Here is a 142,503-nt window from a genome sequence, read left to right as displayed (position 1 = left end):
TGTGGCATACAGTGCTGCCAAAGTTGCAGCTTTCTTACTAGACTTGGCTGATTCTGAGACAGATTTGGGGACTTTTCCAAACTTTTTGGGCAGACATTAGCTACTCTCTGGTCAACAAAGTGACCAAAACTCAGTGATTGCTCATCCTCGCTGGCTGTGGCTGCAGCTGACAGGAATGTATATGAGCTGCACATTTGTTCATCCACATTTCTGTTTAACTAGATTATTATTGCAGATTTATTGTCTTTTCTTGAGTTCCCATCTTATTTAAGAGAGTTCTCAAGGAGTTTTTTTTATATGCAGATTACTTCTCTATGATGTCTCACATATGCGGATTGATGCTAGTGACTTTTAGAGACCTAGACCACTTTCCAAAAGAGATGGCAACACCAATATCATAGCTGAACTTTTATGTACTTAAGCTGAAATTTCTCAAGCAGTTACTAAGATGGAGCAGTGCAAGTTAATGTGTGAAGATCAGTGCATCTTTAAAGTGTGATTACTGAAAGATGATCCATGTTCTGTATGTCTTTTTTGTCCCTTCTGTCTCCAGCTCCCTGCACAGCTGGAAATGTGGCAGCTAATATGGATTGCAACAACGACACAGCTGAAGTCTCGTGGAGCGCAGCCAGTGGAGCAAACTCCTACATGGTGACTGCCGTAGGAACGGAGGGCCACCAGGCTTCATGTCAGACTGATGAGCTCCAGTGCGATTTGTTGGAGCTGCAGTGTGGTCAGACGTATAACGTCAGCCTAACAGCCATCAGCGACCACTGCCAGACTGAGACGCAAACTAACGTCACCTTCAGCACACGTGAGTCGAGCAGAGTGTTTGAAATTTATTCTATTTATATTTATTCTTCGATACTCAACTAAACATGTTGCCCAGGTCCCTGTAAACCTGTGCGTGTTGGAGTGGACCTGCAGTGTGGGACACGTACAGCCAACATGTACTGGGAGGAAAGAGAGGGAGTGGAGTTCTACATGGCTACTGCCACCTGCGGCATGGGAATGACTCAAGAGTGCAACACCACCAACTCCACCTGCCAGTTCTCCAACTTGCACTGCGGGAAAACCTATGAATTCTCTGTAACTGCATACAGTAACATGTGCTACAGTGAAACCAGCAGCACTGTGGAGATTCAGACAGGTACTTTATGACATTTTATAGAACCAGATAATTAATGAGTCAAAAAAAAAAACTTGTTTGTTGGAGTCTTATACCTCAGCAGCGTTAGAACAGGCATGTCAGAAGTCTGAATTCAACAGCAGAGTCAGATCTAACAAAATAAAAGTTCACATCGTGTGACATTTGTGTGAAACGCTTTCTCTAGAACCCTGTCAGCCAATGGGCCTCACAGTCAGTGGTTCATGTGACAATGAAACGGTGGTGTTGGACTGGTCAGCGGCTGAGGGGGCGTCAGTCTACGAGGTGACAGCCACAGGAGACCTGGGATACATCGATTCTTTCCGAACTCAGGAGACGACAATGGAGGCAGAGCTGCCCTGCGGACAGCTGTTTACTTTCACTGTGAAAGCTCAAGATGAGCGGTGCGACAGCCCTGTGAGCCCAGCTGCAGAGTTCAAGACAGGTATGCGTCTTGTTTACAGTTTTATTTAACACGATGTACAGTACAGTGAGCTCAGGATGATGAAATGACACACCTTCTCCTCAGGTCCCTGCGTTCCTATGCATGTGCAGAGCTTCACACACTGCGAGGACAATATGGGCTCGGTCAGCTGGGCCAAGAGCGACGGGGCGGAGTCCTACATGGCCATCGCAGTGGGACAGGATGGCCACACCCACATCTGCACCTCAAACACCACCACCTGCACCTGGGATGACCTGCACTGTGGCGAGCAGTACACCATCCATGTCATTGCCAACGACGACCTGTGCAGCAGCATGCCGAGCAACAGCACGTCAATACGAATGGGTAAACAAGATTTTATGCTTCAGTGAATTTAGATGCTATTAAAGCTGTTGCAACAATTTGAATTAAACTGCAAAAAAGTTGCACATGATCTGCCATGAAAATAACAGTGTGAGACATGCATAGACTCAGAAACAGACCAGAGGTCAGAGGGAAGTTCAACAAGAACTGAGCACAACAATGAGGCTTCAGGTTTGAGTGGTGCTCTGAAATAATTAAATGTGAGAAGCACCAGTATCACAAATAGAGCTGAAGCAATTAGTCTGCCAACAGATAATTAACAGACTAATACACTTTTTAAGCAGAAATGCCAAATATTTTCTGATTCTAGCATCTTTAAAGTAATGATTTGCTGTTTTTCTCTGTTTTATATTATTGTAAATTGATTATGTGTAGGTTTTGAACTTTTGCTAAGACAAAACAAGGCATCTGGGAAATTGTAACAAGTATTTTATACTATTTTCTGACATTTTATAGACCAGTGGTTCCTAAGCTTTTTCTGGCATGCACCCCTTTCGGAAGCTGACAAAAGTTCAAGCCCTCCCGCCCCAAAATTTGTAACATCATTAACAACAGATTGGGATGGAACTGATAAAAAAAATTCAAAAGTTGAATTTGTGGGAAATAATAATCAACAGGATAGAATCAACAAACTCTTGTTTGTTTATTTATCCCACATAGATCATATTCATACTTTCTTCCCTGGTCTTCTGCACCAGGGGAGAAAGTTATAGAAAAACTTATAGACAAAATGATTAATAGATTAATTTAAAAAATTATAAGCAGATTAATCGAGAATGAAAATGAACAAAATATTTGTAATCCTACTCACAGTTTCTGTCTTCTGTTTTCAGCTCCCTGTATTCCTCAGAACTTGGAATCATCTATGAACTGCACTGTAAAGGTGAATATTTGACATTTTCTACAAACTCCTTCACTCAAAGTTCCTCCGCATGAAATATTAACGGACCAGTGCTTTTAGTGGTATCTTGCTGTGAGCCTGCAGACTGCAAACACTTCACCTCACCCTCCCAAGTGTGTAGGAGAACCTACTGTGGCTGTTCTGAGCTACTGTAGAAACATGGCGGTGCAACGTAGCGGCCTTTATGAAAGACGATCCGCACCCTCTGTAGATATAAATGGCTCATTCTAACAAAAACACTTATGAATAATCCATTAATAATCCAATAATTCTCCCTAAATCTTACACACTAGACTTTAAACAATCTACTTTGTCTTTATAGCTGCTCTCTGAGGCAGTTTTGTTTCGAAAGAACTATTATTATATAATCTCAGATTATAATTATAATGTAATCTGTTTCTAAGGTTGGATCGCTGACCTGGAACGCCAGTGAAACCGCCGAATTTTACATTGTGACTGCAGAGACCAACAGCGGCCACAGAGTGCAGCTCAGCACCAACGACACCCAGACCTTCTTCTCTGAGTTCCTGTGTGGCGAGGAGTACTTCTTGTCTGTTCAGGCAGTTGATTCTGTGTGCACAAGTCAGCCCAGTCAGCCTTCGAGGCTTAACTCAGGTAGATTCCTCTTCCATACACCCTAAAACTGAAAGATATTTTACTGAGAAACTATAACTGATGACACCTGGGTATTTTTTTATACTGGCGATCAATTTAACATCTTACATGACCCATTATCAAATTTATTTATATTTCCAAAAATCACACATTGTCATCTTCTATCCTACAAGGAGAAACCTCAGGAAAATTAACAAATACAGACAAAAAAACAAACACCAACTATACACTTTAGCAGAAATATGAACCTCAGATCTGCACACAGGGGCCCTCTAATCCCTCACTAACATCATCCTGTCCGTTCTCCGTCCTTCCCTCAGAGCCCTGCCCGCCCACCGGCGTCTCCAGCTCCATGAACTGTTTCGCTAACATTGCTGTGGTGTCATGGACCGGCTCTGCTGGAGCAGGGCACTACATCGCCACGGTGACGCAGGAAGACGGCCAGTCACAAAGCTGCTGGTCTGACAACGAGCGGTGCGGCATGCCCAACGTCCAGTGTGGACAGAACTACACAGTGACGGTCGTCGCCTCAAGGGACCAGTGTAACTCTGACCCCAGCGAGGCCGACACGCTGCAGTCAGGTGAGACATTCAGGTGGAGCTGCAGTGATTAATTTATCAACTATTAAATTATTTAGTCCTCTGAGAGAGTAAACTGAATATCTTTGGGAAACAGTGATCAACTTTTTTTTTTTTTTTTACCATTTTAGGATTTTATGGACCAAATTACTGATTGATTAATTGAGAGAATGATTGACAGTTTTACTGATAATGAAAATAATTGTTGGTTGCATTCCCCTTCAGGACATTAGCAATATTTTATTCTTTAGACTTTTTCATACATTTTCTCTGTCCCTCTTTCATATATTTTTTATTTTGCTAACAGAAGGGGTTTAAGTAGTTTTGGTCAAAAGTTTAAGTAGATTAATAAAGTTAAAAAAAAAAATCACTTTTACTCAACCAGATAGTGATCTAATCTTCATCTTCCCAAACATCCCCAACAAGTTGAGGTCAATTTTCAATAAAGATAAAAGGGTCCTTACATAAGAAACCAGTCACAATATGTTTTTTCTTAATGATAAAGCTTAAAGGTATCTTATCTTAAAACTTATCATAAATATCTGTGAAGTCCTACAGTGCTCCAGAGCATGTTTTTTTAAGTAAAAAAGTTTTTTAGGTTACTTTCTTCTTATTTATTCTCTCTTCTAATAGTCTATTTCATTCTTTAAATTTTAATTTGTGCATATAAAACTCAAACATGGGTAAAAAAAAATCCTGTGGAGTATCGGTGACAGGCAATAGGTGTCTTGTCTTTACAGCAATTAACAAATTGCACAGAGTTCATACCAAATGGGCAAATAGAAGTATTTTAAAAGAATCTACGGGGGAAGAAAATGTCTATAATTGCCTCCAACACTGTCCAAGTTTTGTCTTATTGCTTCTTTAAAGGTGAAGTAAGCAATTCTGGTCAAAGATAGTTGACCGTCGGCTCTCATCATGTTCATGTGGTGTCGGAGTAATTGTAAAAATAAGCTCTGACAGGGAAAATGAATGTGAACTCACCCTCAAGTCGGAGCAACAACTCATAAAGTGAAAACTTTTTCACACGACCCAGTTTCAGAAACAGAGAAAGTAAATGCTTGGTTGACACCTTTTTAAAGTTTGCACATTGTACATGATTTTTTTGGTTCATATTTAATCTGTAATAGAGTGTAGTGTAGTAATAGTGTAACCTTGATGTTAGAAAAATATATATTAGCATTAAACCTGATAACAATTCAGATAATAGCAATATTTCAGTGTTTTAAGGGAATATCCAAGGAGCACATGAATGCAGCATCATTACCAGGTAGTCAGATTAAAGATGTATTTGATTGGTGACTCAAAGACAGTTGATTGTTGAGTCCCATTCCAAGGTTGTCAAATATTTAAATTTTGGGAATAAGACTCAACAATTAGCTATCTTACTGACATGTGATTGGCTAAAGTCAAGTCAAGACATGATTAGATGATTAAACCTGCTATAATCTCCTCCCTGTGCCTTTCTGCAGTGCCTTGTGTTCCTACTGACGTGTCTGTGAAGATGGACTGCTCTCAGAATCAGGCTACAGTGTCCTGGAGCGCCAGCGATGGCGCTCTGTCCTACAAAGTGACGGCTCAGAGCTCTCAGGGAGTCGTGTTACTCTGTGAGACCACAGACCTAATGTGTACCTTGACCAACGTGACCTGTGGCCAGTCCTACTCGGTCCAGGTGGTGGCGGAGGACAATATTTGCTCAAGTTTACCCAGCCCAGTTACAAAGTTCAACTCAGGTAGAACAACTGGATTAACATGAATCTCTGACTGTTTTTCTCTTGATGTGTGTTAAGTGTTAACCCAGTCCTCCGTTTCCTCCCTCCCTCTCTCAGTTCCCTGCACACCAAAGATCGGCTCAGTGGTTCTGGACTGCTTCACTAACTCGGCCCTCTTGGACTGGGCCTTCGCTGCGGGTGCCGTGACCTACACTGCAACAGCCCGGTCCTCTAGTGGCCATGTTTCCACCTGCACCTCCAACTTCACCAACTGCGAGCTGAGGGACCTGCAGTGTGGCCAAATCTATAATGTGATCACTGTGGCTTCAAATGAGGAGTGCAGCAGCCCTCCAAGCTCCAGGTTGCAGGTTGAGTCTGGTAAGTTCTCACAAACAGCAGGATTTTAATTTAACACCAACTGAAAATCTTGTTCTGCCTTGCACACACATGCTCACTTCAAACCATCCTACCAACCTAACTGTCTTTTGTTTCCCTGCTCCACCACACCTGATTTAAATGAGCCACTCGTTATCAGGCTTCTGCAGAGACTTGATGATGAGTTGAATCAGGTGTGTTGGAAGAGGGAAATATCCAGAATGTGCAGGGCAGTGTGTGTCTTGGATCATGGGTGGGAAACCTGCTCTACAACTGACTTTAAACTTTCAGCCAGATGAGGTCAATAAAATCATTCCTTTCAACTTGGTGTTAAGTTGCTTCAACTTCAAAGACATTAAAATCAATGTTTAATAAAAGAACTCAAATGGCCCTTTAGTCATCTGATCTCTGAACCTCACTTAAATCAATAATTTCTTTTTTTCCTTTCACTTCCCCTTTCCTCCCCCAGTGCCTTGTACTCCTGAGGATGTTGAACCTGTACTGGACTGCTCTACCAACACGGCCCGTGTGCAATGGCAGGCCAGCCAAGGCGCTGACTCCTACATTGTCCAGGCATTTGGTGTGGAAGAACATGAATCTGGTTGTGAGACAGAATCACAGTCTTGCGTCCTCCCAGACCTCCTGTGTGGCTTCACCTACAACATCAGTGTGATTGCCGTCAACAGTGTGTGCAATGTCTCACGGAGTGACATCAAACAGATGAAAGCAGGTAAAGATGACCAAAGAGATTTAATACATTACAACCTGACAGTGTGATATATATATATATATATATATATATATATATATATATATATATATATATATATATATATATATATATATATATATATATATGTATATATATATATATATATATATAGACATGTTTCCACCACAGAAACTTTCCCCAGTGATGAGGAGCCTGTGTGAAACTGTGTTTCCACCGCAGGGATGAGGCTCCTTAAAAGGTTAGGGTTAGGGAGGGTAGAGGGAGAGTAGTACTTTTCAAAAGCACAGGAACACTGGGGGTGATTGGTTGAGTACTTGCAGTATCTTATTTTAGCCACCATGCAGTCGCAAACTGGTTTATATTTTTTCTTCCTACAACAAAAAAGAAGCTATATGACAGATGACCCAATGATGAAGTCCAGGCCTTATTGAACATTTATACTGAAGATGATAATGAGGCAAAAATTAAGTGTAAAAACAGATGACACTTTTTCATATGTCTGTGCTCCATAATCTTCACAGGTCTTTAGACCATGGTGGAAATTCAGACAATACTACTCAAAACAATTCCATGAAACCGATTTCGGCAAAATGTTTGCGTTGTCTTTTCTCTGTCACTGCTGATTTTACTAATAATTATTAATGATGGTTCTCCACTTCTATAAATGATTATTGGACAGTGTTTTGATTCAAGATTAACATTTCTCTGGCTGTGTCTGTGCAGTGCCCTGTGTGCCGCAGCAGGTGATGGCCCGGGTGGCTTGTGAGTCTGGTGCTGTGGCAGTCTCTTGGGAGCGCAGCAAAGGGGCATCATCTTACACCACAGTTGCCCAGGGCAACGGTGGCTACGAGTCAACGTGCAACAGCAGCGATACAACATGCCTGTTCAGTGACTTGCTGTGCGGCCTGAACTACTCCATCACTGTTAGTGCTTCAGATGAGACGTGCAGCAGTGCTGGAAGCTCCGCTGTGGAGATCAACACAGGTAGAGTCAAGATTGAACCATAGCCATTATCATGTGGTACCTCCATTAGACATTTATCCTACATTAAAGCTGTATTTACCCCTGACTTCATTCACACCTGTCTGTCCATCCATCCGTCTGCAGTGCCCTGCGTACCACAGAAAGTATCAGCCGAGATGGTGTGCAGCAATGACACAGGTGTCGTGTCATGGGAAGAAGGAGAGGGTGTGTCCTCCTACATCGTGAAAGCTTTAGGGCCCGATGGTCACAAGACAATGTGTAACAGCACCACGACCAGTTGCCAGCTACCCAACATGCATTGTGGTCAGCTCTACAACCTGACAGTGACAGCTCAGGATGGACGGTGCGACAACAGCCACGCCTACCTCAACCTACAATCAGGTAAACATAAATAATGGAAATTTTCAGTATGAAAAGCATCATTTTCCATTACTTGAGTATGGTTTGAGTTCTGAGTATTCTACCAACTTGGAACCAGATCCAAAATTTCATTAGACTAGTGAAAGTATTGAAAGTTTACTTTCCTTCTAAAGAGCCAGTCAGATGTGTTGTTGACATGTGAATTGTCTCAGGTCTCATATACATTATTAAGTCACAGGAATTCTGTTATCTCACTGCTTGACTGTCTTCTTTTTGTCTTGCAGTGCCTTGCAGGCCAACCAACGTTAAGGCGTCCCTCCTGTGCCTCTCAAACTCTGCTGCAGTGACATGGGAGCGAGCCAGTGGAGCTCTCTCCTATATTGCAGTGGGAGTTACGGCAGACGGAAGCCACCAGACTGAATGTAACAACACGTTGACCCACTGTGATCTGAGCAACCTGCAGTGTGGACAGACCTACAATGTGAGCGTCTTCAGCCAGGACGGGTTCTGTTCCAGTGCGGAGAGCGACAAGACTTACATGCGGACAGGTATTATAAATCCGGGGGGCCAAATATGACACCAACTATTACTGTTGTGATGATAACCTCAATGTTCCTCAATAAAGAAATCTATTAAGTACTTTAACAAAACTACTATATTTCCTCAGAGGGTAGAAGTAGGGAAGGTAGAGGTTGGGTAATAGGCTGCGTCTCCCCAGTAAGAGAGACGCTGTGCGCATCACACACAAAGCACAGCTGCACAACTTCTTTGATTATTTAATCTTCTTTCCTGAAGAGAATTTCCTCTGTCCTGGATTTTTGCTACTTAAATCTTACTAATATTTACTGCTGTGACATTACTGCACACATGGAAACCAAACTGAAAGCAGCCTCTCTAATCATCAAACGTTAAAGAAAACACACAATAAAGAAATCACTTGAAAAACTTGCACTGCTTGACAGGATTTAAAGGGTAACTAATACTGTTCAGTGGTTGGCGGGTGTATGATTTATGTGTACCTGCTGATTCAGATACACATAGAACCCATCCATGCATCACTAGTGTCAACCACGTCCCCCAGCCATTATTTGAGACCGGGCTTTTATTTGACTACTGCTGTTAAACTGTATTAACCTGCCTCTTTGCTTCTCTCTACCTCTCCGCTCTTTTCCTTGTCAGCCCCCTGTGCGCCCCAGAATGTAGCCATTGCTGCACAGTGTGCTGATGGTGCCATGACCGTGTCCTGGTCACCCAACCCCGATGCCCACCACTTCCATGTTTCGGCGGTGAGCAACACTGGGGCGAGACTGTACTGTAACTCCACCGGCACTGCCTGCACCATAAGCAATCTACCATGTGGACAGAGCTACAACGTTACTGTGCTGTCTGTAAGAGACGGCTGTGAGAGTAAGCCGAGCGCTGTGGTAAAGACTTCCTCAGGTAAACTTCCAGCAGTCATGCATTTGTTCAAGTGCAAAATTTACGTGTGGCAATGCGTCAGTGACATGAGGGTTTGCAATGTAGTAATTCATTCATTCTCCATCAGGGAGAGATGTACAGTTATTATTAGACCAGTGCCAACCTGTGCCATTCATACTTTACATTCCATATGTGACACAGGTTGGACACATGTCATCTGTTAGAGAATGTCTTTAAAACAGAGGAGGCTCATGACACTTCATTAGAGGAGCTTCTTCAAGTGCAGAATCCCTTTTTATTCCCACAAAATCCAAACTGTATAACCATTTGTTGCAATATGCAGCACAAATATCTTTAATGTGTTTGTACTCGAGTGTAAAAGTGAAAAAATTCTTGCACTACACAAACGTCATGCTCATTCCTCTGATTTTCGACAGCTCCATGTGTGCCCCAGAATGTTAAAGGCGGTCTGGACTGTGTATCAGACACCGCCTGGGTGACATGGGACGCCTCAGTAGGAGCCCAGAGCTACTTTGTGCTGGCCCAGGGAGTTGGAGGTCACAACTCCAGCTGCACCAGTGCCTCCTCTCCCTGTAATGTCCCAGATCTGAAGTGTGGGACGCTTTACACTTTCCACGTCACTGCTATCAACGATCACTGCGAAAGTAACCACAGCACATCCTTTGAGCTTGAGACAGGTAATTAACAAAAATCTCTACTCTCAGTATATAAATTTTGGAATAAGCGCTTCCTTTAAAGGTTACAAGGAAGCTTACCTAGCCAGCATTTTTCTGTTAGACTGACATCTATGGGTAAAGTCAGTGATTTCCAATCTTCATGTTATGCTCTGTCTTTGTGTTGTGCTGTGTGCCTCTGATTCCTTAAAACAAAGCAGTGTCACAGCTTGCATTTGTTAATAAAACCATGACTTTCCCATCTAAATGCCTCTAACTGGGCTTTGAATGATTGTTTGCAGTAAAACTATTCAAAGCAAAGAAAAAAACAACAAATTACAATTTCTGCAGCAAAACTTTTCTTTTCCATCTGAATAATCATCTTGTGATACCTCAAACTCATCTTATGACCCACTGAAGGGGTCCTGACCCTTAGGTTGGTAACAGATTAGGTGATAATAAACTGCATACATGCCAAGCTAATTATCTTTCCATATATGTCCTGTAGGTCCTTGTGCTTTAACATCCGTTAATGTAGTGACACAATGCAACAGCGACACGGTGCTGGTTGAATGGGAGATGGCAGAGGACACACCCCTCTACCTGGTGACCGCTGAGGGCCACGACCAAACCGTCATCTCCTGCAACAGCACCTCCACTTCATGTCATCTCCAGGGTGCCCGCTGCGGCATGCATTACAGCATCATAGTATCAGCTTCTTCTGATAAGTGCAGCAGCCGCAGAAGCCCACCGAAGAAGATTAAAACAGGTATATTTCATCTGACCAGCTCAGTCTGACTCACTTGGTCAATCTTTGAAGTTTTGAGAAACTTCATGAATTCATAAACAAGCTCTTAATATCTGCATAAATGAAATGACAATTAGAATACTGCAGAAATGGAATTTAATATTAATTCATTTAAGTATGTTTCCATTAATGTGTAATCACCTGAACATACACTGGCTCTAGATGCAGCCTTTCCCACTTAATACAAGTTCCATGGCCACTGTAGGTTCTCTGATATCCTTGCAAGGGCAGGGCATCACAGGGTGTTTGCAAGCTCACCAATAGATGCCATAAAATCCTACACACTGTTCCTTTAATCAGAAAATGCTACACGGGGATTAAGGCCTTATTCAGAATATACAAATGAAATATACTGTTTGATTCTGTTCTTTTTAGCGCCCTGTGTCCCAGACAATGTGACAGTGGTACCATCGTGTGAGGATAACGGAGCCACAGTGAAGTGGAGACACTCCCCTGTGGCTACATCCTTCCTGCTGACAGCCACGGGCAGGGACGGACATGTTGTGAGCTACAACACCTCAGTGAACAACCACACCCTGGCTGATCTGCACTGCGGACAGCCGTACAGCTTAAGCATCACCGCCAGAGGAGACAACTGCACCAGCGAGCCCGGCACCTCGTCCTTCAGAACAGGTAAAGACATAATCTATCACAAAGCAAAATACTGTTTTCTTTTTTTTGCTTTCTGCAAGTTCTTGGTGGTTGTTTGAAAGCCAGCTTTTTCTAATGTTCTTGTTGTTTTGTTTTTGTTTGTGTATTAATCAATATATACAACTTACTAGTCACCTCTCTGATTAGACTTTATTATTGCATAGGGCTTCTTTTCTTGCACAGTTTTCTTTTCACTCATAACAAACATGGTTCAGTTAACATTATCCTTAAAAATGTAGGAACTACAGACCAGCCTCCTGCTTGAATCTCTGACAGAAGTCCTTTCTCTCTCGCCTCGCAGTGCCCTGTGAGCCCTCTGGCATTGCCGTGGATATGGATTGTGAAACCAAATCTGCCGTCCTGTCTTGGGGTGCAAGTGAGGGTGCCGTAGAGTATTTTGGCTGCGCCCGATCTATGGATGGAGATGCGCTCTACTGCAACAGCACTGTCACCTCCTGCACCATCGAAGGCCTGGAATGTGGTGGCATTTACAATTTCTCTGTCGAGGCATCTGACAGCGTCTGCAACAGCTCGTTCAGTGCACCTCTGCAGGCGGGAGCAGGTAAATTTTACAGCTTAAACATTAAATTATCGCAGGTTCATGGATAACAACGCTCCAACTAGTTAATTCAGCAAAAAATCTTTTTTACATAAACAGAATATGTTGAAACACAAGTATAGAGTTTCAGGCCTCAGATTCCTGTGTTAATTATAGTATGTATGCATTAAAATACAATATATATATACTCCTTGAATCTGGTGTTTTGTGCATACAATCACTTATGTAAAACAAAAAATATATAATGTAATTAAAAATGGCTCTTTTTTGTTTCCCGGCATCCCCCACCAGAAATCTGAAATTAAATGAAAAGGGGTGTTTTTCTTTTTCTTTCTTCCTTTTTTTTGTTCTGCCACTGTCACAATTTAGATGTGATGACATGTAGATTAACTGCAGAAGCAGAGTGTGAGCATTTTGTGTACCCACCTATGTAGGCTCATCTTACTATCTGAATAACTGAATAATTTAAATAACAGCAAAATACTGCGTCACTGACCTTAGAACAGGTTTTTGTTGTTTATTGGCATAATGGCCGCCTTCTGTCTCAAGATAGCAATAAGCCAACAATGCACCTGACCACACCTCACCCACACCGATGGGCCACAGATGGGCACAAGTGCATGTGCTGCCTACACAATGTAGGAACCTGACATCTGTTTTGGTCAGAAAATAAAAATGACAGCTGTGCTGTATGCCACTTTACACCAGGGAGAGGATAAGCACCATATGTAGTGCAGCTAATCTAGAGGTAAAGATGTTGTAAAAAAACAGTATAACCTATGAGGAAGGTCAATGAGGAAGTTATTTCTTCTGTGAAAATGTGTTTTAAAAAGTCTAAATTGTACAAGTGGTATGCTGGTACAACAGAAAAAATGTAACTGGGTTATTCCTCTGGTAAAATATTCCTTAATCTCTAATCTGTTTCTTCCTCAGCTCCATGTGCGCCGACTACTCTGCACATCCGAACGCAGAAGATAGGCCAAGGCCACTGGGCCATGGTGTCTTGGGACAGCGTCAATTGCTCTGATGTTGAATACCTTTTAGAGGTAACCGGTCAAATGCAAAACGACCCCCAGGCCCTGATGGAGGTCACTTCTTACTGGCTGTCCAGGCCATACTTTGAGCTCCCAATGCCTTGCAGCACAGCTTATAACGTCACCGTACGCTCCAGAAACTCAGCTGGAGTCAGCGAGCCGTCCATGGCCCATACTGGAGTCACAGGTAACTTAACACTGCGTTCATCCCTGATTCTGTGCAGAGGAGAGTGGTTTTAGTGACCTTTACACACACAAACACACACACAGATATGGACCGATATAGCAGCAGTTGGCAAACATCGGTCAGGCTCTAAAATTCCCTTATATAGAGAGAAAATACAGTTTGGTCTCACTTTATCCCCTCTTAGCCATCATAAACAGGATATAAACGTTTCATATATGGCTTAAAACACACTATAATTTCACACAATTAGACCCTAACCAAAATATTGGCTGATATCCGCCTTTATGAAAACTTTTTTTTCCAAACACATAATGCAGACTGTTTTCATTTGTTTGGTTTTTAGGCAACACTTTATGTATATCTGATCCTTTTTCTTAATTCACATTTAACATATAGATTTATTTTGAGCTAATTAAGTTTTTTTTTTTTAATTTGTAATTGTGAAATGAAAACCCAGCTGAAAGGTCGCTGTTTTATTGCAGTAATTTTATTTTGGACAATAACGTTTATTGTTAAACAGTAAAATAGTCTTTGCCACAAGTGTTGAGCAAAAAATGGTTTTGTATTTTTTTATATTCAATATAAAGAATTGGCCAATATATTGATATCTGAATTTCTTTGCTCCTTAATATCATATTAGCATCGTCCCCAAAACTCCAGCATGGGTCAGGACCTAATGACAATAAAAAAACAGTTAATATAATATGAAAAATGTTTTCATATGACGGTTTTAATTGCTGACAAAAACTGTACATTAATAAACACTTAAAAGTGGCCGTATAATCATTTACAAGTATATTATGGTGTGTTATTCACTAGCAATGACTGTTCTATAGAACGTTCCTCAGTCCTTCTGTTAACAGCATTTCCAATGTTTCTTTCCCAGTCCCCTGTCCCCCACAGAATGTGAAATACACTGGTAACACAGAGTCTGCTGTGCTTTCCTGGGATGCATCTCTGTTTGCCACGAGCTACACTGTCTACAATGTGTCGGGTGCAGGCCGTGTCGCACTTTGCACCACCACCGGGCTCTTCTGCCAGCTGACCAACTTCGATCCTGCCACCATTGAAGTGACAGCCAGCAATGCAGTGGGAGAGAGCATCCCCAACCAAAATATTACAGGTGAGATATCACAGGCTGAAAACATCTGAAACACTCTTCTGCCACTGGTGCAGTCAGGAAAGTGGGTCAAGGATCAATTTGCCCAAATAAAATTTCTAATGGCCCTGATGGCCGCCTCCTCTGCCTCACACAGCAAATGTCACTGTTGTCACATGGCTTTGAACCCTTTAAAAATTCAGTCATCATCTCTTGTTGTCAAATTAAAATGTTGCTGGGGAGAAAGGCTGTTGTGGAATGCAACTTAATCTTGCCATTTTAAAGGTGCTATATACAACATTTACCCTAGCTGTAGTACTGTAGTGTTTTAGCATCTCAGACCAAAACAAATGCATGCTTAGCTTTTTTAATGAAGGGGAAAATAAGTGTTGTTTCATCTCGTACTGCTAACATAAATATGACTTGAAATATGAATCAAGATTATGTTACTACATTGCTTAAACTGTTTTTCAGAAACACATTTCAGTGACTGTTAAGTTGTAAAATGAGAAAGATTTTAACCAGTCTGCCTCTCGCATCTAGAAGGGAACCCCAGACTGTAAGATATCTCACAAGAGTGATTATTCAATCTATGATCTTTACCTAACCATAACCAGGTATTTCCTGTCTCGAAGAGTCCCCAGATCCTAAACAAAGTATTGTCACATTCGAAAACATAATTCATTTGTACAATGTGCACAATTAACAAAGGGTACAAATCTCACAAGAGTTTAACAAATCTAGGGTTCCCCTCCAGACATGACCGTTTTCATCCGAGTTCTCTTGGAACTCGGATCAAACCGTCAAACTAAGCAGTGTTGATCAGAGATGGCTCGATATTCATTTACTGCATCACATATTTCTGACCTAAAATGTTTTAAAACACATTTTGGTGCAGTTTAGTAGTAATGTGATTTAGTTAGTCACCAGGCTGCCTTGTTGAAAACATACAGGGAAGGCTAAACAGAGAGGACTGCATAGGAACAAAAGCCCGGAGAGCGTGATGTCATTCTCTGTTCAGGACGGCATTACTCCACTATATATTTACATTGCAAACAGGGGTGATGGCTGAGGCTTGATGTTATGAGGCTGAGTGTTGTATTCAGCACCTATAAAATCCTGTTCATGACATTTGTAACTATTTTTTCACATCTTCCTCAGGTCCAGGAGGAGCTCGCAGAAGAAGAGATTTACGGGCCTCTCAAGTCTATTCCCGTTTAGACAATGGTAAATTTGAATAAATGTTATCATATGCCCTAGAAATAGTGTGATGGTGGTCACCGCATGTACTTAGTCCTCTGCAGTGGCTATGGGTTTGACTCCTGCTTGCGGCCCTTTGCTGCATGTGATTCTCCCTCCTTCCTGTCGTATCTTCAGCTGTCCTACAGATTAAAAGCATAAAAGATAAAGTGTTATACATAGTTATGAGCTATTAATCTGCAATCATCATAGATCTGCATTATAAAACAACTGTTAATTTCTCACCTATCTCATTCTCTCTCTGCCTGCCAGATCTTGAAGTCCCAGAAGAAGTGACTGTATCAGTAAGTGGAGTTTCCTTGTATGTGAAGTGGACGACAGTGATGGGTGCAATCAAGTACACGCTCGTGATTGAGGAGGAACAGAGAGAGCAAGACGCCAATGAGATGCCGAGAGTGAGAACCGTGGAAGGTGATTCTTACGTAGAGACTGACCTCAAGCCTTGGACCACCTACTGCATCAGGCTGGCAGCTAAAAACACCATCCAACAGAGCGAATACTCCGAGCCCAAGTGCACAACCACTGGTGCCTCCTAATGAAACACAGCAGAGCCAATAGACACTGGACTCAGCGGAAATATGCATCTTATATGTATGTCTTCTTCACTCTTCAGAATTGTTACCGGTTCAATCTCTAAGAACTTTAGGAGGAAAATTGTAAAAAGAAAGTAATTTACAGCTACAAAAGCTAAAACAAAATTCTTCTGTTTGGGGTACATCTTACATGTCACAAATAAATTATGATCAACCAAGAGGAGATCCTTTAGTTTTGAATTCTTATGAATCTTTGTTAGGAATAGCATATATACATTTTCATAATTGTGGCTGGTATTTTAGCAGCATGTGGCATTCTAGCTGTCTAACAAAGTATTGCTGAAATTATATTTATCAAAAATGGTTTTATTTTTGAGATAGGTCATTAGATTATTAGATTCTCTGGATGATTGTCAAACTAAAAGAAAAGCTAGTGTAAACAAATAAACTGATAATTTATCAAGCAATATTTTTAAAACCATGCAGTATATTTTCTTTATGATGTTCTATGTGACTTCTCGTTTTGTGAACGCTGACAACACGTCTTTTTTAACAATCTCAGAAATGAAGGAATAAAAAAAAAAATCTGTGAAACATTAAAACAACCCTCTGTGTAAACGTTAGTGCTGAAAACGTGTGTGTGTGTGTGTGTGTGTGTGTATATATATATATATATCTAGGGCTGAGACTGATTATAATTATGAAAAGAAATGGGTAGGATCGCTTCCTGGACTGAATGCATTTGTTTGAGGTGCTCTTTGGATAGAGACATATGTGTATTCAAACCATCAAACAAATTATTCATCATTGTATAATTGTTCATTCTTAATTACTCTCTGGATTAATTATTAGGTGTATAAAACAAGAACTGAAAAATGTCTTTAGCAAATCATTAAAATAATTACCTAAATTTCTGCCTTTTACTAACAAAACAATCTTCTAATTATTGCATGTGTCAAGTAAATAGTAGACTTTTTATTTTCTAATCTGGTGAACGAACAAAACAAGCTGCAGATCAGCGTATTCAATATCTTGTCTAAACCAAAGCAGTTTAAACTCCATTATCTTCCCTGGCAAAGGTTGTTTCAAAAGCAGAATTGTTTACATCCTGAATATTTTTTGCTATTATAATATTGTAATTTCACAATGTTCATAGTGAGTGAGAGAGAGAGTGCAGCTGACCAAAACCAAATAAACTTACTTCGCCATCAATTAGACTACATTCACAGTCATTAAAGTAGTCAGTTTATAACCAGTAAGCTGCTTATTTCTGCATGATCTTAGAGTTGTGGGAACCTGATTGCAGAATCTGAAGGCTGACAATGACTTTCATCGCTTTTCTAAACCAGGGGTAGAAAAAGGCATAGATCAGAGGATTAAAAAGAGAGTTACAATAAAACAGCAAAATTTGAGGTGCCCAATCTCTATTACCTGTGGTGTCCAGTCCTACAAAAGAAGGACTGTAGTACGGACACAGACAAAGTATAAACACAAGAAGGACAATACCGAGAGTTCTAGCAGCCTTCATCTCAGATTTCTTAATCATCACAATATTTGATTTGACAGCTGAAATTTGAGACCGCATCACGCGAGCCTGAGACACAGCCACCACAAACACTCTCATATAGAGAACTACGATCACAGTAACAGGCCCGAAAAAGGTGGTAAGAAGATCAACTGCCCCTGAAATGTAGTTTATGATAAGTGTACATTCTTGAGAGCAGGAATCAGACAAATCTGTGTGTGACAATTGATCTTTCAGTATTATAACATTGTAGGTAACAGAACAGATCCAACACAGAGAAACACAGATTTTAAGTCTGCTTGGTGTTATCATGGAAGAGTAACGTAGAGGGTAACAAATAGCCACATAACGATCCACTGAAATGAGCACCATGTTCCCAACAGAGGCAGAGGTGAGGATGAAGCCCAATGTGTATGAAAGAGCACATGACATTTTACCCACAAACCGGCAGGACTGTGGGCTGATTGCAAGTGGTATCACTACAAGGCCCACCAGCAGGTCAGACACAGCCAGGGAGAGGAGGATGAGATTGGTGGGCGTCTGGAGCTGCCTGGAGGGGGAGATTATGATTAGTGCTTCACATTCAGTGCAAATGGGTTTAGATCACAGAAATGTTTGTGAGAATACAGATAGAATGTGGAAAGTGAAATTCTACTTTTATAGACACATAAATATGAAAGCCAATCTCTAAACAGCCTATGAGCCAAATTAAGCCCTATAATATCTAACAGCTCCACACAATACAAACTAATTACTGCGGCAGTTTGCTGGTATTATTAGGTACATCTTAAACATGAGTACTAGGGCTGTGTATTAGGAAGAATCTGGTGATGTGATATGTATCAGGATACAGAGATTACAATTCAGTATATTGCAATATTTTGTAATACTGTAAGCAGGGTAATATATAGCTATTTTTTAAATCTTATTTCAGGAAAAGAGTCGAAATATAAATTCATGTGGAAAAACATCAGCACATGCATACAGTCTGAGTTTAAAAAGTTTACCTTTTTATGCAATCAGAACAGTGAAGACAGATATGAAGATTGCTATCTAATAGTGGGGTTTAAACACAAGACATAAGAGGCCACTACCACAAATCTTCGCATGCATCACATCACATGAATGTTTTTGAGAATTACTTAAGTGTATCAATATTTTCTGACACCCCTAATAATTATAGCTATTGTGACATATTTCTGCAGAAAAACCAGAGAACGTCATTTTCCAATGAAAGTATTGATACCTATGACCTGTCTTTTTAATAAACACAGTATAAACCTTGTATAGAGGGTGAACTAAGAGCTTAAGTTGGTCATTTTAGCAGAGGATAGCACAGAATAAACAAAACAAATCCAAATTTAAAAACTATTAGGTGTCATGTTTCAAGAAAAGTTCCTGTGCCTGAAGTGAGAAATGGAGATGATGACCAACAAGTTGAGCGTCACAGTGAAGAGAGAGATGCAGTACATCAGTGTGTTGGTGAGCATGACCTGAAGCGTAACAGGCATTGTACTGCAGGAGGTGTTAAGATGAGAGATACAGAGTTCATCTGCCACCATCATCACAGACAGTGACTGCAGATCTGAACACAGAGAGTAGCCACGGTCTAACAGCACTCCGATTGTCTTTTTCATGACATGAGATATTTATCTCTGAACTTCTTCATCTTTTCGTCTCTCTTGGCCCCCACTCCCACACCCACCCCCTCCCCATCGTCTTGTTGTTCTCCACAACACACTTACATCAGCTTGTTTTTTTCCCTGATGCTCCTTACCATCCACTCTTCTATTACATCCACTGAACACTGAGAGTTAATAGATTCTCCCTCTTTAAAATTATTTGTCTAGTTATTACTTCTACTCTTCTTTGAGACATTTTATGATTTTGCACAAAGATGGATACATTATGTGGACAGTTTTTACTGTTCTTCTCATTCACTTTGGTTCAATTCTCAAAAGAGAATTATGTTTTTCAAAACATTAAGCTCAAATCTCTGAACAAGTAGTCTGTTATTCACAACAGATTGGAATTTCTAATTTATTCACATTTTAGCATGTGTTCAAAAAAACTAAGTACAATTGTCAACAAATTTGCACAATAACCACATGCATATGGCTCGGTCATCAAAACTGATGAGTTGATTCTCAGTGAAACTGCCAGACTCTTCACAACTTCTTTCATCCTTTGAGCCATCACATATAAAATGATCCATTCAATCATCAAAGTCTGTTCGACATACATGTATATTCCATAAATATCTATAATGTCTGTGACAGCAAATGAGCTGCAAGATGACAGTAATTAACAGCGAATCACATGGAGGTCATTTTGTGGCAAATTCTCTATATATTAGGTGTAAAATATTGAAGACCACTATCTCGTTCCATTATTTAGTAAATGTGAATTTTCTGTTCATGGGTGAAGTGTGGTGTAAACACAAGTAAACTCAACTGATCACCTCTTTGAAAAGAGGCTGAGAGTTTACTCATCCAATTTCAAATCAACTGTATCACTCAATGAAGGGAAAAAGGTGTAGAATAAGACATCTTGGCAAAGGTAGAGTTGCATCTGTTTACACTGGAAGAAAAAAAACTTCTAGTTGTGGACTATTACTTGAGGTACATGGAAACAGCAAACCTTAACCTCACAAAGTCCACCACAAATTGACGTCATGAGGTGCCTGATATCTTAATGACTGTCAACGGGCCACAATTCTCAGGGAGTCACATTTCAGCCTTTGCTGCAATCAGCAATTCAAGATACCCCCAAAGCCAGGGGTCTGTAACCTGAGGCTCCAGAGCCACATGCTGCTCTTTAGCTCCTGTCCACTGGCTCCCTGTGACTTTGGCAAAAAATGATATGGAAACGAATAACATTATATATTTTTTTATATATATTTTTCATGTTTCATTGTTGTAGGCCCAAATCATTTAAATATTTGACTTTTAGAAACCCCAAAATGTTGAATTAAAAAATATATAGCATAAACCATTTAATTTTAAGGCAACAAAATAGTAACAAATCAGGTTTGAGGTTAAATGTGACCAAATTTGAGTTTCTCTTACTTTAACTTTTACTATAAATTTATCTAAGGTAGAATAGTAAATAATTTCAACTAAAGGTCAGTAGAAAGTTTGTAAAAGTTTGAGTTGGGCAGAAAACTCAAAAATCTGTTGCAATATGTGAATGTGTGAATATATGACGGTGGCTCCTCCTCTTGAGTCTCAATAAGCTATGGCTGCCAAAAAAAAGTCTTCATGGAAAAGAGAGCATTTAATAGTTGCGGTTCCAGATAGATTTTTTCCCCATTTTTTGGCCAAAAATGGCTTTTCTGATTGTAAAGGTTGCAGACCCCTGGTCTAGGGGCTGCTCAGGATGGGTAATTGAGTGATGGGGTGCATCCTGCAACAGCCCCTGGTTCTGGGCACGGCTAAAAACAGGACAGCACCCCGTATAAAAACTGTCTGGGGCAGGGAAAACAAAATCGAGAAAAGGGAAAAAGGAAGAAGAAAAAGTGATAATAAAAAAATAAATAAAATGGTTGGATGCAGGACATTTTACATTTACATTTAATTATTATTCAGCCCCTTTCTTTTTTCATTCCTCTTCTGCATTTATGTTCCCTTTCTTTTGCTCACTATTGATCAATAATCTATTTATTTTGCAATTAATTAATTTATATATTTATTTGACTCCCCTGTTGCTTCTTGACACCCACCCACACACTCACACAAACAAGAACTCAGACAACCTTCCCCCTTATCCAATACAAATTCTGCTCTCTCCCATTGTCACTGTCAATACCCAATACCTCTCTGTACTATCTGTATTAACTACTAACATGTCATGTCTCCTAATGTTTGAGAGTCTGTCTTGCTTTGGCTCACCTCTCTTGCTTTACAAAAAGCAAAAAAAAAAAAATAGTTTATCAGTTTAAACATTAAATGACTTGTCTTTGTGCCATATTGAATTGATTATTGGATGAAGCAAGCCCTATTACCATTTATGGACAGAAAATCATCAATTAAATATTATATTATATTCATAGTGTATTGAATCATGGTAAAATAATCAAATAAGTGAAATATCTTCATGTAAATCTATTCTGTACTTGTAACTCTACTTGTTGTTTGGAATGAGCCCACCGGGAATGAACAGTAGATGCTTTTTGTAATTGCTCACTTAGTGCATTTAGTGTATTTGAAAAGAATGGAAGGAATAAAACACTGGGATTTGTACTTTCACCCCACAGTCTCGTGCCCAAAATATTAATTTACCCCTTTTAATTACAAAAAGAATTTTTCAGCATTATATTTGTCTTGACCACTGAGAATAAACTGATTTTTTTTAAGATTAGGGCTACTATTTTTGTTACATTCAGCACACTGAAGAGATACCTTGCATACTCAGAATCTTATAACTGCATAATCAATTATTTAATACCATTTATAGACTACTGGCATTAAACTTCCATCTACTTCACAGGTTGTTTCTGGTGGTACATCTTTCATATGTTTCTTTTTGCAGTTCTAACAAAGTAAATACGTTTATATTTCAAAGCATTTTGCTTTCAATGTGTTCATTCATTAGTAGGGATGTTCACTGTTCAGTGCATAAGTGCATCTTATCTCTGTATGATCTTGCTCTCACGGGAACCAGGCTGCAGTATCTGAGGGCTGACAATGAGTTTAACCGCTTTCCTAAACCAGGGATAAAAAAAGGCATAGATCAGTGGATTAAAAAGAGAGTTAGAAAAAAAAAGCCAAGCTTGACTTAAGAAATCTGCACCAGCTGCGGTGTCCTGTCCTGCCATGGAAGGACTATAGTATGGACACAGACAAAGTATAAACACAAAAAGGATAATACCAAGAGTTCTAGCAGCCTTCATCTCAGATTTCTTAACCATCACAGTCTTTGATTTGACAGCTGAAATTTGAGACCGCATCACATGAGCCTGAGACACAGCCACCACAAACACTCTCATATAGAGAACTATGATCACAGTAACAGGCCCGAAAAAGGTGAGGAGAAGATCTACTGCCCCTGAAATGTAGTTTATGATAAGTGTACATTTTTGAGAGCAGGAATTAGAAAAATTTCTGTGTGACAACTGATCTTTCAATATTGCAGCACTGTAGATAAGAGAACAGATCCAACACAGAGAGAGACAGATTTTAACTCTGTTTGGTGTTATCATGGAAGAGTAACGTAGAGGGTAACAAATAGCCACATAACGATCCACTGAAATGAGCACCATGTTCCCAACAGAGGTAGAGGTGAGGGTGAAGCTCATCAGGTATGAAAGAGCACATGACATTTTACCCACAAACCAGCAGGACTGTGGGATGATGATTGCTCCTGGCATCACTGCAAGGCCCACCAGCAGGTCAGACACAGCCAGGGAGAGGAGGATGAGATTGGTGGGCGTCTGGAGCTGCCTGGAGAGGGAGATTATGATTAGTGCAAAAGAGTTTGGATCACAGCAATCATTGTGAAAATGAAAACTGAACAGACAGTGAAATTTTACTTTTACAGGCAAACAATATGAAAACTGATCTCGCCTGTATGACAAATAATAGCAATCAGCTCCACTTTGCATTAATTACAAGTAAGTTGGAAGATATTTATCATTATTATTGTAGCACATTTATGCAATAAAACACACTGAGAATAACATTTTCCTTTTTAAGTAAAAGTACGGAGATCTCTGGCTAATCTTAGCTTGTTAAAAACAGTTCAACAACCTTACAGATATTTGATGGACCAACAGCTAAAATTAGTCATTTTTGCATAGAACATCAAAAAATAATATAGATGCCACTATCAATTGAACTCATATACACTAAAAGCTGTTCTATTTCAAGAAAAGTGTCTGTGCCTGAAGTGGGAAATGGAGATGATGACCAACAAGTTAAGTATCACAGTGAGTAGAGAGATGCACCACAGCAGTGCTTTGATGAAGGCAACCCTGACAGTAAAAGGCATTGACATGCAAGAAGTGTTGAGTGGCGGGATACAGAGGTCAGGTGCTTCCAGTGTCTCCACCATAATCACAGACAGTGATTGTGGATCTGAACTGTGAGGACACAACAAGAGTTATTTGTCTCTCATCTTCTTCATTTCCATCATCTTGCCCTCCTTCTCTCCTCTCCATACGCTCCCTCCCATCAGCTTCTCCCCAAGGCCTAAACATGAACTCTTTGATTACATCATTCCCATTTCTATTGTTATCCTCTCTACATAGTGACTCTAAAAAGTATTCACCACCTTTAATGTTTTCCCCTTTTATTGTTTTTATAAATGGAATCATGGTCAATATAATTTGGCTTTTTCTTTTTTGATATTCTCTATTGCACTGAGGTCTGGGCTTTGACTTGACCACTCCAGAACACTCACCTTGTCATCTTTAAACCATTTCTGTGCAGCTTTCGCTGCATGCTTCAGGCCATTGCCTTGCTGGAAAATAACTCTTTTCCTAAGTTGTAGTTATCTTGCAGCCTGAATCAGATTGTCCTCCAGGGTTTACTGATATTTTTCTGCATTCATTTTACTCTCTACCTTTACAAGCCTTCAAGGGCCTGCTGTCAAGACAGTGGGAATGGTGTGTTTGTGATGATGTGCAGTGTTTGGTGTACGCCAAACATAGTGTCTAGTCTGATTGCCAAAAAGCTCCATTTTGGTCTTATCAGACCAAGGAACCTTCTTCCACTTGACTATGGAGTCTCCCACATGCCTTTGTGAGCTTTCTTCAGCAGCGGCTTTCTCTTTTCCACCCTCCCATAAAGCTTTGACTGGTAAAGAACACAGGCGCCAATTGTTGTACGCAGAGTCTCTTCTATCTCAGCTGCTGAAACTGCTAACTCCTTCAGAGTAGTCATAGGTGTCTTGGTGGCCTCCCTCACTAGTGTCCTTCTTGCACAGACACTCAGTTTGTGAGGACAGCCTCTAGGCTGATTTACACATGAGCCATACTCCTTCCATTTCTAAATGATGGATTATGTCATTATAGCCAGGAATACTGATGAAACAGTGATTTGACCTTCCAGACAGAGGTGCATTTATACTACAAGCACTTGAGACACATTCACTGCACTCAGGTGATCTCAATTTCACTAACTGTCAGACTACTAGCACCAATTGGCTGGACCTCTATTGAATTAGGTCTGTCACATTAAAGTAAATATTTCTGCAATCACTTGTTTTACATTGTATATTTTCAATTAATTGACATGACTTTGTAGAAATCCGTTTTCATTTTGACATCTAAGAGTTTTTTTGGGTTTTTTTTTGTTAAAAAAGCTAAATTATGTTGACCATAATTCCATTTATAAAAGCAATAAGAGGGGAAAACATCCAAGGGGATGAATTTTTTCTATTATTTTTTAGTCTATAAAACATGACCAGAGTCGCTGCTTTCAGTTTTGTTTATAGATGTGCTGTAATGTCACTGTGGCAAATATTGTTAATCAGCAAAACTAAGCAACGGGCCAACAAAGCACCTGACCACACCTAAGACCAGCACACCCATAGGTGCACAGACAGGTGCAAGTACATTTTCTACTTACACAATGTGGGTGCTGGGTGAGAAAATGACAGCTGCGTTGGTTAGAAAATAGGAATGACAGTGCACCTGCCTGGTGCCACTTTACTAAATAATGGAATGAGATATTGGTCTATCAGTTGATCAGATGATCAGCTCGTCATGAAGCTTCTGTCTGATAGCCTGAAGCCTGATAACAAGCTGATTATTTGAATCAGGTATGTTTGAGCAAGGAAACATCTAATACATGCAGGGCAGTGAGGTCTAAGGACCGGGATAGGGGAAACACTGACATGTATCCTGTGTTTGAATGGTGTTAAGCAACATCAAACATCAATGCAGCCACATTAACATACATAAGATGTAAGATACTAAGACAACTCTTGCAATGTAATGTTAACAGTTATATTCTTCCAAGTCCTCAGGAAAACTGACAGAAATCTTTCCATTGTTTTTACTTTAGCAGGCTCTTCATGTTGCCTTATTCTATTACAGATTACTGCATTCATTGCATTCAATAGTAAATTGATCTGGAACTGGCAATTTTCACAATCAACGTTGTCTCTTTTGCTTCAAGAGGGACATTTTGAAGCCTGTTGTTAGTTTACCTAGTGGGAGTTTCTCTGTGGCCCACTAGCTCAGATTACAACATGAGGCTTGACTGAGCAAATTTAATTTAGAGATATGTATCTTTTCAATTCCAGCCAAAGGCCACTGGTTAAATAGGTCTGCTGTACAGACTATAAGCCTACAAACGCAAGTTATGATTCGTGATACTGGGCTATATGAATAAAATTAACTTGACTGGTTACATAAAATGCTAACATCTTTGTGACCAACACTGCTATAAATGAAAGTGCAGCAGATTAAGTGCTGCTATAGCATGTGCTCAAATTACAATTCAGAGTTCAGGTTTGGATGTTTCAAAATCAACTTAAAAAGAGAGTAAAACACTTTAAAGTGAAATTGAATCCAGTCATACCAGTTGACAAATATTCATTATGCGTGTACTGTAGGTTGCAAACTTAAGTTTCAGGCCCATGCTCACTTTGGTCTGTTCTCCATTTCCATTGCTTTGACCCATGATTTTAGCCTTGTAACACAATTTTGGATTAAGGGGCTGAAATGTTTATCAGCCCAAACTGTCTTGAGAGATGGCCTTCCGTGTTTCCAAACTATTGCATCATGTTTTGATGTATGGTATGTTAAAAGGCATTTTCTTAACACCTTTGATTGGGGTCATACCCCTGTGGTTAAAGTCATCATTATTTATCAAGGTGTGAACAGGCTGCCATGCAGTGTGGCCCATTATCTATAATATAATGACATGTTGTTTCTCAGTTTAGGGAATATCATATTCTCAAAGGTATTTGTCAGCTTAAGCAGGGAGTTTGTGTGTATGTGGTGCAGCGCAAAGTTAGCAGACTGATGTACTTCTAAGTCTTACAAAATATCTCTTCTCATTGTTTGAGATTGTTTAATGTACATGGTGCTTGGAAAAACACAAGTAAATAAAATCCATTTGATACTTGTCACAAATTTGTAAACGAAAAAAAAAAAAAAAAAATCAGCTGCAAGTTCTCAGTAAGAATTTCAAGGTGGAAATTAAGGCCTGGACTGCACACAAACCACTTTTTAAACATCCAAAATGCATGACTGTCTGTACAATATTCCTGGGCAATCCCCATTAAACGGGTATTTCAGATTTTTTGAAGTGGTGTTGTATGACATAATCCATGAATCAGTGTATTACCAACCTACAGTAGATGGTGGTCATTAAGCCCTTAGTTTGGAGAAGCAGCAGAAACATCGGTGTAGAGAATTAAGCATTATACTGCTGTGGACATGGTCAGCGCAGAAAACTATTTTGCAAAAATGAAAATTCAGTCATATCTACTCATGCTCATGCCGATTAAAGGTCGGGTTTCATTTTTCAGTTCAAAAAACACTGCTGGAGATTCACAGGCAAACAGCATCACTTAAATACACCAGTAAGCTTTGGGAGGCCCTCACCTTTCCCTGGTAGAGAAGTAACATTCATCATGATGTATACTGTAATTGAATAAATATTAAAATGATCATCATATAAACAGTACTGACAAAGACAGAAGCAGTAATCACATGACACACTCATTACTTTTATAACATAATGAGCTTGTGAAAGGAAAAAATATTAATTAAATGAATAAAAACTCACTCCCGTGCTTCTTTGGCCACCTCAAATTTTTGTTTAATATTTTTTGTTCACATCCTTCAGTCATGTTTATTTGAAGAAGCATCTTTCAAAAGGCTGTTTAAGGTAAAGCAATTTACTTAAGTACTGCTTGCTTAAGTAAATTACTGATCCTTGGAAATAACTGCACTTTGCACAGAAGTAACTTTAATGGCGTTTCCTACATCCTGGACACATCACCCTTAAGGCTGAGTGGTTTGGGATGTGGTCAATGTGGCGGATCCTCCATGTGAATGTGCGAAGTGACTGGGAGTGGGTAGAAGTGGGTTTGGGATTGAGCCAGTGACTGAGTTTTCAGTTTTTGGGTAAGCTATCCGTTCAAGTGAATTCAAACTAACCCCCGTATCACACCTGAGTCACTGTTCTGCAAGATAAAATATTGTTTTTGCCAGTTTAGTTGAACAAGAGAGAAAGATATTTCTCACATATAATGGCTGTCTGGGGGCAAGGTAAAGCTGTAAAATATTCTAGATATAGAAACAGCTGAACTGCTATAGATTTATTTTAAGTTTATCCTTTTTAAGAGGTTAAAATATGTTTTATTGCTGACCTGTCCACAGCAGCACATTGCTTAGCTAACGCTAGCTTCCTGCACTGGTGCTCCTCGATACATACCTCACACAACCCCACTTAAAAAATAGAACCTGTTATTAGTTGAGGTGTTCCAGTCGGAAGTTGTGACCGACTGTCATCCCTAGAGGCTAAAATACTTTCTAAGTAAAGAAAAGGGTCTTGACTTACCTACATTAATCTGTTTTTAGCTTGGCAGCAACGCCTTCTTGTCCAAAAGCTAAAAAAAAACAAAACGCCGGCGTCTACACTCGATAACAACAGCGCCCTCTGTGGTCCGGCGGGAAATAGACGTTAACATTAGTTTAACGAAATATGGATCCGGTGTTCAGTCCGCCACTTCATAGGCAAAGACACCAATTTGTCATCGATTTTGTCAGGAGAAACAAACCCCGAAAGGTACGTTAACTACCATCTTAACGAGAAACGGATTGAATTAGCTACTTTTGTTAGCTGGCTTTATTTGAGCAACGCCTGCTAACGATAATTACCAAAGCTAACGGTTAACTCGCATGCAGCAAATGCGCTCGCGCCACCTAAATCAGCACATTAGCATTAATGGTTCTTCATGGTTTGGTTTCATTTCTTTAATGATTTAAATTGTTTTACCCCCTCTTGTCAAGACTGTAGCTTAATTTCTCAGATATCTCGTCTTTCTCTTCAGGTGGCGGACTTGGGGTGCGGCGAGTGCGACCTTCTCAAAAAACTGAAGTTTCACCGTGAAATTGAACTGCTGGTCGGAGTGGACATCAACGGTGCCAAAGTTAAAAAAAAGATGTATGTAGCTAACTGTCCATCAACAGAGAAATAATCTGCTAAAATGTTGATTATCAGTGTGTCAGTTCAGTTGTTTAATCATTTGTAGAACTGCAACGATCAATTGAATAATCGATTATTAAATTAATCCTCATCTATTTTGATAAAACGTTAATTGGTTTGAGTAACGTAATATTTTAAGAAGAAAAGTCAAAATTCTCTGATTCCAGCTTCTTAAATATTAATATTTTATGTCTTTTTACTGACAGTAAACTGCATATTTTGAGTTGTGGACAAAACAAGACACTTGTGAAAGTCATTTTGGGCTTTGAAACACGCTGATCAAAATTTTTCAGAATTTTCTTACATTTTTTTCAATGAAAGAATTAATAGCTTAATCATCAAAATAATCAGTAGTTGCAGCCCTAATCACTTGTTGCACCTTCTCAAATGTAAATGTTTATGTTGGGTCAGGATGATATCCGATATGCTGCCAATAATTTCCAAATCATTTTGGGTAATATGATAATATGATGGCACACTGTCAGTCATCTTTACACATTCACTGGGCAAAATAAGAAAACTGCTGCTTTCATCTATGCCTCTTTCTCTTCTTCATAAATTTGTTGTAACGATTAGCAAGAATAAGAATGGCAATTAAATTTGTTGAAGGAATGTGATTCGGCTCAAATAGCAGCTTTGCTTTCTGTTTTAAATGCTTCAGAAAACCCACCAAACCACAGACATGCTTGCGTCACATGTGCATAATTAAAGTGTGGACTTGTGCACCACATGTGAAACCTCTTAAAACACAAACTTTATCTAAATATTTGCTTTCTTTCCTTTTCGTTTTAGGTCTCAAGTTCAAATTAAATATGAGTAATTTCTCTATCAGAGCACAGGGCTTTTTACAAAATGTGAAACAAAAAACATTTTAGGTCCTTTGTCATCAAAAATATTGTTTACCGTGCTAAGCGTTTATATTTATTGTCAAGCTTATAAAGTGAAGTTATTTCTACTTGTGTTTGTAAAGAAGAAAACTCACTTGCCATCAGTAACATCTTTTCCACCTGCTTGGTGGATAAGAGATCACAAAGATCAGGTGATGATTGAAGCAAACACACTGCTCTAAATGAAAGTGCAGCAGATTAAGTGCTGCTGTAACGTGTTCAAATTGCAATTCAGAGTTCAGATTTGGATGTTTCAAAATCAACTTTTTCAACTTTAACAAGAGAGTAAAACACTTTAGGACAAAGTTGAATCCAGCTATACCAGTTGACAAATATTCATTATGCGTGTACTGTAGGTTACAGACTTAAGTTTCAGGCCCATGCTCACTTTGGTCTGTTCTTCATTTCCTTTGCTTTGACCCATGATTTTAGCCTTGTAACACAATTTTGGATTAAGGGGCTGAAATGTTTATCAGCCCAAGCTGTCTTGAGAGATGGCCTTCCCTGTTTCCAAACTAATGCATCATGTTTTGATGTATGGTATGTTAAAAGGCATTTTCTTAACACCTTTGATTGGGGTCATACCCCTGTGGTTAAAGTCATCATTATTTATCAAGGTGTGAACAGGCTGCCATGCAGTGTGGTCCATTATCTATAATATAATGACATGTTGTTTCTCAGTTTAGGGAATATCATATTCTCAAAGGTATTTGTCAGCTTAAGCAGGGAGTTTGTGTGTATGTGGTGCAGCGCAAAGTTAGCAGATTGATGTACTTCTAAGTGTTACAAAGTATCTCTTCTCATTGTTTGAGATTGTTTAATGTACATGGTGCTTGGAAAAATACAAGTAAATAAAATCCATTTGATACTTGTCACAAATTTGTAAATGAAAAAAAAATCTGCTGCAAGTTCTCAGTAAGAATTTCAAGGTGGAAATTAAGGCCTGGGCTGCACACAAACCACTTTTTAAACATCCAAAATGCATGACGGTCTGTACAATATTCCTGGGCAATCCCCATTAAAGGGGTATTTCAGATTTTTTGAAGTGGTGTTGTATGAGGTTATCCATGAATCAGTGTATTACCAACCTACAGTAGATGGTGGTCATTAAGCCCTTAGTTTGGAGAAGCAGCAGAAACATCGGTGTAGAGAATTTAGCATTATACTGCTGTGGACAGGGTCGGCACAGAAAACTATTTTCCAAAAATGAAAATTCAGTCATATCTACTCATGCTCATGCCGATTAAACGTCGGGTTTCATTTTTCAGTTCACAAAACACTGCTGGAGATTCACAGGCAAACAGCGTCACCAGTAAGCTTTGGGAGGCCCTCACCTTTCCCTGGTAGAGAAGTAACATTCATCATGATGGATATTGAGTCCATTTGAGTCCAAAACAAATTTCCCTATGGGGACAATAAAGTATGTTGTATCGTATTGTACTAGAATAAATATTATAAGAGGTCACAAAGATCAGGTGATGATTGAAGCATCACTTGATCTTTGACTCCTCCATCACCTCGTGTGTTTTGTGGTTTTTCACAATGACCCGTTTTGTGTGGATTAATAATGATTAAACTCTGCTTGCATGTTCCCTCAGGCACGGATTAGCTCCTGTATCAACTGACTATCTGCAGCCAAGTTATGATCAGCTGCGCATTGAGCTGTACCAGGGCTCAGTCACGCAAAAAGACGCCCGCCTCAGAGGATTTGATCTGGTGACCAGTATAGAGCTGTAAGGGGCTGTCCAATGTTTTCACACCTTTTCCACATGTGGTCTTTTTCTCTATCTGTGTGATTTCTTTATTTCTGTTTCTTTTTTGTCCCTCTATGCCATTATCAATCACAATGTTTCCTTCCTGGTTGTCTGTAGCATAGAGCACCTCACTCTTGCTGAAGTGGACTGCTTCTCTGAGGTGGTGTTTGGTTACATGACCCCTGTGGCGGTTATCGTCAGCACCCCAAACTCGGAGTTCAACCCACTTTTCCCTGGAATGACAGGTTTCAGGCACAGTGACCACAAGTTTGAGTGGACTAGAGCAGAGTTCCAGTCTTGGTATGCTTTTTATAAGGACCCCTTTTCAGGTGTTTTTTTAGTGTAGTAGGCAACACCAACACCCTAAAATATATCAGTGCTGTTAAATATTCCTCAGTGAACACTAAATGTTTGAACTGAATTCTGTTCACATTACCTCCCTCCTCAGGGCTCTAAAGGTGTGTTTGGAGTTCGGTTATGAAGTGGAGTTCACAGGTGTTGGAAAGGCACCGCCAGGCCAGCAGGAGAGATTTGGCTTCTGCTCCCAGATTGGTGTGTTTCACCGGCTTGGGGGGAGAGGTGGCTGCTACATGTTGGGTGATGATGCCGAGGATGTGTTTTCATACGAGCTGGTGAGACTTCTTTATTGACAAGTCAAAAAAATTCTGATAATGCAACACAAATAGAACACAATAAATCTGTAAAACTATAAATTAAACTTGAGTTAAGAAAAGGGACCAAATATATATATACATTTATATTAAATTTAAAAAAACAAACAAAAAAAACAATCACCATTACGTTCTGCCAAAAAAAGTTTTTATGTTGTCACATATCAATCAACATTTACGTCTCTAAAGATAAGGGCCCAGGTTTAGAAATACTGCACCTGTCCTTTAATGGGTGCAACTGAAAATCCAGAATGCCTTCCTCTTAGAAAAACAGGTATACCACTATTTCTGTTGATTATACCTGTTGATATAGATAGAGAGATCCTCATACAAGCTCTGATGAATCTTGGATCAGGGGTAGAGGCATGAGAGACAGGTAGCAGTACAAAGTGATGAGAACAGAAGACCAGGGACAGGGACCAGGGACAACAACATGGATATTAAGTAATCCATTACCTTTGTTGGCATCTGCTGGTGACCAACAGCAACTACAACATTGGTATTCTTGGTATTCTGCATACTGTATGTGCTCTGGGTCTGAGGCAATGCCCCCTTGAAAATAGGAATCTGTAATTGACACAAAGTCAAGATAAAATCTAAAAAACTTGCTGGACAGTGGTCTCAGCCTTGAAGTTCCAAGTTATGAAACAGTTACAGGCAAGAAAAATTAGTTTTCAAAATCAGATGCAGGGTAGGAATGTCACACACAGCTCTGCCTGCCGTGTCACCACAGCTGATTTTGCTCTTGCTGTTTTCTCCTCTGCCTCTTTCCTGCTATTACTTTGTCTTATGTTAGGATTCTGATTGGGCAACATCATGTTAAACACTATGCCCATAACCACTGTTGTCTTAAATTTTGAGACTGGTATGAACCAATAGAAAACCATGCTATTTATGCGGCAGACTTGCAGCAGACACAGAGTGCTCAGGCTGAGTGCAAGAAAGGCAGCATGTGAATATGGACTGAAGTGTGGATGTGATATGACTTTCTTTAATCAAGAAGTGTAATTTAACTCTATTTCTGTCATTTACACCGCAGAGCGGAGACAAAAACAATAAGCAATTATCAGAATACCTGGTGATTGATTAATCATCAATTAATTGAATAATTATTGCAGCTTTACTCAAAATAGTCATTTAGTATCTCAAAATAATATAACTTTCTCATTATAAAGAATTAGTATCTGAAATCATAAGAAACTCTCAAAATATTGAGCTAGACTCTCAAAATAATTTAAAACTTTATCAAAATAGAGAGAAACTTTTTAATTATTATTCAGTGACTATTTTGAGAAAGTTTGTCAAAATACTATACTAATACACAGTAATTTCAAATATGAAGTCAATATAAAGCTTACACTATTTAAAATAACATCATTTTATAGACTGGCCTCTGACTGACTTCCAGCAGATGTTCCCCTGTACTTAGCGTTTACAGATAAGGAAAAAAGTTAAATAAAAATAATCTGACATTGTGATCTATGTCTTGCCTGTTCTCTGCTCTATTTCAGCTGTACAGCATAAACTACCCCAGCCTGCATGACAACAACGTCCTGCGGCGGGTCCTGGTGAGTGAGGTGTTGTACTGGGCAGAAAAGTTGAAGAGAAGATGGATGGAGGAGAAGAGTGGTGAGAGAGATGACACTTCTACACAGTGTAAGACTGAGGGAGGAGCAGAGGAATGCATGGAGATGAAAGAGAAAATGACAGGTGAACATCCCAACATATGTTCTCAACTTCTGTCAAATTGTGTCAATTTCTGCATGTTTAATCATATGGAAACCAATATTATAAGTAATAAGGCCAGCAAAAAGCAGTCAGAAATATTTTGAACTGTCTAAAATGAGAAACTCTTTCTCTAAATCAAATGTTTCTCTGGAATATCATGTTTTGTAAAATGTTCCTGGCCAATTGAACTTCTTTTTTTAACACATCATACGTCACAGCAGTGTGTCGAGCAGACATGAAAAATCCGGTGGAGCGGTGTGAGAGAGATGTGTCAAAGGACCAGGAAGGAGAGGATGGAGTGGTGTGCTGGACAACCGGCCAAGAACACAGGTGTGTTTCCTTGAGGAAGAGCAGTATGGCCATGGTGAGTCTGAAGGCGGTTTGTGGCATGCAGATCAAAAAACGCAGGCCCTGTTTCTTTGGCATCATTAGACTGGCTGTGAAAATACTGGCTTTCCTGCTGTAGCTGTCTCATGACACGTCACGTTAGGGGTGGGGAAAAACTCATTTCTTAGAGGCATCAAGATGTGGATGTAGAAGATTCTGAAGAGATTCACAAATGTCAAAATTCAATTTCTAAATGTTAGTTGACAACTAGATGTTGATAGAGCAAAAAAAAAAAAAAAAAAGCTGAACATCCAGACAGTTTGCGGTGTGCAGAGTTACCTGTAAGGGAGAGATGTAGATCTAAAAAACTGTATTTGGGAGACGAACATTAAATGTATTGTGAATATTTTCGACACCATCACCCAGAGACTAACACTGGGATGTTAACGGAGCAGCTCAGCAATCAGCTGTTATGAATGAGACCAGCTGACAAACAGACCCTGTAGCATTAAACAACTTCAGACAGCTCTGTGATGAAGAAAATCACTCCCTGCTCAGTTTGTTCAGGCTGCTCTCCACTTCTAGAAACATAACAGTGTAGGACTCTGCCTCCCCCTCATGTTGTTATTATCATACAGGCAGGAGACTGTAGGATGCTTTCAAATTGATTTGTTCATTAATTAATGAAGTTAACTTCTTTGAAAAAAAAAGGCCTTTTAATTGCATGTTATATTTCATGATGTCTTTCAGGGAAACTGGAGCAAAAGACTGAAAATTCTGCCCCTGTTTCTAATCATTCGATCAAGAATAAATTTTCAATCAAGTCAAACAGAAAGGTTCCCACCCCTAAATGAAACAAGTGAGTCAAGTTTAGTCCTAAACTAGGCTGTTTCATGAGTTCTGGTGAGGATGGCAGAGCGTGAGTAACTGCAGATGGATGCAGCTTGAGGGCTGGCACCACCTGGTTTAAAGGCTTAAAGTTTTGATGCATAGAGATGCATTAGAATTAATCAAACTCTTAAAACCTATATTCTTAAATTTTAATATTTGTGCACACTTAATGTGGCTGCCAGTAAAAAGCAACTGGCTCACAGATGTCATTTGAAAAATATTTCAAAAAATAAAATAGAAAATTTTTTAAATCTGAACATCGCAACTACTGTAAGGGTCTTGTGCCTCAGCGTCACCTTTTTGTGTGTGTTGTTAGGTGTGTGTCTGTACCTCTGGCTCTGCTGTGCTCCTGTTGCCCCAAAGTCAGCGCCCTGAGTGGAAGTCTGACTAATCTCAGACGGATCCTGACGGATGACCACGAAGTTAAACTGAGCCAGGACGGTTCTGCTGTGCTTTTACAGGAGCCAGGTACTGTTAGGGTTAGGGTTAGAACAAAATGATATGTGTATTATATTTATGAAAAGAAAACATTCAATGTGAAGAAGAGTCTGCATTCAGCCATAGAGAATTTTTATCCAAATATTTTTTATGGTTTGTTTCACAGGAATTTCAGCACAATACATGTACTAGATAAAGCTAAAAGCTAATTTTCAATTGTAGTCCCTGGGCAGAAACCAGCACTGAAGTGCAGTTTACACCTTATACTTTCCATTAATTCATTAAAACTCTGTGTGCCTGATTTACAATGCAACATTTACTGAGCAAAACAGCAATGACAGCAGTAACACCACTGTCTGATATGCTTTTCTTGGATTTGATTCTTCAATACAAATGCAGTATCAGGTGTTGCCCAGCAGATGTCACCACTGCTGCATGACTGAACCACTTTCTGCACAGTGGCTTCATAGTGGTGAAGTGGTTCACAAAGTTTAGTTGGTCCCAGTCACCACAGCTGTCCACAACTGCACTTATAACAACAATACATCATCAGCTGACTCTGCTGTGTTTATTTCCTGCTCTTCTGTCTATCCTTTGAATTTAAAACTGAATGGTTTTCTGTGGTTGTGACACTTGTTTTAAATTTGTCTTTTTAGACCTTGATGAAGAGGATAACAATCTGGAGGACAGCGGGTATGCAGAGGCCAGTGACAGTGTTGAGCAGGAGGAAAACTGGGAGGCGAATGTTTGATCTAGAAGATGCATCCTTGTTGGGACAAGTAGGTCACTTGTTCATATTTACCACAGGAAATCACAAATGAGCAATTGGTTTCCCTTGTTGATGACTGGAAAAGTATGAGTTGTACTAAATTTTTTTGCACTTTTGAAAACATTGGCCTTTGGATTTGTTAGATGACTTGTTTGGAGTATGAAACAAGTGTCTTAAAGCAGGTCAGTGAAAATAAAATATCAGTTGACCTCTAAAATCTGAGTTTACTCATATTTAATATGTGATTTTTGTACATTATACCCACATTTGAAGTGCAACCTACACATGTTCAAGGGTTTTAACTGTTTAATTCAACAGTGCAAGGTACACATTTGAAGCATCCAGTACACTTGTTAAGGAAGCAAATGTTGGTCGAACAAGTCTGTAACAGGAAACACTGGACAGTGTCAGAACAGCGCAGAACATCACTATACAGGAGAATACATTGTACAGTTTTATATAGACAACAGCTTCACAGAAGAGAAGAAGAAACCATGTTTGTAACAACATGTTAGGTACCAAGATAAACATACCTGTGTCACACAGGTAAAACAAGTGATTTTTATCCAAAAAAACACACAATTTTCCAATAGTTGATATTTTTGGTAGCTGTAAATCATACAATTAACACTGTCTTAACTATGTAGTGAGAGCACTTTTTTGTTCTTAACAATAAAATATTTAGCAAAAATATGGCACAATACCAGCAAATATTCCCAAACAAAGATGATGATATCTTTTAGATGTGATTCAACATAAGACATTTAAATGAAAACAAAAAAAAACACACAATGAGAACACTGATTTACAGTTACATCATACACTGTGCAGACATCTGTGTTAAACAAACACAAGCAATGAGAATAAAATGATTTCCTACATGCTAAATAGGCAAGCAAAATTGTTACTTCAACGTGGAGATACTCCGATTAAAAGATGGCACAATATCAAATTAGGAAAAACATGAAGATGTGGCAAGTTCTGCAAACTAACAAAATGACATTTTAATCATGCAGAACATGCGAACGTAAAGACAGAGAACACTGACGTATAGTTAAAACACCATACACTGATGACGCTTGTGCAGATATTGATAAACATGTATGTAGTTCATCTAGAAGAGGAAGCATTCGACCTCTACTATGGCTTATGACAGGAGACAGAACGTTACAGGTACTGTACAGTCTGTTTTCACTAGTTGTAATGTTTCTAATATTCTCTGTATGCATAGGACTGACAGTTCCCAGGTAATAACAGTGTGTTCTGTACTTTGGCTAATTTGCTAATTAACTGAATAAATTGTGCACTTAATCTCCTATTACACTGGAAATGCAAACAGTCAACATGCATGACGCTATCAGGCTTTCAAAACCCTCAGCAGATTTATTTCTGTTTGTAGCACTCATCATTCGTTGATTGTTAGACTGGTTTTAAAACTGTTCTAACAGTTTATTTGATGTTAAAAGATATACATAACACAACTATTACCCTGGGACGGGTCTTTTTAAAGACAGGTGCTACTGAGTATTTTCTTCATGGCAGTGGATTACTTAACTAGTCCTTCACTGTATAATCCTAAAGTGAAACAAACTATAGTATACATCAAATTGTCGTAACGTCACAGGATCCTTCATTTGTTCACTGCTGCAAGCTTCCTGGTCAACAGGACGGCTCAGAAAGATGTAGTTCAGCTGCAAAGCGTAGGTATACTATAGATATGTAGTTGAAACACTGGGCATTAGGTATATGCCCCTCTATAGCGGTATTCATCATAGAAGCCCCTATTATATTTAATATTTACAGCCCTACAAAGGCAGAAGGCAGGAAGTCACAGAAGCAGTGAATTTGAGAAAAAAGGGCTAGAAAACTTAATGAGACAGAAGTTGTTTGATCTTTTTTGATTCTTTTTTAATAAAGTCTTTATGTTAGGATGGTTATTTTATCCTAAACGTATTGCCAAAAAAATCATACACATGCACTCTGCATTTATATTATCTTAAGGGAATTTAAGGGGGAAACACTATGTCCCAAGAAATGTGGTCTGTCAGCTTTATTGTTAAAGGAAATAAGCTTGATTATTTAGTCTATAAATTATAGGAATTAAGTGTATCAGTTTTGCTGGGTGTCTATGAAATCAATATAATCATTTATAATTTATTATATAATTTGAAGGTAAAAACCACATAAAATTCACTTGAATCAAATCAAAGATGGAAGTCGCTCAGATCTGCTAAAATAGTTAGCTTTTGCAGGGGTTAGCCGGGTCACTGACATCAATTCAACTACAGATTCATTTAGTTACATGCAATGAGAAGCTGATTTATCAAGATGCCACTTCATCAAATCAGTGCGTAAATTTAGTTCTGCCTGTAGCTAAAGCATCTCTCCAACTAGCTTTTTTAAAGTGTTGTTACTGCAGTTAGGGGAGCAATATAACACCAGAGTGGAGAAGAGCTGCAGATAATGATTATTTTAATTGTTTTCTCAATTAATTCTCAATTAGATGTTTGATCCATAAAGTGTCATAAAATGATGAAAAATGTCAACCAGTGTTTAATAAAAGCCCAAGACAACATCCTCAAATGCCTCATTTTGTCCACAGCTGAAAGATATTCAGTGTACTGTCAGACAGGAGTAAAGAAGCTGGAATCAGAGTTTTGACTTGAAACTACTTAGACCTATCAATCAATTATCAAAATAGTCACAGATTAATGGCGATTTACTCTGGTTTGGATTATTAAGATCACATTTCTGATAACTTAAAATTTTAAGAGAAATTATGCATTTCTGTAGCATTACATTTGATCATATAGCGGAGCAAATGTCTTGACCGACTATGTTACTGCGTTTTGCCTTCATAGAGCAGATTAGCACTGCAGGATCTTCTAAAATTCAGCAGTGTGTCACACAAATAACAACAAGGACTTCTATGTTATCAAGTAAACAAACTGTCATGTTCTCCCATTCTGTCTTTGCGAGTATCAATATAGCATTCTTTACAAGAGATCATGTCACATCCCTCCACTCATCCAAGATAACAGGATAACTGTTACTATTAATAAAAGTGGTTTTAGCATGTAGCAAACACATACAGTCACACACAGTCAATGTTCACACGTCAGATAGCTCAAGTCTGATGCCTCGTCTATGTAGTAAAATACTCTCCCCTTCAAAACACCAGTGGTTGTTAGAGTGCCAACAACTACAGCTTTTTAGCAGCTTATAGGCTAATATTAAATAAAAAGTCCTATTTAAAAAATAAAGTCCAAAACAAACACAGAGAGACAAAGGGAATGTATCGAAAACACATAGCATACTCCTCTTCGGTAAGGATTTCAGTCCATTTTTATGAAACGCACACACAGCTTGTCCTGGTGTCCTTCATTAGAGACTGTTGAATGTTTTCCTCCAGTTCTTAACAGTTTAAATTGAATGGGTTTAGATGGATCAGTCCCAAAATTGACCTCAAAAAGATGAGGATAATCTACACCCAGAAAATGAGTAGACAGATTCAGTTACATATATGGTAACGTCAATGTTTCGTTTACACCGAGATGAAAGCTGTCTACCTCTCGCTCTTAAAAAAATCTATCAGGGAGCTACAGTGTCATGTAGGAGATATGAACACAGGACGGTGCTGTTGTAACGTCAACTGTTCACAGAGTGATCAGGTCAGAAGACGCTGTACTTGTTAGGTATTGTGTGTGCTGTAGGAATGCAGATTGAAATGGACACAGACTTGCATCCAGTAATTTTTTTTTTTTTTTACGTAAGTGGTGTCAGTCCACCTCTGAGAGGCTGCAGGTCTAACGCTTCATCACCACCTGCTCGTACGCTCCAGCACCAACCCTGGGTTGACATGAAAGACAAAATTAGAAAAAAACATATCACACAGAGCTGACAACAATGCATATCATTCCCTCTTTTTTTAAAAATGTAAATTTCTGCATAAACCAGATCACTAATTTAAATAAAGGATAGTTAATAATGCAAAAAAGTGCCAAATCATGTCAAAGTCCAGTAATTCATGGTCAATGATGTTCTGACCTATCACTTGGCCGCAGGTATAAGTCTGTACCTTAATAAAACTACTGGGCACCATGACTGACAGTAGGACTGGGGATTGTTACTGAGTCCCTTTAAGGTATTGATTGAAATAACCCAGTACCAAGTATTAGCAAAACTTCTCCGCCTTCTGTTGCCTTTAAAGGAATAGTTCAAATTATCTGAAGAGGAGTTATATGAGGTATCCATGTTCAGTGTATAACCTACAGTAGATGGCAGCTAGCATGGCTCCTGGAGAAGCAGGGAGGAGCACCAGCACAGAAGCTAAGCAGGGGCAGCAAATCATATTTTAGCCACTTAAAAAAACAGTCTACCCAAAAAAGTATCAGTTTAAGTGTATGCTGTATTTAGAATGTTTTCACAGCTCTACTTTGCAGCCAGGCAGCTTTACAGATGGGAGACTGCAGTTATATAAGCCCTGTGTGAGAATTCCTGGGGGGATGGGGGGGGGGGGGGGGGGGGGTTTCCCCCTCTTTGCTTTTGCTATCCCCCACATGGTCATTCATTTTTTTTTTATCCCCACTGGGAATATGTGCTATCCCTGCTTCTGGTCAGATTGAACAAATTAAACGCATTTCCTCTGCCCAGCATTAGATGGAGCAAATTGATAAGCCACACAGCCTATTTTAAAAACACATTATGGATGCTCCTGAGTGGACAGAGTTGCAAGGAAATCAAGCTCTTATGTGTTACAGTGGCAATGATGATTGTGCCTCACACTTGGAATAACCCTGTCCAGTTCCATAATTGTCTTTGCCACCGTCAAATTTCACTGTTCTGATAAACAGTAATAACTATCTTAGTGATGATGTTTGTTGGCTATGGAAAGGAAAGTGGATACTGGTCTGAAATGACAATAAGGGCTGACTGAAATGAGTGCAGTTCACCCTGAGGAGGACATGCCTTTGTGTGCCAAACTATCAGGCCAGTCCATCCAAAAGTTTTCATATCATATCAAGTTGTTGACATCAGTCTGAACCAAAGAGATGGACTGACCATATTGCTGTCCCTAGAGCCATGCTGCAATAAAAGCTGAAACAGTATAATAAACATCCTCCTGGACAGCAGTTAATGTGTGCTCTTATCCTGAGAAAAATGGGAATCATCAATAATGGGTGCACCTTTGCCAAAATAATATCACAACCTCCTCCAGGCTCTCCCCCCATCTACTATGAAGAACAAATCAAACCTGATGTAACTTCAGGTCAGTGAATATCACATCATCATCATCATCATCATCCTGCTCACCTGGTGGGAAGGTGATGGCTTCCAAGGGCTGTACTTCCCCCAGGGCCAACAAAGAGACGCAAGCCTTCCTCTGAAATGGACACGGTTGTAGTAACATTTGGTCAGTATAGAGAGCACCCACACCATCCTGTATAACTGTTGTCATGAGGAGCAGCCAGTTGCTAGGCAATCTAAAAATAATCATGTATTGACAGCCGTTTTCTTTTCCGAGCTTTGAGCTGGATGAGACCTTGGAAAGAAAAACTCTGCCCTCCTCCTCTAAGTGCACAGACTGACTCATGGGATGTTATGCAAACTAGCTGTGCATTTAATATACACAGTAGCTCCAGAGTAGAGCTGCAACTAATGAAAGATATGTAGTGAATAATATGTTAGTCAATTATTTCTGATTAGTTGATGGTCAGAAAACTAGCTGGCAATGATTTTCTTAATAGATTTATTTAAAAGTCCATTCAAACAGTCCATGGTTTTTGAACCGTTGGTCAGACAAAACAAGAAATTTGAAAAATCTTATCTTGTCTCTGCAAAAATGGATGGCCATTTCTCACAAATTACTGACACTTTCTAGACGAAACAATTCATAGATAGTTGAAGAAAATAATCAGTAGATAAATCAGTCCTGAAAATTAGCATTAGATGCAGCTCTAGTTAATTTTATCTTATTTTTAGTGTTGATGTTTAGCACAAATTCTCAAATCACAAACTAACGCTTTGATTCCACTGAGCATGTTGTGTCTACAATGCGGCACTGATCTGTCCTCCACATGACCTTTTCTTGATTGCGTCAGTTTCCCTTGATTTTTGTGTTTCTACCATAGGTAAGCAGGCTGTGTAGTTAAATTTCTTTTCTCGTCTGATTTTATGATGGGGAGTTTGCACAGGGTGTTTTATTTTGAAACTTAACTGGATTCTCTATGCTGTGTCTGTCTGACTTCCTGCCCAGCTTCATCTATTCTGTGCAGCTTGATGCGCCTTCCATCAAAAATATAGTAAGCACATATGTGACGCAGCCATGCCCAATGGATGTGTGCGCCTGGGAACATACACAGCATCAACCTGCAGATTTGTTGATTCCAGACTCCATCAAAGACACCTTACTCTGTTTTACTGGATGTGTAGCCTACCTTCAGCACTGGAGTCCAGTAGGCTCGGTGTGAAGTCTTGACTCTGGAGAATCTTCTCCACAACGTCATCGGCATCCACCCGCGTGTCGTCCATTCTCTTTAGCTGAGACTCCATGGAGTCCTGCTTCACTGGGTGTCTGAGGGGAGGATACAGCAGAGTCATTTAGTGTCTCTTTCACACTAATGGCTTCCACCGCAAACTGAAGATGTTTGTTTGTTTCTCATACTGAAGCCGTTTCATTAAGTGCTCAGCAGGGGTGAGCCGAGGGAATCTATCTAAGGAGCTGGAAATCATTCCTGTTTTCAGTCAACTCATTGTCATGTTTCTGGCAGCCACACCCTTATCAGTACTACTGCCCCTTGTTCCATACATCTTCCTGAAAAGCTTGATTCTTTAATCACACTGATCTGTTTACTAAGATTAGAGGCCATGGTCAAATTGACATTACATCTGCATCGTAATTTTGCATATTATTTGAAGAGCCTTCTGCCAAAACTTAGGAGTTTTAAAGGGAGTTCACTACTTTGGGGAATGCACTCTCTTGCTGAGAGTTAGAGGAGTAGATTGATACCTCTCGTTTCTGCAGGTAAATATGAAGGTACATTCTGCAGCTGGGTGTGGTAGCTTGGTATGAAGACTGGAACAGGGTAAACTGAGAGCCTGTCTTAGTCCTGAAGTAGGGGTGTCCTATACTAAAATATTTGTTTCAGCCAAATCAGATTTGGGCATCTAATACATTTTTTTTTTTTACATTTAGTTCTTTTTTCAGTTCATTGTGCCACATTAAGCTCCTATATCTGCCAACATACGTGTATCATTTACATTTTAATGCCTTTCTTTGTCATCTGTGATGTGAAAACATCAGATTTTCAGACCGAAAAAGTAAAAGTGTGTCCTTCAGTTAAATTGTAAAATCAGAACACTGCAGAGCTTCTCTTCCTATTGCTGCAGCTGCTGCTATCTGGCATTACCTCACCTTCAAGCTCAACGCTCCGTAACGCCACGAATTAGGGATTTATTTTGATTTGGTGGAACAGTGGAAAGAACCAAGACATTGGGAAGTTTTATTTAGTTTCTGTGTAGTTTAAATGAAGACGATGTTAAAATTGCAGTTTTTTAAGAGAGTCTGGTTTGGTGAGAGTCAATAGTTGTTTCTGGTCAAACCAAATGTATTTTACTCTTTAAAAAAAGGTCTCTCACTGTTGCCATCCTTTCCATAATGTTGTCAGACACTTAAAATAAAAATCAGAGCCTGTTAGTGGCAAAAAACACTCTTTTCCACTTCCATGGCAGTTTTGTGCTTTGTGGTGATGTTGAGCCTTCCATGTTGTTGCATTGCTCTGTATACAATGATGCATCTAAAAAACAAGAGATGAATCTTGTTTACTAACCACTCGTTCCAGCTTGTCTCAGTGGTTAACCACTACCAGCGCATGTTGTCACAAGGATTTTTTTAGTGTGCTACCCAAAAAACCCAAACCCAAAAAGTTGTATTCATGACTGAAACTGAAAGAGTCTCAGTCGACTGAGAGTTCTCTGACTGATGACTTGAATTGAGGGGGCAGTTCTAGTCTGAAGGTAACAGAATCTGCCTACCAGCTCACAAATTAACACAATATTTCTCATTTCTTTAGTCCATACCAGACCTGAACAGTAAAAAGAGCACATCTTGGTATAATGGAGGAATATGAGTCAGACTTTTTCTTGACTGGTGCAGTTACTTTCTGAAGACTTCACGAAGAGGTTATCAGGTAGTTTCATATTTAGATGTAGAGATATGAACGAGAGAGAGGGGACACTTTTCTCATTGAATTCTTCTCAAGAAAGCAAACAAAGTAAATTTCCAAGAATGTCGAACTATTCCTTCAAAAACCTGAAAGACAGTATCTTGATAAAGTAAAAAATGCTGCACATGTTTTTCTTATAAAAACAAATAGCCCATATTGACACTACATAATAAGACCACAGATACTCTTCCGCTGTTCTGCCCCACAGCTTTTTACTGTGACAGCTGCTTCCTGAATTGTGACACAGATCTCAGGTGTGATTATATCTTAAGTTTAACTTCCCTAAAATAATTTACTGCTTTACTATTTTGTATTACCTACATTAAAAAGAAGTTGCCATGTTTGACTTGCTGATTTCTGTTCATTAAACAGGACTACGACAAAATGATTACATCTGTAGGAACTCTCATAAATGACTGTATATTTCCTTGTGATCACTACATGCCAAATAAATTCAGATTCACCTGTTGAGTCGTTCACAGGATGAGGCGCTCCGTACTGGTGTGCCCGCTGGGTTACTAGCGGAGGCTGTGGGGACTGGGTGTTCAGGTAGAGCAGGACAGGGTCTGGACTCTCTGTCCCGGTCCTCGCTGGGCTCTGGGATGCTGCCAATGCCTGTTGAGGCGCTGCCAACTGAATGGTTTCTCCGGTGGCTGAACTCTGACATGCTGGACGAGCGGGAGTGACCTGTACTATAGCCTGAAAAATGGACAATTGTTTTATCAGCAATACAACACTGACAGCCTTTAAGTTGTGGAAAAAAGTTTCTTATACACATCCAGCAATGATGAAGCAACATTATCATTCATTTGGGGTGGTGTTTACTGTTCATCTGGTAAACGCCAGCTCAGTGTTCACTCTCTTTTACAGTTGAAGACAAAATTATTAGCCCCCATATGAAATTTGCTGATGCTCACAAGCAGGAGAAGGATAAACAAAGTTATCACAGCGTTTCCAAGTGTCAAGAACTGGTGTGAGAAGTATCATCAAGAAATTCAAAGAGAGCCACACGGTACAGGACAAGCCTGGCAGAGGCAGGAAATGAAAGATAGAAAACTAGTGAGAGATGTGTCTAAAGACCCCAGAACAACTGCCAAAACACTAGTGAATGACTTGGCCAAGTCGGGAATCATAGTCTCAAAGAAGACAATCACTAGAGCCCTGCACAGGAATGGACTGGTTACAGACCAAGAAAAACTCCACTTCTGCAGAAGAGACACCTTCAAGCCAGACTGAAGTGTGCAAAGGACGACCTGGAGAAAGACTATGCAGACTGGAAGCATGTCCTTTGGTCAGATGAGACGAAACTAGAGCTCTTTGGCTGTAGAGATGTTGCTTATGTTTGGAGAAAGAAGGGAGAGGCGTATAACCCAAAGAACACTGTCCCCACAGTGAAACACGGTGGTGGGAGTATTATGCTGTGGAGATGCTTCAGTGCATCTGGAACTGGGGATCTTGTCAAGGTGAAAGGAATCATGAAGAAAGGATAAAAGGATATGTGAAGATTTTGAAAGAAAACCTCAAGCGGTCAGCAGCAAAACTGGGTCTGGGTCATCGCTTTGTCTTCCAACACAACAATGACCCAAAACATACGTCGCTCCTGTTGAAGAACTGCCTCCAGAAGACCAAAGTGAACGTTATTGACATGCCTGCACAAAGCCCTGACTTGAATCCTATCGAAAATCTGTGAGGTGAACTGAAGGCCGAGGTCCATGCTATTGCCAAAGAAGAACGGGCTGGGAGTCCTCAGGAGACGGGTCTGTGACTTGTTGAAATGTAAGAATCCAAAATAAAACTGGGATATTGGGACTGTTTAACAGCACTTGGGCAATACTTAAAAAAAAAAAAAAAAAAAAGACATTTTCATAGGGGGGCTAATAATTTCGTCCTCATCTGTATCTCTGTCTTTGGTCTCTACCAACTCCTGAGGGATATGTCTGGCTCTTTAGCTGCTTAATGCTCCACTGTTTTCATAAACTGTTCAGTAACTGTGTCTGTGTGCTGTTTGGTGCTGAGCAGTGGGTGTACACTGATGACGAGTGGTGAGAGTGAACCAGTGAAGTGGTGTGTATATTGTAGCATTCAAGAGACCGCGACCACCTGCCACTGGAATCGGTTCATAATAATATGCATTTAATGGTAATTTAACACTGCACAATGGTAATAGCACCAGTAGTCTAATCTCTATTTAAACATTAATGACAGAGGTTCAATTTGATACATACTATGCACATAAAACTCTAATACTTGCTTTACTAATACATGAGAAATGTAGAAATAGACACATATTAATGCCTATCAACATCCGAATTAAAACATTAAATCATAAATCAATGAAGGTTAATAATAAAGTATTAGTGTTTGTGTGGTGAAACCCATTTTGCTGTGCTGTTGAGCAGATTTGCAAAGTGCAGTGTGTTAAAAGATTTAGCACTTCGGCAGAGTCACAGTGACACCCACACACTCACATGCTTTTCGTGTCTGCAGGAAGCCATTTCAAGCAAAACACATCTCAGGCCATCAGTTCACCACAGCCATGGCAGAGCGAACTTCCCACACACTAATACGAGGTTCAGATAAATCTGTCAAGAGTCATACGTGGCAGGAAATGGGCTGCATTTTCAAATTTGAAATTAGAGGGTCATTAGAGCTGTTCTCAGTGCATTGCTCTGCTTCCTCTGGTCTTTTATTACAGTCATCTGATCTGCCTGTAATGGAAACTCGAGCCTCAGGTTTGAACTGCTCTGGTGGAGTGTCACTGGAAAATAACTTTATCGATCCCTTTCTCCTTAGGCAAAAGCTTTTCTCTGTTCGAACTTCCACACATTTTCTCCAGCAAAATCATTTTGTGAGGGAAAAAGAATAGTGTTGTGTAGTTTTATGTCGCTCACCAAGCTATCTTTATACATTATAATATTTCAGCAAAAATGTCTGAATCAGACAAAAAAACAAAACAAACTTTATGTCTTCTAAATGTGGGGTGCCCCTACCTGAGAGTTTGGACTGTTGGCTGGCGTAACTGGACGTTCGGGAGTGGCCGCAGCCCCCAAGGTCGTCAGAAACGACAGGACATTTCCCGTCTCGACTCTCTGCTGGATTAGAAAGAACAGAAGAAAAGACAGACAGAGGATGACGAAGGCCTGAAAGCTCTACAAGAGGCTGTTTGGTTACAAAAAAACAAAAAAAACAAAACCCTACCATAATGTAAGTAAGAGACCAACATGTACAGCTTTTTCTCATCCCTCCTCAAACAGTCAGTGAGAAACTGGTGCCAAACAAGCACAAAACCTGTCGAGGCCCACGCTGTCTGTGTACTCATTCTCAGCTCAATACAACAGATTTGTGTGTGGTATAGAATGTGTTTTTGTGAATGAAAGCAGGGATAGCTGGACGGTGATCGAATGAATCACAGTTACACAGTAAAAATCTGAAACTGCAGTCCTACACGTTCCTTCTTTAAATGGTTAATTATACATGTCAACACACTGTACTTTTTTTTTTTTTTTTTTTTTTTTAGAGATTACTCATTCGGGCTACAGAGGTACCCGTTTATATAAATGAGTCAGATCTGGTCTTTTGTTGGCCAGATGGGTTTTGATTGAGACCACAGACATAAAAGTAGATTTCATTTGTTCAAATAGGCCTATATATTCTGTGAAACCCAGATTGTGTTATTGGCTGTTGATTTCTAGCTTAGTTCTGCCAACAGACAGCAGTTACAACCACCCCCACACACCGTCCTTTAGTTCAGCATCCCTGAGTTAATGAGCGAGTGACCACAGTTGGCAAGTATCTGGACACAGCCGTATCTCTGCTCGTGTTGTGGCGAAAACAAACATATTTAGAGGATTGGCTGGGAATCACAGGCTGACTCAATTCAATACTATTACTGTGTTCTACACACAATAACAGCCGTATCATCTGCAGCACACTGTGTGACCCCAAAACATATAGGAAAATATAACCCCCAAAAAAAGCTAAGTTAAAGAACCGTTTTGACAGCCGAGATAGAGCAGTGTGTCTAATATGTGTCTTTAGTTTGAGCCTTTTTTTAAAAAAATGCAGCAACATAAGCACGTGTGCCACAATTTTAATGTCAAGAAGCCAAACTGGCAAAAGGCTCAGCTGCCAGAAAGCAAAACGGCTTAGAGTTCAAATGTCTGCAGGAGAGGAAGGAAAAACCTCTGCCTCTGCAACACAACAGAAAAAAAAGACACCATTTCAAGACGTATTAACCTTGACATGCTGAGGTGGGTCAAAAATGAGCGCTACTGTTTTTTCCCCCCCAATATTTTCGTGGCGTAAATAGAATAGCATGTCATATGTGTGTCATGCTGTATACACACACACACACACACACACACACTAGAATCAGCCACAAGTTATAAGACTTCCCAGTCCTACCATAAAGTGTGTAAAAACACACAAGAGCTTATGTTTGCTTTAATAAACCAATGTGCAATGATCACGGCCAGAAACATGCCGTCTGAAATGCTATTTTTACCTTACTCTTCTTTAATCTCTGTAATTCTTGTGTAGACTTGAGGGCTGTGCAATATGGTAAAAAAAAAATCATATTGTTATTATTTTGACAGATGTCGCAATTGCGTTATCTTTCATAATTAGTGGGAATGATAATATTTGCATCATGTTCTTTATTTTCATTGAAAAAATTATGACATTTGTTGGGGTCTGTACCAAACAACCATGTTTTCTTACATTTGGAGAACAAAATTTGTAGACTAGGGCATCTCTGCAGCACTATAAGACTTGATTATAATGCAGTGTTTTCACAAATTTTTCCTTTATGGAATTTGGATATTGCACTTTCCCATATAGTGATTTTGATAATATTTTGATTAATTGTGCAGTCCTAGTAGAATTCAAATAATTATTCTGAGTAAAATTTAGCTTGATTCTAATTGTAATACAGGTAATTTTTTGATACACTTATGAAAGGTTGTGGGATTCAGTAACCAGTGCATCCACTGGGTAACACATTATCTCAGTAGAATAGTTGTCCCATTCCAACTTGTTTTAGAAGATAATCATACATGAATATATTAGAACAAAAAAAATCATCTACTGTGTAATATATAATTTAGCAAATGTCCCACTTGAAATGATACTGCTCTCACACACACACCTGTACATCCACTGCAAACACGCACAGACGATGATACTGACATGATGATACTGATGGAAAAGAGCACAGTCTTCAGCAGACAAATGCACACGTGGTGTGCACATGCAAACACACTGCCCCCTCTAGACAGACTTGCGCTCCGTCCTATTTTTAACCATGTAAGAGCCTACAGGGTCAGAGCAGATTGTAGCTAATCTAAAAGAGAACTAGTTTAAATTATACATGAAAGAGCTGCACTACACTCTGAGGCTTCCAGGAGGAAGAAACATTCAACACTGCAATGTGTTCACACATGAACACACACACAGAGAACAAGAGAGAGGGCGGTGAAACGAGGGGGGTGAAATGTAGCAGAAAGGGGCAGCTGCAAGAGAAATATTTTCATAGCGCTGGATGGGAAATGAATAGCAGTTTTATGAAGTATGAGTACATCATGCTATAGAGACCTGCTACACATACACAAATAATAAGAATCAGCCGTAAGTTATTAGATCAATATCTATAGATGTAAGTTACTGAACTTGGTGACAAATAAATCTTTCCCTCTAGTTGCTGCCTGTCAGTCATTTACCTGTGTAAAGTTTTTGGATCATGCAAAGCAGCAGCAGGCAGAGGTTGGTCTGTATTAGCAGCAAAAGCTAGTGGTTTCAGTACTTGCTGCAAACTAAAGAAGCTGTAATAATGCAATGATTTATTAAAGGGCAGGTATTTTTGGGTTTGTTAAGTTGCTTCCCAGTAGTGAACCTTATGTGTTCAAGTTAGGGCTGCAAGATATTTAAAAAAAATTGTGATATGATTCACAATTTAATGGGCATGATTATTTTTGCGTCACAATTTTTCATTTTTACAGTTTTCAAGTATTAGTGAGTAAATAGCTAAAACTTATGGGGTCCATTTCTTTGCTAAATAGCCACATATAATAGAAATAGATTCTACAACAATGATATGGGAGGGATGGCAGGGATCTTACACAACTGTGTGGGTGGGATCGCAGCAAAATGAAAATAAGTTTCAGCCTTGTGATTACCAGTCAAAAAGTTGGGAGGAATATTTTAGCCTTCCTGAAAGTTTTTAGAACGGTGTCTATATTAATCCACTGTACATCTACACTAATTATGAGCAGGAGCTTAACATATCGAAGGACAGCAGATCAGAAATCTGTTAGATAAATGAAAGTGGAGCAAAACTCCAAACCTAACAGTGTGTGCTCTATCAGGTGTCTGCGAATGTTACAGCCAATGGGATGACTAAGCAGAGCAGAGGAGTGTAATGTGGCGTGATTGGTCTCACCAGAGCAGCCTTTCTGCGAGTCCCCTCCCTTCCTCTCCTCCAGCAGACTCTCTCCATCACTCTGGATCCCGATCACTGTGGCTGTGGAGGGAGGCCTGATGACAGAGGAAAGACAATAAGTCCCTTTTCTCCTGTCTTGTCTTTCAGTGTGTTAATTATTCAAATCGTTCAAAAAGGGAAAAAAAACTAAAGACAAAAACAGGGAGAACTGGGGAAGAGGGGATTAAAACATCAATCAAGGGAAAGACCATAAAGTTAGGTAATAAAATATTAGCATTCAGAATAACATTCAGCTAAGGATAAAAGTGTATATACACTACTGTAGACACTAGACATTTAAATACAAGATGCAGCTTTTAGCATTAACATACAGGCTACTGAATAATTTTTAGGTCAAATTTTGCCCTCGGGTAAAGCTGCATTTCTCTCTGAATGTATATATGTGACACATACTTTCACTGCAAAGAACTTGTACGACAACTACTTGCAGAATGAAATCAATCAGTGCTTTTGACATGTGAAAAACAGTTATTTAGGCTTGCACAACTCTGCATCGTTCAGTTCCCATGAAACTGTCTCAAGTCTGAAAAAGCTCAGTGCTGACAGCTCAGTCAGTACCACACCTACAGCAGCATTCTTGGAACAGCTCCCAAACAAATGCAGTCAGCAGGGGTTTTGATGTCATAATTTTGGCACACAAATGCAGAATAATTTTTTTTTTTTTTAGGCATTTTTGCCTTAATTCGTTAGAGATGCACGCAGGAAATGTTGGCAGACAGAGAGCAGAACTCCAGAACTTGGAGGTTATGTCTTTTTTATTTACAAGGCTATCTTTGGAAAATAGCTATCGTACATTTCATCTGTTAGTTTGGTTTTATGGACCTTCTCAAACTTGGTCCAATGAGCGGCTTTACCTGAAAGTCCCCAGAGTTTTTGCTAAGCCCGGAAGATCTGCTTTTAGTTTTTGTTCCCTGACCATCTGGGACACCCTAAAAATCAATATTCTGTTATCTCTGGGTGAATTCAAATCCATGATCAATTACCACATTTCCTACCTTGTATCTTTTATTATTTTTGTCTTTGTTTTTATATTGTATCTTTATTGTATTCTCTAAAGACAGAAAAATAATTGACAGACTGGTGCTTAAACTATGGCTGCTCTGAGGGTAGGCATCTTAAATGGCTTAACTACAAGTCAGCTGATCATCTGACACCAACTGACAATAACCTCATACAGTTTGAGCTGCAGACCAAAGCAGATTTAGCACCATATTAAAGCTGAATAATATTACTTTCACTTACGTTTTAAAACAGGGATCCCCTGACATGAGCTGTGTACTGATGATGACCTACAAAAAGAAAAAGAGACTTGTTAATTGATTCAGGATTCTTAGTTTAAAGCGGAGCTTCTCAAACATTTTCTGGCATGCCAAACTTAAGACGCTGAAAAAAGTTGACACCTCACACATCACTTCTTTTTTTTTAATCAATCATAGGCATTTTTTTTTTAATATAAATCATACTCATTTGATTTAAATCCATATTTTTCCCTTCATCACACACGTCACACCTACGGTGGCCATTTGCCCCACAGTTTGAAAAACCACTTTGTTAAAAGAAAGAAAAGGACATTTGTTGGTTCAAGGATAGTCACACTTTATTCCAACTTTAAAAGAATCAAATATGCAAATACAAAAGTTACTGTGGGTTAACCAACTAATTTTTAAAGTCATGAGGATCTGCATTCTCTAATTAACTCGAATGTTTGGTGAGAAATTAAGTTTTATCTTTATTGTTCTTTAGTTTTGGTCACAAATTGTTATAATTCTTCATGGAATAAAGCAGATAATGGTGGTGTTGAGGCCTGAATCTGTATTTGCCTGTCAATTTCCACATTAAACACAGCTCCTGTTCTTCAAAGGTTTATTTCTGGTGACAATCTAATGCACTACCAGTGGTAAACAATCCTAGACGTTTACGCAAAAATGTTTTCCATGCCTGGTTCCTAGTTGAGAAAACACCAGGCTTGTATGCAAAACACAGGTATCTTCCTGAAACAGTCAAACCAGATCGGTGTGGCAGCTTTACCGTGGCTTCAATGTTACCTTGAGAATGGAGTTATCCTGGCGAGTATTTTTGGTATCGTAGCCTTCCAGCAGACATCTGCGGGTTGTATTCCCTGAGCCGGCAAACTCTGCTAAATTCAGATCTGCAAAACCAAGCTGAAGGAGAAAAAATGACACTGGGTGAACTTTGTTTCCTCACAGGAGACTTAAATTTTGCCCAGTCAGCATTGTGACAATCTCTGGATGTAAAATGACAGCAGTCAGGCACTGCATGAGGAAAACTTTAAACTTCTTTTGCAATTTTAATATTCGTGGGGGAAAAGCTTTTATCTAGTCACCAAAGTCCACAAGAAGAGGTTTAGCATGCTCAGTAAATAATTACTTTCAAACAGAGAGAACACATGACAGAATGAGCCAACCTGCAGGCAGTGAAAGCCATCTGTTTGCTACAGGCTCACACGGCTATCTCCATAAATATGGCTGATTACTGTAAATCTAGGTGACCTCGAGGTTGAGTAAGGGGATGGGGGTTGGATAACAGTGTGCGAGGACTTACCTTTGCATAAGCCTTCCCACCTTTAAGCTCCTGTAGAAGAAGAACATTTGAATTAAAATATTACTCAAAAAAAGTCTGAAAGTCCTGGAGTCACGCTTCATTTCAGCATGATGCATGAGTTTAAGACTTATATGAGCTCCAAAATAGGCATTAAATGTTTTGACACTAAATTCTAAGCCAATGCTAGAATGCTGTCCAGGTTTTTTTTTTGCATTTAATTCTGTGCAGCTACATTCATATTATTCGTATCATAATATTAGATTGCAGTGGTGGCTGTGTGGGATTGTTTCCAACTTGTGTGATCCAGATATTTCTATTAACTGCAGGGACGAAACGATAATCAGTTTCACGATAAACTGCAACAATCGTTTAAAAATGTTTTTGATTACCGTGTTCTCAAAAACTCACAGTAAATATTGTCCAGCATCAGCCAAAGATAGCAAGTCTCCTGTGGTTATCAGGACACCAGAATTTCGATACCATGGCAAAAAGAAAAATAAAGCCCTAGGCACACAAAATAAGATAGAAAAAGCAACTGAACACTGTCTGGTTTTGCTGCAAGCCAAATTTCAGACGCAAAAATCAAGACTGAATTGAACTGACATCTAGAATGAGAATTTAGAGCTTTTCTTTTTATAGGCAAGTTTTTTTTTATAGCACCATTCAGACACAAGGCAATTCAAGGTGCTTAATGCATAGAAATACATAAACATAAAACATTAAAAGAACATTAAAATCGCCTTTGATATCACAAAAACAAAAACTAAAAGAAAGCCAGTAAATGGTTAAAAAACAACCGAAGTTGCATTAAAACAAACAAACCAACAGAAACAAAAGTGACAGCAAAAAATATAAAAACAGTAGTTAGAGATTACTTTAACAAGAGGTTATGTATCTACTTCACTGGAAAGCTGCAGTAAACAGTAATGTTTAAAGCCCTGGTTTAAAAATAGCTGACAGTTTCAGCCAAACTTAGGTATTCAGGACGTTTGTTCCACTTTCAATACTATGAAATGTATGACAGCGTTATCTCCTAGACGCAGGTGCAGCAGCAACGTGGATATGTTTTAAAGGGAGGGAAAACTTTGGCACTGCAATAGACACGATGCCAGTTCTAATTGTTGCAATAAAAATCTTGGTGAGATGATTTCAGTGTGTGTATGAATACATTTTTTGAATATTTCCAGCACATTTTAACAATACCGTGATAACACCGATAACAGGATACATTTGGTCACTACAGCCTAATCAAAACTGACAAGTTCTATTCATTAACAAAAGCTGATTTAATAAAGATAGACTAATTCATTTAAATTTGATGGTAGCAAGAGGGAATTGCTTGAAATGTTAAAGTTCAATACCAAAATAATGGCAAAGCTGGCCACCAGTGAAGGCAAAATAATAAGGGTACTTGACATGCTTGGCATCCTAAAACAAAAAGGGCAGGACACACCTGAAATAGCTTGCAGATACAAAATGGATACACATGATGCACTTTACCAGGATGCTTATATTTTTCCTTGTTTTTATTTCTGTTTTCATCCTTTAAAGTTCATGTAACATGACATGATTCAACAGCTGGAGCACAGAGCACACTCATGTTAAAGGCTAGAGGACAGCAAAAGGGCGAGTGGCAAAAGACCTCACAGTGATGAGTGTTTTCTTCAGACTGCTGCGCTTGCTGACTGCTGTATTAGAGTTCACGTTTCACTCTCAAGTTTCAATTGCCATATAAAAGTCTGTCACCAATACCACATTTAACCCAGGTACAGAAATTCTGTCAGCAAGGATGAGACTCTCGTTTTTTACTGCAGCCTTGTTTTGACAGTGACAAGGACAAAAGCCTTCATTTTTGGATAAAACCCTCACCTGAACATTGTATGTTCACATGCAAAACATCAGATTAAAGTCAGAAATCTGGGGCTGAGTAGCCACATACTGTACCTTTCTGACAGACACACGACACACACAGGGGTCCAGTACACCCGTCCCTGCGCTGGCACTCATCTTACAGGGGAACGAGAACCGCTTCTTCCATCGAACACAGTTGGCCTGCACCGGCTCCCTGTAAGAGGAAGTCACAAAGACTTAGACCATCTTTAAGCACTCTGGAAGGTCATTTCCTGGTCATGGGCTGAATGTTTAGGTCTCAGAGGCCAATTTAAAAAAGATATTAAGAATAGCTTCCGATAATCATTTGGGTAGGGCTGGGCTGCAAAGCTGAAAAAATTTAGCACAATTAAATGTTTCATTTCAGTAGATACATAATTATATTTTAATGGAGAACAGGAGAATAAAGGTTGAGTTTAATCATTTTATTTATCAAGGCACGTGGGAAAATAAACAAGAGCCAAAAAACTGCCATATTGGAAGGCTGACCTGTGCTTTTTTAGGAACCCTTTCCTCACTGTCTGCATTAGGGCTGAACAATGAATCAAAATGTTTTCTATCTTCCAATATGGCCTGCTGCAATTTTCAAATTGCAGGAGGTACAATGTGTGTCCTGTGTGCTGCAGAGATGTCCGTGCCAACACATCATATTCTAAGACATTTTGTTCGGTACAGATCTCTGCAAAAATGACATCATAATCATGTTTTTCAGTGAAGGTGAAACCATGTCACAATTTCAAAATCAGTCAAAATAATTGCAATTATATTTTTACAAAATCATTCAGCCTCAGTCTCCACTCATCTTCTCACTCCACGCTGTTTCTCGTTGCTTCTTAACATCACTGTTTCTGTTGTTGTGTCACATGTTGATGTTGCAACTGAGCAACACCCTCATAGCACACTCCATTATCGAAGGATGTGATAATTATGAGCCTGGGGAAGTCTGTTATGTGCTTTCATGGCAATTTGCATTTAACATTTTATTGAACAGTTTTCTTATTGCTTCTGACGAAGTGGCTATTCCCAGTACGCATCACTATTGTTTTATTGGCCAGGCTTACATTTGAGCATGTCTCTGTACAACTGAAGAAGTACAACTGCTTCATTTCCTTTTGTGGTTTGGACAACTTGCATCATAACCCCTGAGTGACTGATTGGCTCAGTAGCAGAATCATATACAGTGCAATAAAACACAAACTGAAAAAAATAAGATATCACCGTCATATTTAAGAACAAAATTGATTGATTGATTGATGAAGTCAATTTTATACATGAGCCTGAGAATTTCTTGTCTTCTTTTGTAAAATGCAAAAACGGTTTTCTATATAAAGGTTTATAATCTTTGAAGTTTTGTATCTCCACCAAAAAAAATGTGCTGTTTGGGAAACAAGTTTCAACAAATTTCAAGCAACACCCAACTCTACTCATGCAGCATTATTCACAACCAACTGCAGTCTGAAAACACTGATTTTTTTTTAACAATGATGATTTACAGTTCTTTTTTGTACACGTACTACTGATTTCTTGCTTTTTCCACTTGTTTTCTGCAGCTCTGATCACACCCCTAATCTGTCGGAGCACAATTTCATTTCATCAATTTTAATACCACTATTACATAACAATGAAAAGCACCAAGGTTGAGTGACTACTGGATTAACTCGCATCTCTTCCCTGCTTAGGGCTACTGAATCAAGTTGCCAATACAAGCTTATGTGCTTAGCCTCAGATTTTTTCTGCCTACTAAATAAACTATCTAATTAATTACAGTCCTGGTGTCACCCACTGATTCATTTGACTGCTGAATCAAAAGGCGGCAGCAGGTGTAGCTCATTTTGCCATGAGAGATATAGAGAAACACATGTGTATACATCCTCAGCCAATAACTAGAGGCAAAAATGAGTGAGGTGTAGCCCACTCTCAGTGAAAGGATGAGATGAAGTGAAAGAGAAAGGAGCGTGTATGCGTGGGCAGCATCACGATACCCCAGATGGCCTTGCTTTCACTGGCGTCCTCTCCCCTCCCACTCACCTAACCAACTCCCTTCTGTTAAAACAGCCTGCATGCCATTCATTTTGATTGACTTTGCCGGATTTAAATGCAAGCAGAGCTGGTGGTTTTGCTCTCTAATAGAGTACAAATCACTTAGCTGGCATCAGCAGTGAAAAAAAAACAGACAAAGACTGAAGGATACAAAGAGTGTTGATGACATAAGACTTAAACCATTAGCAGGGTGTGCTGATCACTGTTAAGACGGTTAAGAGTGATTGAATATACAGGCCCGTGTTGTGCACTGTATCCTTGCCTCACTGCAAATAAAAAGCTGCAGATGCGTGACCAGTGTTTTACAAACACTGACTTCATCCTGGGGTTGATGCATTTCCGAGAGTGAACTCCCAGAGTCGGAGAGGGAACTCCCAGCCAGCTGGACACTGTGTGCTTCAGGAATTCTTGCACGATTGCATGCACTGTAACTCACAGCACTTCTCAGCAAAGCAAAACACTATTAGCGAGTGTGACTAAGTCAGCTTTTAAGCACAAGCAGAGGTCGTATCTCTCATCTCTGTACGTGGGTCAGATGTCTTGTTAAACTCCAGCTGCTCTCCTTTCAAAAGCAGCTTCAGACAAACACTGTTACTCCAAAAAACAAATCTTTTTTAGATGAATTTGGCGCATGATTTTCCAAAGTCTAGCAGCAACGAAAACACCAAGCCTGAATTTATCAAAAAGATGTTATACTTTCAAAAAAGTAAACTCACATAATAAGGAAGAAACAATGGTGCAGCTTGTGAAAAGCCACACCAAAGGGAAAGAAAGACTCATAAAACAATAATCCTCACTTCCTTTACACTCACAGCTGGGATGACTCAAACAAGTGTCAGAGGAAATATAGTTTGGGGGGGGTCTAATGAATCAAACCGCTGCAGAAAAATGTAATTGAATAGCACTCAGACTCGTGACTATGGATTCTGCTAGCTGAAACATTTCAGAGCTAGAACAGGATGTTTTAATTAGAATCTGAACTAGATGAACTTCACTGACTGGGTTATGGGATTAAAAAAACTCTTACGGTGTTTCTTCACTTTCGTTTAGCTGCAGTGGCTGCTCACATGTGAAAAAATGTGCAGACACTATTGTGGCTATATTAAAATGACCTCAATGCCATGACCTCAGAAGCATCCTGATTCACAAAGTCCAACACTCTGGGCCTTTCTATTTAGCCATTTTATAAGAGCTACTTACTGTAGAGCAAACAGAGGGCTTGTTATATAACAGGGTGAAGCCGTCTAATCTCTACAGACTCGCTCCAAAACAAATGCTTTTCCCTTACTCAAATGTTGGACGCCAGTCTAATTTACGAGCAAAAACACAAAACAGGTTACAGAGGAGATGACTGTCTTTGCTTGTCTCAAACTGAAAGCAATAATAGCATTATTAAGACATTATTGTGGACTGTAGTGTGACTGAATAGTTAAATTATTTTAAAAATGCACTTGTCTTTGATCTTTGTCTGTCTCTAATTATCACCATAGTTATGTAATAATAATGATAATTAATAGTAGTTATAATAATAGTAATTATAATGGTCATATATTAAAAACTTCAAACTTATACAGTGCTGTACTGTGTATATACTATACATATATTAGATCATTATACACTGTACAGTATAATACACAACTACGCTCTGTAGTCTGGCTCAATGTCCCGCCTACAGCACAGCACATCTGATTGGTTAGAAGTCATGATCAATCAATCAATCAATCAGCAGACACACTGTGTCACAGACGGGGTGAGACACAGCTGCACCGGTGAGCAGAGAGGAGCTGTGCAGAAGTTAAGACAGTTGATATCACCAAAGTTTCAATAAACATCACAGTTTTATGATCTGTTTCTTTGGTGATAGCAGAGTTACATCAGTGAAAAAAGTTATGGTCTGAATTTTGACGGCTTTTAAATCAGTCGCTCTTCACAGAGATGCGCTGCACACAGCAGCATCTGTCCTGTTTTCACTGCATCTCTGCATGGAGATTTCAGGTATTACAACTTATACAAAAGTAACAGTGACAGTAAAACTATGATGCTCACATGTGGCCCGCGGATCACATGCGTAGATGGCGATCCGTACGTGATACGGGTCAACTGCGATCCGTTGCACCCCATTTTCCGACGATTTATAGGCTAAATAACTAATCAATTACTCTAGAAAATAATCTGAATATTGGTAAATAATAATACTAATTGTCAGTTGTAGCCTTAAATGCTTTTCCCTATGAAGTCTATAAGGGGACAAAAGTGACAAAAGCTACTTGAACTGTAACTTACGAGTGAAAACCCAAAACAGGTTTCAGAGGTGATGACTGTCTCTGCTTGTCTCAACTTGACAGTAATAATATCATTATCATGACACTGCTGTGGACTGCTGTCCACTACATTTACACAGCCTACATGAGAGGGGCACAATATTAGAAATTATGCTCACCAGCACAACACCTCGACCCATTACGACTTCAAAAATAAATATAAAGTAGAATTATTACCTTTCTGCAAGTATCATCAAAAACTGAAAAATCATAAGCTTTTGAAAAGTAGAAAAATTCATAGAGCTGCTGTATTGTACCACATTAGATTGTATAAGTCTACCAATGAAGTGGCTGGTGAAGGAATAACGAAGGCAACAAAGTTTAAGTTTCAGTTGAACAAGTAAGAGACAGACATGACATTACACTCTTCCCATTAATGTAGGAATATATTTCTAACTATGAGACAGAAATTGCTTGGGTCTAAGAAAACAGTGTAGCAGAATCTTCCAAACATTTTAAGGGAATGGTGATCAATTTTCAAACGTAAAAAACAACAAATAAATAAATAAATAAATAAAATGCTCCATACTGCTCGTCTGTTGTAATTCAATTGTCCTATAGCCTTGACATGCCGTTTACTTGCACACACACACACACACACACACACACCATCACACCATACATGCCCACTTTAGACAGTGTCCACACACACACATGAAAGTGGCTCTAAGCTAAGAATCCACAGTGAAGATTTAGATTTTTTCGATGGTTATTTTTTCATGTTTTGAAAACTGGTCACCATTCAGATTCTGCAACACTGCTTTCCTGTTAAACACGACCTTAAATCAGAGAATGACTGAATTTTAATTTTTGGGTGAACTCTTCCTTTAACAACCTGCATGCAGTGCTGGTACAGAAAAAGTCACAGGACTCTGTCTGGTTTTGCTGCAAGCAAAATTTCAGGCAAGACAATAAAGACCAAGGACTTTGGTCTTGAATGAGCACTAAGATTAATTCTTTTTTTTATAGGTTTGGTACTTTATATTCTATCAAACATTAGCATTAGACTGTTTTTAAACATGTGAAAAGTATTAAAGCATCGATACTTTTGACAACCTTACTTCAAACATCAATTGCCAAAATCATGTCATTCTGGATGACTACTTTTATTTAATTTGATTAAAGAAGGAAAGCATGAGTATGGTAACTTACAATAACTGTAAGTATGACTGTACCTTGTGTTTTGGTATCGGACAGGACTGCTTTGATGCATAGAGTTGCAACGATTACTAGTAAATTGATTATTAAATGAATTGCCAACTATTCTGATAATCAGTCGGTTTGAGTGTTTTTTGTTTTTTGTTTTAATAAAAATAGTCAAAACTCAGCTTCTTAAATGTGAAATCTGGGGGTGTTTCTTTACTCCTCTCTGAGAGTAAAACTTAATATTTTGAGGTTGTGAGTAAAACAAAACATTTGAGAATGACATCTTAACCTTTGGGAAACACTAATTGACATTTTTCACAATTTCCTCACTTTTTAACACAACTATTCCCCGATCAATTGACAAAATAACTGACTGATTAATCAACTATGAAAACAATATTTAGCCCTACTACTGCATATGACTTTTAGGGGATTGCAACTGTGCTCTCTTCTTGCATTTATTTGCCTGATCAGTTATAATCAATGACAGATTGACTAAGCCAGTGTTTCCCAACCCTGGTCCTCAAGGCACACTGCCCTGCATGTTTTAGATGTTTCCCTGCTCCAACACACCTGATTCAAATGATCAGGTTGTTGTCAGGCTTCTGCAGAGCCTTGATGACGAGCTGATCATTTGAATCAGGTGTGCCTTGAGGACCAGGGTCGGGAAACACTGGACTTAGCTTGACAGCCAGAAACCTTCCACCTACTTCAATGATACCTTTAGAAAACTCAGGACATTACTGTATCGATTGAGCAGCAACACACAGAGTCATATTCAGCTTTTATGGCAGTTATGTGACAGGTCAGCTGTCTGCTTACAGCACAGGAATCAATTCCACGACCAGCGAGGAAGTTGGCTTGAGAAATGCAACAAGAAGAAAATGCCATCCAGCTAATTAAAGGCAATTACAGATCATTAACTGTCACATATGATTGTGTTGGTTTTCTCCAGTCGATGCTAACATTTGGTTCACATTTCTGCCAAATATTACTCAGTTAAAACAGCTTTGAGTGGAAGGTAACGTTGAATTAAGCCACACAAGTTACAATGCCAACTGATGTTAGCTTGTTTAGCCTTTTAGCTGGTTAGCTAGTAACGTCACACTGTGGACGAACACTGCTAAGCTAGTTTAACCTGTCAGCTAAAGAAAGCAGGTTCAGTCCGTGTTTTTTTTTGACTGTACAAAGACCAAACATCCTTACCGAGATGACTCCTCGGAGAAGCCTCCGTCCAGCAGTCTCACTTTACAGAAGAGGACACCGTTGACAAAGGGGACCGACGAGAGCTCGTCCAGCTCAAAATCCACCTTGAACTTGAATTTCTTCTTTTTCATCATCATTAAATCCATAAACAGATTCGCTACTCTCGAGAGGATGCTCTAATCTCGCCCGTCGCTGACATTACAACCCATTGTGTTGTGGTAGCTACAGATGCAGTGTTGTGTTGTGTTGTGGGAGGATGGTGAAGCTGCTGGTGCCACAGTCAAACTAACGAAGAACGCTACTTCCTGCTGCGAATTTTCAAAATAAAAGCTGTCACAAGCGGCAAGAGCTGCCTTTTGGAAGAGATTGCCTTTAAATTAGGTTTCAAGTACAGATTAATTGAGAAGCAGATTAATATTAATGTATAAACACATATATAAAATCACATACTTGCAAATAGGTCTCAATTTTGATGTCCTTTCTGTTTGTTCATGTTTTTGAGCCCAGGTTTAACTGTATTGTTAAGCCTCAGGTCTAACTGCTCACTTAGCTTGCGTTGTCCTCTCCATCAGCAGCATTTATACCTGTCACCTTCATCAGATATTTGTATTTAACTACTGTCAGCATATCTTAATCGTCAAAAAGTTTCATTTAACTCATGAAATTAACATAATTACACAATACATTAATAAATGGTGATGAGTTTTATACTATATAGTAAGGCTCCCATTGTTAATTATAAATGGTTTAAATCGTTAATAAATGATGATGTATTTTAGACTTTACTTTATTAGTGACTCAATTGTGAGATTAATTAGTCCAAGCAATAACTGGATGTTGCCAAATAGTGACCCTACTTCAATGTAATGTATAATTTCAGATTTATAAAGTATTCACAACCAAATTATTAACCTAATCATAAACCATTTCTAAGTTATTCATATATGTAGTCTTGTTGTCTTTAAGTATATTTTGAAGCTCATTAGTACTTTTACTTGTGTAACAGAGTATTTTTACACTGTAATATTACTATTTATACTTGTATAAGGAGGAAAATAAAGTTGTTTAATAGAGCATTAATAAATTCAGTAAAATATTATGTTCTTCCCTATCGTTAACATCTTACTTTCTAATAAACAAACACATATAATGTTTCCACTGTTGGGCATTTTTAACGTATGCCAGAAGTTTTGTTAAATTCTGATTTTTTCAGTCACATTTATTAGTTTGACTTTAACGCATCTTTTATTTTGAAGTAGTTGTGGATTAAACGGATGTACAGTAATGACAGCGGTTAACTTGACGTGCGTTCAGAAAAGCCCGCCTCCTCTCTCCGTCGCCCCCTGGCGGTGAAATAAGATAACAGCCGCTCTGATTGGACAGATTACGACAACAAAGTGAAGACAGCTGCTGTTATGTAACATTTGTCGCCACCTCGTGGTACAATCGAGGTACTGCAACGACACTCATATTGAACTGCACATTTTAAAACAGTTTCTTTTACTCTCAGAATTTCATTTTTAGAAAGAAAACACCATCACATGGAGTGATGTATTCACATGATAAAAACACAATATTCAACATGTGCATAAACGTGTAGCAGGGAAGAGTGAGGCACCATGACACACTTTTTGCATTCACTTCACTTTCTCAGTCTCAGTACATCAAAATCAGACATTTTCACACATTTGATAATAATTCTTGGGCACAAATATATAATTTTATGTGTATTATATATTTTTTGCTTCTGATTGTATTTTAGAGTTATAAATAGCACTTATAAATAAATAAGTACTGAATGTACATTTGTGACAAGTTGTCACACTATGGGGTAAATTATCAAATATATTTTTCACAAATAAGAACATGTGCAAAAATATCTCTAGGAGGATTCATTAAGACAGATGATTTAAATATTATTATTTTCATTAGGTGTTGGGTGGTGAACTGCCATTTATGGTCTTCTGTTTATAATTTTATATAATTATAGCAGGCATCCCTTTGTCCTTCCCTCTTTATTTTCTTCCTCCTGTTTGCATATCCTTACAAAAAGATATTTTATCATCATGTTTTTTTTTAAAAACTTATTAAAGGCTTGCACCCCTTTGTGCATTTGTACTATTTTGTGTAATTACAATTTAATTACTACAACTAATACTGTGTGAAGCAGTTCGCAGCTAGTAATGTCAGCTTCTGCAGCTGAATAATGCATACTGGAACAAACTGTCATGTGAAGATTTGCCCCAAAAGTACTGTGATGACTTGCCCCAGTGCAAAATGCATGTTATTGTTATTTCTGAAACATATACTGCATGTCAAGAGCATATTGACTTCAGAACAGTTAGTTGCACATGATACCATTTTTTAGATAATGCCCTCTTGCGTCAGAGATGTAATCCGTGTGACACCTTACCCAGGTGACAGGATGCCCCGCTCTCCCCTATATATATTTATTATATAGTTTTCTCTGAACTTGATGTGGAGATATGTGGCGTTAGAATCTCGAAAAATTTTTGTTTTTGTTTTTTTGTTTTGCACGACATGAGCTTCTAAAGATCATGTCAGGCTTTAAGAAGTTAATCCACCAGCAGGTCTTCCAAAATGCCAAGTTTACCTAAACTCAGGTCTATCTAGACTGGCTGCGGGGCATCAGCTCCATCCCTCCTCCTCCATATTAACCTCTGTGCCTCTTTCACCTTCAAAGCAGTGGACCCTCAGCTAATTAAAAAGTTTTGGGGATATGTTTTGCCTGGAACAGCTGCCAGATTCCTGTGGGTATGACTCACTGAGCTGGATCAGACCGCCTACACGGACTATGGAGCCCACTATGGGAGCAAAGACTTATCAATCTATAGGCTATAATGAATATGCATATTCGTGTGCGTGTTTGGGGTTTCACACCACAAAACCACAAAACAAGGTAACAAATTTGAAAGAGGGTAAAATCCTGGTTAAGTGCGTAAATATTTGACGAAAATAACGATTAAAGCAGCTTTCTGGTACCTCAGATGTGTAAATATAGGCCCTCGCCATGAAATAATAGACACAGTGAGTGTGTTGTTCCTGTTGCAGGGTGTGTCTCTGTAGTGTGTGTGCGCCCAGTAAAAGAGGAGGTCTTCTGAGGCAAACTGAACCGACTCTCCCCACCCTTCAGCTCTGCGCTGCCAACCTACCTCATCTGCAAACAGCCCCTTGAAACAAGAATAAAATCTACATTAGACCACCTACAGAGCGGATCGACACATTTTCGTCTTATGAGGACTTTTCTGCGACTTGTTTTCCAGGCTGCACTGCGGAAATCTGTCTGAAATCACACGGGACTGTCCTGCTGCTTCAAAACCAGAAGTGCCAACCACAGGAATCGGTTTGTGTGTGTGTGTGTGTGTGTGTGTGTGTGTGTGTGCAATTTAATTGCACTGTTTGTGTGTTGTGTCTCTGCGTGTGTGTGAAAAGCTCTGCAGGCCGAGAGTTTTCTTCCTCAGTTCAACAATGTATCAGGTCGTCAGGAAGCTGTTTTTCACGGACTGCCGCTGCGCTGAAGATGCGTCGAAAGCGTACGAGGATCTGTTCGCCAAGCTGGACGCCAACAAGGATGGAAAAGTGGACGTATCCGAGCTGAGGGCAGGCCTCGCTGCCATGGGCATCAAAACCGGAGCAGGAGCAGCTCAGGTAGAGTCATGGATTCAGCACACAGGACGTACGAAAGTCTTAGGGAGAGAAAGTTGTCACAGATACTATGTAGTGTGTGTAGAGCTGCATTCCTGAAAGAAACAGGCTGCAGCTCCTCTACACTAAACTTAAGTAACCCTGACTCTGAATTTCAGGCCTCAGAGGAAGTAACTGAGTACATTTACTCAGGTACTGTCAGTTTTGAGACACTTTAGTCTTTGCTTTACTTCAGGACTTAATCATCTCATCATGTTTGATTATTCAGGACTTATTCTTTTTGTCTATAAAATGTCAGGAAACAGTGAAAAGGGATCATCACAGTTTTACACCTTCAGATGTCTTGTTTTGTCCAACCAGCGATCGAAAACCTTCAGTTATGCAGTTAATGACATAAAACAGAGGAAAACTGCACATATGAACACTTGAGTTGATCTCCAAAGCTGGATTTTTGGAGTCGATACAGATAATGATATTAGGGAGTAAAACAGTTCCAATATTGATATGTTGGTTGACATCGCAAACACCAAGTTATCCATTTGTAGCGGAATACTTTGCAGTTTAACAAACAGCTTTCACTGGTGTCTGTAACAAAGCAGTCAGAATAACTGTAAGTAAAAAAAATAAAACACTAATCAATTTATCACTCAACTAATTTATCAATAAAGAATGACAGTGCATTTTCAAACATGTTATTGACGGCCCAGTGTGTAGATTCAGTGGCATCTAGCGATGAGCTTGCATATCGCAAACATATGGTCTCACTCTCCACTTACAAGCACGTAATATGGAGAATAAAGTGGCCGGGAAATGCGAAAAGGCCAAACTTAGAGCCAGAATTTAGTTTGTCCATTCTGAGCTTCTGTATAAACATGGCGGTGCAACATGGCGGACTCTGCGGAAGACAACCTGTGTCCTATGTAGATATAAACGGCTCATTCTGAGGTAGCAAAAACATCTAGTTTTCAGCCGATTATACACTAATGAAAATATACTTATAAATATTATGTGTCATTTGCCCAAATATCTTACACACTGTATCTTTAACTCATTTATCAAGTAAGAATGACACTGCATTTCAAACATTTTCTCAAGAGCCGAGAAATCAATCTCAGGACAAGGTCTATTTAGTAGAAGTCAGTACCACCACTGAGCTGCCCTCGAGCAAGGCACTTAACCCCGAACTGCTCCGGCTTGTCTCTTCATTGTCCAACAAAACAGATGGTGGTTGTTCCAGCTGCCAAACACACTAGTCCTGCATCTAAAATTATCCCTTAGATTAGATGATGATCCCCAGAAAATGTCCTCGGGAGTCTAATACAAAGAAGAGAGACGGAGTTTATTATTTTCATGCTTATCTTTTGTCTTGATGGTGTGAAAGTATTTTTCTTTAATTGGAAAAAAAAAATAACTGGACGAAGATACAGAACAATGAATAAATCAATGAAAGCCTGAAGCCTTCAATTTCTTGCAAGCTTGTACTCAAATTTAAATACGTGTGTTGAACCCATCATTAGAGAGTTTCAGAACCTCAATTTTAGTCTCATTTCCTCAAGATTTTCTCACACGCTTTTCCTAAAAGGAACAAATCAGCTGGAGCATTTGTCTTAACAATCTGATTTCTCTGCAAAAATAACCTTAAACTCAAGCTGGTGAAGAGTGAGGTGGGTGAAGAAAGGGCGCACCAGAGTTTCTGAAACTGTTTCAAAGTTCAAACTGTGCACGTAGTGGAGCTTTTATTGTGGGCTGTGACTTGAAGAGGAAGGTCCCGCCTCTGCTGATCAAATAATCGTGCATTCCTCACGCTCATCAGTGAGACCGATAACTTTAAAAGTATGAGTCAGGGGAAAAAGGTAAGGAGAGGTCGCTGCTGTGTGTCGCCAGGAGTCATAAAAAACATGAGCCTTCCCTATCTGTGCGATTACGTGATAATGTTATGATAAAGAGGTAATAAACATGTTCACTGGCTGCTTTTCAGACAGCCTCTTTCGGTCAGCAGTGTCTTCATTCAGCACCTTAATTCATCTCTGGAAACAAAGGATCTACTGTATGCTATATTTAGAATATTTTCACTGTTGTTTTGCTGTCAGACAGCGTTTTACAACCGGAAACTACCATGATATAAGCCAGATATCACTTTCTGCAAACCAACCAGACTGTATTAGCAAAAAAAAAAGCGATTTAACCCCACAGACCAGTTGAGTTTCTCATCTACCGCTGCCTCAATCGGTTAGTTTGTTTGTGTTATTGTGTGACTCTGGTGAATCCCAACTAACCCTTCAAAACACAGAAGTCACATAAACACACAAACAAACTAGCTGCTCAAAGTAAAGTGTTAAACCAGCAGCTCCCATGTTCTGTGAGGTAAAATTGTCGTTTTTGCAGATGTAGTCTGGCTGCTTTGGAGATATTTGGCTTATGTACACGTTTTCCCATCAGAAAAGGCTCTTTAATGGCAAAGTAAAGTGGCAAAAATATTCTAAATATGGCATACACTTAAACTGATAATGATTTTTTGAAGTGGCTAAAATATTTTTTGCTGCTGACCCTGTCCACAGTGAGACATTGCTTAGCTTCCTACACTGGTACTCCTGATGCTTCCTGTTGAAGAAAGGCAAAGCAGACCATGGGAGGGTAAGATAGTGACAGTTAATTAGACCAATCAGAGGACTGCTCAAGGAAGTACGTTCAGATAAAATAAGGCACCATGTCTCTGTGTTGTTCTGCCAGCAACTGGCAAAGTCAAGCAGCTGCTGTGTAAAGAGGAGATGGCAGGGAAATTAAAAAAAACAAACTCTGCCACCACCCAGCGAGGAGGTCAGACACCCAACAGTCAACAGACTCTGTGACATGAAAACACCACATTCTGTCTAACATTGCTGTGTGTTCTCTTTAGAAAATAATTTCCTCTGGAGACAAAGACAAGGATGAGGGGCTCGACTTCAGCGAGTTCACCAAGTATCTAAAGGAACATGAGAAGAAGTTGAAGCTGACCTTCAAGAGCTTGGACAGAAACAATGATGGTAAGGTGTTATTATCTTCAAGCTTATGCATTTAACTGTGCTTCAATTAATATTGAGAATTTACCCAAAAACAATGTGGTAATAATCTGCTATGTTGTCAGCATGTGATGAATGTCAGAACTGCTGTTTGTTTTAATTGTCAACAGGTCGAATAGACTTCATGGAGATAAAGCAGTCGCTTGCCGATCTGGGGTTGGACATCAGCAAAGAGGAGGCAGAGAAGATCCTACAAAGGTACCCCTGTTTATTCTGTAGCCGCCTGTAATTTAGGAAAGTTACTCTGCGGGACTAATGGCTGTGAAGAGAGTCTTATCCCGGGACTAGAGCTTCTTTAAATATTCTGTCCCAAACAAAACCCTTGTGAACTCATATTAAAAGTGAAAGAAAGATGGTAAAAGTGGGGACCAGTGTGAGGGGCTGATAACCAGCTCTGTCTGTATTTTGGCTGGAAAGTGTGGTGATGGTATGTGATAAAGAGCTGGCAAGATGTCTCACTGACTTGGAGAGAGTCTACACACACGTAGAAACAAGATCATTTTAGCCTTTAAGCAATATTGTTTGTGTTAAATTGCTGACTTTGGTTAAAGGCTCAGTCTGTAAGATTTATGGGCATAATAAGAATCACCCGAAAATAAGAATCTTTGTGTTTATTTACTGTATATTAGACATTTTGGTGCCCTGCTGTTGGGTTTATAAATGCTGCCTGAAGCTAAGATGATAATAAACTTAATATTTTAATGATTTACCATCATTCCACTTCAGCAGAAACTGGGACATTGCAGCACTTTGTGTCTTGTGAGGCACTGGTGAGACTCACTTGAGGAGTCTTTCAAGTTAGAGCATGACAGTAATGTCTTTGAGCAGGTGGTGCACCGCTGAGAATCAGCACTTTGAATAAAAAAAAACAAAACAGTTTTCATAATAGGACTTTCCAAAAAGAAAGTGGTCTCCTGGCTCAGTTTGCCCCCAACGAGGGGTAAGTTGAGCCTAAGGTTGAGCCACATTGGTGCTTCTCTATATGCTTTCCACAAGGTGGTGGTAGGCATTTCCTGCTACATGGCACTTAGACAGTGACACATTGCAGCAACATGGCCTGCAAGCTCCGTCTCAGTTTCTTTAACGAAGAATCCTTTTCTCTGTCTTAACTTCCCCCAGGCTTCTTGGCTCAGATTACCCCACCCCCACCATTTGAACAAGCTTGTATCATCCAGCAGTTTAAAGCTAATATTGTAACTTCCCAAAGCACTAACACATGTGAGACTTTTTTTCAAATCATGACTCATTGAACATTAAAAAAAAAAAATCACAAAAAAGGGCACGGGACTCCACTGCCTGAGTAAAATGGATGACTTTAAAAATGTGTGGTGACATGATCAATTTGTTTATGGTTGCCTAGAAACAAGGGATGACTCATGGCTCAAATTCCCCACATGCTCAGATTGCCCAGCTCTCCCCTAAGTATGGTGTATCTGTAAATTATTTTGTCAGAATGTGTCCACTGTTCATATGTCTTTATCAGTCATACAGTACAAAAGCAATAAAACAGACATTACATGCTACGTAGCAACACTTTTTAAGTAAGCAAAAATATTTTCTATACGATTAATGAATGAATGATAAAAGACTGAGCTGCATCCTGTTTCATATGTTCCTCATACTGTTTAGACTGCAAGTCAGGCCAAATTTATGCAGTGAGCCGTACAGTATGTTCTGCATTTGCATAAACAAAATTGACACAGCAGATATACAGAAGCACGTTTCACAGTGCCATAAAGAGAAGTAAAGCAGGACGCCAATCAGATGACTGTTAAACCAGACAGTAAGATTTGTTTGAAAACCGCAGAGAATGAGTGCCAGTCAGCCGAGCAGACACAGAGGAAGGAAACGAGGAGGAGACACGTGGTTTTCTTATGTTTGCAAATATTTTTCAAAATCTACTATGGCTGCACAATTAATCGAAATTTGATAAAACAGCTTTAGACAGACAGGAGATGGGGGAGGGAGGGGGATGAAGGCATGCAGAAAAGAGCTAAAATATATACATGTACATATATATATATATATATATATATACATATATATATATATATATATATATATATATATATATATATATATATATATATATATATATATATATATATATATATATGTGTGTATATATATATATATATATATGTATATGTGTGTGTGTATATATATATATATATATATATAATGTAATGTTTGGTGTCATCATCTGTCACATTATCTGCATTTTGATGAAAACAGTTTCACAAAGGTTAGGGTTTCATAAATGAGTAGGCAAGTTTTAAGTGTTTGCAGAGGGTGTTACACCATGCAACTTAGCTTCACCTAAGTTTGAAGCAGCTCCTGTAAAGCCAACCTTACTCACATCCAAAGATGAATTGTCTTTAATAAACAGATTTCAAGGAAAAATGTTTTAACAAGCAATAATTGTGAATGTAAAGTTTGCACTTTGGGATTTGCAGATCACAGAAGAGTGGACTGTTGGCCTGAGTGCAGTCTTCCAGCTTATTCTAAAATTAAACTTTATATAAAACCTTTTTACTGCCATAATTGGTGGCAGTATGGATGACTTCAGTCTTTATGACTTGTGACCTAATTCTTGTTTGCATACCCCTGCACAATGAGGCAGGAGTATGCAAGTGTGTCTGTTGTCTGTTGGCATTAGGCAAATCTCTCTTCCTCCCCTTTTCTGTCTCTGTCTCTCGCTTTTTCTGACTGAGAAGAATTAAGGTTGAATTTAATGTTCTGGAAAATGAAAGGGACTTGGAAATTTTGAATGGAGTATGAACGTTGTTCCTAAATATTCCTTTTTCTTTGGTGGAGGACTTGGTGATATGTTGTGAAGTTTAGAGATTAGAAGAGAGAAAACTGCCTGATATTTAATTTTAAGTTCTATGTTTAATTACAGTATGACCAGTTAAAGATTCTGGACCACAAGTTGATTTGTTGATTAAACATTTCAGGTCAGATGTCAGTGCCTGTCATTGTCTTTTTGTTCAGGATTTATTTAAAGTTGCTAAATTTGTCCTGGTGGCCAGAATTTTAAGGTCCTTGCTCACTGTGTAATCACAAAGTCACCAAATATTTGACAAAAATTGCAAAATGTGTAATTTAGGTCAGTACAACATTAATAATTCCTGTTATTGGATAGTTATTATTCAATTATTTTTATTTATCTTTTATTTAACCAGGTTTATCCAAGAATCTACAAGAGAAACCTGTTCAAGAATGAAAGTTTCAACAGCAAATTAACATTAAAACACATTTCTCTCCTATTGCAGTTCAGACTTTGGGGATTTTAGATAAAAAATTACATAAATCCTGAAAAATTATTGTTGTACTTTGTCTGTCCTTGTTGTCCAGTATCGATGTGGACGGCACCATGACTGTGGACTGGAATGAATGGAGGGAGCATTTCCTGTTTAACCCGGCCACCAACCTGCAGGAGATTATCCGCTACTGGAAGCACAGCACGGTAAGAGGAGGGCATGACTCAGAAACTGTACTGTGTGTGTGTGTGTGTGTGTGTGTGTGTGTGTGTGTGAGACAGAGATCATAATGATGGATCAAATTTAGTTAATATGGTGATACACTCTCAGCACTAATCAGGGTTCACTCGCCATTTTACAGATTATTTTAGTTCAAATGTAAGATTTAATTACTGACACAGAGTGAAGAATTTATTGTAAAGATATGAGACTTTATGGTAGGGATAAAACTTTATGGGCGCTGTTTCGATGATGTATAGTGCATGCTGTAAAGGGGTTGTATTTAGCCTCTTAATTCATAATAGTTGTGGTTTGGGCGTAACGTAAATGAAACCAATCATTATCATTATTAACATTCCCATTACAAACCAGTTGTGCTTGTGTCTGGCGCTTGTGGCGAGTTGGAGAAGCGAACAGGGCTGAAATGGCCACTGATACTGATGCAGGAACTGTGGTTAATCCACAGGTTAACAGCAGTTGGTTGCAGGTAGATGAAATAGGCTGAAGGCTGTGTGCGCATTTACACACAGCAGCATCACTGCGGTTGCATGGAAACGTTACTATATTATTTACTGAAAGCAGCCTCGAAATCAGAAAATCTCCAGAGAAAATAATATTTTTCCAGAGCTCTGAAGGAAACCAAGTTTTATATGGCTGTTTTACTCCAAACAACACTCTGTGTTTGGCATTTTGGATGAGCAAGAGCATACAGAACATTAATTAACATCAGATCCTGACCAATCCTGTCAGATTCAAATAATCAGTGAAGTTACAGCTGGAAAAGTGGAAACAGCTTCATCCTACTCCGCTCACCTGCAGTCATCCACTGTGAATCTGAACGTTAATTTTTATGACCCGTGGATTAACTGCAGTGCCCTAGAAGCAGAGTGTACGCGTGTTGAGAACCTGCATCTTTGTGAGTGATGCAATCACTTTCTGCTGCCTCAAGATAGCAATGCGCATGAGTGTAAGTGTGTTTGCTACTGGGCATGGGCGTGAAAATGACAACTGCATTGTCAGAAAGTAGCTCCGCTGTGCAATGCAGATAATATTTCAGACTGAGCCCTAAAGCTCCATCTGCCCTGAAGTATTTTGAAGTTATTATGAATTCTTCTTTTGGTTTGATGAGGTTACTGTGAATAGATGGTGCTGGTGAATATGTTTCTTGTTTAGCATGAACAGTATTTGCCATCTGGAGTCCCAAATTTCCTCATGCCAAGCTATTTTGCAATCACATATTCTCTACAATGAACAGAGGCGTAATTACAGCCTTGAAAACGAGGTAATGAAAGAAGCATTTCTTACATAATCTTCAATGTGATTCCAAGGACAATCTGAGAAGGTGATTACTGAAAGTGAAGAATTACTTCTCAGTTTGAATTAAAATAGAAGAGACATGGAGGCAAAAACATGTAGCCATCCAATGTCCTTCGGTACGTCGTGAAGCAGTTTTAAGAAGTCATTGCACTAAAGGGGAAAGTTGTGAAAGAGAGTTGAGAGCTGATACTGGATTTGGACAAGACTTTGGCAACAGATCAACACCTCAGTGTCAGCAGATTAGACTCATTCATTTGTAGAGAAGAGGTGAGAAAAGGGGGGAGAGAGGTCGAGAAAGAGCATTAAGAGAGAGAGGGAGGCCAAAAGTAATGTGATGACCTTTTCTTGGAAAAAGAGGTTGTTAAAAAATGCCAAAAAAAACAAAATTGAACAAGTCATTTTATTTATCAGAACATACAGTGCTGCTGTAACTAACAGTGTGTAGATTGTTGGCTGCATAGAAATATACTATGACTTGTAATATGGTTGCATGTGATATAAAGCTGCAGCTAATGATCATTTTCTTGAGTAATCGATTAGTTGTGTGGTCTATAAAACATCAGGAAATGGTGGAAAATGTTAATTAATGTTTCCCAAATATAATTTTCTTAAGTCAGGTTGTTTACTTACTTATAATTTCCAACAGCCCCCCACATTTTCCTTCAAAACCTTGTTTTTTTTTTTTTTAGGACAAACCTTGTCGTTTTTAGGACATCCTTGTAAAAAGGGTGCTGTGGATCATATAAGATGTGCTGCTTTTCAAACTCTTAAATAAGTCTCTCGTCCTCCCTGTTGACTGCTGACTAGAGGAGAAACGCAGACCCTAAGGACGTTGGCATCGATTTTGACCAAAGAAAATAGGTTGTAGGTGAAGCAAGAGCGCCAACTTTGGAAAAATAGGACCGGGGTGAACGTTATTTCAAACAAGCAACACATCACTTGGTTTGTTTGCTCACGCTCAAAGCGGGTTCATCGGGAAAAACTGAAACAATCTCATGTTCAATTTCAGCTGAATGTTTAAAATGTTAAATGTTCAGTTCAGTCTTATTTGCCTGAAATTCGGCTTATAGCAGCAGTACTATGCAAAGTTACAGGACTTTTTCCTGTACCAGCAATGTTGGCCGGCTGGTAACTAAAAGAGAAAAAAATTACTCTGATTTATGTGCCTTGGATTTCTTTTTTGTTTTTGCTGCAACGCTAGTATTCTATTAAAGTTAAGGGCACAGTTCACCCCAAAATCAGAGTCATCAGAGTTTTGGAGATATCAGCTGTAGAGACCCATACAGGTTTGGATCCACATTTTTCATGCGTACAGTCCGTTCTGTTCTATTATCGAAGGTCCTGGGTCTGTTTAACATTCTGTGTTAAGCCCGAGTTGATTCAAGACGACCATCTAGTTCCATTATATTCTACAGCCAGTATCTCCAAAACTCTGTGATGAACTGTCCCTTTAAAAATTCAGGTATCGTGGCAACTCAATGAGAGAGAGACAGACAGTTCCAGTCAATGGCTAATCTCTGACGTTTGCTGCCTGGGTTCACTGCTTGGCCCAACCTCAGAGGCTAAATAAACCCGTGTCTGCTAATCTGAGGCAGAGATAAGCTAATTTCAGTCCGACCTCGAGCAGGATTAGCTCGTCAGCGGGATTGAGACCGGTCGATGACATAGGAAGTGAGTCCAGAACAGGACAGGAGTGAGTTAGCTGAGACAAGGCATTGGTGGTAACATCTATGGCAGTGAGAGCTTCCCGCCATCTCCAGTATTCACGCCGGTGGTTACTGGGCCCCCTGGATTCAGTGATCTTTCACCTCAGGCTGGACTGGATCTGCGGACCCTCGACATCTGACTAGGACTGAATGGTCTAAAGGTTCCTGATCAGTGTGAGAATTACAGTTTAGGAGGGAGCTTGTGCAACACCGGCACTAGACTGTACTGGATCAGCAGCTCTGTTAAAGGCTTGAGATGGCCATGGCTCTGCTGCAGCCCCAGCAGCAGCAGCAGCAACAGCAGAATAACTGGTTTTTCATCGACTTTGAAGACGATGGGGCGATCTATGAGGTGGAGGTGGACATGGTAGGTTGTCACCTGGTCATCAATGAAAACTTCATGTTCTGGTTTATGTGTCTTTGTGAAAGAACATGATCAATATATAGGCATGGCTGATATTGTCAGCCAATTTGTGACGGATAGAAAATGTTGGCATATCAGGCTTTCTGCAGGTCCTAACAAATCCGGTAATCTTAATTGTAGCCCTTAAAATGTCTTAAATATGATTATGACATGTCTTAAAAAATAATTGGATTAGTTAACATTACTTTTTTACTTTTATAAAGTTGCATTAACTTCAGTCTGGTGTTTTTGGTCTCATGACCTTTAGGAAAAAAATTTGACTGATCACCCTCTAAACTAAAAAAACAGGAAACCAGTTTGGAACCTCTGCAGCCTGGTAAGAATTTATTGGATCACGCCCAGTGTCATGCTCCACCTTTGACTGTGGAAAGGACAGGAAGTCTTAATTTGCATGATTTCATCAAGAGATTAATTAACATACTTTTGGGCAATATGGACATCAAATCTTAAATCTTAAATTGTATTCATAATTGTCTTAAAAAGTCTTAAATTCAACTTTTTGAAACCTGCAGAAACCCTGCATATACAGTATGTCAGCTCATAGTACAGAAAAGCAAAAGATGCAGTATGTTTAAGGTAATTTAAAAACAGTTTTGTCATCACACACTGTGTCCACTAGAGGATTGGTTCTCAAATAAGGGTCTGCCACCCCCAGGGGATCCGCAAAAAGTTTATTTATTTATTTATTAAAAACAGCTGCATTACATATGTTTTATAATTACACTTGAAGCAATCACTACTTCATTAATTTTATAGATTATCATTTTCAAGTCCCAGGCTTGGTCTTTTTATGTTTTTGTTTTTTTATATATATTTTCTATTATTTCTGTTTTACATACTGTATATTCTATATTTTTACTGCATATTATTTTAAATAATCAGAATCCGAATCAGAATTTTGGGTAATTTTGTGTGTGTATCCTCTAAGATCAAGATCAAGTGTTGTTCTTTCATACAACTAAATATAAGTTTATAAGAGAGATACATGAGGGGGTCCTCGGTATATTTTCTGTCTGAAGGCGTCCTTGGCAGAGAAAAAACTGAAAACTTCTCCACTAGAAAGCACTTAAAGCACATTTTTAATGAAAAATATATGTTTAGGTTAAAAAATTAATTTTGGATTGTTAAAACACTCAAAATGTTGATATCAGTATTACCTCAAATATCCATTATTCAGCGGGCTCTACTTTATACTCACAATGCAAACAGGTTTTGGAAGAACTTGGAAGTTTGTGCAGTGTTTTGTTTTTGGTCCCTCATAGGCCACTATACTGGGTGTGGAAACAATAACGAACACCTGATGCAATACAGCAGCTTGTAATGGTTGTGAGGATGTAGATGATTATGTGTCCACATGTTTCTTTAGTGTTGTGTGTGACAAAGAACTCACCTTGCCTTGATCTCAGGACATGAAGCTGTAGTTATGTAAGATTTTGGATGAGGACATGGTGTTTGTCTGGTCCTGCCAGGCATTAGGCTCAAGGCAAAGCTGTGAATCGCGTGTGGTTTGGAAGCTGAGTGATTCACTTACAATGAATCTCCAAAACAGGCTTGCGATAACATTTGAAACAATACAAAGTTCTTGTGAAAGTGACCGTTTCAAATTCACACAGATCTTTTTTTGGCAGCTCTTGTAGAACATGTTCTGGTCATAAGTAGACATGTAAAAGTTTGAGAGTTTACAGAGCCTTGAAAAGTTTATATTTTGGTTTAAAATTTGCACAATAACTACTTTTTGGACCATATATTGTCTTCGAAATAATTGTGATGATTAATATTGTTATTTTAAGATCGTTTTATGTTACTGATATAAGATAAGATGTATCTTTATTGATCCTCTGCAGGTGAAATTTGATTGGTGAGCCAAATAACATGTCAAACAAAGGTATTAGGTTCTTATATATACCAGCAGTAAGTATTTCCACTGTTTAAAAAATTAATTGCCAGCGGGACTTTAAAAAATTTTACTTTATTAAAACCAGCAAAATCACTGCATTGAAATATGCAGAAAGACAGCTACTCAAAAATATTAAAATATGAAGATTAAAACAGGTTATTTAAAATGGTGCACAGACTCAAATGTACCAAAGTTGAGAGTAGGTGTTGGGCCATATGCTAAAATTTTCAGCCCATCCATCTGCGATTGGCGATACCATCGTCCCCCCCACCCACCTTCTCTCGACCTCTCGGGTCTCAGCTGGGAGATGTGCGCAAGCTGCGTTTTCACTACGTTACGCACGCTGTGGACATAATAAACTCACAAAGTGTAGACAAATTACCCGTTTTCACAGTTATTTTCCATTTTAAACGGAGAAATACAACCGTTCACCTTATGAATTCAAGTTTCTCTCTTTTACCGAACTAATACAAACTTTATTGGCTCGTTAACGCCTCAGAAACACACACTTCATTTAAACTCGACAGAAAAACATGTAAAACTCACCAAACCCGTCTTTGTTGGTCTCTGTCTCTTCCAACAATCGCCAACTCTGGTTTGGTCAAACTAAATCCTCAGTTTACCGCGTGGACAGAGTTTAAAGAGTCTGACTCTGCAGGCTGTTTTCCTCTCACTCGTCTCCCAGTTTAGCGCACTCTTGGTCAGCTGAGTGGGTGTGAACTGCGCCGCTGGATGAGAGCGCGGTGCGGAGCAGAGGCTGTCACTCTGCAGACTATTACATTAGCAAAATAAAATGAAAAATATCGCCCTAAAAATCGGGCAAAAAAAGCAATCGGATTCAGCCCATCGTCGATCTAGTCGCCCAGTCGCCCAACCCTAGTAGAGAGACTTTAATCAAATCACACAATGAAAGATTTTCCTTTTAAATGCCATATTTTCACTTTTCACAGTCTTGTAATAATCTGGAAAACCCTGCTGTCCACGCTGATATTCTTTTGTAAACAAACATGCACATAAACACAACAGGCAAGATCGAGGTCCGCAAAAAATATTGAGATCGCGTCCGATAAACACGGTATTTAAAATATCTCTTTGACTATGATTTAATTATATTTTGTTGTGTGCAGGTGCTGGACATCGGGGACAGCATTGCCATCCCGGACGAGTTCACAGAGGAGGAGAAGACGACCGGTCTGTGGTGGAAGCAGCTGTCGGCGGGAGCCATGGCAGGAGCCGTGTCCCGGACAGGAACCGCCCCGCTGGACAGGATGAAGGTGTTCATGCAGGTGTGTTAAACTCTCCTTCTTTACTGGTTGTCCGTCAAATTGCCTCTTAGATCTTCTTCTTAACTCACACTTTGAATCATTCTGAATGGATTTTTGTTTACAGTGGTCATGAAATTCACTCCGTAAAGGGACATTTGGCACTTTTCATGTGTATGTCCAGTCAGTGTTGACTTAAAATTTTGTAAATGGCTTAATATTAAATGTTTTCAAGGTTAGGAGTATGCTTGAATTTGAATACCACTTGAAAAAAATGCATAGATTTCAACATGATCTGGTATTTCATCGACACAATCAATCATTTAACCAAAAACCCTTTTAATATTTGAAATGAAACTATCCTACATGAGTCAACTGACTGACAAACTTTTTTTTTACAATAAAAAAAAAAATGAAACGGATAAAAACTAAACTAAAACTGAACATCTTTAAACAACAAAAACTAAACTGAAATGAGCAAATCCACTCTGGAAATTAAGTGAAACTAAACTGAACTGACAACAAAAATTAAAAACTAAGTAAAAAATAAAAACATTTGAAAAATAAAAAACAATAATAACTCTTGTACAAATAAGCACGTGTGGGGAAAAGTGAAAGTAGTTCCCTCATTTGGTTGATTGACCTGTTCCTAACTGTATTTCCTGTGTTTTTTGTTGCTGCTTTTAATATTACATAAATGCATTTACTTTTTAAATGAATGTCTTACATTTGCGAGGTGTTTGTATTTACAGGTGCATGCATCCAAGAGCAACAAAATCAGCCTGGTTGGTGGTTTCAAGCAAATGTTAAAAGAAGGAGGCTTGACGTCTCTGTGGAGAGGAAATGGTGTCAACGTACTGAAGATCGCTCCTGAGACGGCCATCAAATTTATGGCCTATGAGCAGGTAAATGCATTTATTTCACTTCCTTTAAATTGATTATAGCACCGTGGGTTTTGTCCTTGCAACATTCACACAGTGCATCATTATGCATTATGTCTCTGTTGATGTAACACCTTATTATCAAAGATTATTCATGTGTGGTAAAATGTATTATGAAAACCCAAGATGCAGTTTCAGCAGAAGTTGTTTACCACTGATACTCTCAGTGGTTTTGTCACTGTTAGATGACTGTCAATAGTAACTGAGTTTGCTGCAACGCTTCCTTGTCACTGTGTTTCATCAGTATAAGAAGCTGCTGTCCAGTGAACCAGGAAAGATCCAGACCCACGAGAGGTTCATGGCTGGATCGCTGGCCGGAGCCACAGCACAAACTGCCATCTACCCCATGGAGGTGAGCACAGGTGGAGGCATTTACAGCCTCTGTGTATATCTGTATATATGGTTTATTATTAAGAAAGGCAGCAGGTTAGAGAAAGTGTATTTTCATAGACGTCTGAACAGAATTTCTTTTCTAAATAAGTCCAAATCTTCCAGTCTAAACTTGTGAAAAGAGCTAAGTGTAAAAAAAAAGCATTTGAAAATGATTATTTTTGCAACACAGTTTTCATTTTCATTAAAAAAAAACAACTATTAGACGATATTATCACGACAATGTGACAGTTGTTAAGGTCTGTATCAAACAAACATCTGGAGAAAAAGATTTGTAAGCCAGGGCATTTCTGCAGCACTAGAGTACTTCACAATAATCTTATTTTCTCACACATTTTTCCTCAACGTTTTTTATGCGCTCCTACTTGTCACACACGAGGCGAGGCACACACTTGTATCGACATGCTGCAGCAATCTTAACGGCACCATAAATTATGGTTATGTCAGTGAAACTGCCAAGGTATATTCATTAAAGGAAGTTGACTTAAAAAAAAACTAAATTTATCCAATAAATCCCTTTATTGAAATTGAAGATTTAGTTCAACGACTTTTTATTTTTTTTTAGGGTGAGTATGTCATAAAATATGACAACAGACATTCAAAGCTTCATTCAAAAACCTCAAGAGAAGCTTCAAATGTAAAAATAATAACATTTGTTATTTGTTGCAAGTCTTACTCTTGTGTGACAACATCATAGAGGAGCTATGGACCCAGGAACTAGAGGACCAAGCCTGACAAAGCGTGTGTGATACGTCATCCAGAATCTGTTTTTTGTATCAGACAGTTAGGAAGTGGATCGTGCTACAGGAGTGTTTTGACAAGTTTATTTTGATTTGCTTTGAACTGATTATCCTGCTCAGACCTGAGCTCCATGAGTAAAAAAGCGGGAAAAAAAAGACAAAAGACGTCAGGGTACGTTCTTATTGTTAATCCTCAGATGCTCTCTGCCATAAAGTGTCAATAAATGCCTGGTAAAGAAGCAGCCTCACCGATGATAAACTGTGTCTTTGCAGGTGATGAAAACCCGTCTGACCCTGAGGAAGACCGGTCAGTACTCAGGAATGTATGACTGTGCCAAGAAAATCCTGAAGAAGGAGGGAGTGAAGGCGTTTTACAAGGGCTACATCCCCAACATCCTGGGCATCATCCCGTACGCCGGCATAGATCTGGCAGTGTACGAGGTACGTGGTGATGAATCAGTCTCATGTGGAAAATCTAGATACTTCTATATACAACAATTATTATGTCTTAAACTATAATACAACTAACTTTCTCTCACACAAACACGTCCCTGTCCTCACCAGAGCTTGAAGAACCTCTGGTTGTCTCGCTACGCCAAAGACACCGCCAACCCCGGCATTCTGGTGCTGCTCGGCTGTGGTACCATATCCAGCACATGTGGGCAGCTGGCCAGCTACCCCCTGGCTCTGATCCGCACAAGGATGCAGGCACAAGGTAAATAATTTCTAAATATTTCTACAGTTTGATGGTTTTCTTCGAAATTAAAGAAAAAGAAATTATAGAAATAAATAGATAAATAGAGCAGTGGAAGTTATACTATTGGTGGAGAAATAACCAGAGAATGATACATATTGTAGCTCAAGTACAGACTGAGTTAACTTTACATTAAAGAGGCTATTATTATTTGTGGTAATAGTAGGATTGCATGACTACTTGTATGTAAAAAATAATTATTTCCTGCTTAACTCATTATTGTCCCTTTAGCTCTACTAAGATTTAAAGCATCTTTCAGCTTGTTGTTATGGTTTTCCAGGTGGCAAATTTACAAGTTTGGTTCACTCTCATCACTATAATGGTGTTGTTTTCTGCCTCAACCAAAAAGCTCTAACATATCCTACCAAACAACAGTCAAACTAAATTAACAATAATTCAGTGAACACAATGAAGCTTTTATAGGACTCCTGCATGTCCTTAAAAAGTCTGATACTAATATCTGTTGATATAAATTTTACAGCTCGTTTCTGTTGCCCACAAGTGGCCAAAATGTGTCATTGCGGGTTTAATCTAAACACTCATAAATGATTTCTTCCGGTGGGGTCTGGGACATAAGATAAGATAATATAATTCCTTCATTAGTCCCACAGCGGGGACATTTTCAGAGACATCAGTCTTGGTGTGTTTGATTTTTTGATGTGTCACAGCAACACAACCCTGGGAAACTTGTCAGAAGCTCGTCTTGGGCCTTCAAGGGCTTTCAGTTGGTTTTGGCTGCTAAAGATAAAGTTTGCAGGCCCACCTGCTCACTCTCTTTAGTCCATCACAGCGTTCCATCATTTCTAGTTTATTTTGTCGTCATTAAACACGCAGACAAAAACTTTTTGCAGCACTGAGACAACTCTCATTACTTCGGCCTCCTCAGCTGCTTCCCATCATCCCACTTAATTACTTTGGCACGCCCCTTACAAACTAACACCTGCTGTGTGACCAGGTAAGCCCACCCCCTAGCCTGACAGCCATGCAGGGCTGCCAAAAGGGAGACCGTTTGCCATGACATATTCATTATGAGTTCAAAGATGGTTCATAAAGTTTGAGAGATATGATTGAAATGACTGCTCTTATATCTTATATCTTAATCTCACATTGTTTATTATTCCTCATTTCTCTTCTCAGCTTCCATCGAGGGCTCAGAGCAGCTGCCCATGAACCTGATGGTGAAGAAGATCCTGGAAAAGGAAGGCTTCTTTGGACTTTACCGCGGCATCCTGCCCAATTTCATGAAGGTCATACCGGCTGTGAGCATCAGTTACGTGGTGTACGAGTACATGCGGTCTGGCTTGGGTATTCAGAAGTAGGCGGCGGAGTCGTCTGTGACTGTGTGTGTCCCCGAGAGAGTTAAAGAGGACGCGCAGCATTTCGTGTTATTTCAAACTGTCATGTTAAGAGCCTGTTTACCTGTTGGTCACCAACGGCTGCTGCAGGTGGAGCCATCGTAGAAGTTTTTAAAAGTGACTGCAGGACTTTGGCTAAACTGTCGAGCCATTATTAAATATAAAGTGTTTACAAAATCCTGCAGTATTCACACAGGGCTGGTAATGATTAATAAGACTTCTACAATGTTTCCAACTGTATGTTGTTTGTCCAAAATGCACCCAAAGTTTTAAAGGGATAATTTGGATTATTTGAAGTGGGTTTGTAGAAGGCTACTCATCCACAGACAGTTTTTGACCGACAGTAGATCGTATAGCACGGCCCCAGTTTGGAGAAGCAGCAGGGAACCAAGCAGTATTAGTCAGCAGCAAAATATTTTTTTTTTCCTTAACTATGCCATCAGACAACATTTTCCGATGGGAAACTGACATTATATAACCCAAATATTGTTCTCTCCAAAGCCACCAGACTCCTTTAACAAAAACATTTTACCTCCCTGAACACGGGAGTTGCTGGTCTGCTGCTTCCTCGGTCGGTTAGTTGTGTTATCGTGACATCTGTCAATCTGAACTCACCCTTTAAAACACAGAAGTCGCGTAACAACACCAACTGATCGAGGCAGTGGTAGACTAACAACTCTGTGTTCTGTGAGGTAAAGTTATGTTTTTTTGCCAATGGAGCCTGGTTCGTTTGGAGAGAGCGATTTGGCTTATACAACGGCTGTTTCCCAACAGAAAAGACTGTCTGACGGCAAAGCAGTGAAAATCCGCAGCACTGCATTGCTTAGCTTCTTACACCTTTACTCCTGGTGCGTCTCCATCTACTGTCTAGGTAATAGACTGACTGTAGATAAGTACCTCATACAACCCCACTTAAAATAATCCGGTAACCCTTTAAGTGCACTCTCTGGGCCCAGTTTGGGTCAACTGACTTTCAGTTTAATCAAGCAAAGAGGTGGATATTAAGAATTTGAAAACCAAAAAAACAAACAAAAAAAAACCACTGGTTAGAGGTTAATTCTGATTTCAAGATGGTTTATTTTGTTTTGTTTGATTGTATCTTTGGGTAGAAATACCATTTTTTATATGAGTCATTTTAAGTGTGGGTCCTGTAATGTCACCGCACCAGAAAAATGCCACATGTTCCTCTAATATTTGACCAAAATGCACCTTTTATGAATCCATAAAGTGGAACACTTACTCAAGTGGAATAACACTTGTTTTCTTTATTTTTATCTTATACTTTCAAATTCACAACTTCCACTTATATAAACACTCATCCAGCTTCATAGTTTACGAAAATTAAGCCTGAATGATGTGCAAAAAATATCATTGCAATTATTTTGACAGATATTGTGATGGTGAGTCACAGTTCTTGTAGAAATGGTCATTTATGCTTTCCATTTTTACTGAAAAAAATATAAAAATGATAATGATGTGACTTTTGCTGGGGTCTGTACCAAACGAGCATGTTCTCTTATGTGGAGGATATGACTTGTGAGCAGATGTTCGGATACTGCACTTGGCCATATTGCAGATTTGATAATATTTTGATGATTGATTTAGTCCTACTCAAAATATTATGTAAGATGTCCCTTGTGAGCGGGGAGCTGTTTCACATAGAAATCTGAGGAAACTTTTGAAGTGCAATACTGTTTTACTCTTTTGTGATTCATGTTCTGGTATGTTTGAGACAGGCGTGTCTTTTTGGGAATGGATTTCACCACGGTGTTGTTGGTTCAACGAAGGTTTTTTTTTTAAATATAGGATGTCATATTGCACCTTTTCAGTGAGTTTGGTCAACAGGGGAGTAGTGTGCCTTATGTGCTTTTTCTCAGATATCTGTGAACTCCTCCACCCTCAGTTTTTTTTTCTTGCCTTTCTTTACAATATTTGGTTAATTAGATGCTGGTGTTTACATTAATAAAAACATTTGAATACAAAAGTGAGACATGCCTCTGTTTTGAATACATTTGATGTTTTGTAAATTGTTCTGTAAACCACAATGTGTTTGAACAGAGTACAAGCTTTCACTGGAGTCCTGTGTGTTGTGCCATTTGATGGTGTGCTTTTCACCACGGAGGCTTTAAGTACAGATTACTCCAGTTTAGATTCTTATGTAACACCTTTTACCCCAGTGATGTCAAACACTCCCGACTTTAGCTGTCTGATCCTGGACACGTAAAAGGAAGCAGTGACAGTGGCTCTGCTAATTTGTAGCTCTGCACTAGAGCAGAGACTGAAAGAGACTTTCCACCTCTAGCTCCTGCTGAATAACTCCAATTTTCTGAAGTCAAACAAAAATACAGATTTTCTCAAATGTGTTCACTCCTCTGGGTTTCTTAACTTTTGGTCAAACAAAATTAGTATGTCATAGTTTGTCAAAGGCAGAATGCCAAAAATGCAATGATTTCCTACTGGAACTAGTTGCATTTTGCACTATGCAAGCCAGCATGCTTCTGTCTCTTCTGACCCACAATCCTCTGCACAGTGGAATATGCATCACATCAAACGTGCCACTGGAGGAGCACAAACAGATGACAGCTCATTAACTGTGTTCCAAATCACATACATGTTCTTTTTACTTAAGATTTCATGCTGCAGACTGTGACTTGGCGTGTGAGCAAAAGGGTCAAAGTTCAAAGTGCAGTTTTGTGAGAAAGTAGTACTTCCATACTGCATGCAGCAGTGCATATTTTTTAAGGGCAGCAGCTGCAGTATAGATCTGCAACAATTAGTCTATTAATTTATTAGTTGATCAAAAGAAAATTAATTGCCAGTGATTATCATAACCAATTAACTGTTTCAGTGATTTTTCAATCAAAAATGTTAATTATTTGCTGGTTCCAGATTCTTTAGTTCAAGGATTTGCTGATTTTCTTTGTAATTTATTACAGTAAATGAAGAGTTGTTAGGTTTAAGACTGTTGGTTGGACAAAAGAAGTGATCTGAAGATGTCACTTTTGGCTCTGGAAAATTGTGATGGGCATTTTTCAGTTTATTGTCATTTTATTGCCTAAACGAATTATTAAAAAAATAACCAGCAGATTAATCAATAATGAAAACAATCCTTGGTTGCTGCCTTACTGAAATACATAAAAAAAAGTAAAAAGCCTAAGTATGTGATCTAGAACATGTTTCAGTCCACTTTGGCAATGGAAATGTAAAAAAAGAAAAGAAAAAGTTGAAATATGGAACATGAGTTGATGCTGAGTCAGTGGACAATAATACATAAAATTATCTAAAATGATTATCAGTTCATCAACTTACTTTATTTCTATACATGATTAGTTTTTTTTAGTGTGACTACTTGCTACTTTTGAAACATAGCATATTTGTGATGATCCATAATTACTTTAGTTAGACACAACTTGCACACAGTGTGGCTCTTGTTCAGCTCCTTTTTCTCCTCAACTTCATAGAAGCCAAAAGGGTGTCGGTCGGATTTCAGCGTCGGTTGCTGATGCTCAGCCATTCTCAACAAAACTCGAGCAGTAACTCAGTTTAGGCGGTAAATAGCAGTTTTATTTAACCATCCAAGTTAGTTCAGCTATGAGGAACGCACAGCCAAGTCTAACAAAATTGCAACAGGTGATCCTAATGTTGAGAATGTTGGGTTTTAAATTTCTGTTTATTGATTTTTCTGCACCCGATTCATAATCTTTCATAAGAGATGCAATTAAGAATAGATTCTTTCCCCACCTCTAATACAGATCGTAACCAGTCAGGTCTGCGATTACAACAGACAAGAGGCAGAAAACTCCAGTATTACAAAAAGAAATATGACCAAATGGTGGAAGTAAAGTTTTATAAATAATTTTACACTATTTAATCCAAGAATATCTTCTTTTCTGGGTACATTTGAGTGATTATGAGAGTACCAAGAAAGGAAAAGAACGCCACGGTGGTCAGGATGGACCGCAGGGCTTTGAACCAGCTGGGGTAAGTGGGCAGCAGAGACAGATCATAATGCAGCGAGATTCCAAGTCCCATGATCACCATGGTGACTGCAGGAATGATGGTGTCGCTCATCAGCATGGTGACCCAGGCTAACAGGGAGGGAACCACGCTGTTGGCCAAGTTTATCCAGTCAGGTTTGGCTGGGCTGCTCTCAGGAAGAGCGAATCCCCAGCGAGCCCCACCAAGGAAGGAAATAATGGAGGCTCCGTATGCGACCTGAGCGTAGGCCAGCTCCGGACAGTAGGTCTCAGTCACAGCCATGAACAGAGTGGGGGTGACGAAGGGGATCAGCCCTGCGAACCCCAGGTACAGGGCAGGTTTGGGACTTTTCCACAAGTCCTTCATGTCATAGCGGAGCAGATCCAGCTCTCTGGGAGGAGCTTCAGGCTGCGGTCGCTTCGTCAGCCTCACAGCAGAGGAGTGGAAATGTTGCTTCCTCGATGAAAATGGAAGTTCATGAATCTTCTGGAAGAACTCAGTCCTCCTGAAACCGAGGGCATCAGGAGGTTTTACTCGTCCATCGTCTCTTTCTGAATACGGCAGCCTTGCTGTTGATGCCCAGCAGGTGTGCAGGGAGCTGGATCCACCACCAGAGGCTCCGGTCAGGGCGGATGACCAGCATCTTTGTGGAGGACCTGCCCAATGCCACACCTAAAAACACATTCAGATTTAAATTCAAAATTAGGGCTGCAACTAACAATTATTGTCATTATTGATTAATTTGTTGATTAGTCATGCAATTAGTTGCTTGGTCATAAAATATCATAAATTGGTGAAAAATGTTGTCAGTGTTTCCCAAAGCCCGAGATGATGTCCTAAAATGTCTTGTTTTGTCCACAACCGAAAAAATATTCACATTTGACAAGCTGAAATGTAGTGAAATGAGTGAAAATGAGTCAAAACTATACAGATTATCAAATTAATTAATTGACTAGCCTAATTGTTATGACTCGATTTAAAGTTAGTTTTAAAATGATAAATGATTCAAAATATGAGCAATAGAGCTTTTTAAGCAAGGAAAAGTCCAAATAGTCGTTACCTGCTGGGCTGCAAAGGTGCTTCTTCTAAGTAAAACAGAGAGCATCTGATGAAAAAAGAAAAGAAAGATCAGGTTAGACAGAGAAAAAACACACAATTAACGCTAACTGATAAGAAAAGCTCATTTATATATGAATTAAATGTCATTTCAAAATTTGTACATATTCTAATTATTTTCTTGATCAATCATTTGTTCTAGAAATAGCTACAAAATAGTTAAAAATGGTCATCAAAGACTCCCAAAGTTCCCCAAGTTTACACGTAGTTTTATTCAACCAAAAGGTCAAACATCATAAATATTGTGTTTACTATAAAAAAATGACGAAGCAAAATAACTATAACCAGTGAATTAATCTATAAAAAGATTAATCTGCTAATTGTTTTCTGAAACAATAATTACACTTACTTAAAAAAAAACCAAAAACTTTTTTTCTGCCAATCCCCCAAACAGATGAAATTTAGTACACAAATGCACATTTGCATCGAGAATAAACTGGACTCTGAGCCTCTAAATCAGTGTTTCACAAACAGTGAGCCATGCATGAAGCTGGTGTCTGCATCAACTGTACATTATTATTTTAATACACAACTATTAAAAATAGTTATGAATTATTTTTAACTTATATCAGTAGTTTTTATGCACCAATTTAGCAATACATAGACAAATACATATAAACAAAACAAATCCTCTATATCCATTCCTACTCCTGTTACATTTAGTGACTGCTTAATAAATACTCCATCAGACACCTGCCATGCTTTCAACACACATTTTGCTGCTGCTAGAAATCAGTTTGGTATGGTTTACTTCTCTTCTCTCTCAACTTTACAAAGTTTCAAATTTCTAAATTAATTTTAATAAATATTAAATGTGTATTATTGTTGTTTTTGGCAGCAGTAACTAAAAATAAACGTGCAATAACAGTTAGCTATAACATGTATTAGACTATTCTGCACACATATGACATACAGGTGTGCGTAGAGACTTTGGCTTGCCTTGGGCACAAAAACTTTGTGAAAACTCACTGCTCTGGATGATAAATGGTGGTGCACTGAGGTCAGACCCTGGCTCAGGGCGAATTATTTAATAAACCAGTCAAACCAGTCTGTCTTTACTGGGGTTCATCTTCACCTCTCTTTTTCCTCTCTCAGTTACACAAACATCTCAAGTGTCTGCAGCAGCTAACTACAACTGACTAACAATAATTAATAAATAACGTGATAAACCAGCTCCATGCTGCAGAGACCGACTGAAGCTAACGTTAGCTACCTGACACAACCGTTACTGACGTCACACACCTGTCTGAGCACGCGGCTACAAAATGAAACCACAGTCCCGAAACATATAAACCATAATTACCTCTGTTTCACACCGAAAACCTCATACTTGAGAATTCGTGGCTTATCCACAGGGTCACCCAGGAGGTGGTGGGAAGCGTATGGGTGGGACACAAGTTGGTACGCAGTCAATTCCTTCCGTGTTCGCCAAGAGGCGTCTGAAGTACAGTTCCACTTATAGATCTCTGCCTTTCTTTGGGTTCGGTCATAGACTCGGCAGACTAGACATGACACTGATGCATTGCTGCCCTCTGTTGTCCGTTATTAAAGTTCCTTTTGACAAATATTTACATTTTTTATAAAGTCGAATACTGTACAGCTTATTCCATAAACAGGGGTGGAAGTAACCAATTGCAAATACTCAAATAACTGTAAATAAATAGTTTTTTTTAGTTACTTGTACTTTTATGAATAGATTTTCATGTATGAATTGGTTGCTGTGATACAGATGTACAGATATCCACTGAAGTATTATTTACCCATCATCATTTATGTTTTTAAAGGACTTCATTTTCCAGATAGTTTGTGTTATAATCAAATACTGCACAGGATAATCTTTGCATGCACAAAGTAGCTGTAGCCGCAATGTATAAGAAATAAGAAAATAAAGAAATATAAATAAAGAACAACATAAATTTGACTTGTTATTTTGTTTTTATGCTTTTTTCAATATTTGGTTAATACAGAGAAAAAGCACTTGTTTTTTGTTTTTTAGTTTTGTAGTTTAGTTAGTTGCCAGACTGATGATGATACACAGACCAAATTTCCAGTCTGCATCTGACTCATGTACCAATACCAACTGCTTTTTCAAAATTTAGGATAGAGGACATACATGTTGTTCACAGTAAAATATGCTAACTCTAAATGAGTGCATCTCTGTGTAAAGAGGGAAATACCAAACAGTACCATGACTGACAAAGCTGTTATAACTGCTGGCATACATCAGTAAAAATAACTTTGGCGTTTTCTAGTAAACCCTTAAACACTATAGATAAGCCATTCACATACTTAGAGAAAGACACACTTTAATAACAAATCAGTTTGTGCCTCATATGTAAGCGTGTATAAAAGCCCAATAACAGTTACATCCATACAGTCTACAGTGAGTATGTTATGACCATTGATAACAAGATACAAGATCTAAGATTTTATTGATGGTGTAGATATATATATATATGTCTGTCTCTGTGAACTTTTAACTCCCATTGCAACACTAAAATGCCCAGCAGGGGGCAGCCATGTAACACAAATATTTCATTTGAAGAGAGAAATGCATGAACAGGTTGCTAATTTAACTGAAAAAGAGCAAAAATAATATTTAAACCAAAAGCATTGTCATACTCTGGCTCCCAGCTGCTTATCATACATATATCAAAAATAGGTTATTTACTTGTTGTTTTGGCAAAAAACTCAAACAAATGCATACAGTATAGCAGAGGAAAATCATTAGTTACAGTAGTAAGTGTTGGAAATTAATTAGAGCTTTAGATGCACATTCAGATTTAATAATGAAAGGCTGAAGTCATTCTCTTGAGAGTAAATGGGAAACCCTTTATATTAGAGCTCTGTCATTTCACCAGTGTTGTTAGATAATACACACCATGTAATCAATGAGCTCTTATGCATTAACTTATAGCAACAATCTTCTAATCATAAAGTTAGTTTAGTTGTAGTTGAAACTATAAAACAAGAAACTAGTGTCTTCCTCAGAATAAATACAAACAGGAAACAGGCGTCTTCAGATTCTCACAGATGTGCTCAGACGGCTCCATCACTCTGAAAGACAAAGATTATCAACATTTTTATGCGTTTCTGTTTAAAAATTAAATCCACCTCTGTTTACGAACACCAATCCTAAACCTATTCACAGTTATGTGATTCACAGGGTTATTGCCAGCTATATTCCTTTTACAAACCAACACAGTATATTAATTCGATTTTGAGAAGGTATGTGCACAAATGCCCTACCAGGTAGGTCTAAGCGTGTTGGCGAATGCCTGTGCAAAAATGAGTACAGCAATCAAAATAGCAAATTGGATGTATAGACTGTGGAATTCTATTTAATAGACAATCTATAGTTGATCCCGTTTCCCCCTCCTGAGACCCGGGGAAGCTCAGGCAGGCTGCAGAAACATTGCAGGAGTGCAAGACGAGCGCAACATCATAAACTGACAGTAATAATTAAAGTGAGGACGAGTTCTGCACTGTAAGTTAATCGGCTGTTCATACACTATCCTGTAAACACAAGCACACTGCTCCAAAAATACACACTTTGAGTGACTGCCTGTGTTCCTGCCAGACTACATTAACATATCACTCAGTTTATAAACATCTATGTCTTCTACAAGATGATTAATGATTTCTCATGACTCATAAGCAGACGCTTACTGATAGGGTGAAAATTCGGCATTAATTTGAATTGAAACAGGCTAAATTAGAAGTGTGACAACTGCATCTACTGTAGGTAATACACAGACTGACCCTGCTTCAAAAAATATCTATTTTCTGTTTTTCTTTACTTAACCACGTCCAAGTGAAGCCGAAGAAACATTGTTTTCTCTTCAAATTTCTCCAAATCTTTTTGTAAACTGACTACACTGAATTATAGACTCAGACTAGATACTGACCCCTCCACAGCAGCCGCAGCAGTCCCCGCACAGAGCTCCCAGCAGGCCGTTCACCACCTGCACGGCGCACAGTGCCATCTGGATTAAACCCATGACCAGCAGCACAGAGAACAGAGAGACGTGCCAGGACACCACGCCTTCTGGCTCTCTACAAATCGACCAGGTAGACGAGTCGGACAGATAGTCACTGAAAAGGGAGGGAGAAAAAAAAAAAGACAAGCCACTTTAAGCCACTTAGTCTGGTCTTTCAAGCTACTGTACCGATTATTTCATGAAAGTTGCTAAAAGGCTTGATTCTTAACTTGAGCTACTTAAATTGTAGTCATGTTGAATTGTTCAGTTTAAAATTCAGTTCACATAAATTACAATAAAAACAATCTCACCAATTAAACAGTGCAATGTTATATTTCATTTGTTAAATTGGTACAAAAACAGAAATGTTAAAATAAAACAAATAAAAAAGAAGTAAAAAAGATTACATTGGGTTTATACAGGGGCTTTAGCCAGATTGTTTCTTGTTGGGGTCCAGTGACTGCCTGGAATCTTCTGAGGTTTCCTCATTGGCATATTTTGTAAAGGGCAGGTCCCTTATTTTCAGTTTTTTTAAAAATTAAAATTATTATTATTATTCTTTTTTTTTAAAAGTGGGAGGACATCACCACTTTTTGCCAGCGGCTTAAAGGGAGTTTCTATTCAGAAAACCCAGAAAAGAACACAGAGTGAATCACTCTTTAACTATAGACAGAGTGAGTGTGTGTGTCTCACCCTTTTGAGAAGGGAGTCTCCCAAATTTTGGTTACATTATCAGTCATACACTTAGGTCCGTGGTTTATGGCCACAGAGGAAACTACAACTGAGTAACCAGCCCCCAACACACCCACACCGGCAAACAGTATGGAACTCAGCATCTGCAGAGAGAGACAGAGAGAGGACAGCTGCTCATATTGGGAATCAATACATTTAACGGCCTCACTTTGAAATTCTGTGACAACAATGAAGTTATTCTCTCGGTGTGCAGAGAACAGGCTGAGGGTCACGGCCAACACAGAGCTGCTGAGATGCTGTGTGTGTGTGTGTGTGTGTGTGTGTGTGTGTGTGTGTGTGTGTATGTGTGTATGTGTGTATGTGTGTGCGCGCAGTAATCTGACAGACTTTTGTTTGCTGAAGGACCCCACTCACGCTCACACACACCTCCACATTCCTGAAGTATCGATCAGTATGTGTGTCTGGACCAGAACAATACGCACTCTGTGTGATAAAATCAGGTGAAACCATCTGAGGAATTTTCTCGTTACAGTGATTGAAATCTCGTCAATTTGTGAGTGGATGTGTGTGTGTGTTTCTGGTGTTTATTGTCGTGTAAGTCATGGAGTGTGTACATAGTGTCGTTGTGTTTGTTTTACATGCTCATACTGATTAGACTCAGTTAACAGGTGACATACAGTGGAAGATCCAACGGTAGAGTTTTCTTTTATTTATCTATAGGCCTATTATCTTTCCTATTTTAACCAACAAAAAAACAAGAATGAATATAATGAGTGAACAATTTTAGGGAGGATGCCACCCCCCTTGTTTGCAATATAACCAAAGTGCATCTGCCTTGTTAACCTGCCCCTCTCCATCCCCTCGAAACAAAGACAGTGCAGGGACACAGGGGTTGTTTGGTTAATTGTTTGTCCATTCTGTCCAAATCATTGATCCCTGATCTGATCTGAGGTTTGTGCAAGTTACAATCCATGGCCCCGACCATGGATCTGAAATATCAGTAGTCTATGCATTGATAAATCCATGGCGCTGTCCGTGATGTTGAAGTAGCAGACAGGTTTGTAATTGTGCTCTTTTTTTCTCAGTCAGATTCATATTGGATCTATAATATAATAATATAATAATAATATAATATATATATATATATAACTATATGCTGTAAATACTCAATTCTATACTGTATTGCAGCCCGTTTAGTGTCACCTCCATGATCAAGGTGACGAGTAGCAACATGTGGTCACAGAAGAACAAGACGATCATACAGAGACACACTGCTGCCTGTAGTATTGCTATAATATTCTTATATTTTTAGAAATTGATAAAAATGACCAAATCACCGACTAAATATACTAGAACAGAAAAGTTGTGTTTTCACCCCAGTTAAGGTTTGAGGTCCTCTTGTGGTGAACACAGCTTATGCAATAATGTGGAGCAAATACAAACATGCTACTGATCGTTCACAGAAACAGAGCTGAGCACCAATTCCTTCCTTTCACTCAAATTAAAGTTTCAAGAACACATTTTCAATGAATGCATGTTCTACATGCAGAGGTGTTGTTCTTTGACTGGTTTAAAAGGCCCTTTTAACTACAGATGTTTCAGTAAGAAAAGGCGCAGGTGTGCATAATACAATTTATAAAGACTGAATTCCATTTAGCTCATTTAGTCTTAAAGTCTGTGCAAAGGAAAAAGGGAGTTTTTCTTCTAAATACATCATACATGTTAGAAAAGAGAAAAGACTGTGAGGTACTGAATTCTGGAGTTAGACTGAAGTTGTTGTTGCTCACAATTTTTATGTTCAGGATTTTTTGTGTTGTGTTTTTCTTGTGACTTTTGAAAGCAATGGCTGTAAATAATCATTTTAATCACGCTGAGAAGTAAAACAGTAAAACATCTCCTCACCGCAAATCTTCGCCCGCAGCTTTCATTGCCACAGCAACCGCAGCAATCGTTGTTCTTCAAACCCAGGAAGACCAGAGCTGGGAAGATCATCTGTCGCCCAAACACACCCCGAGTTGACACACACACACACACACACACACACACACACACACACACACACACACACACACACACACACACACACACACACACACACACACACATACAGATAGGAAACAGTTCAGCAGTTGTTGAATTATTCGTTCTTCTGCTGTTTGCAGGAGGAAATTAAACCACATAATGTCCCATCAAAATCATTAAGACATACAGTACAGTATTATATAGCGAGTGCCTGTGTGCTATAAAGCTGCACAAATTTTCATCAGAATTGACAATTTTTTCAACAAAAATACCATCAGAATAATTTGAAATACTCTACAATTACATATATAATTGAGAATATGGTCGATTTAGGTTCTTTAAGAAGCACTTCTATGATAATGTTCTGTTCATGTTTCCAGTATGAAATGATATACATTTTAGAACTGAAAAAATAAAAGAGTTGACTAATTGATTGGTCAATTACTTTTTGAGTAGAACTGATAAATATTTTTCAATTCCAGCTTGTTACATGTGAAGATCTGTTTTCTGTGATCATTAAATGAGTATCTTGATCTTCATTAGACAAAACGAGAAATCTTCTGCCCCTCGCTTTGCAAATACTGGATGCTACTCTGTCTGAAGTTACTGGGAGGAAACTGAACTTAATGCTCTTCACGCTTTATTTTGTTTCTCCTCTGTTACCTTCTTTCCACAAGCCCCCAAATGGATGTGACAGCCTTTACAAATGTTTTTGGCTGGATGTTTAATATTGGCCACCTGAAACCAGTGATACCTCCCTCTCATACTTGCTGGATTAGAGAAATCCTGTATTTCATTAGACTGGAACAGATTTGGCTCTCATTCACTGGTTTTTCAAATAAATTTAATGACGCCCAGGGTCTTTTTTTTTCAATATGTCAAAAGGATCAAGTTCCCACATACTGAGTTATCTAACAGAGCGAGGATTGTGCAGTTAGTACCATCTTGTTTTTTTTTTTCTTAACTGTGGTTTCATTTATGTTTCTTGTATGTGTATGTGATTTTTTTTGGCTCTCTTTTTTGTTAGGGTATTTCCAGTTATGTTTGCTGACTTTCCTCTATTAGATTTTTTTAATGTTATTTTACTTCTATAACTGTGACTGTGACTATTTGAATCACATGTACATTTGAACAGTATGCTCCTTTGTTTAACTGTGGTCTGTTGAAAAACCCAATACACAACTTAAAAAAAAAAGAAGAAGAAATAATAGAAAAATCAGCCAATCTGAAGGTGTCACATCTGGATGTGGAATATTATAATGGGATTTTTGTTTTTGCTATATTTTGATTAATCACAGTAATGATTTTTTGTTGTTTTGTTTGTAATTTAATCACTATAATTTGTGTTTTATCAAAGCAATGTATTATATTTGAAAAACTATACAAAAACATCAGAAGAATCCAGGAAAGCTTTCTTCACTGACAATAAAAACAACTGATTTCATGCAGTGTGCAGCACTCACCAGCACTCCAGATCCCAGAATACCTCCAAAGTACCAGACTTGCTCTGTGATGTGTTCGCTCTCCACAACCGTCCCGGCGGGAAAGAAGAGCAGGATGTTACACAGCACACACACAATGGACAGAGGCATCAGGGTGATCCCCAGACACTTAGCAAAGCCACCTGAACACATTCTGACACTGATGTTTCAGCCTCCTCTATTAGAAACAACTCCTTTGGTTTTAAAAGGGATGTTGTGGGCTTCAAAACTCCACTTAAGTTGATCTTTCAATTGAATTATATCAAACTGACAAAGCAAGGATGTTCTGAAATTGAAGTTTAGACTCAAATCTGGTTCAGTCTTGTCCACGTCACGTTGTAAAATATCAATCCACCTGTTTACTTTAATTATATTTATCTCCGACTGCAGATCCCCAACACCTCCAAACAATTTCTCCTTAAACCTCTGAAGCTTAGCTGTTTGTTTGAAAAGTGCTGTCCCCTTTGCTGAATCTCCTGAATGACCTGTCCTGTATCTTTGAATGGTTGATGCTATAGTCGAGCCTTTATACCTCCATCCATCCCACCCACCTCCATCCATCCATCCCACCCCTGCCTGATCTCACTGCTTCACTTTACATACACACATGCACACGCTTGTGACTGCATGCAAGCACACACACACACACACACAGAGCCATTAATGTAGGATCACACGCCCGTGTGTGCACGCAGTCACGGCGATGAAGGCACCTGTTAATGTTCTACCATGCGTTTTGTGTACACGGAGAGAGAAGAGGAAGTGACAGACAGCTGGTCGATACAGCAGAGCCCTCCTGGCTGATCTGCACCTACCTCTGGTTTAGTAACAAGAAAGACTTTTCCATTAGTTAAGAATGTCTCATTAATAGTTCAACTTTAGATGAGTTCTCAGAAATATTTCATCACTTGCTGAAATTCAAGAGTGAACATAATGATTTTGACCACTATTCTTCATTTATCATAATAAAACACTAAGTGTCTCATGCCCAGTAAAATCACCACAAAGATCACTTGTCCACAAACCTGCCTGTTAACACAGGTGTGACTAATCGGGTTAATGAAGCGGTTGTATAATAGATACAACATGTGCACCCTGTAAGCAGGAACATAATGATACATCGATTAACACAATATCACAGTTAAAAAAAACTACCACAATAATATGTGGTTAATTATTGAATTTAATTATTTTTATTTTATGTTAGAAAAGGACTGTTGCACTGTTTTGTTTAAGTACATACATAATTCAAGCATTCATTCCCAGAGACAATGAATTCCAATTTTTTGCATATATTTATGTCATGGCTGCCTACTTCTATTTTTAGTAAATATGGAAAACATCAGCACTTTAAGTTAAAATAAAAAATGAATTTTAAACAAACAAATTGCTGTACACATCATTTGTATTATTTTTTTCAAGCTTGCCATTTTTCTTTTTAATATCAATAAATATTGTGTCTTTCTGTCATAGTATTTTTGTACCTCAAGTTTTTGGCATTGCTACATCCCTAGTTAATATTGATTAAAAGTTATCCATCATAAACCCATTGATTTTGATTTTATTTGCTTTTTGTGTGGTGAAAAAGACAAACACACACACCCAAATGAGTGATTTACCTGGTGATATTTTAACGAAGATGGTTTGGTTTCATTGTGTCATACAAAGAAACTGAAAATAAAAAAAGTTATGACTCTTCTCACTCCTCTCATACCATTCGATGCTCTGAATGTCCAACAGCTCCTCCCCTGACTCCCCCATTTCCTTGATGCTTTTATATGTCATTTTGAATTTTGTATTAAATGACATTTCGCATTTGTTTTTGTTTGTTTTGTTTTGTTTTGGCCCATGTTCTGAAGAAATCTAGATCTAATTTCACCTGTTTTGACAAGCTTGAAGTGAACTTGCAAGTTTGTGTGAGTTGAAGTAAGTTACATAAGTACTTTTTTTAATCCATCCTAAACCAAGCAGATTGTCTTATTCTATTCTTTAAGAACACAGACCTAGTATAGTATAGTAGACATATAGGCTTTAGGTGCCTGTTTTTATTTCTCTTTTACTCCATTTGTGCCTTATTAATGTATCATTGTTATATGAGACATCTCGGCTTCCAATCCACAAATCTAACAGTAGTTATTAGTGTTTTACACAAATACGGGTGGAACTTACCAATTACAACTGCTCTGGGTACTTGTACTTTTATGAGTATTTTCAAGTCTGTCATTTTATTTGTACTTATGTTTTAACCATGCAATCTACTTGGTTACTTTTAAAATCATAACTGTGTGAACAGCAGTTTTATATTTTGAAAACACCTTTAATCTGCATTTTGTAGCCAGTAAGACTAAACAGGATTAACAGAAACACCTTTCCACTAAATGCCTATTGACAACGCATTAAAAAAAAAAAAAAAAGGTTAAAAAGTAGGGAAACTAAAACCCTGACTAGTTTTTCAAAAGAATACTTCGAACTAATACTTGATGATTTTATTTTATTTTTTAACGCCAGTAGTTTTATTTGTAGTTGAGTAATATTTCAGTAACAATTTGAGTACAGATCAGATTTTCAGTACTCTTTCCATCACTGTACAAAACAAATAGCTTATCACCACCAGTGACAGATGGTTAAATGTTTCTGGTGGGTCCCCACATGACAAATATGAGCACCATGAGTGCTCTTGAATTATTTATAGCCTGAAGATAACATGGGAATGAATACTTGCTTTAAAAAAAGGACTGGCATTGTTTAAACATCAACTTCCCAGCATCCGATCGATGTAATCGGCCATCTGCTTCTCTTGGCTACCGTCCTAGTTGAGTCAAAATCAATCGATGTCAGAGTAACCGATCAGAAGTTAAAGTCCAGCACAGTTCAATGTTGTCCCGGTATTATGGTCGTTATTTCGCCTTTACTGTTGGTGACGGTCGCTGGTAGTTAAAGCGGGATGGATACCGACCTGACTTTCTCCTCTCGTCGGTCACCCGTGGTGTGTTTACACGGCTGTGTGGCGTCCAGTCAGCCGTTAGCTTCAAATATAGGACTGGGTGAGTGGACAACAGTTGCCATGGAGATCTAACGTTATGAAGTTAACGGACGTTTTCAGACAGCAAAATTACATTTCAGAGAGTTTGACATTCTTTTGTTGTTCCACTTAAGAATGGCATTTCCTTACTTCTTTTGTTTTAAATCAGAAAAATCCACCAAGATAACAAACACCACAGACAGTTAGCGGCAGTCAGTTGTCTAGCCGGTTGAGAGCAAACTTTAGCATAGTTAGTTTTCCTGCTTTGGAGCACTGGGGAGCTGCCATACTGTGTGTAACACAGGCTCATATGTATATGAAGAGCTATAACAATGTCCTTGAGTAATCAGTTAATCATTATTGTCCATAAACATTCGAGGACAGTTAAACTGAACAATCTTCCTAAGACCAAGGTGACATATTTAATTTACTTTAAAAAAAAATGTTTCTTGCACAATATGGATTTTTTTCAGCCAATACTGATAATTACCAATACTGATAAGATAACCAATAATTCAACATTTTTGTATTGTAAAAAGAGGCTTATATAAATTGTAGTTTATGCACAGCAGAAGGTAAGAAAAGCTGTTGTGAACAAAGATGGATGATATATGTGAATATTTCACAGCTCTGACCAAACCGGATCTGACTGACATCACTATTATAACAAAAACAACACTTCTGACTCTTCAAATGTTTATTTATTTGTTGTAGTAAAGTACATAAAAAAACAACATCATCATTTTGGCTAAGGTAGGAATGCTCTTGTAAGTCAGTTACATTAATCAGAAGTGGATATCTGTTTCTGTCCAGACGTCCTGAAGCGTGGTGGTAATGCGGCGGATGCTGCGGTTGCCATAGCAGCAGCACTTGCAGTAACAGAGCCATGTAGCACCGGTCCTGGTGGAGACGCCTTCTGCTTGTTCTACAATGGAGAAACCAGAGAGATCAGAGGAATCAACGGCAGGTGGAGACTCTTCTCTCTCTCACTGTGGTTAGTTGTCTCCGTAATCCAGAATGTTCAGCTGAGTCTCTCTCCTCTGTGTCCTCAGTGGTCGTTCGCCCAGAGCTCAGACCCTGGACTTCCTGGAAGGACGTGGTTACACTGCAGAGGCCCCTCCTCCACCTTTTGATGTCTTGAATATCACAGTACCAGGGGCCCCTGCATGCTGGTGTGATACCATACAGATGTTTGGTAGTCACAAGGTTTGACTGTGTGTGTGTGTGTGTGTGTTTATGTACCTGTCTGTGTAGAACTGTGTGTGCTGGTATTTGTGTTATGCAATGGTACCCTGTCAGGAACATTTAACATAATCATTTACATAACATAAACAACCTAAATGTAAACAGTGTAGAAGGAGCCATATTGACACACATTACCAACGCACTGGATGTGGGACTCTTGACTCTTGTGTATTTTAAACAGTGCAGTTGAAGGTGACTCAAGGAGGCATAAACAAGGAGCGGACAAACTATCCTTCAGCTCTGTGGATATTCGCTTTTTTTGGTCAAAACAGCAGTGACTTAGCCATCTATGGTAGGGTTTCTACAGGTCCAGGGAAATAGGGGTCTCAAACTGAAACTAGAAGAGTGCACTTAGCAGAGTGCAGATCTTCATCAGGCAACCCAAATGAATATTTGGATGGGACCCAACATTACTTAATTCTGAAAACAATTACACATTTTTTTCTTGGTAACTACAACAGATTACAACTGCATTTATTTTCTAATTTAATTACATGTAACCAGTAATCAGTAACTCTCCAGAACTACTAGTATTCTATTAGACTTCTTTGTGAAATTTTGTGGCCTTGACTTTAGTTAACCAAAATCAGTTAATCCTTGAGTCCAAGTGGACATTTGTACCAAATTTGAAGAACTTCTGTCAATCCCTCTTTTAAATATCTCTGTTTAAAATGTAAAAGTAAACATAGTAATGTCAGTACAGCTACACTGGCTTTTAATAACAGGTGTTATTTTTGTGAAACAGTAGCAGTAATGTACCAGCTCAAAATCAGAGAAAACACAACTTTCCTGACTCACATTTTGCAACCAGCATTCAACAGTTATAAATGGAGAAATCACGTGTTTTGCCACAAACCTGGCATTAGCTTGTCTGAATCCAACTTACTCACTAGAAATATTTTTAGTTAGAGGTGTGAGTATTTTTTTTCTCAATTTAAAATAATTTCATTACGCTACACTACAATTGCAACAGCTAAATGTTCCCTAAAAGTTCACTTGTGTTGGTTTTGTGTTATCAGAATGTGTCTTGGGAACTGTTATAAATTATTAACCACAGCAGAACTGAACACTAAAGATTAAGAGAGTTTTGGCAAATCAGAAAAGTGTCCCCTCACTTGTACAGCAATTATTAGAGTTTTTTCTGTCTGGAAAATCCTCAAAGGAAATTACAAACCAGTTTTAGTCTCCACATAGTTCATCTCAAAACAATGACTCACACTTCCTGCTCCGTGAGGTTTCCTGTGAGGTAATAAGCGTGTGTTTCCTCTCCCTGTTTCCCTAGCTGTCCTTGCAGGAGGTGCTGAGCGGGGCGGTGGAGCTCGCAGAGGTGGGGTTTCCTGTTGCCGAGGTAGCAGCTCACCACTGGGCAAACGGGGTGGCTGCTATGAGAGAAGCTGGGAAGGAACTAGGTGGAGACCTGCTGATTGATGGTCATGCGCCCAAATGTGGACAAGTGTTCAGAAACCCTGCCATGGCCCAGACCCTGAGGGTAAATCTTTGAAACTAAAACACACAAAAACACATACTCATAGGTCATGTGAGGAGCACTGGGTCACATTCTTCTGATCTCTGAAGGAAACAGAACAATGTAGAACCCCAGAAAAACCACTGTGCTGGTTCCATGTCCTCCCAGAGGTTGTTTGCTTTTTCTAAAATTGACTTAGCCCTCAATGTGGAAAGACCTTGGATGAACCCAGGGGCATAGTGGGTAATTAACCCTGAACCCATCAGTGCGTTGGACTCAATTTGGAAGATAAACAAGGTAGATAGAGGGAAGGATGAGTATAGCTTGTGCTGGGTTGAGCAAAATAGAAAGGACATTAAATGAGGCAAATAGAGAGGGAAGGGAGGATGGGAGAGGAGGGAATGAAAGCAGGCCAAAAAAATGAAATGCGCAGAAGAGAAAGAGAAGGACATTTGCATGAGAAAAAAAGAGAATAGGGAGAATAAATGAAGTATAACTGAAGAGTGTAGACATTAAATCACCTGTATACCTGGCCATCAGCTGAATACCTCATAGAATAACACACTTGAAAATACAGACCACGCCTTCAACACAAATTGACTTCTTCATTACCAAACAGTGGCTGAATACAAGGTCTCTGTTTATACCTCACATTGTTAGACTCTTACACCTATGACACTTAAACAAAAGCGGTTCATGTTTCAGGAGTAGTTTGAAAAGAACATGAACCCAAACTTGGGATGGCAAAGTTGGTCTGTCTGTCAGTTGGCCAGTTTGTCCGGACTACTGGATGAAATGTCATGAAATTTTGTATAGAAATTCATCCTCAGACGATGAATCCCTCTGATCCCCTAACATTTCATGTAGGTCTTTTTTTCCATTGCTTTGGTTTATGACCAAATACCTGCAGAATTATTCTCACCAGCCTCAGCTGTACTTGGTGCTTGTGCTAATGAGCAAATGGTAGCATGTTACATGATAAACTAAGATGAAACTGCTGGAATTCATTTGCTTGGCAGCATTGAGTGACTTTGGCTGATTTAGCTCATAACTTGCATTTTTATTCCACCATCAACCAATCGATTTCTTGGAGAGTAAGTAGACTATGAGCCAATCAAGATTTTCTTTGGTTGACCGCAGCCCGAATGGTGAACAAGGTAAACATTACACCTGCTTATTATCATTGTTACTGTGAGTTTGTTGATGTTAGTATTTAGTTCAGTCCAAGTACAGTTCATCAAAAACAAAAAACAAAAAAAAAACAAAAAACATTTCAGTTAAAATAGTACTTCAGGCACACAATCTTTTCTCATGTCTTAGCATAGAGCTTTACAATATCAATATCCTGTGAAACTGCACAGACTTTGTACTTTCCATGATTGCTGAGTCAGCTACAGTGGAATGGAATCTAGATATACAAATGACTCTGATAACTCTAACATACTAAGTTTGTAAAGAGTTATTCGTTGCAAAAATGTATATACGACACATTTTTACAGAGGTGCTTTAAAATATTCTTTGAAACATAAGTTAACTTTTCACTTAAACCATATTAAGTCAGGAGGCACATTTTTACTTTCCTGTGCACTAAGTGAATGCACGACCATGATTGTGCATGCGGACAATGTGATATTCATAAAACCAGTCAGTGAGACGTCACTAGAACGACGGCTGACCCCACTGTGTGTGTGTGTGTGTGTCTGCTGGTGTGTCACCATTAAAGCACGCACTGACTGATGCTCCTCTGTATTACTACATCAAACACCCAGTCTTTAGTGATCCAATAATGCAGGAACACTTCCAAGTACGCCCATGACAACCCCCCCCCAACACACACACACACACACACACACACACACTCACACTCATGTTCCTGGGACAGTAGAAACAATAGCAGTGACCTCAGCCTTATTGATGGATGGTTTCCATGGCATCATAATGGTCATTCCTCAGCGATGACGGTGTGTGTTACTTCCTTGTGGTGAAAAATCACACATTCACACACACAATCCTGTTCATTTGATAACATTGATTGGACTGGAAGATACACATCATCCCCGCATATCTTTCAACCTGGACTCATTTGTGGCATTACATCATGCAAAACATCATATTTGTATAAGTTTTTTTTACTGTGGTCTTAAAGAATATAGATGGACAGCAGAATGCAATGACAACAGATGACTGATCGATTGATTGATGGACTGATGTATCGATAGGAGCTTGGCGAGCGTGGCAAACCGGCGTTCTACCAGGGCAGAGTGGCCCAAGCCATTGTCGATGTCATCAACCAAAATGGAGGCGTCATGACCCTCGATGACCTCAGCAGCCATGACAGCGAGGTCATCACACCCCTAAGCACAGAATACAAGGTGAGGTCAGTGACCATAGATGCTTATTGTATGTGTATTTTGATAACATGGTCAGCAGAAGGAATGACTCCATTGTTTGTTCAGGGTGTGCGTCTGTGGGAGCCCCCTCCTAACAGTCAGGGACTGACTGCCCTGCTGCTGCTCAACATCCTGGAGAACTTCCCCCTCAAAGGTATTCAATGATATCAGCAGAGATACATTAAGACCTCATACTAGAGACTCTAGATTAATTCTAGATCTAGATTGCCAAAACCTCTTGGCAGTCTTGATTTATTTGCCAGAGTTCAAATATTCTTCTCTTAAATCTCTGGCCTCACCTCGTTATAATGGAGATAAATGGAATTCCATTTGTGCTGCCAAAATTGCATATGAAAACCTTTGCAGCAGCTGTTTCCAGAAACAATGACCTGTTTTCTCTGTATAATCCTCACAATTTACTCTGAACAGTCTCTCTGAGACTATATTTCTTTCATAGAAAGTGGTTCACGGTCTGTGGATTACATAAAACCTTTGCGATTTTCAGTGCAACAAGCAAAATTCGTCTCAGCCTCATTGTGTTTGGGTGGTTGCAGAAATCTCGGCTACTGAGCTAAGTTTTTAGTTTTTGTTATGTCATGGTGGGAAGAGCACAAACATTGAAGATGGCTTTCTTTTTAAACGACCAGTAAGACTTTGTGCATTTAGGGGTGAGGTTGTAGATTGCAAACAGCTGAATACGGCTCGCCTCACCCTCCCCTTGTGTAGGAGAAACTACAGTGGCTGTGAAACCCGCACAAAATGTGAAAGGCCCCTAGAGCCTTTTTTGATTTGTCCGTTCTGAGCTACTTTAGAAATATGGCTGTGTAACATTGCATTATTAGAAGCTTGTGAGAAACTTTTGGCCGTTCTTTTGGCTTTTGAGTCTGAGTGGTGACCTCTAGCAGATATACTCCTTTGCTTAAAATCCAAGCCAACGTAAAATATTCATGGAAGTGTGTGGGCAATGACGGCTGCATCGGTTGAAATGGATGTATCTATTTTTGTATGTAAATCTTACACGCTGGAACTTCACCAGCTTGCACAATACCAGGACCCTGAAAATGACCTTTATTATTTACACTATTTTCCTTTCATGGCATGTGAAAACGTTTTCTGTTAAAAAAAAAAAAAAAGAGGCTCATTCAGACAGCTCAAGTCTCATTATTGTTAGTATTTTGGCAAATATAGCTGATTAAATTTGAAACAGTGACAGCCCTGAAATTCTGACTCAGTGCCTGTGACAACTGACCCGCCTCTCTGGAGACTCAGGACATGAATCAGACATGAATCAGTAGACGTCTCACACTTGCTCTGATTCATCTTGGGCTAGAAAACCACCTCAAACTGGTCAGGACAAAAAACAAAGTAGCGTATTCAGTAAAAGACGCAACTGACTGAAAGCTGATCTCTGAGAAATGCAGATTTGCAAGATCACAAGATCATAAGATCATGTGAGAATCCGTCCTGTCAGGCTTCAAGTTATCCGTTTGTGTGTGCAGCAAAAGTGATGCAGACAGTCAGCATCCTAAGAGGGACTACTGGCACCTACGGACGTGGTTTTAGGTGTGACAACAGCGAGAAGTGTCCATGGAAGCATCTGGTGTCTAACAAACAATGGTCCTGAAGAGGTTAGCGCAGATACTGTGATAGCATCAGTTATATCAGAACTGGAGAGTTTGATTTGCCAACAGTCTCCGCTGGTTGATCCAATTGGTTGAAGTTAGCCTGTGCTAGACAGATGGTTCACCTAATCACCTGCCAAGTGTGTTTTAAAGTGCCTGCCCTTTTCCGGTTTCTTAAGACAACTTCCCAGATGATTCTGTGTAACAAAACATCTGCCGTGTCAGGTTAATGACTTCAAATATCTTTGGTTACAGCAAGTCAAAAGAAAGAAGAATCTAGGAGATGACATGTTGATTTTAGAAATTCCACTAAATATGATGATAAAATTACATTAAATGTATGTTATCACATTTTTTATGATTTATTTATTTATTTATCAACTGTATTTGTCTAAAGTTGCTTCCTTCAATCCTTTTATTTGCTGCTTCAAGTGAAAAAAGTCACAAAAAACAACATTTTTGTAGATTGTGGAATTTGATTTGCGCTCATCTGTTGCATCTCATCTGTTGTGTGTGTGTGTGTGTGTGTGTGTGTGTGTGTGTGTGTGTGAGTGTGTGTAGCTGCAGGCCATAACAGCTCAGACTACATCCATGTGCTGGTGGAGGCTGTGCGCTTGGCAGTAACAGACGGTCTCTGTTACCTGGGCGACCCAGACCATGTGACTGTCCCCCTGGAAACCCTACTGGGCAAGAGCTACAGCCACCAGCAAGCACAGCGCATCAGCATGGACAGGTGTGTGTTTAAGTGTGTGTACTGTGTGTATGTCTGTTAGTACCAGTGTGTACCAGTCGTACTCTGTTGACTTTAGATAGGATTGTAGACTTTTACTTCCCCCCTGACCTTCATGTCCATCCCTTCATACGTGTCTGTGTGTTTGTATGTGTGTGTGTGTGTGTGTGGGTGTGTGTGTGTGTGTGGGTGTGCGTGGGTTTCTGTGTGTGAGTGTATATTTTGGCAACAGTGATGTAGACTTTGAACTTAGGTCTTTATCAGCTTCAAGAGAAACAGACAAACAGACTATAAAAGTATAAAATAATATAATGATTTCTTAACATGCACACACACACATACACACCACACCACACCACACACATACCACATATTCTGTGGTAATAAATCCTGGTGTTGTTTTATATTGTAATAATGTATTTATTATTTATATTATTTATATTCAGTCCTAATATCCTTAAATTAAGGAGGGTGTTGTGCTACACTAGGCAACACACAGGCATGCATAGTAACAAGTTACAAGTAATGCAGGAGCAGGTATTTTATTTATGTCCCTTTTTAATACTTTTGATCTTTACTCAAGTATATTTTTGAGCCAGTGCATTTGACAAACATTGTTGTGATGCGATGATGATGATGAGAAGTTACATGATGAAGCACTTGCTCTGCCTCTTGAAAAACGTTGAGATCTCCGCTTTTAAAAACTCCTTTTCTAACCTCTTCGAGCACATTGAAGTAGCCTAAGTTGCACATACTGAAAGCGACAATGTGGCTATCTAACATTAGCTGTGTTAAGTTTTTATGTGTTACACTATTCTTTAATGTTATTGCCTTTGATTTATCTTGTAGCTATTGGTCTGTTGGGCTTTTAAATTGGTGTACTTTAGCAAGCAATAAAGCTAACGCCAATTTGAACATTAATGTTGCCAAGGCCAGCTTCAATGTCAACGTTACTTTCATAATTGCAGTTTTGCTTAAAAAAATACTACAATAGAAAGTGATTTGTACTTTGATTAATTTATTAACCAGATACCTTTTTACTTTTAATTTTCAAATATAATTTTCACTTTTACGTGTCATTTTTTATGAGAGTAAATGTACCTTTACTTGAGTATGTATTTTCATTATTCTTCCCACCTAACTCAACCTTTATGAGTCAACCGACCTTAAATTAAATATGTAATGTAATGTCTCTCATTAACACAAACAAGAAACCGCAACTAAGAAAATTGTTGTCATTTTGTTTATATGAACAGAATAACCAGGTAACTGAGAGAAATCCAGTGACAGCAGGAAATTACAGATCATATTTACACGCAGTGCCATAATCTGAAGACTGTAAAACCCGTGTTTACATGTGAGATTTCTCTGCCAACACCTTGGGATATTTTTGAACCAAGGCTGGCATATGTTTTATATGACACTACAGGCTGAAGAGCCTTTTGTTCTGGTTGGAACATCAAGTCTCACAGTGCTGTGAGAGGGCAGGTACTGAGAAAACACACAGTCATAAAGGTTAAGTAAGTGACAGCTTGTGCTTCCAGTATGTGAGGTTGGCAGTTTAGCCCTTTGTTTCTACATTAGAACCTTTATTTTCCTATACTTAATTAAAAATATTATATTTATGCTCTGATATAAATATTTACCACCTTAGTTTCATTATTTACCTGTCAGTGCATTTAAAAACTATAAAATTGTTTTTGCTGCTCAAATATGTAGAGATGCACAATTCACTTTTTTCAGTTTCAATCTGTTTCAGATACACGAATTTGGATATTTTATTTTAATTCTCTGTACTCATGGGCCGTTAGGACAGGTGGGCGTGGATAACCAGGAAAAAAAAAATATGGAGTGATACTAAGTTAAGAAATAAATAAACGAGATTGCTGATACTACCATGCTGACCTTTATTCCACTGAATTTCAACATGGATCGTTGTTAATGATTGATAAAAGGAATAATTGCGGAGTGAGGGGCATGAACTTTTTTTGACTTCTGAAGTGGGGCATGCCAGAAAAAATTTGAGAGCACTGATCTCATTCATAGAATTCTGAAATACAAAAATATGGGGACTACTGTATGTCTTTGTTTAATTACTAATAATTACTAATTACTAATAATTTAATTATTAAATATTGATAATTCATTAAAAACATCAGACTATGGAATCTGGATCAGAACTTTGATCGGTAACGTTGGTCCAGTATCTGTGACGTTACGTCAGTAGGAGCACCTGATACTGATATTGGGTTGATCCCAACTTTACAAACATGCTTAGCAAAGGAAATATGGAAATGTATGTATGAAAATATACTTCTTCACTCTTTTTTAGATAGGAAGAGTGATGTCACTCTTGTGTGTATATTATAATGTAAGTAGCGCAGGACACAGGCTCTGCACGTCTAAAGCTCAATAATTAACATGCAATATCTTGTTTATTTAGTCCATACACAAACTAAAATGTCAAAACGACAAGATGTGGTTTTGCATTTTCCCCCTGCCTCCAGTTTTTATGTTAGGATAAGCTAACTGGCTGCTGGCTCCTAGCCTCATATTTACTGTAACAACATATCGATCATCTTATCTAACTCAAGTCAAGGAAGAGTATTTCCAAAAAATCCTTAGTAATGAGTTTTTATTGACATCCACTATAAAAATGTGGCAAGAAAAGTCCCTTAAACATTGAAAACTGCTAATTCTGGCTACATTTTTGGCCTCTGGCTGAAAGATTTATATATCTTTACTCTGATCAACACAGATTTCTTCTTTTCAGTCCAGATGAGCCCCTCTTCTGCCTGTTTTTTCAGTTATTTTTAATAACCACACGGCAAAAACAGCACCAACGCTAATTGTTAATGCATGCATTTGTCGTTGTTTCTGTGTGTATCTGTAGGGCCATGGAAGACGTGAAGCCCGGCCTGACGTCAAGAAGTGACACAGTCTATTTCTGTGTGATCGACAGTCAGGGCAACGCCTGCTCATTTGTCAACAGCACCTACATGGGCTTTGGAAGTGGGCTGGTCCCGAAGGATTGTGGATTCTCACTGCAGGTCTGTGGGGTCAGACAGAGGGTATCAGTGTGTGTTTGAATCTGAGTGAATGTGAGGTAGCGACGTCCATGTAAAAACTGACCTTTTCACAGTTATTGGAGAGTAGATTTGTGGCAACATCAGTGGAGTTGATGAAAAAAGTCTGTGAAGCCAAGGCAAAAAAGAACATGTAAAATACCAGGCATGAATGAAGAGGCTGTAAATTTTTATTTTCCTATTTTATGCCGCTGTTTTGCATTGTCATTTTACCTTACAAGAGCAGCAGTGTATAGTGTGCTTGTGCATTGTGTGTCTATGTAAATTTGCGTGTGGTGCTAACCTGGAAACATTCTTTAAATCATGGACCAGATGTATGAAGACATTGTGCTATAGTAACATGATGATATGCAGTGAACTTCATTTCAGTAGAATTACCAGAAGCTTTTAAGAAAAATGCTAAAACAAAAAAAAAATATAGAACTAAGTGAGGAGATTGAAAAAGTTTATTTATGATGTGTGTCGTTATTTGAAATCTCACAGAATCGAGGCGCCAACTTTAATCTGCGTCGTGACCACGTTAACTGTGTTGCTGGGGGGAAGCGGCCGTTTCACACCATAATGCCTGCACTTCTCACGGACTCTGCAACCGAATCACAAAAATCACGACTCCTCGCTGCACTGGGGGTGATGGGGGGTTTTATGCAACCTCAAGGACACGTCCAGGTACGCTGTAATCAAGAATAGACTGAGGAGGAGCATGAACTGTAGAAAGCTCACTTTACTGTTAACTTTGTCATTAAATGCTATATGTGAGACATGTCCCTAACACTAATTTACTTTTATTTCTTGTTTTTTTTTTCTTTGTAAATAAGTCGCTATAGAGTTCTGTATGAATGACAGTCAGTGGGTTTTTGATTGGATTTTGGTTAGATGCTTGAAATAAGGTCTTCTTAAAATCCGTCAGTAAATACCCACTCATGAATTTTGAAGCTTTTATGTGTCACAAAAAGCGCTTGCTAACAAGTAGCTAAATGAAACTACAAAGATTGTGCAGGACTTTAAACGTCATCACACAACACATTCACTCAGTGGTGGTGACGCTGAAATTACAAAGTAACTTCTTTGTAAGTATAATAAGTTATATAGAGACTAATATACATTATAGATACAAAAAGAACTGGCAAGAGTGCATGAGAATTATGTCAAACTTTTTCATTCACACACTGTGAAGCTGTTGTGACGTTTATTTATAGCTTAATGTAAGCTTTTATCCAAAGACATCGTCCCTGCAGCATTTTATTGGTAATTTCATAGTCAGACCAGATCACTGGCTTCTGTGTGACTCAGCTTTTTGAGTGATTTATGGGGACCGCATTGCATTTATTTCAAGTTACTTTAAGAAGTATTTGAAATAACTGGAGCATAGACTGCTTTACTCATAGTTTTGCGAGTGTAATGTGTTAATGCGTTATCAGCTGATGTTGCTTTTGTGTTTAGGTGTTGTTGAACATGTTGGAATTTGGGATGGATCCTCAACAAGCTCTGGATGCACCAAGAGTTTATGTGGAGTATGACTACAAAAGTATGCCCCTCCACACACACACACACACACACACACACACACATTCTTTATAGTCACATACAGAGAACAGTGTGTTAGTATAAACATGACTTATATTCACTTACAGGAGCTTAAATACAAAGTAAAGTTACTACAAGGAGTTTTAAAGGACTTTATGACTGATGTCTCTTTATGGGTTACATAAGCAAACAAGAACATATGAGAGAAGATTAGCATTATTGTTTATTTTACAGTATTATGTGTATCACTGTTGTATATATTGTTGTTTACATATTTTATAGGCACATTTTTTTAAATATATTTTTATAGACTTATGATTTCTATTTCCATTCTAATATTTTCTGTGTGTTTATATATATTTCTGTTCTTGAATGGTTGTAAGGCAAACGGATCAGTGAAGTATTTCTGATTCTGATTCTGTAAACACAGAATAATTTATTTTTCATGTTATTTTTTGTCGTTTTTACAGTGAAAACACTACTGCTTTTGTCCAAAGGGGCCTCAAAAATCAACAAAACAAAGTTCCTTGTTTTTTTTGGCATTAAGGATGTTGCCTCGCAGCTCATGATATGGTAGGGAAGTGGTCAGATGAACTGTGCTCTCTGAACGGTTAAATGACGTTGTAAAATTTAACAACTGCTAAATTTTATCTGAGATGAGAATTGTGAGAAGTTTGTGAGAGAAGACAGTGTGTGTCAGCGTTATGTCCATTGTTCATATAAAGCACTTTTTTAAAAATCAAAATTATATTCTGATTTTCAAACGTTCTGTGTGTCTAGGTGATGAGTGGTTGGTTAATCTGGAGGAGGGTGTTAAACAGGAAGTAGCCGAGGAGCTGAGAAGACGGGGCCACAAAGTCAACTGGCCAATCACAGGTAACTTTTTGTCATTTACACTATTACGGTTTGCAGTGGCTGCATGATATTTTTCCACAGAATCTGTATGCCATAAAGTAGATTATTCACCCAATCATTTATTCATTAATAAAATATAAATGGAAAACTAACAAAAAAAGGGGAAGCGGTAATACAAGATGCCACTGAAACTGTCTGTTGTTTCATTGCTGATATATTTCATAAGAGATAGGTGCTGAATGTAGCCTACTCAGAAGTTAATTTGTTACATCGGTTGTTATATTGATTTGTAGTAACAGCCATAAACAAATGAGACCAGAGCTGAAACAACTGGTAATTCAAATCAGAGGTATTAGACAAAGGTTCCCTTAAACTTTGGTGCTTCCTGCTGCAAACAGGATGTTATTATTAGTTCCTTTTCCTAACCATGGACGTGACCTTAGCTTGTTCTTTTGCTGTTCTCAAGAACTAGAGATGTTAATGATTAGTCAAACGATAAATCAACGTTAAGAATTGAACAGAGTAATAATTTTGTTTGCCATTTCTCCAGAGCTCACAGGTGTGGTTTGATCTAGAAATTACAAACTTGTGTCCCATTTGATGTTGTTTTGTTTGATGGCGCCATTTGCTGAGGACAGGCGGACAAAAACAGCCAGTTTGAGCAAGAGCCTTATTGTTTTATTATTCTTTTCCTTTAAATGATTTGGGCTTCATGAATTAATCTGTGTTGCTACAGTGGATCGATTATTGAATGTTAATCTGTATAACTATCGGTTAAGAAAAAAAAGCACAGAATTTGCAACCCTAGTGTGAGCATGTTTTGTGCGATACCATCTGCTATGAACCTCTTAGCTGTGTTCATTCTGGAGGACCAGAACACCTTTCATTATTGGTTCCTTTGCCTACATGTGCCCCAACTCCAAGGGCCAATCCTCTTGTCCATTTTTAAGAAAACATTCATCTTGAACTAAATACTCAAAGAGCAACACTTTTGCACATCTGTAAGTAGACAGGCTTATAGGAGAGGAAAAGCAAAAAGACCCCCAGTCTCTCTCTTCTGGACATGCAAATTCAAGATTTTTTAACAAACATTTTATTGAAATGAATGGTGCAATGATGTGTAGATGTAATGCTTTAAATAAAATGCTGAATTATTGGAACTAATTCTTCATAAAAGACCAGTGTGTAGTGTGTGTGTGGCATCAGTGAGCTAGCAGATTGTAACCAGGTCACCTCACCCTCCCCTCCCAACAAATGGTGGCCCCTAAACATGTGAAAAGCATGAAAAAGCCTCTCTAGTTCTGGGCTACTGTAAAAACATGGCGGTGCAACATGGCGTACTCCAGGGACCTGTTCCCTCTGTAAATATAAAGGGGGTCATTCTGAGGTAACTACACTTTTTATCTTCTTTTGTCCATTTTCTGCCAATAAATCCTCTAAAATGTTAAACACTGGACCCTTTAATGCTTATTAGTAAAATTAGCAAATAAATAAGTAAAATTAACCTGTTCTTCTTGACTGCCTTCATCTATTTATGTTTTACTACCTTTTATTTTCAAACTAGTGAAGCCATTGTAGCAGATAGCCTTCAGGTGACTGATGATTTTATTATCATTCATGCAGTAACCAGATCAAATTAAAGGAACCAAACTTGTAACGGCTCACTGTGCTGCTCATCACACAGTGTCACTGCCTGACTGCTACTTTCATCTCCTCACATATAGAAGCCTTAAACTCTTGCGGGAGACACATGGGGTATTTGTTTTATGATGCATTATAGGGACAGGTAAGAGATGGAACATTTTAATGGGCTCAATGCATCTTTTTCATTTAACTTTTCATTCAAACACACAGGCTACAAGAGGTCTCAGTTTGGGCGGGGACAGATTGTCACAGTGGGGGATTGGTGGAACCCATCTGTCAATCAAGCTGATCATCCATCCAGGGTGCTGTGGGCAGGATCAGACCCCAGAGGGGACGGATGTGCTCAGGGGTACTAGACATACATGACCTCGTCTCCTCTTCCCTGTAAATCTATTGATCACAAAGCTTTCTGAAGGCAAGTTCATACATGGAGAAGAATAAATATTTGGCTGCGACATGATTCGAACATTAACTTAATTTATTAGCTGATTGATTTTTATTGCCGGGTAAAAAAGTTGACAACAACTCAGGTTTACAACAGTCATAGCACAGCATCATAGCAACACATTTATAAAAAGATGCCTCTGTTTGCAGTTCACACACATTTACCGTATGCAAACAGCAGCAGGAGAGTACATTAAGTCAAAATGCAAAACTCAAAATGTCTGAGTTTGTGGTGGAATTATCGGCACCACAGTCCAACATTTATAAGCCATGTTGTTTGCTCTTAAGTGCAGAGCAGCAAATAGGTAGACAAATGTTTGTGTAACACTGTATTACATACCAAAGATGCCTTCCTCAGCTCTGTTTTTTAGTTGAGATAATTATCTGTTTCAGTCCCTTTAATTAGTTTCTTCTGTTCTGACGTTTGCTAGACTTGACAACAATCTAATTACATACACTTAGAACTCTTCTGTCTCAATGATAGCTGTATCTTTAGTCTGGGTGTCAGATAAGAAGAATGTAATGTGAATCAAGTCAATCTGTGTTATATCGTCATTCAAATTCATTTTACATAATTTTCTTACACTTTAAAGCAAAGAATATTTATCTGTTGTTGGAAACAAACTGATTTAATGGTCTGTAGTTCAAATGATCACAAAATATGCTGGGTCTCTTCATGATTTTGTACTTTTTTACAAATGACAAATAAATGTAATTTATTTTAAAGTGATGTTTAGTTCTCAATGTTTTCTGTTCATGGCCTTGAAATGGTCTACAGATTCCTCTTTACCTGATAAACAGCTGATTTGGGCTCAAAATATCTTCATTACATAAAGAAAAGTGTTTGAACAGGGGGAGTTAGTACTGTTTGTAGTCCTTACCTGTTTGAATGCAGCTAGTGTTTTTTTTACTCAGCACATGGAGCAGATACTTGTGCATTAGTTTTTGAACCTCTGTTTTAAACCATTCTGTAGATATTGTAGAATTGTTTGTAGCTTTAATCATCGGTGTACTATAACAGATAAAGATATTGTGTTTTGTTTTTACAAATTGTGGTTTTACTTTTTCACAGATGTTTTTTACGAAGGAGCAGAAGAAGGGTCTGGTACATACAGCAGGTAGACAGGATCAGTCCTGTGGTTTGTTCCCACAGTGAAAGCATACATGGTAACGAGCTTGAAAGCAGGACATGAGCAACGTAGCAACTTCGACAAGCTGAGAGGCGAATAAAGAAAGTGGACTGGTATATGTAGAGAGTGGCTGATTACTGACAGCCAGGCAGCTGCAGAACAGACGAGGGAAGTGGGAACAGGTGTGAAGACTAGGGGGAGAGTCAGATGTTGGAGAAAGTAGGGCACCACCAGGTCAGAGAGCACCTGGTGGATGGAAGGAAAAAGGCAGAGGGGGTCTGAGCAGTGGTGGTTCTAGACTGGTGGGCTGTTGAAACTGAATGAATGAATGAAACACAATATAATGCATGCATTAAATTTACTAAACACACTTGTGTAGCCCCAGAAAACAAACCATTTCTATTTCAGACCCTGAGCTATGCACCTCCAAACCAAAATGTCAGCTAGGCACAAAAGATATTTATTTATTATTCAGATTACCATGAAATTAACAGAGCGCATTCAACTCCCCAAGTGTTTTTTTTTTTTGTACTGCATGAATTTTTAGCTTTCGGGAAACACCCTGCTGCCCCTCAATGCATCATGCAGACAAGATAAATACAGAGACAGGCAAACGGGATAAATTATATTACAGTATAATGCAGCAGCTTGCATTGTGTGAGAAAAGGATGTAGAAGTTGATAAACGGCTTGTAAACCACTTGCACTCTGAAGCAGGAAGCTCAAACATGGTTCCCCTGCAACACAAATCTCTCGATATTGAACTTTGTTTCATTGTTGAGCTCCTTACAGCTCCAAACACCACCTGGTACCAACTGTTTACGCCTATAAAGAGCCATGTGTTCTGTGCCCTAAACACACTCTGCTTTACATAATCGGTCTTAATTAACACTGGTTGAAACAGCTCGTTAGTGGCTGGGTCCAGCTTATAGTGCAGTTTTATCTGGATGTGCTGCATTCCAGCCGGATTATAAAGCAGCTCACAACATGCTGGGCCCCTGGAACACACACATGTACACACACATAGAGTGTTTCTGACACAGCATTATTAGGAGTCATGTTGTGCCCTATTGCCCCACATAGAGCTGCTGAGCTGTTGTATGGTCTGGACCTCAAACGAGGCGGCCTCGCCTGTGGATGAATTTGGGAACACCTATGAAACATTTTGTTAAATTCTATAGAGGGGATTGAATTTTTTTTTTTTTTTTAAACTTTGGGGTGTGTATCATTTAATTCAGATTTAACACGCGACAAAATATGGTTTCATGAAGGCTTGTCTTTTGTTTTTTATCTGACAAATTGGTAAACGTCAGCAGCTCACACTAAAACAATCTAGATGGAGGTCAAAGGAAATATGAAATACTTAATTTAATTGTGGGGTGAACTGTCCCTTTTGTTGACTTCTTGTAGTGACTCAGTCATTCTGAGGGAAATTAATTCTTCAGAGTGCTGTATGAGGCCCTGCTGGCTAAGAGGCTGTGGGAAACACACACACACATACACACACACATACACACACACATGCACACACACACACACACACACACACACACACACACACACACGCTTGTGGGACTTTTCATATTTCTGGCTGAGCTCTTGGTCAGCCCCCTTCCTGAGAGCGTGAGTGTGAGTGTGTTTCCTGGCGCACGTTGTGTCACTGCAGAACTCCCTCTGTAAGGAAGGAGAATCTGTACAACACTTACACACACACACACACACACACACACACACACACACACACACACACACACACACACACACACACACACACACAGCAGGCTCTCGTCACTTGTTTTTGTTTCCTGGCTCCCCAGCTGCTCTGACCCTTCCCTCCCTACCCTCCTTCTCTTTTTCTCTGCTCTCCCTGGTCCATTCCAGTCCTCTCCTCTCCTCCCTGTGGTTGCGAGTGTGTTTTTGGGTGAGCGATGTGTTGTTCGGTGGGTTTCGCCCGGTCTCTGGGTCTGGCCTTGCTGCCTCTGGCCCTCTGCTGTATCCTGGCCAACCTGCTGCTGCTGTTTCCTATGGGAGAAATCACCTACATCCAGCAGGACCGCCTGGCCAGCTACATCTGGTACTTTGGAGGACTTGGAGGAGGCGGACTGCTGGTAAGTGAAACACTGCACTTATGTTCTAATTAGATAATGAGACCCTCTGGCTGGTCATGTTATATTTCTATGGTTGTACTGTAGGTTTTGAAACAGTCAAAATATTCTGATCCCAGTTTTCTCAGCTTTGGTTAGATCATCAGATTTCTTTGCAAAAAGGAAAAATACACACTAAAGTATCACTATGTTTTGACTGCATGTCAACCAAACAAAGTGTGGTGTGGTTATCCTCTCTTAATATCTCAACTTTAGTTTCAGTGGATAACTTTCCTTTAACTTTATAAAGTTCTAAGTTACTTTTATAGCTTTTCTTTACATCACTTACATTAAAAACTTGGATTTTGAATGTTTTACTCATTTACTTATTTATTTTCCCACATTTTTTTTATTCCAATCTATAATTAAAAACTATATCTTTTTCATTGTGTGAGACATGATTTTAGACAAAACCCTGATTTATCATTAAAAACTTGTTTTTCCACATGGTGCATGTCCTTTTTCTGCCACTTAAATGGGTTCTGATTGCAGCTGCTGCAGTATGAGCTTGATGTAACTTGTGTAAGTGTTTTACAAACATTTAAATATTATATTTATTCAAAGTTCAGAATCTTAATTTGTGGCAAGTTTTCCCTCGCTACAGTGGTTTCAGTGCTTGCTCTTGGTGGAAACAGTTGGGTTCATAAAGAGTCAGGTCTAGACCTGCTCAATTTGAAAAGTGTCCTGAGATACCTTTGTTATGATTTGGCACCATACATATAAAATTGGGTGAAATTTGAATTGAAATCGATATATTGGCCATTTGTTTCTAGTTTTTATACGTGTTGAACTTTCATGAATATGAGAATAAGCTGTTGTGACTTCAGAGGGTAAAAAATGTTAAATTGGACTTCTGCATGTATTTCATCATGTCATGCAATATATAATTTGTTTTATGTAAATAATGAAACCTTACACATGTGAGTATGACAAAAAAATCATCATAATGAACGAATAGAAGTTGTTTTAGAAGAGGGGAAAGTTTTGGCATCAGGGCATCTTTCCAAATAAATAATCTGATTGGATTATTTTGCATGGCAGTGGAGATAAAACAGGATGAGGATGTAGGTTTAACTGAGGTCACTGATACCACGTGGTGGAACTAATGACAGTCACTTTTCATCTGGAACCAAAGCGAGTAATTTTTTTTCTTCCTGACAGCTGTATATAACAACAGTTCTCTTATTTTAAGGAAAACGAATGAGAATCTTTGACAGCATTTGAGCCTTGTGACACTAAAACTTTCCACCGAGAGTAAAGCCACATTCAATGAATTCACTTCCTCCCTTATTCAGTGGTAATAGAGTCAGACGCTGGTACATGTTGATACACTGTGTGCTATTATAGAGACCAAAGCCTTTTTCCTGTTCGTCTGTATCATACACAGCTGATGCTGATTTAAACTCGTTTTGTTTTTAACTTTCTCTTCTCATCCTTTTAATTTAATTATATCTATGTGCAGAAAAAAGATTTTTACTCACAGGACAGAATTTTAGATGGAATAGCAATTGTTTCTCCTTCAACACCATTCAGTCTGAGTGTGTTTGCAGTTGTTCATTGGGAACAATGGAGTGTTGTGTGAATTCACAGTTAATCCGTCTGCTCTACATGCTGCTGATCTGATGGGTTTATGCACCGAAGGAGCAGAAAGGAGCTGTTCTTTTAGTTTGGTTTTAAGGAAGAACAGAGGAGAGATTGTATTTTCTCACACAAGATTAACCTTGTTGACCAGCAGAGCACTTGTGTTGGGTACATAAAGCATTATTCTCTAAAATATTTAGATTCATTTGTGCTTTGTTTGTTGTCTGTGCAGGTGAGCATGTGTGCTTTTCCGCTCTAACAGTAAATCTATAATGTGTTTAAAAGAAAATACTTGACTCTCATGAAAAGAAAGGCAGTTTAACTATTAATTTCTGCAAAAGTTTAGTGTGTCAAAACAAGCCTACTAAGTGTACAACAGGTTTTAGGCATTTTGCCACAGTGTCTCTCATCATGTTCCTTGTCTTTATTTATACTTGATGAATCAGCACAGAAAAAGGAGAACAATTTAAAACCGGAAAAATATGCAGAACAATGATCAGAGGAATTATTAAGTCTAGTTATGAGAGAGAGGGAAGTCTGACCCTTAAATTGCTCCTGTCACATGTTGAAAATAGTATTTCCTGCAGGTGCTTCACAAGTGTTCTTTGCATAAACATCAAACAGCAGCAATGGACTGGAGCAGATCACAGAATAGGGAAGCTTGTTACGAAGACATGGTGATACATTTAAATCAGACTCCGAGGAATTTAGAAATAAATACCTCAAATAAAAGCCTGTCTCAAATAATGGCCTGGATCTTGCTTCACCTGCGGTTTTGCTCACTTTTCAGGAATACACCATAATTAAAAGGATAGTTTGATGGATTATGTGATGTGGCTTGTAGGAGGTTCTTATCTACAGCAGGTGTATTAGCTACTCTTACTATTGCTACTGTTAGAAGAAGCAGAAAATTAATATCAGTTTAAATGTACACTATATTTAGAATACTTTCAATGTTTTATTTTGTTGTCAGATGGGAAAACACCATTATATGAGTCCCTCCAAATCAGCCAAACGCCATTGTCGAAATCAACATTATTGACTTTGATAAATTGAAACTATCCTTTTAAAACACTGAAATCACACGATAACACAAACATACTATCAGACTGAGGCAGTGGTAGACCAGCAAGTCCTGTGTTCTGCAAGGCAAAATTACTGATTTTGTAAATGGAGTTTGGTAGGTGCAATATTTGAGTCCCATAACAGCGGTTTCCCATAAGGAAAGTCTGAATTTCCATGGATTTCTTCCATGCTGATGCTTCCCTCGGCTCCTCCAAACTGGAGGCATGATGGCCGACATCTACTGTAACTAATACGCTGATTATCACTAAATATCTCAATCCTAACTGATTTTCATATGAATTCGTTTTTTACCTTTGTCTGCGATTACATTTGCCTTGCTGACCTTATTTTTTCCTCTTTGGCCTTTTTCTTTCTTTGTGGAAATGACAGAACAGCAAAAAGTCAAAGAGCAAACAGAACCCCTCTGAGAGATATCTATCTTTAGCGCCCTCCCTTCCTCTCTCTCGCTCTTCCTCCCTCCTTTTTCCTCTTTTCCTTTCTCACTGTGCACGTCCCTCCGCATTGTCAGTCTCTCCCTCTGCCTCTGTTAAAAGATAGCGCTTTGAGGGGGACATCCAGGATGTGTATGCAATGATGTCTATGATCTTTGTGCGTGTAAGTGCGTAAAACCTTGGGAACTTCCCTCCCTCTGTTGTGATGTGATTTAAAGTCCTTGACCACTGGGAGAGAAAACTCAGCACAGGAAAGAGGAGGAGAGGGAAAAGGGAGGGAGGGATAGTAAAACCCTGAAACAGATGTAGGAGTCACAGTATTTCTGTCTTTTTCCTGCAGGAGAGCCCTTGGCACAAGTAACTAGTAACTACACAAGTAATATTAATCCTGACCTCTGATTTGACCTACGACATTTATTTGAAAGTTACTGTTTTCTGCCTTTGCAGAGCGTCTAAAAAATACTGGGTCATACCAAAGCAAAGGGCAGTAACTTCCATTTTATCTTTTCACTTTAGCTTTCAAAAGTAATATAATGACAAATATGATCAAATCCTCAGTCAGGTAACATGATATTACACTTTTGTGTAATTGTTATTATCATCATTTATCTTCAACATTTATTATTATATTACGGTATACTTGTGATGTTCCAAGTAACTTTTAAAAGCAAGTTATTTCAATGGTTTTGGGATGTTTTGGACCATTTTAAGCTGCTTATATTTATATTCCCCAAAAACATGACGAAGCAGTTATGTATGGTTGATAACAATGGAGCAACCAGAAGAGAAAAGGATGAGGAGGTCCAATATCAGGATATTTTCTCAAAACATCTTTTCCTTTACAAAAACGAAGATGATTCCACCATTAATAGATGCAAAAAAGACACAACTTAGTACATAAACATTCACCAGAATACCAGAAAGAAGTGTTAAAAAAAATTTCCCCTTTGCCATGTTACTTCACATGCTATGTAATATTTTAGCTAGCATTCTGTTCAAAGCAGCTAGGCCTAAGTACATTTATGCTGACAAAGTACTTTTTAGAGTGCTGAAAGCTGAGCCAAATCTGACATGTAAAGCTGAACCTGACTGAGTCTAAAATGTCCTAAAATGGCCCCATACAGATAACAAACTCCATGTTATCTAGATGACAGCATGACCTTTACGCAAGCAACACCCTCAGGCCAAACTGAACATTTCGTGGCCCACTAGTATTAAATATCTAAAAGCAAAGTTGTTTTCTGTTTTAATCAATCCAACATTTGATTCTAGCATGTAATTAGCATTAAAACCTCACGTTGCTCATAGACTTGTTTACTTCCTTGGTGATGAGTCTTTCACTTAATAAACATATGAACAATACTGTTATTGAGTGGTGAATTTGTCTGCTCTCAGTAACCAGAAAAAGAGGAAGATCAATAATAAATAAAGAAAATATGAAAAATGGAACATAGCTTTAGCATCTATAACTATAACTATTAACTATTGTTTTTTTTTTTTCTTGAATGTTTCAGTGTTGTTTACTTCAAAGAATTAAAGTTCTTTGGAAAGTTTTTCAGAAGTTTTACAATATGCTTGTCTTTGCTTCCAGATGCTGATTCCAGCTGTGGTCTTCATCACTCTGGGGAAATGCAGCTGCTGCTGGAATGAGAGTTTAATGGTAAGGGACTCAAACTGTTAATACTACTCAAAATCTACAGGAGATACACTACACTAAGCTAAGTCTGCACCAAAACTGTATTTTTACTCTTTGGCCAAGATACAGGAGTGATCATATTGATGCTAAGCTAATGCTTGTGCATTTTTCAAACATTTCTCAAACATTCAACCCAAAATCTTATGTGCATGTACTTCTGTTTGGTTGCTGTTGTCATTCCTCATAAGCCAAAATCTATATATTTTTTGCCCCTAAGCTGTTTCACCCCTCACAACTTCACAGTGTTCCTATTTTCCTGTTTCTTTTTCTCATCACATGGAGAATAATACTGTACAGTTGTCATTAAGCCAGCTAACACTGTGTCCTTATGAGGTGGAATGCTAATGCTAATCCAGCTATGACAATTCAACAAGGGTCTCATTGTTAGTTAACGCTCAACGCTGTAAGCTTGGCGCACACTACTTGAGCCACATGCACAGCTGCAGTTGTGCATGCGTGTGTGATGTTTGTGTGTGTGTAGCAGCTGCCTCTGTAATTTATCTATGAAAAGTGATATATGAAACAGCTTACATTTGTGCAGACAGTCACACCCACATTCACAAAGCCGTCCAAACACGTGCACGTTTTCTTCTTTTAAAATAACTTAGTGTGTCTGTGTTGCTCTACAGATGTGCGGGTCAGTGTTGGCAGCTGTGGTCGGTCTGGTGGGGTCTGGCTATTGTTTCGTCATATCGGGGTTCGCCTTGCTGCAGGGGCCACAGTGCTTCACCTCTTACGGATGGACGTACCCCTTTGCAGACCAGGGGGGCAGGTACGGAGACACTGTACCATGTGTGTGTTAGATTGTGTGCATAAATTATTTTTGTCTTCTAGGGCTGCAACTAATGATCCAAATTCCTAGAGCACCATGTGACATCTGTTGCTTTGTCCAACCAGCAGACTAAAATCCAAAGTGATTAGAGTAAATGAGGAAATCCTCACATTTAAGAAGCCAAAACCTTTGAATTGCTTGATAAATGATAAATGATTAAAAAGGTATACTATGCAGGATTTGTTGGTTTCTGTTTGTAAATGCACCATCCAAAGTCGGCCCCTCCTCCCCAGCTCACTGAATGAGAAGGGAAAGAGTAGCGAGGGAGAGAACTTACTGGGGCTTCACTTCCGCGCAGTTATGCATGAAAGTGCCAGATTGCTGGATTTTGTGTGAATGCTGTCTGCAATTAATGCCACTGATCTCTCTCTCTCTCCTTGTTGCAGGTATCTCTTACAGCCAGAGACGTGGTCGCGGTGTCTTCAACCGGTTCACATCGTAGAGTGGAACGTGACTCTGCTGTGTGTGTTACTGGGCCTGGCCGTGCTGGAGTTCATCATCTGTCTCTTACAGCTGGGAAACGGTTTAGTCAACGCCGTCTGCCGGCCCTGCTGCTATAAGCAGGAGTATAGCCTTAATGCTTAGATCAGCACACATGTATGTAGACTCACCTGCAGAGACGCAAGGGTCTGTGCAAACGTAAAAATTCGCGACATGCATGCACACACACAGGATGTTAATGGACACATGCATACACAGCCTCATTGCCCAGCATCATGTGTGCACGTGTGATGACAACACAACCTTTCTACTTAGAAACACTTACACATGCAGGTTCATGGGCAGCTGACAGCCCTGTCAGTGTAACCACTTTATTCTGAATCTTTATGCACTGTTCAAGTGGCAAAAATCACTATGCAGTCATTGATGATGTTGATGAGTTTTTCTGGTCTCTGATCTCAACATTTAAAAGGCAACAGGCCATTAATCCATAATAATGTGGGTGTGTGTTTGTCTGCCCTCAATACTCCACAGAGGCATAGAAAAAGGATGCAGTTTTCTTTGCACCAGGTGAAAAGAGGCCAACTTGTGCAATTAAAGACAGAGTAGAGCATCCTTGACAATAATAATATAAGATATACGAGGCAGTAGGTTTCATTCAGTCATTGCACAGCTGTGCGAAACAGAAAACACAAACTTTCATGTGCCCTATTTGTTGTAAGGAAAAATAACTGTTTTTACACTTGAGTGACAATTGATCCTTCCTAGGTCCCGCCCCTTTTTGCTCCGTGCTCCACTAACAGTTGAGCAAACTTGGACAACTTTCTCCTTTTCTGTGAAAAGTGACAAAGCCTATACTCACATCTTAAGTTATCTAATGTTTGTAAAAAACTAGCTAACTAGCCAGGTAATGTTAGTGAAATGCCAGCTAACTAGCTAGTGAATGATTGATGTACATCGGCTAACTAGTCGGCTAGCATTTTGCTATTATTAGCTCACATAAGATGTGACTGTTGGTTGATTTTATAGGCCTCAAAGCAATGTCTTTTAACAGTCTCACATAGAGGAGCTGAGCATAGAGCATATTTAAATACAGGAAACAGGACAGGAGAAAGTTAACTGAGGTTTAAGCTTGTTCAACTTTTATTGGAGCACAGTGTGAAAAGGGGCGGGGCTTAGGAAGGGTCAATTATTTATTTACTTCATGAAATCTGAAGGAGTAATGTGTGGGATTTAATGGCATCTAGTGTTGAGCTTGTGGATCGCAACCAGCTTGCCTCACTCTCCCCTTCCAAGCTTGTAGGAGAAACGCCGGCGGCCTGAGAAATTTGCAAAAAATGCAAAAGGCCCTGTCCAGAGCCAGTGTTTGGTTTGTCCATTCTGTGCTCCTGTAGAAACAGAGACACCGAGGAACAGGAGCCGTGCCTTCTGTAGCCACAGACAGCTCATTCTAAGGTGACGAAAACACAACAATTCTGTTTTTTAGGGGATTGTATGCTCATGACAGCATGCCATTAGATCCCCTGAAATCTTACACACTGGTCCTTTAATATTAAAGTTTTTCCCTTTCTTTATTATCATTTACTGTCTACTTTGTATACCTTGATAAACCCAACAACTACACTACCGTTTGTATTGCATAAACAGACACTACAATTCAAATTAATGTCATTATACTAGTATGCTTACTGTAAGATTGCAGCCATGTTTTGTTCAATAATGTTGGAAATGACATAAGCTCTTGTTGAAATATCACTGTCATTGTTGACGGAGTCTTTGAAGGAGTAATTTCTATTATTTTAGTCTTTCACCAGCATCTTGCCTGACATGATTATGTTGGTGCACCAGGAAGAGTCCTTTCTTTCCAGGTTTATTCTTGTGGTGCCAACATTTATATGCTGTGTTTGTTGGATCATGAGCAGGATTGCGAGCAGATTTGCGTGTGTGTGTGTTTGTACATTTGTTTTCATTTTCAGAGCATTTTGTTGTAAATTGTGTTCTTTGTGTCTTATGGAAACCAGATCAGCGTTAACGGACATTTTATATATATTTTAGTAACATATTTTTATAATGTATGTTTGTTTGTGCTGCCTTGAATAAAAAATAACTGTTTCCATTGTAAATATCCAGCGACTCATGAAGTACAGGGGTGGATATTTTCAATTTACTGTTGAGGGGGAGACGGGTCTCTGACACAAATTAGCTTACGCCTCATAGGTCAAAATGTTGGTTTGCGTATGTGTGTGTACGCATGCAGCCTGCTCGGTGTGCTGTTTTTTGACTGAAATTTCCATCCTGGAGTTTCCAGAGTGCCTGTTATTGATCCAAATCATGACCCAAACTGAGCAAATTTGGCTTCTGACCCTTGGAGCCGAGCCCATCAGTCCTTTTCACCAGATCAAAGTAAAGCGCTCCTGTCATAGAGTGACTGTGTGCCCACACACAGCCACTTTATGAATCATTTTCATGAATCATGGATAAAAATACTTTATAAACCTTAAAAAATATTAAACTAAAAGAGTGCACTCGGCTGAGTGCAGATCTCTGCCAGGAAACAGGAGGTGAAGTGTTATAGTCTCGGTTTTCTTCAAGCTGCACAGACTAGTGTAGAATAAAGAGTCCTTGGTTCACTTAACTGAATAAACTGAATAAGGAAACATTAAACTGCATGATAAGTCCAAACTTCGCAATTTTAATACTTCAGATTTTGACTGTTTTATTTATTTAGATCATTACAAGTAACCAGACTACTTTTCAACAATATAAACTGCATTTCTCACAAAAGCTTAAATTCTGAGTAATTCACACTTGATGTTGCCTGTTTATAGATTGTTGCCTGCATGTCCCAGTGAAAGTTGTGGCTATAGTTTTGGCTAGAAGGTTAATGTTTGGGCATAGAGCTGATGATATCGCCCCCACACTATCACACACTATCTAATATGTTAAAGTTAAAAAAAACTAACACCACCACACATGAGTATAATTGGGCTCACTGAGTCCAGTTTCAGCTTTCCAGTCATATCCAATTTATGCAATTCTAATATTGCTTCATGAACCCAGTATGAAGGAATCCTCTTTTTTTTTTTAGAAAATAACACATTTATGTAGCATGAAAAGCTTTATGGGTTTTGTCTAAAACTGCACAGGATTAACATAAAATGGAGATTTCTGTAAAGAGCAGGCGTGTGGCTACACACAAACCCATTTTCATTCAGATATCTAGAGGTGAGAGGTCAAGGGATCTCTTTGAATTTGGCCTTGACAGTTTTTCTCTCACCAATATTTACCCTAACTTTGGACTTGTTGTTTGGTTTTATTTAGCCACCTTACCGACAAGCTGGCATTACATGGCTGGTACCACTGGTACCTTAGATAATTTATTTTCATATACCATCCTCTGAGCCTGCTACAGCCTCTGAATGATACACAACCAAATGCAACACCTGATCTCTGGCAGGGATAATAACCAGACTAGAAAGTAGAATTAATTGGCCGTAATTAACTTTAGAGGTACACAGATTAAGTAAGTGATAAAAATACTTATTAAAAATACAGATTTAGTGGCCTCAACACCGAAAATCAATAGCCAGTGTCCTTTTTTGGACTACATTTGATTTCTGACTGTATTTCTCTGAAAATACAAAGAGAGTTTTACAGATCAGTTTTTTTAATATTCTAATTTAAATGAGATGAACTGTAAAAATCTAATCTCTTCATGTTTGGACGCTGCTGTTATCGGAGTAAAACATTTCTGTTCTTATGCAAGTCTAAACTTTTGATCAGATAGAAATGTTGCCTTAGACCCTGTCTGTTGGTCAGTGACCCCTCTGAGCAGCTGGTGATCAGCTGAGGGGGTATAAAGACACACAGAGGGTCTAAAGTCTCTCAGACAGTCTGACTGAAAAACGTCTGGCAGTTGTCGGTTTGTCTCCATCATCATCATCGTCTGCTGGATCACTGGACAGAAATAAAGACTCCTCTTCCTCCTTGGTAGTTCTGCTGTGGACTTACCTGTATTTTTGTAGTGTTTTATCTTCAGTATGCATCGTTTGGGGTTAAGGGGGGTGTTGCTGCTGTGGTGTGCAGCAGCGTGTGTGTCGGGGATGAGGAGAGAGTATTTTCTCAGGATTGAAGAGGTGCTTTGGAACTACGCCCCAACTGGGATGAACGTGATTCAGAACCGCACGCTGGCGGAGGATGAGTAAGTACAAGCACAGTAAATAGTCTTGTTTGTGTCGGAGTCAGTCAGTGAGCCTCAAAGGCGCCTGGAGCTCATCCAAGATGCAGAGAGATATTTCTCCCGTCTTGGCTTCCCTTTAAATTTACATGTGTCTTCATTTTAAGATTTGACTTTAAAGCAACATATTGACCCCTTATGAGCCAGTACACAGCCTTAGATCATCCTGGCACTTCCAGAGTCGAGGCCTAAATCTAAGGTGACTGTGCGTTTTTCATCAGGGCCCCTTGACTTTGGAACAACCCGCCTGAGGAAATAAAAGCAAGTCAATGAAAATGTTACTGAGTCTGCAAGCTTTATGTGATGTTGTCTTTTTTTTTTTTTTTTAATTCTTTTTAATCTTTTATTTGTTTTTATTTCAAGGTATTTGTATTGACATTATGCAATGTTGTCTTTTTATCCTCCTTTTTCTTTTGTTTCTAAGTACTTAGAAATAAAAGAATAGTTTTATCGCTCTTATCTCTTTTATCCTTCCTTTTATTTGTTGTGTTCTGATTCTTCGGTTATAATTTTTATCTCAATTTTAGCTTGATTCTTAATTCTGCTTTTACAGGTGTCCAGCTCATGCTTCTTCTGTCAAAGCACTTTGTAAACTCTGTAATCTAATTACTTAATGATAATTATAATAACGTATTTTATATCGCACCTCTAAAAACAATCTCCAGTTTTCCTGAGAAGACAACTACTTACAACTACGTCTGAAAGGTGAAAAGTTGTCATTGAAAACACAGACAGTATTAACTCATTTCTAATTTTGAGCTATATTTGGACCAAACTAGACAGACCAAACAAGCTGAATTGTCAACGACTATTTTTGGGCTTAATAAAAGCCACGATGGAGTGAACTTTTAACCCAAAAGACACTGCTGAAATGACAACAAGAGATTGGTGGGATCTAATTAACTAAATGTTGAAGCAGATGATGAAGAGACGTTAAGTGATGAAGTGGGAACAAGATCGCAGCGTGTTGTTACTCAGGATCTGCAAAAATTTACAAATGCGCATTTGATACTGAGTGATTTGAATAAAATATCCAATGAAAATCTTTCCACTGTTGATGCTGATTTTACATAATTCACAGAAGACATTTTGACACATCGCAGTAAGAAAAAACACAGGCTGAATTCCATTTAGATTCTTGAATTTCACGGCCCTTTGTTTTACCTGTGCTTTTCCTGCTTTAGCAAATCAAAATGTCTGCTGGGAAAAGGCCTGATCAGGAAGTAGCTAGTCTTTTTTTTTAACATCTGTTTTTTTTTTTTTTAAATAAATTTAGCCTATTACAGGTTTTTGAAATATTCAAAATGTAATCCATGATAGATGCACAGACAGACGTCTCATTCTGTCTGCCTGGATCTCTCTGCAGAGAGGCCTCAGTCTTTTTAAAGAAAGGCCCCCAGCGTATCGGCTCCACATACAAGAAGGCTGTGTATAAGCAGTACAGCGACGCCACCTACAGGACAGAGGTGACGAAGCCGGAGTGGCTGGGCTACCTGGGGCCCCTGTTGATGGCCGAGCACGGAGATACGCTGATCGTCCACCTGAGGAACGCAGCATCCAGACCTTTCAGCATCCACCCGCATGGACTGAACTACAGCAAGGGCGACGAGGGTGAGGAACCAAAGATTCAAAGCAGGGATCGGACCTGAAAGACTGACAGATACGATGACTTTGTGTGTCTGTTTTCTCAGGAGCCCTGTACCCGGACAGTACCGGTCCAGAGCTGAAGCGTGACGACTCAGTGGGTCCCGGTAGAACAGTGAGCTATGAGTGGACCCTTCCTGACAGCCACAGCCCAACAGCAGAGGACAGCAACTGTCTTACCAGATTCTACCACTCCCATGTCTCCCCACCGAAAGACATCAACTCAGGACTGATCGGACCCCTCATCATCTGTAAGAGAGGTACCAGAACCTTCATTTTCTATGTACTTCTACTCCAATTCATATGGTAGTTACAGTTACAAGTTACTTTGTAGATAAAGATTTAACATTCAAAACATGTGATCTTCTTATAGAATATGATGCATTGTTATATATTAACCATATAACTACCAAAAAGTAGTGCAAGTATGTAGTTAAAGTAGTTAAAAAGGCAGCACCTTTACTGGCTACAACCTTAAAATGTTGCTTAGATGTTAATGCATCAGTAATGTAATTAATATAAAACTACTGATAGAAGCAATTTTGCCATGATACTGATACTACTTCACTATATACTAATCGTTTTGAATGACTTTTACTGCAATGCAGTGTTTCTGTATTGCGTTATGGCCACTTTTATGTAAAAGTCCAGTGTGACTGAACATTTACCTCCCAAATTGCAAGATGTCTCAATCCTCTCTTGGGAAAAGAACAAGAAGAAAAGAACTCCTGATTCCACAAGATGGATTAGAGATAAATGAAACTTGAAACTTGTCAAAATCAGATATACTATATAATATACCCTTTTTTAGAATACTATTGAGAGTTTACATATACCATTAAATAAAGATGATTAGAATATCAGTATTAAAGTGGGAAAAGAGAGACCCTCCCCTTCCTCCTTCTTCTTTCCTATTGTTTTGTTTTTATAGTTTTCTTTTTTCTTTTTTTCCCATTTTCCTTTTGTCCATTTCCTCATTTTCCCTTACTGTTTTACTAATTTACTTACTTACTAATTTATTTTATATATTTCTTCTGTAATCCTTGGTTGGAAAATCACTTCATTAGGCTAGCTAGCAAACAAATGCAAAGTGTGTTTAATGAAAATCAATATAAACTGTGAAAGGAAAACTATGTATGTAAGATTCATGGTAAAAATATACATTTGGTGACAACCTTTAAAGCCACCGGCAGTAATTTCTTTGCAACATGATATATTCATGACTAAGTGAGCAGTGATAGAAATGTTAAAAATGAATAAGATATAGGTTTTATTAAGAGTTGAACACTCAAAACAGACCTTTTTTTTACAGGATTGTGTAGGTGTGGTTTAATCCAACAATCCATCCTGATTCAAATGCTACAAAATCCTGATTGGTGCATGAAAGAACGCGACATCACATTTTCCTAACTGACGCCCGCTCAGTTAGGACATAAAGTTTTCAGGGTCTCTGAGTGGGTTTACCTGTCGGTTCATCAACTCATCTCCTCTGTAGGAACCCTGGACTTACACGGGGACAGGTCAGGAGACTATCTGTACGCTCTGCTGTTCATGGTGTCAGATGAGAACTTCAGCTGGTACCTGGATGAAAACATCAGGACGCACATCACAAACCCTGCTACTGGCCTGAAAGACAATGAAGATTTCATTGAGAGCAACAAAATGCACGGTGAGGGGCAGCATCCACACATATACGCACACACACATACACACACACATAAACATACACAATCCTTTAACTCTGTGTGTGGATTGCAGGTATAAACGGTTTGCTGTACGGTAACCTGCCTGGACTGAGCATGTGTCAAGGCAACAAGATCCACTGGCACATGTTTGGCTTAGGCAATGAGGTAACTATTGTACTATTATTATTAATATACAACCAACCAAAATATCTGACAAAATAGGATTGCTGTAAATTACAATCAATCAAAACGGTCAACCCAGTTTCTTGCCTTGTTGTTCTATAATTTAAAGTATTCTGTTCCTCCTTTTGCTGGGGACCCTCCACAACCCACTTGTGGACCCCTGTTGTTGCCTGGACCCCAGTTTGAAAACCACTGACCTAATCTAAACCCAGTTTAAATTATCTACAACAGGTGGACATGCACTCAGTACATTTCCATGGCCAGATCCTGACTGTGCAGAACCACCACACGGACACGGTCAGTCTGTTCCCCGCCTCCAGCGCCACAGCTGAGATGGTGGCTGACAACCCGGGACAGTGGCTGCTGTCGTGCACCGTCAATGACCATCTGATGGGTGAGCTCACATCCTCACACCGAGGCTGATGATTTCCCAAAGATGGTAGATGAGTTTGACTTGAGCAAGATGTTCTGCCGCCCAACTGGATAATAACTGCATTTATTTTGTTTTGTTTTTTTGTTGTTTTGTGGTTGTGTCCAGCTGGAATGCAGGCGATATTTGAGATCAAGAAATGTTTCCCCAATGTCCATAAACCCCGACCACATGGAGAGCTCAGACCATACTTCATAGCTGCTGAAGAAGAAGTCTGGGACTACGCTCCTTCTCCGCCTACTGATGGGTTGGTTACTCTACACACACACACACACACACACACCTGAAAAAAACCCCTGACTGATTCTGATTATTTTCTGTAGGAGACATTTTCCATTAATAATTTATACGTGTGTGTGTGCAGTGAAGCGGATACGTTTGTAACCAGAGGTCGGAACCGGATTGGAAGCCGCTATAAGAAGGTTCGCTATGTGGAATACACCGACTCCACCTTCACAACAAAGATGCTGCGCAGCCCAGATGAGCAACACCTCGGAATTCTGGGTAATCCGGGCTGGGCTGGGGTTGGCAGCACTTTTTCAAAGTCAGAGACAGTGTCGGGGGAAGTATTCTGATAATTTACTGAAGTAAAAGTACTACTACCACACTCGCTGTTAACACTCCACAACAAGTAAACGTCCCACACTCGAAATGTTACTTAGGTTTAAGTTTGTTTTGTATAATACTGCAACTAATGATTATTTTTATTACAGAAAGCAGCAAGAGATGCAAATCACAATTACCCAGAGCTCAAAGTGAAAACTTCTTAATACTTGTTTTGTTCGACCAAAAAATCTTAATTATTAAAAATTAATTAATTAACAGGAAAAGCAGCAGATTTTCACATTTAAGAATCTGGAAACATGAAAAGTACTCAAGCAGTTTTTTATTTTTGATGTTATATTTTGTGATTATGGTGAAGTGAAGACTGCTACTTTTGTCCACTAAGTCCACCAATCAATGAAAGTTCCTTGCAGTAGCTTTACATGCAGAGTTTAACTAATAGGGATGTACCTGAATCCAAATATTTAATTCCAGGAAGCACAATTAATGCGACGGATATTTCTTCTATCTGAAGTTGCTTGTTACTATTTGGAAAAAGTCAGCTCCATGATTACCTCGGCAGACTTGAAAAAGGTCACATCTACCTTCAAGCAATCAAAATTATTCCTTGCAACTGAAGGATGTTTTTATACTTGTTTCTATTTCCAATGCAATCTTGCAAATGTTTTCAGTTTCTGATTTTTCAGTATCACCCAGTTAAGGGTAAAGATAAGGGTAGGGGGTAAAGAGAGAGATGAATAAAAAGAAAAGTACAGTTTGAGGATGTGGAAATCAGATTGCAAAAGAAAACATTTGTCCAATTTAATGTGACTTCCGGTACAAACCATACCCACCTCTGGTCTTCTGTCCTTTATCCTAAATTAAATAGACCAACAATTCTGTGTGTGTTTGTGTCTATCCATGGTCTCCAGGTCCTGTGCTGCGAGCTGAAGAAAAGGACACCATCAGGGTCGTGTTCAAGAACAAAGCCAGCCGGCCGTACAGCATACAGCCACATGGTGTTCAGTACAGCGTGGAGCAGGATGGGACAGTCTATCACAATGAACTGGAAGGTTAATACCTGCACATAAACACATACTGTAATCAGATTATACATGAAGAGCTTCCTCATCCTTTTCTGTCTCCACTTTCCCCCACTCAGAGTCCCATACAGCAAAAAAACTACGGGAGCTAAAGAGAGAACAAAGTGAGTTAAAACCTGAGTTTAAAGTTAGCGTTCATTAACGAACATCTTCTTATAGTAATCCCTTTCTTTATATGTTCAGGAGTGGTGACCCCTCCCCCAGCTGCCCTGGTCAGACCTGGGACGGTGCACACCTACGAGTGGACAGTGCCACTGGAAGCTGGTCCAGTACAGGGCGAGGCTGACTGCCTGACCTATCTGTACTACTCTGGAGTCGACCCCGTCAAAGACACCAACTCCGGACTGGTTGGGCCGCTCCTTGTCTGTCGACAGGGATCTCTGAAGAGAGGGGCACAGGTGAGAAAAGACGGACTAATCCTTTACATTTTCAGTTCTGATTTGTGGGATATTTCCAGTGTATGCAGCCCTAAACCTGATACATATCTGGTTTGTGGTGATATTATTTTAATATGACCAGTGATATCAGAAACATTTCGTCACTCGGATGTAACTGTGCTGCAATGAAGGGACGCAAATAAACATAGAAGGCCACAATGTTAAAAGCCTTAAACCTGTCTTCATTGAAACAGATGATCTTTGTAAGATCTTTGTAAAACAAAATATGATGTATACTTATGTAGGCTTGAATGCTGTGTAATCTGGACTGATCAGACTACACTGCTGCAGTATCTCACAGTATTACAGTGAAAAGTGAGCATTTCCATTTCATGAGGAGAATATTTACTTTTTACTCTGCTGCATTTATCTGACAGCTATAGTTGCCCGTCACTTTTCAGATTAAGCTTTTACATTAAAAGAAACACAATTAACCAGTGACTCCCAAACTTTTTTGTTTGTTTGTTTGTTTGTTTTTTTTACAAAAAAGGAGGTTCTGGTGCCTCTTGCCGTGTTCCGGATGTCTTTGAGAGACATTTCCGCTCTAAACTACTCAGATGTTTTTATTTAGTTAGGTGTTAATTAACCGAGGCTCAAAGAAACAAACTCTCTTATATCTTACCAAAAAGCAACTATTAAAATTAAAACAGGTTTGTGAATCTCCTCTTTATGACCAAATCTTGTAATCTTTAGGTTCCTCGACAAATAGGTTGGGTACGAGTGGACTAAACTGTACATTAAGTAGTTAAAGTAGCTGCATCACAACCAACTACAACAGTAAAAAGTAGTATTAACAATCAAATAATGTTATATGCAATAAAATATCAGTCAAGAGACCATCATGAGTAATGTTACTTTTTATACATGAAGTATATTTTGCTAATAATATTTCTATGATTTTACTTCTGCATTAAATTATTTCTCTAATTTAGTCATTTTAAATTGCTGAACTACTTAACTTTTATCTTGTATCTGTTGAGATTTATACTCTACTTTGTGCCTGTTTGAGAGACACAAAGATTAAAAACCTTGTGTAGTGACCCTGAGATCAGACAAAAGTACTATATCTCATTTGTGTGGCAAAATGTGTTGATGAAACCACAGTTTGACACATTTCTTTTTATTTTGTCTGCTTTGTAGAAACACTATAACAAGGAGTTTCACCTCATGGCCACAATTTTTGATGAGAACCTGAGCTGGTATCTGGATGAAAACATTAGGATCTTCACGACGGCTCCCACCACTGTGAACAAGGAGGACGAGGGCTTCATGGAGAGCAACAAAATGCACGGTGTGTAGGAGACATGCACTCACACACTGATCACTACGAGGCTCAGCTGGGATTAGAGTTTACCCACAATCACTCACTAAAGATGCAAATTATTCATGCTGAGGGGAAAAAAGACTTCTGCTTTAAATATTAAGGTAATATTTTATTTTTCTGTTTCTCTCTTTCAGCCATCAACGGGTTCGTGTACAGGAACCTTCCAGGCCTGACCATGTGTAAGGGGGACAGTGTAACGTGGCACCTGTCAGGACTGGGCACAGAGCAGGACATCAACAGCCTTTACTTCCAAGGAAACCGCTTCATCTACCGCCAGAACAGACGAGACTCCATCAGCGTCTTCCCACACATCTCACACACAGTCACCATGGAGCCAGACAGCATGGGTATGCATCTCTGTCCCACACACAAATAAGATACCACTGTGCGATAAAACTAGCCTTACAAATGATTTATAAATGGTTTATAATTAATTAGGTTAGTTAGTTAATAATTTTACCTTGACATTTTCAGTATGCTATCAGCAGCCTTCCTCATTATTATCACAGGTATTGATATCACACAAGTCATTATTAAATTGTGATGTATTTTACACTTCATAATAAGGCTCCCTTTTGCAAATTAACACATGATGAATTAATAGTAAGGAGTAACTAGATTTTGCCAAATAGTGAGCCCACATTTACATATGAAAACTGTCTTATAACTTGTTCATTAATGATTTATAAAGTGTTAACAGCCTAATTAATAATTTATGAGGGTTGTCTTGTAAAGTGGTATTCAAAGTACAGGCAGAGCAAATCCAGCAAAAGAATGGATAAAATTAAACTACTAAATAAAACCATAAAGTTTGGTTTGGTTTAATTGGCCACTGGCCACATTCTAAAATAATCATAGAATAAAATCTATGAGTCTTTGACTTATTTCAGTTGTTATTTCTGATGTTTTCATAGTCCACCAAATGAAGAAATTTGCAAAATTAAGGACTAAAATCTATGACCAAATGAAAAAGAAAAACATGACTGCTTTACAAAAAAAATGGTTGCTAAATCTGGTACAGTGTCTTTGAATGAAGTTAATGTATTTTGTACATGGTCCCTGACAGATATAAGGCAAAATAGTAAGGACAAGAAGGCAAAGACCAAAGGTGGGGACTTGATCCTTGCAGACACAGTGAATTTCCTGCCCCATTATAAGCCCAAACTTACCCCTTCCTCGATAAAATCTATACCCTAAAACTTAGTCTTCAAAATGTCCTTTGAAGAAGTTCAAACACTTGCAAAGCGTCCTTGCTTGCAAAGTTTGAAATTCACATGGCTCCTTGCAGACATATAGACACAAGAACTGCTTGAACTTGTAGTTGGTTGCAGACATCCGTTGTCCAGCCTCAGGATAAACCGTAATCACTCTGATGATCCCCTGACTTTCACAAAGCAGGTTTAATTATTTTGCGGTCAAAGAAGATTTTATAAAAGAAAAAAAAACAAAAAACACGTTAATAAAGTTTGTCCAGAGGAGGAAAGGCAAACCGTCTCGCATCTATTTTCCAGGTCAGTTTGAGGTGGTGTCGCCTACGGTGAACAATTATCGTGGTGGGATGAGAGCCAACTACACGGTACAGAAGTGCAGCCTCCTCCAGCGTCAGGGTGAGATCATGCTCCATTCAAAGACCTACTACATCGCTGCCATGGAAACAGATTGGGACTACTCCCCAAACCGCACCTGGGAGACTGAGATGTTCCGCGGTCTGGACAAGTACAGTACCACCTCTGCAACAGCATGAAAACACGTATCCACATAGTTGCTGCAGGGTAAAACAAACACGACATGCAACACAAACCTTATTCCTCTCTCCCTCTGCAGTCCTGCTCCTGTCTTCCTTGACAAGCAGGGTGGGTTTATAGGCTCCCGTTACAAGAAGGTGGTCTACCGCCAGTTCACCAACGACAGGTTCACCACGCAGGTGGAAAGAACAGCCGATATGGAACACCTCGGCATTATGGGTAGGCTTTAAGGGCAAACTGTGACTGTGAAGTAAAAGCCACAAATTATAGTATGTGAGAAACACAACATGGATTTATTTATGCTTGACCTAATTTTGTGATCAGCTTTATTGGTCTTGGTAATCGGAGCTCTTTCCCTGCAGGTCCAATGATTCATGCTGATGTTGGAGACAAGGTGAAGGTGGTATTTAAAAACATGGCGTCCAGGCCTTATTCTATCCACGCACATGGAGTCAAGACAGAAACTCCTGATGTTCACCCCACCCCACCAGGTACAGACATGGACCCCACTTCAAATAATCTGAACCATCCTTTTAATTTAGCATGAGATTCAAAACCTTGAACCTTTATTTCCCAGGTGAGACTCACACCTACTACTGGTACGTTACAAAGAATACAGGACCGACCACAGACCAAGAGGAGTGCTCTGTGTCAGCGTACTACTCTACTGTTGATGTTGCCAAGGTACGATAACACACACACACTTACACACACTTGCACACAAGCATTCACACACTAACGTTTTCTCCCTGCACACCAGGATCTGTACAGCGGTCTGATTGGTCCGTTGGTGATCTGTCGCCGTAGCTGGGCCAGGTGAGTGTTTCTAAACCTGCACATTAATACAGAAATTCATTTTATGCAGTATGCTGTACGGTGTGCTTGCTTGATGTCCAGGGCGTATAAGTGGGGTTTATTGTTATGTTTTGTTTTTTGTATTTTGCAATTGCTAACATGCATTAGTCAAAACTCTTCACACAGTCAGTGAAACAGACGTCTGTATGAATCCTCTTTCATTGCTTTCATACAAAATGCATTTTTCTCATTCAAACTCCAAGTGCTGAACACTATACTATTCGCAGCACATTTTTACAATTGCTAACGTACTGTTTTCATTTTTTTTAAACACATTAAAAAAGATGTCAACTTTTTGTGCATCAGTAACCTCATTAAAGTAAGGACAATCACAGCAGAATATTTACAGTAAAAGGAAATAAAATTTATTTTAAACACAACTGATTTCAGTTTCAATTGAAAGCCAATTTTGCCCAAATGAAGAGGAGAGGGATGAATAGAAACCTCACAGAACTGTACAGTATGAGTAATTACAATAAACATTTTAGTGATGGATTTTATTTGCATTTCTGATTCATTCTTTTCATTATTCTTTAATGAAATGCTGATTTATGTGAAAAAAAAACAAACTTAAATGATAAAGTTCAACATATTATGTGATGTTTCCTGTTGTTAGTGTTTTTTTTTTTTTACATCAGTGGCAGTGTATGCTTATTTTGTGACACCTATGAAGTGTTTTAGCGGCGTCAGTGAGTTTTGGAGGTGAGATTAACTGTTTGGCTGAGGTGTGTGTTGGCGATGCAGACTGTATGAAGAGTTTTAAAAAGTGGCTTTAATACTGACTGAAAAAAAAAACTGTAATGTGTTTTTGTAAGCTACTGCATCACACAACAAGTTCACTATAGTGCTAATGTAGAGTTTTATGAACTGCTTCCAGGACTTTAGGCATGAAGAAAGAAGTAGAAGAGTTTGCGCTGCTTTTCCTGGTTTTTGATGAGAACGAGAGCTGGTGAGTAAAGAGAGTCTCAGTGTTCAACAATCCAACCCACTGACCTCTGTGTCAATATTTCTTTTTGGGACTGTTTCATCAGCGGAAAAGTGAAAGTGATAGATGTTGACAGTGACGTGTTCAACTAGAGCCAATAATAAATCCATCATTTATCTAATCTGGTTAAATAAAAGTACCATTTTTGTCCTCATGATAGAAACATACTGTCAGAATACACTGTGCAGCGTGTGGTGTTCATATCTTTTTGCAGCAATGACAGGGAAAAAAACTGCTGTACATTCGCTATTTTGGAAATATTTGCTCATTATTACTGTTGTTATTTCAGGTATCTGGATGAAAACATCAGGACCCACATCAGGACCCCTCGTCCAAACTTGAAGGATAATGAAGACTTTATAGAGAGCAACAAGATGCACAGTGAGATAAAATGAACTGCATCATTTTCACAGATTGTTGTTGCTTCCTCTAAAGAAATGTCCTCCTTCTGATATGTGTGTGTGTGTGTTTGTGTGCTTTTCAGGCATTAATGGTTTAATGTATGGAAATCTGATTGGTTTGAACATGGAGGTTGGTGATAAGGTGTACTGGTACCTGATGGGAATGGGCAACGATGTGGACATACACACCGCACACTGGCATGGACACAGTGTGGAATACAAGGTAGATAAAACACGCAAACGTGCAAGACGCACACCTGCACAATCATACATTATACAAACATGATCTGATACGCACAAATACCAACTCTTCTCTCTCTTCAGCTGGGTGGTGGTCCTCATCGTGTTGATGTGTATGATCTGTTTCCAGCCACCTTTCAGGTAAAAAAACCCCAAAAAAAACAACTCAAAACATCCTTTGCTTCAACTTTGCAACATTAAAGGTTCTTGTTACATTTTAACATTAATAAATAGTGTACCATTGTAACTACATATAAAAGTTGTAATTCAAGGGACAGGACTTAGGCCTGGTCTTAAGCTAAGTCAACTTAACAGGGCATTCTGATAGTTACCACAGTTGCATCATCTCTTCTTGCTAAGACCAGGTGTAAATCTTACGCTTGGTCAGGAGCAGGAGTCAGAATCTATCCTGATAAATGCAGATACACAGCTTCTAGTCACATATACCTTCTATTCTCGGCCATGAATGCTCAAAGAGATGAGCTGTTCAGCAGAGCTGTGTGGAAAATTAAAGCAATACAGGCGGGAAATTAACATATTCACTCAGACATGCCATCAGGCAGAAGAATTAACTGTTATACTATTTGCAGAATTTACAAGAATGCTCAAATAATTAAGAATTTGTCACAGTAAGTTTATTAAGACAAAGTTTCTCCTCATTCAGCGACTCTCAAAATTGATTTTTAGGGGAGTCTGGGGATATTGAGGTAACTAGTTCACTGGTTAAATCAGTTGAAACTGTGTCATCACTAAGATCTGTCCATTTATTTTATCTGAATAACCATTTATGTCCTCTGCTATTTCTCTCCAAGTCGACTTTCTTGAACTGGTTGTACAGTTCTAGTAATTTTCTTACCTCGGTGTGAGATGTAATTGCCTTTTTTTTAAAATCTCTGATCCTCCATAACGTTGCAGCAAATCAGAAATGATTAGCTACAAATCAGAAAGATGGTGGGATATTGTTAACGCTGTATCCTAGTGATGCATGCTGCAAGGCAACACCTTTAATCTTGCGGGCTTTCACACTGCTAAGACTGGGTGTAGGTGAGACTAGGCGTAAGTGTGGTTGGTGCAAACAATGTAAAATCCATTCTAAAGACAGAAATGTCTGATTCCACCTCAACAGTTGCTCCCTAAGCTCTCCTTGAAGCACATCCTGAAGATGTCTTAGTGAGGACTGGCCTGTCCTCGTCTCTAAATCAAACATACTTACACCTTACTCACTCAGTTCAGTTATGAGATTCCAGACTCAGTTTCAGATTATTTCCTTACCTTTTAAGAGATTTTTTTAGTTTGAAAAGCTTTTTGAGATTAATTAGGATGAAGTGTAATTTCTCATTTTGTTTCTGTTAAGACGGTAAAGATGCGTCCTCAGTATCCTGGTACCTGGCTGCTCCACTGTCACGTCACGGACCACATTAAAGCTGGCATGGAGACAACGTACACCGTCACTGAAAAACGTGAGGAAACGGACTGGACGGGGAAACAAATTCAGAATAAGAAAAATGTTAATGGAGGATAATGAGAATTCTGTTTGTTTCTCTTTTACAGCAAAGAAGAGGGGAATCTTTGGCTGAAGACTTCAGGAAAACAGTTTCAAAAAGAAAACAGCAAAGACCGGATAAAATTTTATAATTTCACTTTCCCAATGCAACTTCGGTTTCGGTTTGCAAAGCTGATTTCATTACAGCTCAGAATAAAACATCATAACCATGGTCATTTTATATTAAAATGTGCATTTCTGTTATTTCTTACTGTGCTATATTTTCCAAATGGCACTAAGAAGTGTAAGATTACTGTAAAATAATAAAGAAAACTTAAATCCTGAAAGTTACACACAATTTTATATGACTCACCTGTAATGACAGCAGTCAAGCAGCAGGGGGCACTACAGCCTGACAGTACACTGTCATTGCATTGTGTGAGGAGCTGCTGGATTTTCAAGAAACAAAAGTAATTTGTCACACGTGTGAGCATTATTGTTTTCAGGAAGGTAACTATGAACCCAAGATGTTTGTAAAGGAAACCTGTCCCCTGTGGAAGAGCCTCTGACTGATGATGGTCAGGCAGGAACAAATGTTTGATTAATTGTAAATTTACAAATTGTAAATTTGCATGACTTAAATATAATATCAACTTTTACACTTTTAGGCTCTGTCTTGATTAGTTTTAAGACCTGATTTTAGTGCTCAAACAGTGAAGCTGGGGTCTGGTAGGATTAGTCAAGGGAAAGATTTTTGGTCTTTGTGTGTGTGTTTACATGATGGGAACTTGAAGGTAGAGGACTGCATTGAGATCCGGCGGGTCCTGCAGGATTCAGTCAAATGTTAAACGCAGATCCCAGGATTTAGGAACAAACAGAGCTGAAAAGAAGGTTAAAGTGGGTTGTTTTAACAGAAAGCAAAGCAAGTCTGAAACTTGGACAAATTCCTCAGTGGTTACTGACAAAAATGGAAAGAAAAAAGACTATTAGTCACTACAAATGTGCAAATATTTATATACAACAGGCACAAATCTGGCTCCTCTGGATTAAAGTGACATACCTGCTCATAAAATCAATGGAACTCTATTATTGTGTAGGGA

General features: G+C 38.9%; 11 protein-coding genes across 12 annotated transcripts in view; 6 read left to right on the top strand and 5 right to left on the bottom strand.

Annotated features, from left to right (window-relative positions):
- Positions 1-17,026, top strand: part of fndc7b (fibronectin type III domain containing 7b) — a 47,237-nt gene extending 30,211 nt beyond the window's left edge. Inside the window, exons 35-56 of the mRNA XM_084723641.1 lie at positions 554-814; positions 890-1,150; positions 1,335-1,592; positions 1,677-1,937; positions 2,789-2,838; positions 3,261-3,471; positions 3,792-4,052; positions 5,522-5,782; positions 5,879-6,139; positions 6,606-6,866; positions 7,593-7,853; positions 7,977-8,234; positions 8,498-8,761; positions 9,393-9,653; positions 10,070-10,330; positions 10,815-11,075; positions 11,490-11,747; positions 12,067-12,327; positions 13,258-13,545; positions 14,432-14,668; positions 15,806-15,871; positions 16,157-17,026. Of these exons, the coding sequence (XP_084579767.1) occupies positions 554-814; positions 890-1,150; positions 1,335-1,592; positions 1,677-1,937; positions 2,789-2,838; positions 3,261-3,471; positions 3,792-4,052; positions 5,522-5,782; positions 5,879-6,139; positions 6,606-6,866; positions 7,593-7,853; positions 7,977-8,234; positions 8,498-8,761; positions 9,393-9,653; positions 10,070-10,330; positions 10,815-11,075; positions 11,490-11,747; positions 12,067-12,327; positions 13,258-13,545; positions 14,432-14,668; positions 15,806-15,871; positions 16,157-16,440 (5,306 nt within the window). The 3' untranslated portion in view covers positions 16,441-17,026. The remainder of the gene's footprint in view (positions 1-553; positions 815-889; positions 1,151-1,334; positions 1,593-1,676; positions 1,938-2,788; positions 2,839-3,260; positions 3,472-3,791; positions 4,053-5,521; positions 5,783-5,878; positions 6,140-6,605; positions 6,867-7,592; positions 7,854-7,976; positions 8,235-8,497; positions 8,762-9,392; positions 9,654-10,069; positions 10,331-10,814; positions 11,076-11,489; positions 11,748-12,066; positions 12,328-13,257; positions 13,546-14,431; positions 14,669-15,805; positions 15,872-16,156) is intronic.
- Positions 17,027-17,659: 633 nt separating this feature from the next.
- On the bottom strand, positions 17,660-19,623 carry LOC146324330 (trace amine-associated receptor 13c-like). Its single transcript, XM_084723643.1, has 2 exons — positions 19,367-19,623; positions 17,660-18,512 (listed from the first exon to the last, which is right to left on the bottom strand). The coding sequence occupies exons 1-2, from the start codon at positions 19,597-19,599 to the stop codon at positions 17,702-17,704; spliced, it is 1,044 nt and encodes a 347-aa protein (XP_084579769.1). The 5' UTR covers positions 19,600-19,623; the 3' UTR covers positions 17,660-17,701.
- A 2,523-nt stretch (positions 19,624-22,146) lies between these two features.
- LOC146324329 (trace amine-associated receptor 13c-like) lies at positions 22,147-28,538 on the bottom strand. The gene is made up of 2 exons (XM_084723640.1): positions 28,484-28,538; positions 22,147-23,403 (listed from the first exon to the last, which is right to left on the bottom strand). Coding segments are annotated over exons 1-2 (816 nt in total). The 5' UTR covers positions 28,486-28,538; the 3' UTR covers positions 22,147-22,589.
- Positions 28,539-28,558: 20 nt separating this feature from the next.
- On the top strand, positions 28,559-36,809 carry henmt1 (HEN methyltransferase 1). The gene is made up of 9 exons (XM_084723642.1): positions 28,559-28,707; positions 28,973-29,085; positions 31,613-31,747; positions 31,886-32,068; positions 32,217-32,400; positions 33,951-34,149; positions 34,386-34,497; positions 35,702-35,853; positions 36,480-36,809. Exons 1-9 carry the CDS (start codon positions 28,624-28,626, stop codon positions 36,572-36,574), a joined length of 1,257 nt encoding a protein of 418 aa, XP_084579768.1. The 5' UTR covers positions 28,559-28,623; the 3' UTR covers positions 36,575-36,809.
- A 71-nt stretch (positions 36,810-36,880) lies between these two features.
- eeig2b (EEIG family member 2b) lies at positions 36,881-62,744 on the bottom strand. 2 transcript variants are annotated; one of them, XM_084723638.1, is made up of 11 exons: positions 62,479-62,744; positions 55,820-55,940; positions 53,876-53,905; positions 53,359-53,475; positions 52,556-52,602; positions 51,254-51,348; positions 47,808-47,909; positions 45,282-45,516; positions 43,030-43,166; positions 41,906-41,975; positions 36,881-40,441 (listed from the first exon to the last, which is right to left on the bottom strand). In XM_084723638.1, exons 1-11 carry the CDS (start codon positions 62,622-62,624, stop codon positions 40,399-40,401), a joined length of 1,143 nt encoding a protein of 380 aa, XP_084579764.1. In that variant the 5' UTR covers positions 62,625-62,744; the 3' UTR covers positions 36,881-40,398. The 2 variants fall into 2 exon arrangements, with proteins under 2 accessions (XP_084579764.1, XP_084579765.1); XM_084723639.1 differs by having other exon boundaries at positions 47,808-47,906.
- A 2,844-nt stretch (positions 62,745-65,588) lies between these two features.
- Positions 65,589-83,886, top strand: LOC146324326 (mitochondrial adenyl nucleotide antiporter SLC25A24-like). The gene is made up of 10 exons (XM_084723636.1): positions 65,589-66,147; positions 69,041-69,167; positions 69,314-69,401; positions 72,561-72,672; positions 79,157-79,315; positions 80,044-80,196; positions 80,477-80,584; positions 81,636-81,803; positions 81,927-82,077; positions 83,254-83,886. The coding sequence occupies exons 1-10, from the start codon at positions 65,968-65,970 to the stop codon at positions 83,433-83,435; spliced, it is 1,428 nt and encodes a 475-aa protein (XP_084579762.1). The 5' UTR covers positions 65,589-65,967; the 3' UTR covers positions 83,436-83,886.
- A 3,127-nt stretch (positions 83,887-87,013) lies between these two features.
- LOC146324325 (transmembrane protein 69-like) lies at positions 87,014-89,995 on the bottom strand. Its single transcript, XM_084722307.1, has 3 exons — positions 89,869-89,995; positions 88,510-88,554; positions 87,014-88,121 (listed from the first exon to the last, which is right to left on the bottom strand). Exons 2-3 carry the CDS (start codon positions 88,552-88,554, stop codon positions 87,339-87,341), a joined length of 828 nt encoding a protein of 275 aa, XP_084578433.1. The 5' UTR covers positions 89,869-89,995; the 3' UTR covers positions 87,014-87,338.
- Positions 89,996-90,980: 985 nt separating this feature from the next.
- Positions 90,981-97,257, bottom strand: tm4sf4 (transmembrane 4 L six family member 4). Its single transcript, XM_084723635.1, has 5 exons — positions 96,724-97,257; positions 95,141-95,230; positions 93,239-93,381; positions 92,474-92,660; positions 90,981-91,622 (listed from the first exon to the last, which is right to left on the bottom strand). Exons 1-5 carry the CDS (start codon positions 96,892-96,894, stop codon positions 91,605-91,607), a joined length of 609 nt encoding a protein of 202 aa, XP_084579761.1. The 5' UTR covers positions 96,895-97,257; the 3' UTR covers positions 90,981-91,604.
- Positions 97,258-99,567: 2,310 nt separating this feature from the next.
- LOC146324323 (uncharacterized) lies at positions 99,568-114,680 on the top strand. The gene is made up of 12 exons (XM_084723634.1): positions 99,568-99,785; positions 100,577-100,730; positions 100,816-100,969; positions 102,291-102,497; positions 104,693-104,845; positions 104,930-105,017; positions 107,047-107,218; positions 110,109-110,265; positions 110,785-110,967; positions 111,742-111,826; positions 112,606-112,701; positions 114,535-114,680. The coding sequence occupies exons 1-12, from the start codon at positions 99,686-99,688 to the stop codon at positions 114,678-114,680; spliced, it is 1,695 nt and encodes a 564-aa protein (XP_084579760.1). The 5' UTR covers positions 99,568-99,685.
- Positions 114,681-117,096: 2,416 nt separating this feature from the next.
- tm4sf1 (transmembrane 4 L six family member 1) lies at positions 117,097-125,319 on the top strand. Its single transcript, XM_084723633.1, has 4 exons — positions 117,097-118,005; positions 122,731-122,799; positions 123,465-123,607; positions 124,054-125,319. The coding sequence occupies exons 1-4, from the start codon at positions 117,826-117,828 to the stop codon at positions 124,250-124,252; spliced, it is 591 nt and encodes a 196-aa protein (XP_084579759.1). The 5' UTR covers positions 117,097-117,825; the 3' UTR covers positions 124,253-125,319.
- Positions 125,320-127,995: 2,676 nt separating this feature from the next.
- cp (ceruloplasmin) lies at positions 127,996-141,750 on the top strand. Its single transcript, XM_084723632.1, has 24 exons — positions 127,996-128,309; positions 129,712-129,956; positions 130,037-130,249; positions 131,485-131,658; positions 131,748-131,839; positions 132,089-132,251; positions 132,396-132,534; positions 132,652-132,791; positions 133,763-133,903; positions 133,993-134,037; positions 134,117-134,331; positions 135,511-135,661; positions 135,829-136,041; positions 137,206-137,410; positions 137,519-137,658; positions 137,802-137,930; positions 138,017-138,123; positions 138,200-138,255; positions 139,172-139,243; positions 139,569-139,660; positions 139,764-139,903; positions 140,005-140,061; positions 141,275-141,380; positions 141,472-141,750. The coding sequence occupies exons 1-24, from the start codon at positions 128,149-128,151 to the stop codon at positions 141,495-141,497; spliced, it is 3,222 nt and encodes a 1,073-aa protein (XP_084579758.1). The 5' UTR covers positions 127,996-128,148; the 3' UTR covers positions 141,498-141,750.
- The last annotated feature ends 753 nt before the right edge of the window (positions 141,751-142,503 follow it).

This window comes from Lutjanus erythropterus, chromosome 7 (assembly GCF_056507025.1).
Source record: "Lutjanus erythropterus isolate fLutEry1 chromosome 7, fLutEry1.hap2, whole genome shotgun sequence".
Lineage (NCBI taxonomy): Eukaryota > Metazoa > Chordata > Actinopteri > Lutjaniformes > Lutjanidae > Lutjanus > Lutjanus erythropterus.
Note: the sequence above shows the minus strand (reverse complement) of the source record. Positions and strands in the feature narration are given on the sequence as shown.

Coding starts and splice junctions, on each gene's coding strand:
- LOC146324326 (XM_084723636.1), top strand. CDS start 65,968: ATGTATCAGGTCGTCAGGAAGCTGTTTTTCACGGACTGCCGCTGCGCT. Junction 69,402..72,560: donor GCAGAGAAGATCCTACAAAG/GTACCCCTGTTT, acceptor CTTGTTGTCCAG/TATCGATGTGGACGGCACCA. Junction 82,078..83,253: donor CACAAGGATGCAGGCACAAG/GTAAATAATTTC, acceptor TTCTCTTCTCAG/CTTCCATCGAGGGCTCAGAG.
- tm4sf1 (XM_084723633.1), top strand. CDS start 117,826: ATGTGTTGTTCGGTGGGTTTCGCCCGGTCTCTGGGTCTGGCCTTGCTG. Junction 118,006..122,730: donor TTGGAGGAGGCGGACTGCTG/GTAAGTGAAACA, acceptor CTTTGCTTCCAG/ATGCTGATTCCAGCTGTGGT. Junction 123,608..124,053: donor TTTGCAGACCAGGGGGGCAG/GTACGGAGACAC, acceptor TCCTTGTTGCAG/GTATCTCTTACAGCCAGAGA.
- eeig2b (XM_084723638.1), bottom strand. CDS start 62,624: ATGGATTTAATGATGATGAAAAAGAAGAAATTCAAGTTCAAGGTGGAT. Junction 43,167..45,281: donor TCCTGTGAACGACTCAACAG/GTGAATCTGAAT, acceptor TCCTCCCCTCAG/ACACCCAGTGAAGCAGGACT. Junction 41,976..43,029: donor ACTGGACTCCAGTGCTGAAG/GTAGGCTACACA, acceptor TGTCCATTTCAG/AGGAAGGCTTGCGTCTCTTT.
- LOC146324323 (XM_084723634.1), top strand. CDS start 99,686: ATGGATACCGACCTGACTTTCTCCTCTCGTCGGTCACCCGTGGTGTGT. Junction 99,786..100,576: donor AGCTTCAAATATAGGACTGG/GTGAGTGGACAA, acceptor GTTTCTGTCCAG/ACGTCCTGAAGCGTGGTGGT. Junction 100,731..100,815: donor ATCAGAGGAATCAACGGCAG/GTGGAGACTCTT, acceptor CTGTGTCCTCAG/TGGTCGTTCGCCCAGAGCTC.
- LOC146324330 (XM_084723643.1), bottom strand. CDS start 19,599: ATGAAAAAGACAATCGGAGTGCTGTTAGACCGTGGCTACTCTCTGTGT. Junction 18,513..19,366: donor ATCTCCATTTCTCACTTCAG/GCACAGGAACTT, acceptor CTCCCCCTCCAG/GCAGCTCCAGACGCCCACCA.
- tm4sf4 (XM_084723635.1), bottom strand. CDS start 96,894: ATGTGTTCAGGTGGCTTTGCTAAGTGTCTGGGGATCACCCTGATGCCT. Junction 95,231..96,723: donor TTCTGGGATCTGGAGTGCTG/GTGAGTGCTGCA, acceptor TTTGGGCGACAG/ATGATCTTCCCAGCTCTGGT. Junction 92,661..93,238: donor GAGACTCCCTTCTCAAAAGG/GTGAGACACACA, acceptor CTCCCTTTTCAG/TGACTATCTGTCCGACTCGT.
- henmt1 (XM_084723642.1), top strand. CDS start 28,624: ATGGATCCGGTGTTCAGTCCGCCACTTCATAGGCAAAGACACCAATTT. Junction 31,748..31,885: donor CTGGTGACCAGTATAGAGCT/GTAAGGGGCTGT, acceptor GGTTGTCTGTAG/CATAGAGCACCTCACTCTTG. Junction 34,498..35,701: donor ACAACCGGCCAAGAACACAG/GTGTGTTTCCTT, acceptor GTGTGTTGTTAG/GTGTGTGTCTGTACCTCTGG.
- cp (XM_084723632.1), top strand. CDS start 128,149: ATGCATCGTTTGGGGTTAAGGGGGGTGTTGCTGCTGTGGTGTGCAGCA. Junction 132,535..132,651: donor CCTTCTCCGCCTACTGATGG/GTTGGTTACTCT, acceptor GTGTGTGTGCAG/TGAAGCGGATACGTTTGTAA. Junction 139,244..139,568: donor TTTGATGAGAACGAGAGCTG/GTGAGTAAAGAG, acceptor TTGTTATTTCAG/GTATCTGGATGAAAACATCA.
- LOC146324325 (XM_084722307.1), bottom strand. CDS start 88,554: ATGCTCTCTGTTTTACTTAGAAGAAGCACCTTTGCAGCCCAGCAG. Junction 88,122..88,509: donor GCACCTTTGCAGCCCAGCAG/GTAACGACTATT, acceptor ATGTGTTTTTAG/GTGTGGCATTGGGCAGGTCC.